At 36.1% G+C, this 144,179-nt stretch overlaps 1 protein-coding gene, 2 long non-coding RNA genes and 1 other non-coding gene across 7 annotated transcripts; 1 reads left to right on the forward strand and 3 right to left on the reverse strand.

Annotated features, from left to right (window-relative positions):
- Positions 1–14,108: 14,108 nt before the first annotated feature.
- Positions 14,109–46,972, reverse strand: LOC132597611 (uncharacterized). Its single transcript, XR_009564612.1, has 5 exons — positions 45,622–46,972; positions 43,201–43,362; positions 25,871–26,020; positions 20,448–22,091; positions 14,109–14,712 (listed from the first exon to the last, which is right to left on the reverse strand). It is a non-coding gene; the product is annotated as an uncharacterized lncRNA (long non-coding RNA).
- Positions 28,230–114,653, forward strand: SCN9A (sodium voltage-gated channel alpha subunit 9). 4 transcript variants are annotated; one of them, XM_060302328.1, is made up of 26 exons: positions 28,230–28,501; positions 33,380–33,498; positions 33,848–33,937; positions 34,503–34,631; positions 36,078–36,169; positions 37,160–37,369; positions 43,265–43,328; positions 44,864–45,005; positions 47,075–47,281; positions 48,960–49,247; positions 50,087–50,458; positions 53,211–53,340; positions 54,551–54,789; positions 56,810–56,983; positions 57,729–58,085; positions 61,136–61,612; positions 79,341–79,461; positions 89,006–89,160; positions 90,681–90,854; positions 93,545–93,667; positions 97,330–97,611; positions 98,401–98,458; positions 99,367–99,500; positions 105,277–105,381; positions 106,987–107,257; positions 110,324–114,653. In XM_060302328.1, exons 1-26 carry the CDS (start codon positions 28,244–28,246, stop codon positions 111,514–111,516), a joined length of 5,964 nt encoding a protein of 1,987 aa, XP_060158311.1. In that variant the 5' UTR covers positions 28,230–28,243; the 3' UTR covers positions 111,517–114,653. The 4 variants fall into 4 exon arrangements, with proteins under 4 accessions (XP_060158311.1, XP_030708405.1, XP_060158312.1 ...); XM_030852545.2 differs by having other exon boundaries at positions 98,401–98,454; positions 99,363–99,500; XM_060302329.1 differs by having other exon boundaries at positions 50,087–50,425; positions 98,401–98,454; positions 99,363–99,500.
- On the reverse strand, positions 48,243–59,907 carry LOC132597612 (uncharacterized). Its single transcript, XR_009564614.2, has 4 exons — positions 58,965–59,907; positions 57,821–57,980; positions 52,508–52,732; positions 48,243–49,062 (listed from the first exon to the last, which is right to left on the reverse strand). It is a non-coding gene; the product is annotated as an uncharacterized lncRNA (long non-coding RNA).
- Positions 105,069–105,174, reverse strand: LOC115851121 (U6 spliceosomal RNA). The gene has a single exon (XR_004038621.2). It is a non-coding gene; the product is annotated as a U6 spliceosomal RNA (small nuclear RNA).
- Positions 114,654–144,179: the final 29,526 nt, after the last annotated feature.

A 144,179-nucleotide genomic window follows, 5' to 3' on the forward strand; every position in this document is an offset into this window, starting at 1 on the left:
CAATTCCTCTCCCAGTTTTTCCTCTGTATTGTGTCATGAGCAAAAGAAACATAATAGCCACTAACTATAGGAAACCTCTCAGACTTTGTAATTGGATGTTCCATTTTTGCCACAGCAAGGGTGAACTAAGAATTTATTCACAGATAGACCTCGTTCATTCCCATGAACTCTGATCAGTGTGTCTTTCTGAGAGCCTTAAAAAAAGAGAGACCCATGTACATATTTAGACATATTGGCTAAACTGACTTTTTTTTTTTTGAGAGCAAATATCTTTAGGTTTATTATTGCGTATTCTTCCATTTACTATCCAAATGACCTATCTTAAGCAGAATGAAGTGGTGGAAGGCACTGAACTCAAAGCTCAAAACTTGACTTCTAGTCATGGCTCCAATATCTCCTTCAACATGACTTTGCAAATACTAAACTCTAAACCTTGATGTCACCATTTATATTAAATTAAGGAAAGGATAGTTGCATTTTATATTTCAGAGTGTTGCCATATGAGAAAGAGCTGTGAAAATTATAAACTATTGTAACTCAGCATATCTTTATATAAATCTGTGTTACTCTTGAATTGGAAATGTATTTTTAATTTTTTTCTCTGAAAAAGGTACTATCAATTAAGCGGTGTTTCCAAAAGAAATTAGTTCTTTAGAAATATGTTGGCATATTAATGTCTGTCAAAAAATATGAAGAAATGTTGATATAAAAATAAGATATAGAGCAAATACACAAAACCATGTTCTTGGTATACTTTTGTACATCAAGAAGTAAACTTCATAATGTGATGAGAGGACTGAATCTAAAACATTAGAAACCTGATAAAATAAAAATTAGAAAACCAGAGTCATGTACCACAGTGTTCATTGCAGCTCTATTTACAATAGCCAGGACACGGAAGCAACCTAAGTGTCCATTGACAGATGAATGGATAAAGAAGATGTGGCACATATATACAATGGAATATTACTCAGCCATATAAAGAAACGAAATTGAGTTATTTGTTCTGAGGTGGATGGACCTAGAGACTGTTATACAGAGTTAAGTAAGTCAGAAAGAGAAAAACAAATACCGTATGCTAACACATATATATGGAATCTAAAAAAAAAAAAAAGGTTCTGAAGAACCTAGGGGCAGGACAGGAATAAAGACTCAGACGTAGAGAACGGACTTGAGGATATGGGGAGGGGGAAGGGTAAGCTGGGACGAAGTGAGAGAGTGGCATGGACATATATACACTACCAAATGTAAAATAGCTAGTGGGAAGTAGCCGCATAGCACAGGGAGATCAGCTCGGTGCTTTGTGACCACCTAGAGGGGTGGGATAGGGAGGGTGGGAGGGAGACACAAGAGGGAGGGGATATGGGGATATATGTATACATATAGCTGATTCATTTTGTTATACAGCAGAAACTAACACACCATTGTAAAGCAATTATACTCCAATAAAGATGTTAAAAAACAACGGTAAACCTTTCATATGATGGAATACTATATAGCAATAAAAAAATTTTAAATAGTGAAGAAAAAAAATTAGAAAACCAAGAATCAGTAGTACTAGTTGAAAGAAAATAAAACTGAATGAGAGGTCATGGTGGAATAGATGTGGAAACAATATTTGGTAAAATGCATATGTCTTTGCTTTTAAGTCATATATATCAGTGTTAAAATTGTATAGCTTGGGAGAAAACCCATGTCAAATGCAGTCGATATAAATTATAAAATTTCTAAAAGTACATTCTTTTCAGTTTGTATTAATGGGGAATTTTGTTTTCACTCATTTTCATTAAGGAGACAGATTTCCTGTTTGCTTGCTTCCTTCCTTCCTTTCTTCCTCCCTCCCTTCCCTCTCTTCCTCCCTCCTTCCCTCCCTCCCTCCCTTCTTTCCTTCCTTCCTTTCTTCCTCTCTTCCTCTCTCTCTTTTTGCTGTAATGCTGTAGAATAAAACTAACCAGTTTGTCGACATGCTTATCTTATGCCTTCTTCCTAACAGATTAGCCAGATAAGTTCCTCACCACTGATATGGGATGTAGAATTCCTGAGTATCTGAGAGAATAAGTTACTTGCTCTTTATACGACAGTGTGAAGCCAACATTTGGACCTGTGATTTTGTCACAAGAGTGCTTATGATTTGCTAGCTGTAATATGCTACCTCTCTAGACAGTGGACTTTAGTTTCAAAAAGAAATATCATAAGAGATGTTGTATGTACTTATATTCCTCACTAACGTTCTCATTTAAAATGTTTGCCATATTATTATATAGACGTTATTTGAATAAAAGTCATCTTAAGATGATTTTTATACTAACATCAAGTTTCTTCGTTGCAGTGGTGAATTTATAATTCATTAACCAATACTTATTGAGTAGACACTTAGATGCAAGGGACTCAATTTTGTTGTTAATATATTTCTTTTTTATTTAAATATAGAGACTCGATATCAAATATTGGGATGAAAAGTAATAGATTTAATAAGCTTCTCTTCCATCTTCATAAATTCATTACACTTAGGGGTGGGGGCCTGTAAAAATACAAGGACCAATAGATTTGTTGTACTTCAACAAAATATGTTTCCTTCCCAAGGTATTTCTTTAATATTCTCTTGTCCTCACCTATTTTTGCATATTTACTAATCTTTAATTAAAGTCCAAATTACAAATTTAGAAATTCCCAAATTATGTTCCTATCAATAAAAGATTACTGCCTACGAAATGAGCCTTTTCTTTGACACATTAAGTATCAGAGAGTTTGCAATTACTTGTGCATGCCTTTAAGGAAGTTAAAAGCAACCTGCCTGTCATTTTAAATTTGATTTTCAAAGAGCAGTGTGACAGAAATGTGACATAAGCACCCCAACAAATTGTAGCTTCTAGGTGTTACTGATGGGTAGACATTCCTCAATTAAGTTTCTGGAGATTGTTTTATTTAATTACAAAGGCAGTTTACTAGATCAACTACTTGCTGATTGAGTTTCTAGACTCAAGCCTGCTGAACAAAGCCAAATGAGTCATCAGTTAAAAACCGGTGATTCAGATGCCAAGACCTTTGTGATGGGTACATACTCTAAGCCATATACTTCTACATTTTGAACTTTTAAAAACATGAACATCCCTTATCTAACGTTATCTTTTCTTTCTACATTGGGGATGAGCAGACCTTCGTCCTCGTCCTGACTCTGCTTTACACAGCTCTGTCATCTTGGACAAAGTCACCCTCTAGATGACACTTCAGTTTCCATATTTGTGAATTGAGAGGTCTGACTTAGATTTCCTCTAAGCTCCAGTCACTGTAGAGTAGTATTTTTAAATGGGATTAGTGAGTTGTAGTGTGTAGATTTAACACACACACGTACACAAAGACAGTGAGCGGTAGACTAGAAGAGAGAACCTCCTGTGAGTATTACTTAACAGTAGGAATATATATTGTTTGTGAAACTTTGTTTTAAATATAAGTGAACATGTGTATACTCAGCCACAGTGTACAACATAGTTTGCACTGTGGGTCATGGCCAAAAACTGTGAGAACTTCTCTAGAATCTTACCCATGTTTCCCACTCTGTTTATAATGGTTGGTTTGCAAATGAAAACTTAAATAACACCTGTTCCCATCACGGAATTTTAATTGTCACAGCCTTAAAAACACCATGTCCCCAAACAGTAAGCCTCAAAACAAACCCAACACAAACCAGGATAATTCATGCCTGGAATATGTACGATATAGGGTTTTTTGATTATCCTAAATGTAGTCATGGAAAAGCAGAATGTGTTCAAGGCACTAAATAGTATTTTGCCCTGTTAAGGTGAGGTGCATTTTTAAGTATTTGCTGCATCCTAAAAGTCTGTAGTGGTTAAATTTTAATGTTGGCTTTGCTGCACCCTGTTCCTTTCAGAATAATGAGTCTGATCATTGCCATCTGAGATTTGCATATTAAATCAAGATGATTAGTAATTGTTGAGCCTCAGTAGATAGTAATTAATGTAGTCTTCTTAAAGTATTCAAATTGGCTTTTTATTTCTGAGCTATAAAATAGGTTTTAGCACTGTTGGTCTTGGAAAACTTCAATTAGGAAAAAATGTTTTAATATAGCCATTTGCATGCAGACCATTTGAACCAAGGTCTGTATGCACTATAATTTTTGGCATCTTATTAAAATATTATCTCTGGATTCATGGGTATAGTCCTTGAGATTTTCTTATAAGTGAAACTGATATGTTGCTGTACCTTGAACTTCCTCTCAAATGGCACCTAAGATCTAGTTGCTCTGTGCTTCGTCTTCTCTTTGGAAAAATAATATTAATTATGGTGTTAAAGTTATTCAATTATGCGATTGGTTTTATAGCCCTCTGCATTTCATAAGAACTGTGCTTTTTGAGGAAACCAACCTGTGTGGTAACATGTCAAACACTAAGATAATTTTTAAAAGTTAGGAATAATTATGAAAAATAAAGTTTGATAAATGTAAAAGAACAGAAGCATGTAAAATGTGTTTCAATGTTGTATATGATGTTATTAAGAATAATTTCATTCAGCATTAATCAGTTTATGAATCAAATTAATATCACTTGATTGGATAGGTAGTCGATATTGCTTTCGTGTCATTTAGAATTAGATTCAGCTGCTAATAATAGCGACCTGAACACAGTAGCTCAAACTTTCAAGTTGTTATGCTTTCGCTTAATGGAAGGCCAAGATAGACATCTAGGACTGGTCCAGTGGCTGCACAAAGTCAGTGGATATCCACCCAGATCCTTCGTCCTGCTCTGTTACTTCTGACTTCCAACCAGAAGTTCACATTATAGTCCAGGACGGTTGTTGGAGTGCTAATATCCAAATTCAAGGCAACAGAAAGAAGGGAAGATGCAACTTCTCCCTTTCCAGGCATCTGCAAGGAAGTTCCATTAACATTTCTTACCTTTATTTAGTCAAAACTAGTCACACCCTTACCTATGAGGAAAACTGAGTAAATACGGTTTTTCAGTTGGGCAGATAACCCGGGATTCTCGTGAAAAGAAAAAAAGTGAGAATGAATATTAGAACACGTACATTTCCTCTTTTGTTCCAAATAATGGACCCATTTGGGTTTTTTTTATTTTTTCAAAAAGCCGTCTCACTAGCAAGTAATACTGAAGGGTTTATGAAATAATCATTTACAGACACTGTGCTTTTTATTCAGAACAAGTTAAACATATTCTGGTAGTATTACTGGTTCAGAAAAGCTATTTAAATTAACTTTTTAGACCAGAAAAGAACTTAGAGATCACCATCTAAATTCTGTGTTTTCTAGGTGGGATAACTGGCACCAGGGTAAGCTGAGTGACCTGCTCAGGGTCTCATAAGTGACAAGAGTAAGAGCCAGGACAGAAATATAGGTTTCTTAAGGTTCCTACTAGTACTCTTCCTACTACATGATGGCATAAAAATTGCTGAAAGGATTCCCTTAGAAGGGGGAATGCCTGTCACCACTACTCTGCTGCTAGCAAGTTCTGGTTCATACCATCTATTCCTGGGTTTAGGGCTACCAAGTACTCCATAGACCTCTCTTCATTTCCTTAACTTGTTCTGCATGTTTTGATGCATCAATGCCCTGGTTCACTTTGTTCCCTCTGCCTGATTAATAATGATAATAACAGCAGTCATCATAGGCATTTATTAAGGTCTTACTGTTTCAGATACAGTTCTGAAGAGTTTATATTTGTTGATTCGTTTAAGTCTCCATCATCCTTTTCATACTCATCTTACAGATGAGTAAATTGAAATGCCCAATTAAGTAATTTGACCAAGGTGACACAGCTTCTAAGTCTTGAAGTCAGGATTAAAAAGAAGGTATCCTGGCTCAGACAGTCCAGCCTTGAGAAATACACATTCAACCATGTACTTCTGCAGAATTCTGACTTATCTTTCTTGTACTAGCTCCAACCCACTTCTACTTCCTTGTGTTTCTAAAGTACTTTTGAAATACTTCCATTCAAGTAATTATATCATCCCTTGAATTATGGTAATTTGCATATAAGTCTTAAAGGCTATTAACCTATTAAGAGTAGAAATTTTCCTGGTCAGTGTCAAATAGTTCTTTGTGCTTGTGACTCCAAAGTTACTATTTCCAACCCAGGCTAATGGATTGAGTTCTGGAACAACATGGCTGACTATTTATTGGACCTGTATACTCTATGTCTCCAGGCATCTCAGACACATGATGACCAAAACTGGAACCATCATTTTTCCTCCCTTGTTTAAGCCTCATCCTCCTAGTTTTCCGACCATAAGAAATTATGAGAGCATTTCTTGGTTGACCAAGTCAGATACCTGAAAGTAGTCCTTGATTCTCATCTCTTTCCTAGGGTCCCACATTCCAGTGTCAATTCTAACTTTTCATTATCTCTCAAATATGACCACACCTCTACATCATGATATGCTACAGTTTCACATTCATTTGCCAGCTGATCTCTGTGTCGTAAATTCACCCTCTGCACAGTGGGAGACCTGAGCTTTACAAAATACAGATTTGATCATTTTCCTGCTTAAATCAATTCACAGTCATTGCATCTACCTTCTTCTCCAGCCCCCTTTCTCTCCACTTCATTTTTTCAAGGACATAGTTACTTTAAATATAATGGAAATGGTGAATATTTCCCAAGTGAATTAGTGTCAGTGTCTAGGGTCTATAGCTCTGCACAGATATTCTCTATAGAGAGTACTACAATAGGAGTACCAAAGGTTGGACCAAAGGTTGGACCAAAGGTAATGACAATGTAATGATTATAAATGAAAATGGTGGAGGCTTTGGATTTATTGACAGCCTATAATACCCTTCAGGAGAACTAAAAACTGAGCCATCTGCTCGGGGTGTTTACAATGTAAACAGCAAGTAGATAATGTAAAAGTCAATTAGAGCCAAATTAGCAAGTAAGTTCCTAAGAACCCTGGTCAGGGCTACATCAGAGAGGCCTACAGATGAAATTGTGGTTTAAGCACAGGTTTCTCAACTCAGCAAGGTTGACATTTGGGCCATATAATTCTTTGCTGTAGGAGGCTTTCCTGTTAGCAGCCTTCCTAGACTCTTCCTACCAGATGTCCATAACAAACACTCCTCCCTCTTATTGAGTTAGGAGTTAATCATAAAAACTGTACTTCTGAAGCAGAAACTGATACACCATTGTAAAGCAATTATATTCCAATAAAGATGTTTTAAAAAAAACAACAAAAAAACCTGTACTTCTTTTGGTGGAGACAATACAAATATAATTTGGTGAATGTTTACCTAAAGGTGTGTTGTTTATTCAAAGTTGAAGCAAAGTATAAATGACCCTCTGGGTGGTGTTAGCTATTCTGCCGTATTGTACATGATGAACAACATCTGGTGTTCTTTATATTGACAGCAAAGTAATTGTCATGAAATTGTTTTCTTATTTTAGGATTCTGTTCGAACAGAATGATTAGAGGATTTTTGTGTTTTTGTTTGCATTCATTATTCTTCAGTTCTCTTGCATTCTAAAAGTTAGTGGCTCTCTAACAAATGAGGTGGAGAGAATCCTCGACTATTGAAGCACTGAAATCATACATTAATTCTGAAAAGGCCCCACAAATTCTTGCTGACTTTTTAAGTAGCTCATTGTGTGAAGCCTACTTATTCCCTGTTTATGGTTTTCAGTTTCTCTGTAAGTAGGATTATGCTGTTTGAAAGAAGAGTAGAAAGTATTATTGAAGTACTCCACTGCTTTAAAGAACTTATTGAATGAAAAAAATGAGTGAAAATGTTACTCATTAAATGCCAAGGCTGTTTTTAAAAGGGACAACATTGCTTAGGAACACGTGGGGAAAAAATCCATTTGAAGTGAATGATTTTTACAACAGTTTTCATGACTGTATTTTGAAATGGATTCTACCTCTTGAAGAATTTGATTCTTGTATATGAATATTGCTAAATACTCTTCCAGAATGGGAATAATTGAAGTCATGTGTAGTCAAAGAAGAGAATAAAAATTCATGACATTGCTCTTGTCAGTAGGCAACATTTTAACAAGTTGTAGATCAAGAGATACAACTTAGTCCTGAAAAATACAAAAGCAAGTTATGTCATGAAAGATAACAACTCTGAGCCTTGCTGTTTCTAACTTTATATACATATGTGTTCAGTATCCCAGCTTGTAAGGCTAATATTGACCATGTTTTCTCATTAATGAATGTTCAGTGGACAAAAGAATGAAATAAGTGGATGTGACCACTATGGGAGCTGTGTCACAGTGTAAATGGAACATAGACTCTAACTGCAAGAAATTTTAGGAGAAAATTCTGCAAAACAAGGGGCTGTTAATGAAAGCCAAATCATCAGATATTCAGGAAAGATATATATATATAGTTTAGATACTGATCAGTTATTTCCAATAAACAATGAATGAAGTTTTAGAATAAGTATGCTCTGTATATATGTTTTATTTATCTCAAAATGTGCATAGGCAATTAGAAATAATTTAAATTTAACTGAATGTTGTGATTTTTTTATTTCCTAACTTTGGGAACCCTGAGAAGTGAGTAGGGAAGAATTGCCATGTTGAGAGAACCACTAATTTAGGCCAAGATCAAATAATATAGCATTCTTATGATTATTTAAATTACTTGATTATTAGTCTTTATATTTCTCATAATCACAATATTCCTGTATGTCCCAGACTTTCCTGAGGATGAAAAACTACAAATATTTTATTTTGAAATGTATTAAAAATGTAACTTTAAAAGAAAATTTAATTTTGCAGTATTTTAATCACTTAGCAAAACTGCCCTGTCTAAAATTAGCCTGTTCTTATCATAACCTAGTTTCCACACAGTGAGTAAGAAGTAATTTTCCCTTATTGAACAAGAATATTGTTTGACAGCAAGAGAAATAAACGTTGGCTATCTCAAGCCAAAGAGAGATTTATTGAAAGATTCTGGATCCTCACACAGTCACTGGAAGGCTTTGGGTATCTGGACGAGCTGACTGGGGAAATGAGCAGACCAGCAGGAGGGCTAGAGGCTGTTCGGCAGACTCATCTGGCCAGGACAGAACTGCTGGATGATTCTGCCGGAATTGGACTCTACTGTAGTTGCACAAAGGAATTCCAACTAGACCTTTCTTCATTTTGGCTTCACTCATTCCAGGATCCAAGTAAAGGGAAAGTTAATCCATTCGAATTAGTTTAGGAGATGCGGCCTTGCCATACTAACAAGAGTAGAAAGGAAGGATAATTCACCTTAGATTGCCACAGCAAGAGGTAGGGCTCAAGTTCCATCACCACTGCTCCCAAGGGGAGATCCTTGTTCACCCCAGTTAAGAAGGAAGATTGGCTGCTGGATATAAATATAAATATATATACATACACACACATATGCATAGACACACCTATAATTTGCTTTGGGGTTTAAAAATGAAGCAGATTAATATCTGATTATGCGAGATTGATCAGGTATGTGCAGTCAGACATTGAGTGACTGAATGGTTAGACTAGATATACCTTATATACTTGAAGCAAAGGAAGGCATTTTACCTCAAGTAGTAAGTATAACGATTAAATAAAGTATCATTTTACATTTGAGTTTAAGTCATCTGGTGGCAATGGATGTCCCTCCTCCCCAAGGTAATAGATAATTTGTGGTGCTTTTCTAATTTGTGAAGTTATTCTGTAGTTCAGAGAATTCCCAAGTGATTTATACCCAACTATGCCTATTCTCTAATTTGATAAGTGAACTATGAAGTAGTATATTATGAAAAGATAACATAAGTGTGAAAGGTAATGCACTAAAAGTAAGTTATATTAAAAAGAAGCAGTTAAAGTTGAGGGCATGGCATTTTGTCTTTTTTATCATTGAATTCCCAGATCTTATGCAGTATCTGACATAAAGTGGTTATTCATACTCTATATTGGTGCTCCAAGAAAAGAAAAAGAAATAAAAGGAGAAAAAATTGTCATTATTTCCAGAAGATATGATCATCTATTCAGAAAGCATAATTGACAAACTATTAGAAATGAAAATTAAAGATCACAGGATATAAAGTCCAATCAGTAGCAATTACCAACTAGAATGTATGTGTTTTTAAAATAGGACCTCATTTACAATAGCAACATAAAACTATACAGTGTCTAGAATTAATTCATTAATTTAAGTAGTAATATACAAATCCTTACATAGAAAAATTTAAACTCTAATAAGGGACATATAAAATTATCTAACCTCTTCAGATGGGAAGACAAATATTATAAAGGTATAAATCCTTCATAAATTATTCAATGTGTCAATTGGCTTTTTGGAAAAATTGATAAAGTAGAAGACTAAACGATCATGTATAGGTAAGTTAACCTCAAGTAGAGAGAAAAGGAGAGGACATGTCTCAATATGGATGAAAACATACTATAAGAAATCTTTGTAGGAGGAGAGGTGAAGAAGCCTTTATGAAGCAAGACTTTCAGAACATTAAAATAAGGCCAATTAAAGATACCTGTTCAATGAAGAAAAGATACCACTGACAAAGTTAATGATAGAATAGAAGATACTTGCAATTCTGAAACTGAGGTATTACAGTCTAGTTTATACGGGAACACCTGCTAATCAACCAGTAAAAGACAACAATCATAATAGAAAAATTGGAAAAAGGATAAGAACAAAGAATTCACATAAGAAGAAACCCAGAAAGTGAGTAGGCATACAAAGAGATGCTCAACATCATTATAGACCAGAGCAATGGTAACTCAGTTTGAAAAGTGATAGGTTTTTCACCTCTTAGCCTGATAAAAGTTAAAAAACTGAATAATGCCATATGTTGGTGTGGATGTAGAGATATAAAACCTTCTCTGGTGGGAGAATAGAAAAGTGCAGCCATTCTGGAGAGGAAATTGGCATTACTTAGTCCAAATATGTATATATGTACCCTAGGACCCAACAATTATGCTCCCTACCTCGGGAGATTGCCAAAGAATTCTTACACAGCTCCCTAAAGGGACGCATACAAAGTTGTTCATGACAACGTTATTTTGTGGTGGTGACAGAAGTGAGTTTAATGAGGAAATAATCAAGTTTAATCTAGGAGGAGCTTTAGCAATGTTTTCACATGTTACCTATTTTGGTAAGATTTACAAAAGTAAGATATTTTAACTATCGATATTACCATGATTTTCCCTGCTATCAAGTAGTGTTGGAGTAGCCATGACCATATCTGGTTTGTAGCAAAGAGGAGTTGAGTTGGAGATACATTTAATTTGAGTTTATTTATGGGGTTTACAGTTACTTCCATGTACATTTATCACACACACTCTTATAAAAACACTAAGTATATAGAATAGGTGCCATGTTCACCTCTTTAATCTTGCCAGAGGAGCTTCCCAGTAACTGAAATTGTGATTACTTTGGTATTTTTCAACAGTTACATGTTTTTGTTTTTTACTGGTCACATTTCATAGATGTCATATTTGATACACAGATGCCAACTTGGAATTTTCTTTTATTTACTCTGCCTATTATAAAGCTTCCCAAATTACATGAAATAGGTACGATGAAATTCCAAAATATATCCTTAATATATATTTTGGGTTTCTTGAGAAACCCAGTTATAAATGAGGTACAAGATATTTATCCACAAACACAATAAATCTCAAATATGACAGTTTAATTGCAATTTAGAAAGATATATAAGAATACTCTAAGTTAAAAATGACACATTAACTATATATAATATATGTATATATATGAAAGGCACTTTGTTTTTCATCTTTAACTTTTTGTATTAAAGTACTGAGAAAATTTAGATATTAAATTAGTGGAATATGAAACAAAAATTGTAAAAAGCAAGGAAATCATTATATATTAACATTGAACAATGAAATATAGCAAGCATTTTGTCATTTCAGAAGCAAAAGTAAGAAACAGTATTTCACTAAAAGGAAGAGGTGAATTTCTAATAGAAGTATTAAATAGTCTCTTGGATTGTTTGATAATCCAGTTAAAGAAGAGTGAATCATATAAATATGTTGGGGAAAAAATACTTAAATTTCTTGCTGGTTGGCCATGAAATACCCGAACACATGAGATAACATGAAATTCATTGTATATCACTACGTTGAGGACGTCGATGACAAAGTGGTTAGTGAGTGTTGTCAATTCAGAGTATATAAGATTAGCCGTTGAACAAGGACACGCAAATGCTCTGGTATCTTAAAGCTCAAATATGAAAGGAACTTGGTGGAGGTTTTCCCAAATCTGACAGCAATACTAAAAATGGACATGCCATTACCAAGACACATTCCAATTAGTTATACTAAAGGAAAGACTAAATTGCCTCTGTTTCCCTCATTAAAAAATTGTTACCCAGTGTAGAGATGGTCAGCCAGAATGAAGCCAAAAATGGAGGAAAAGTATTAAAAGAGGTGTACTAGGGAGTTAATTCATTAAATTTTGGAATTTATGGTGTTTGTGGTATTGGTTAGTTTTTTTTTTAATGGAAATACATTTAATTTCTGTATCTAATTTGTATTTGTAATTCGCATTTTTCCCTCAATCCTCCTGCTAAGAAATTGTATAGGCTACAGGATTAAATAACCTGGATCTGTCTCTGGGTCCCCAGAGAGGTAGGGGGGCCTAGATGGCATCCAAGTGTTCTCACTAAGAGAGTAGATAGGTAAAATGTCTGATAATATACATTGGAATATTAGAAGTAGTTAGAAGCACATATTAGATGTACTTATTGTAACACAGATGGATCTTATAATCATAGTGCTTAGTTTAAAATAAATAGAAATGGAATGAGGTGTATAACACAAAATTTATAAAAATTTAAGATACTTGCATCCAAGGTAATATTCAATTTTTAAGAAAACATAACACAAAGATGCACAGTAAACTCATTAGGATGGTTGCGTATGGATGAGAATGGGAATGGGAAGGGGCTGGAGTAAACAGGACTGGCATACCGGGCTGAATAAAGAAAAAAATAATAATAGAGGCTTTGCATGGCCAGTGGTGATGATGGGCATGATCTGGGGAGATTAACTCTCCAAACCTGAGGTTAAAACAAAAAATTTATGGAATGCAGTGATGGTTGATATTATACACAGTACAGCTAAATTATGATTTAATCTTTACAAGCTTTGTGCAAACTTTTAAAAAATTTAAGTTAGAATAGCCTGAGATTAGATAAATCCAGGAATAGACTCTAAAGAGCTTATGAAGTTATACATTTCAGAGTCCATGGAAGGACAAAGCGAGAGATGATTTTTTTTTTTTTTTTTTTGTGGTACGCGGGCCTCTCACCGCCGTGGCTTCTCCTGTTGCGGAGCACAGGCTCCAGAGGCGCAGGCTCAGCGGCCATGGCTCACGGGCCCCGCCGCTCCGCGGCATGTGGGATCTTTCCGGACCGGGACACGAACCCGTGTCCCATGAATCGGCAGGCGGACTCTCAACCACTGCGCCACCAGGGAAGCCCCAGAGATGATTTTTTTTATTGTTTAGAAAAGCTGAGTGTGGAGAAGACGATCAGGCTAGGGACAAACCTAAAAAATGACAAAGACAGCTCCTGGACCATAGTAGGCACTTAACAGTCTTACAAATAAAGAGTGCCAAGGCAGAGGACTTATCGGGGCTACAAGTCATAGTACAGACCACCCAATTCATCTTCCCTCCTTGACCAAAATCTTCCTTCCAGAGTCCAGGTCAGGTGCCTTTTCCATATATTCTCATTACTGTCATATGATAGATGGATTGCAATTGTTTGCCTTCCCATATTCCCCAATAGACTGTAGGTCCCAGAGGACAAGGACCAAGGCTGCCTATTTTGTATTTGTGTCCCCAGAACCTGGTATTGTGTCTGACACTTAGTAATCAGTTTAAAAATATTTGTTGAACAGTAAGTAAAATGGAATGGACATATTAAAGGAATATTAACATCATATGATTTCACACATGTAACAATTATTATTTGTGTAACCTATTGGGAGGTGATCTTAAAATCAGGATTACCTTCAGTTTGTCTTAATAATTTGACCAATAAGGAATTCGTAATATTTAGGTCTTCTTGCTTTAGTCTTTTGTAGCTTAATAAAGAAAAATCCCCAAAGCACATCCTGTTAATTCTGCTGACAGTTTATTGTGATGGCATTTAAAAATAAATTTTAATACAAATAATCATGTTGAAAATACTTTAACTGATGGCTGCTCATTTAAGATTCATTTTCTAATTTTCAGTTATTGAAGGCTCTTTCAAAATAAGGCTACTTTGAAAATAGTAATATTTATACAACAGTATGCACTAAGGTCTTCATGGACAGTGTTTTCTACATAACAGAGAAGAAAATTCCATCTTCTTTTTTTGAAACCTGAGAACAATTACCTTAATAATAAAACTCAAATGTTACAGGCTGAAATAAGTAAAAATTAAATAAGATTAAAGGAAATCTAGTTTGTATAATGATGGATTCAAGAAAATATATAAACTGGAATTCATTCATGCATTTTATTCTACATCGTCTTAAAATCCATGATATAGAATTATTATTGCTTTGTATAGTCATTCATTTTTGTAGAGTCAGTTTTTCTTTTTATATACACAGACACATACCCATTCCGATGTTCTTCATTTCTCTCTGTATTTCCACTCTTCTTCCCTTAGGATCTTTTCCTGCTGCCTAGGAACTTCCTTTAATGTTTAATGTATATTTTCATATGGTGATGAATTCTCTCAGTTTGTGTTTTCTGAAAAAAGTTTTTAAATTTCACATTCATCTTTTTAAACTTTCCATGAAGTACAATATACTTACAGAAAAGTACATATATCCTAAATATATAGTTCCATGAATTTCTCCAAACTAAACAAACCACTCAACCAGCAATGGGGTAAAAACACAGAACTGTTCACTCTAGAAGGATATTTTTATACCTTCTAATGTTCTGGATTGTCAGTGACCACGAGACTACAAAACCAAGTGGCACGTCTACTTTGTCCTAAGCACAATTACAGACTAAGGATACACTGCTCTCTAGGATCATATGATCTTAAAGATTCCTAGAGACACCTAATTCTAACAATCAGTCAAGTGAAGCTATATATTTATGGGCTATAGTTCAATGATGACACATATTAGTTCATCTAACCCATCTTGTAAGGGAAGGCTCCTTAGTACCAGCTAGATGTGAGGAATTACTAGGATATGCACAAGATAAATCCACAATGAAGATAGGCAATTAAATGGTAAAGTATACTATATTTAGTGACTACTGATGACATTGTAAGAAATTATATAAAGTTCAAAGCAAATTGAGGAAATAGAGGATTGCATATAGATTCATAAAGGCTGTCTTAATTCTAGTCTCCTTACTGCCTACTTAAGTGAAAAATTTTTGGTTAATTTTTAAATTTCAGGTAACGAAACAAATAATATGGCCATCACCTAAATCCCTAAACATAATGGATTACAACCACTGGTTTTACTGAACCGTGACCTGGCAAAGAGGAAGATAAAGCAACAGAGGTAGAACAATTGACAATTTGAAAATTCGTACAATTTTCAAAAATGATAAACTGATAGGAAGTGTTAGAGGTTCTGCCCAAATTAGAGCTAAAATTATGTATTTATTTTGATCAAAATTAGACAGATATATCAAGACAGCAAATTAAAAGATTAGTCAAAGGGTTTTTATAGACCTTTTATTGCATATTAAATGCAATGCCAAGCAGTATTTGAATATAACCCATGGTGCTTCCAGCCTGCACCTGAAGCTGGGAATCTTTAGTTATCTGAGGTCCCAGGCTAGAAGACTCCCTGGGATGTCATTTAAGCAAGATGTAGGATTCCCAAAGAGTAGCAATGTCATTATGATTAAATCTTAAGGATTTAAGATTTAAGTTCTGCCTATGTTTATTTTGGTACTGCTGTGCAGCCATAACGTCTGTCTTTCAGCAAAGCACACAGTAGCTGTGGTACACCTAGACAAATAATGATCAAGACAATTAGTCTTATATGCTCCCATAAAAAGGAAAGTATTACAAAGGAATGTCTTGTAAGGATCTTAGGTCCTTTTTGATAACTTCTAGGCTGTCTCAAAAGTAGGATGAGCACATATCGAAGTTTGCCCATAACAGTCCCAATTTATGTCTTGGTGTCTGATGTGATGTAGCATTTATTCTTGACAAAAAATCTTGCTTCACAACATAAATGCCATGGTCATCCTGCCATGAATGGAATAAAATTTGTACAGCCAGGGCATATCTGTCTATTGCCTTCCTCCAGTGATGTTATCAGGTGTTCACGTATCAGCAAAATGAACGTCTATTGAGAGGCCTTCTAATTACAATTCAGGGAGCAGCCAGGAATGGACTCAAACCTGGTTTAGTTACTGTTTTTTTCCCTATACTCTCCAGATTCAGTCCTCCAGCAGCTTTCACTTTCTTATCTAAATAGTAGAGCTACTGGATGATTAATGTACACTTCCTCTTATCTTTGAGTGTTTCAGCTTCATCTTCCTTGTCGCTGACAGATAGGATTTGTATGATCTAGGTATTCCTCTCATGTACTGCAGCTGGGTATAGGAAGGATCCAGGTGTTTCCTTTGGTGCCAAGATGTAGAGCAGAACTTCCAGACTCATCTGAAGTTCTGTAGTTCTGATAAAAGAGAGCTTATATCATAACAGTTCGTACTGGAAGTAAAGGTTGCCTCTCGCATCTCCTGATGATGACTTTCTCTTTTATCATGGGATTTTAGATTTTATGAGTAGAAAAATTGTAAAGGGGATGTCACTGAACATAGATGAGGGTTTTAAAATGCTATGGTGGCAACAGAGGACTTTCGTTATAAGAAATGGTTAATTAAGCGTATCCCTGACTATTATCAGGTGTTTAGAAGTCAGTAAAATGAGAATTTCTGAGATAGATTTCCTTCATCGCAGTGTTACCCCACAGTTTCTAAAGTAATACAGAAACCAAAAGAGAGCCTTTTATATCTTAACTGCATCATCATGACAGACATATAATAATGCATTAATATAACAACTTAAAAAATACTTGGTATGCTTAACACTACCGAGTGAGCTAAATTACCCTTATTCTAAAAGAAAACACATATGAATCCCTTATAGATGAATTTTTTAGCCTACTTAGTCATAATGATCTCAAGTATAATTAGGACTCAGACATTGTGACTCCAGTCTAATTCTATGTTTATAAGTTGTAAGCTTATTCCTTACCCAAGAGGGCACGTTTATAAAAATTACCCTCCCAAGCATAATAACTTAAAAATTGTTCAGCATTTCTAATGGATCTCCTGTTTATCAAAGCGATGCTGTTTTTTACTATGCAAAATATTTTTATGTATTAATTATAACCCATTTAAATTAAAGTAGCTCAGTTTTGTAGGTCTGTTATCACTTAGGTACATTGTAAATAACGGCAATGTATTTACTTGATAAAATAAAATTACCGATACATTGTTAACTTTACATAATATTAGTGTAATCTTACACCTGTGTTGTCTCTTTTTTTTTAAATGAACTTTTTATCTTGGAATTGTTTTAGGTTTATGAAAAATTATGCAGGTAGTACAGAGTTCCCATGTACTCCATACCCAGTTTCCCCTATTAATAACAATTTACATTTTTATGGTATATATCTTGCAATTAATGAAACCATAGTGGTACATTATTATTATTAAGTAATAATACTTTACTCAGATTGCCCTAGGTTTTCCCCACTGTCTTTTTTTCTCATCCAAGATCCTGCCCAGGATACCAGGATTACATTTAGCCATCATGTCTCCTTAGACATCTATAGGCTGTCACAGTTCCTCAGACTTGCCTTGTTTTTGATAACTGATGATTTGAAGGAGTACTGGTCAGGTATTTTGTAGAGTGTCCCTGACTTGGGGTTTTCTGATGTTTTTCTCATGATTAGGATCAAAGTTTTGAATTTTGGGGAGGACGACTATACAAGTAAAGCACCATTCTCATCATATATCAAGAGAACATATCATCAACATGAGTTATCACTGTTGATGTGAGGTATGATTTATTTTAAATTGCCCTTTAAAATGCTTGTGTATGGACTCCATGGTGCCTTGAGAAGGCTTTAAAAATGAATGGTACTCGAGGGCTTCCCTGGTGGCGCGGTGGCTGGGGGTCCGCCTGCCGATGCAGGGGATACAGGTTCGTGCCCCGGTCCGGGAAGATCCCACATGCCGCGGAGCCTGCGAGTCCAGGGCCTGTGCTCCGCAGCGGGAGGGGCCGCAGCAGTGAGAGGCCCGCGTACCGCAAAAAAAAAAAAAAAAATATGAATGGTACTCCAGCTAAAATTTTACCTGTGAGAAAATATCACTGTCTGTTTCCAGACGTGACATTTTCAAAGCAATTTTTCATTTGACAACAGTGAGATCAATATAACATCCTATTTTACTTTTTTTACATTTGCCCACTGTCTGAAATAATTTAGATTTGACCAAAGTTGATTCAGATTTTGGCAGATCTTCAAAATGGTTTATTGGATCTATTTTAATTTTATATAAATTTAAGTAAGCTATAGGTAAGAGACTCAGTGATGGAATATAAAACAGAGCCTGAGTTTATTATAGAATTATGAACATGTAATTATTCTCCTGTTCCTTGAAATGAGGAAATATCATATCTTTAATTGTCCAATCACAAAGAAATAAGAAATTCAAATATTACCTGATCTCTACAAGAAATGTTGAAACTTGTCAAATGAAACTAACTGTTAAAGTATTCCATAGGAAATATTTTAAGAGAATAATTCTAATTTTAAATATATATTACATGGGTAAGACAAAGTATGCTGATAATCATTACAAAAGCCCATTTCTTGTTACAAAATTATTTGGACATGATATACACATATCCTACATGAACCACAATAGAGTTGACACTCTGGCATTAATAAATCAATTGGGAACTGCCATTTAGAGTTCCAGTATTAGGCACCTGCCGTGGGGCTAAGGTAACAGAGGCCACTGGGACCTTTACCAGCATAAGATAATGGGCACAGACCACATTTTTTCCCTTTTCCACATTTAAGTAAAAACTGGTGTTGGGGTTCACTTCATTGATTTCTGGGAGATTCCCAGTTTGGACTGTAAACATCTAGGGAAACCCACACCCATCTCACTCTCAGAGATTATCCCTATGTGAGGGGCTTCATAGGACCCTGAGGACTAAAGGAATCCCCCAAAGCAGCTTTGTCATGGCTGCTGCTGATACATGACTACAAGAATACAGTTTTTGGAACAGTATGTTCAGAGCCATAGAAGGTACCCAGGGTCCCTAAAACTTTCTAGAGACTGATATTTCTTTGCTTGAAGGAAAGGATCATTCCTGTACTCTGTTCAGAGACTCCATTAATGATACTTAAATGCTTCTCAGAAGATGAACCAAGTGGTAGAATTCACTTCCTTTCGAGCCTGTACAGAAATACCACTTCAATTAAAAAAAAGAAAAAAAATCTTAATGATAACTCTTGAACCACATAATTTCATCTAAATAAAAAATTATCTCACAAATGTTGATATAAAGTTCAAGGCAGCAAAGGCAAAATAATGGGAATTTACTTAGACAAAGGAAACTCAGCAGCCGTCTAAATCTCTGAGCAATGAAGATTCATTCTGGGGATATTTGTAGTGTTTAACATTATGTTTTACAAAGTAACTGGTTCTGTTGTAAATGCTTCAGTGTCTTTTAGGCTCAGATAGGTTGCATAACTTGGATATACAAGATCACATAACTAGTAACTAGTAAACCCAGGATTCAAACTCTAGGATTTCTGGCTCCTGAACCTGCACTTGAATCATGTCTCTAAATCAAATCTCTGCTTGTGTTATACATATATGTGAACTATGTTTCTTGTTTAAAAGGCTAATAAATTTCTATAAATTGAAATATCCTCAAGTTTATTGTAATTAGTAGATCTTAATTACAAATGTATGATGTAAATGACCAAAGCGAGGAATTCAAATGGAAACATGAGACAAGTTAATAATATTAACGGCACCATATATGGTTACTATGTGTAAAATTCTCCTAAACACTTTATATACACTTAACCATGCCAACCCTAACCACTCTTGGAGGCAGTGATTATTAACGCCATTTTCAAACTAGGAAACTGAGGCTCAGAGAAATTAAGTCATCTGTAAAGGGTCAATACGTATAAAATGTGGAACATGGATTGTGTTGGGAAAGGTCAAGATGATGACTGATCTGTGAGCTACTGAAACCAGTTTGAGTTTTTCTGTATTGAATACAAGTGCACTTCATGGTATATATTATGAAGGATTTTGTCCATTTTACATTTTTGGAAATTGAGCCATATTTTCAATGTCTTGCAGAAACTCAAATTTGAAGAGAAACTGGAGAAACTTATGTAAAATGAAAAAAAAATTTTAAAGTGTGTACATTGCTAAATATTTAGCATTCATAAATTAATACATACCTTTAGTTCTTAAGCTGATAAACATGTTTCTTTTAATATCTTTGTCTTCTTTTTTTGCAGCGCTGTCATTTATTCCTAAAAGTTGAAAGATCAGCTTTTTTTAAATTGAGGAATAATTGACATATAACATTATATTAATTTCAGGTGTACAACATAATAATTTGATATTTGGGGTTCCTGTCTTAATAGAGATGAAGTAATAGGACATGAATGATGCTTAAAATGTTGAGAATTAAAAATAAAAATTAATATGGTGAAGAACTTGCTTTGTTTTTTTGTTGTCTTGGACTTTGTAGCCGGAAGGGAGCTAAGGGACCAAGGGTATTTTTGTTAGTCTCTCTCCCTTTTACCCTATTACACTCTCCTTTCCTGTTTGTTTATCATCTTCCTTCTCTCGTTCAACCTTTTTCATTTCCTCCTTTTTTCCCCTCATTCCAAATCTTCTTTCTTTAACTGAGCATAATATAGATTCAGAGTTCAAAAAATGTGTTGTTTTTATTGAATGGAATTTATGTTTATCTTTTCAATTTTAAAATGGAGACTTTAAACTGTCATATTTTACATTCCTACTGCATACTCTTCAAATAAAACAAAATCCAAAACTTTTGTGTGCTTTTAATTGCATTTGATTTATCTTATTGAATAATAAAACCTGGTCATTAATTTATATGTATTCATCTGCTGTTTTTGATTTAGTGCATTTGTTGCTTTAAAAATGGTTCTTAAAAGGGGAATCACATCAATATTTTATGCTTTTTTAAAGTAGATAAACTTAAACCCTCCCTCAAAAATTTTATTTCAGCATTACTTGGATAAGCCCTGGCAGCTGTAGTTTTTAAGTTATGCAGATGATACTTTTATACACCCAGGTTGGGAACCAAAACAGAGTATACCTTCATTCTGACATACATTTTTTGGCAGCAATAGGGGAAAATGACACTTAGCTGCCTTTTTTTTTTTTGGCTGCATTGGGTCTTTGTTGCTGTGTGCGGGCTCTCTCTAGTTGCAGCGAGAGGGGCTACTCTTCGTTGCGGCACGTGGGCTTCTCATTGCGGTGGCTTCTCTTGTTGTGGAGCATGGGCTGTAGGCGTGCGGGCTTCAGTAGTTGTGGCACGTGGGCTCAGTAGTTGTGGCGCGTGGGCTCTAGAGTGCAGGCTCAGTAGTTGCGGCTCCAGGGCTTAGCTGCTCTGCGACATGTGGGATCTTCCTGAAACAGGGATCGAACCCGTGTCCCTTGCATCGGCAGGCAGATTCTTAACCACTGCACCACCAGGGAAGTCCTTAGCTGCCTTTTTACTGTTACCTAAGTGAAAAGAGCTTTTAAAATAGTAGTATTTAAGAAAATAGTAGGGAATAAGACTCATTAATTTTATAATATGGGTTCTTGATATTGTTTAACATGATGCCAGTATCCATACCTAGTTATGGAAGAATTGGTGTGAGATTCAATGAAAATTGATACCATTGGAAATCATACATTCAGCAAGCCAACCATAGGTGTCACCTAATAAAGCTTTCTGTATTCATCTAAGCAAAGAAAGTAGAAGAGACATTCCTTACCCTGTGGGAGTTTGCAGTGTGACACCTTGGTCCCTTGAAAGGAAGATATTAATAAAATAAATTTCAGATTGTCTCCAGTTTACCCTAAAGAGAACAAAACAATGGATCTAATATATGGATTTTTTTCAAAATCTTGTCTTTCTTATTGGAATTCTAAATTTTCATTAGAATCGACCTTTTTAATTGAACCTCTTTTGTATTTTTCAGCTGATGACTCTTGATTAATTTTCTTCTATCTTTTTAAAATTATTATTTTCTCTTTTCCGTTTGCTGCTCCCTCTTTTGGAAGCTCAAATGAGACTGATGTTGGGACTCCCTGGATTATTCTATATCTCCTGAATTTTATTTTGAGCTTTCCTTTGCTCTTTTGCACTACTTTTTAGGAGAATTTTTTGACACAAATCCAAAGTATACAACTCCATTAATTTTTACATATGTACGTACCCATGTGACCATCACACAGATCAAGATACAGAACATTTCCACACCTTAGAATGCTCACTTATGCCCCTTCCTGGTAAACTACCCTTGAAAGGTAACTAAAATTCTGACTTCTAGTTCTTTTCAGCAAACATTCTATTGAAATTTTTATTTTGACCATCATGCCTCTAATTATTAGGAATTTTTGTTGTTTTGATACCTCTTTTTTTTTTTTTTGGCAGCCTATTCTTTTCTGTAATAGATTCTCTATCCTCTCAGGTTTCTCTGGGAATACTAATTTTAAACTCTTAATATGCCCCTATGTTTGCTTTTTCCTTTCTTCTAGAGTTAGGAGTTTGGTCTGTTCGTCTTAGTCCTTCAGTTTCATGTTTGGTAGTCTTTGATTACCAATTTATCCTTAATTATCTATTAATAGTTATAAATGAAAGGCTATGCTGTTGTTGGTCAGGATTTCTCCTGCCTTTATGTAGGCCTGTTTTCCAAACAAATACTCCCTTGAAAGAGAGGGATGACGGCAAGCTCTCTGTGTGTGTCTGGTGTGTTGATAGGCTGGCTTCCTTTTAGGACGTATGGGCAAGAAGAAGAGTCCACCTTTCCCCAGTCTCCACTCTGCTTTCAGCTAAAATGGAAATGGACACCCTAGGGGTCTTATCTCAGTTAATTCAGAGATTAACTTTTTGGTTTTAGCCTGGGGATAAATTCTGCTGCTTTATACTTGAATATAGAGGGAGTAGTGGGAAATGTGACCTGCAAGTTGTTAAATCGACAATCCCTGGGCTAGTCAGCTTGTTTTCTGACATACTTGCCCTGTGTGCCAACTCTGTGACTTCTGTGCTGGGAAGAAGTGTTTCTTTCTCTGTTCTGACATTCTCAGATGAGTGTTTTAGGCTGTGCCTTCTGCTCTGATCTCTTCACTGGGGTAACCCCATCTGCTATCTCTTCTTCAGATTTGTGAAAGCTGTTTAGTGTCTTTTTTGGTGTTCAATGATGTCATGAAACTGTTCCCTACTGTGCATCTTTGTTTTCAGTGCAGTGGGAATTTGGAAGCCAAGGGGTGGTAAACACATGGGTCAAAACCATTGTCATGAACTGGAAGCTGACATTGCTTTGACTGGAAAAGATGTATGAGATAAAAATAGGTAGATGATAGACACAGAGAGAGAGAGAGAGAGAGAGAGAGGGAGAGAGAAATGCATACATACATAGATAATAGCTAGAAAATAAGAGTTCAGAATAAATATTTTCATACCTATTATAAATGTAAGAAATCCTAGATACAAGGATAATACCTTCAGTTTTTATTTTCAGAAGTTAAGTATCTTCTATTATGAGATTAATGGTAGGTCGGCAAAATAGTCATGAGAACACAAAAATATTGTCTTCATGTGCAATATTGTGATCTTACTCTGAAGAAGACGCAGTCATAGTGATATTAATAAGTGGAAACATAGTAATTTTCAGAATTGTAAACTAAACATGGAAAGAATAAACAGAGGCTGATTTCATTAAATATATTAAATCCGGTCAAATAAATTTAAGTGCTTCTTTTTAAAGTACCTTTTTTTGGATAAAAAAGCATGACATTTTTACTGTTAAAATTTGAAAAATAAGTATAAATAAATTAATAAAAATAACTCATAAGCCCTCAGCTAGGAATGACCTTCATTAAATATATAGTGTATTTAATTTCAGAGTTTCTTTCTATACATTTTTAAAAATTAAGATGAATATAAATATATGTTTGTGTACATGTACCCTGTATTCTATTAATTATCCTTTATAAGATTTTTTAAATTTATTAAATAGTCTTTAAAAGCACTCTTGAAATGCCACTCAGTTTTTCATTGTATGTTTATTTTCATTTAATGAAACCCTGACTGTTAGACTTTTGGATTGATTACAATTTTTGAATATTATAAAAACATTGCAGTAAACATCTTCATAAATGTTTGAGGACATCTGAGATTATTGCTTTTGGTTACATTCCTAGAAGGGAGGTTATTTGGCCATAAAAATGAATCAACATATTTGAGGCTTTTGATAGATATTGCAAAATTACCCTCAAAATTTGGTACACATTATTTTTTCCCATCATCCCGACAGGAGGCAGTGATCTCCCCTCTACCTTCCAAACTAGAGGATGATTATGGAATCTGACCGGAGTCTCTTCAACTTAACTTTTCAAGGCCCTGACGTTAAGCAGGTGCTTAGTGTCTTCCTTCAATTTAGCCTGAGGAAAATATGTCCCAGTGGTACCACTGACTTGAATCACCCACCATCCCTGCTATTTCCATATACTATAGTGGCTCAGAAACTGTATATTGAGAATGTGCATGAGCAAGGAGAAGAAAAAGAGGGAAAAAGAGAATAAGAATATTGAAAGAGTGGAGCTGGTGACTGGACATCTGAGTTCATGACATCTACTTACCTGGATTTCTGTCAAATAATTCTTGAAAGAGGTGACACCTTCATTTGAATGTAAGATGTACAAAAATACCAGTTCTTCAGCCATCTCTTCCCGCAGGAGACCATGTATGTGTACACTGAAAGTCAGTTGACACAAGTAACCCCTCCTCGCCTTTGTGATTTCCAAAAGTGTTGAGGAATCTCCTAAGCCCAAGTGGCAACTACACTCACCGCCTTGCTTCTCAGATTGATTTGTGACCACAGTTTTAAAACCTGTACCAGGCTTGGCCTTCAAGGGCTAGAACTAGACCTTAGCTTCTCCTGAATTAATCTTACACCAAGAGCAATCCCATGTTTATACTGAGACTACAGAGACTTATACAGTGAATGGTGTTGAGTATGTGCATTTGTTTCCATTTTCCTAAACCTCTCTTCTCAGCTCAGGGCAATTTTCACAGATTTCATGATTCAATTTTTTTAGAAAGCATTTATAATAATTTTATTGAGGTGTAGCTCACATACCATAAAAATCATCCTTTAAAGTGTAAAGTCAGTAGTTTATAGCATATTCACAGAGTTGTGCAATCATTGCCATTATCTAATTTTAGAACTTTTTATCGCCTCCCCAAGAAACTTCATTCCTATTAACCATTAACCCCATAACCATTAATGATCTCTCCTCACTACCCCCTCCCCCCAGCGTCTGGCAATAGCAATGTACTTTTTGTCTCTGAGGGTATGCCTGTTCTGGGCATTTCATACAGATGGAATCATCCAGTATGTGACCTTTTGGGTCTGGCCACCTTCACGGGGTTTTCAGGGTTCATCCATGTTGTAACATGTATCTGTATTTTATTTATTTTTATTGTCGTATTCCGTTGTGTGGATACGCCCCATTTTGTCAGTCGACAGACATTTGGATTGTTTCCACTTTTTGGCTATTAAGAGTAATGCTGCTATGAACACTCAGGTACAAGTTTGGCGGGGACATGTTTTCAATTCTATTGAGTACTTACCTAGTAGTGGAATGCTGAGTCATGATTCATTCTTTCATGAGTCACTCTATCCTGCTTTTGAATGTGCACATGCAGTGTCCCTTATTTTTCACTACATTCTTCGAAATTCTTCTCAACTTTCGTTTCCATCAAAATATATACCTCTTCTTACTGGTTTGAATTTATAGAAATAACAGAATAAATAATCTTAGTCAAATACTTTAAAACCCAGGGCAAACCAGCAGACACATAGTCAATTAACTATATGAATTTTGTTCAAAAGCAACAATTTTAGCTGCTTGTGGCCAGCAGAATGGACTGACTTTGCTCTTCTTTTTCATAATTATAAAATTCCATAATTCTGAACCCATAGGTAGAGATGTGTTCTTATTTCCAAATATGCCATTGCATGGCTTTCAGCAAATTTTCTCCCATGAACTATTGCTATATATCTACTATTTATAAGATGTTTTGAGTTCTCCATGTTTGGAGAGGCTCCTAAAAGAGTCCTGGAATTTATGTCAGTAATGTTTGAAATTTTGTACTTAAATCGCAGGAACTCGCCACTTCCTATTACCTATGGTACCCTCTCTCCTGGCACATGCCTATATCTCTTTCTCTGTGTCTACATCAGGGTATAAAGGAAGGCTGTGAGTTATTTAAGCTGATTGTATTCTCCTGTAGTATGGCCAAATCAGGCTTGTCTTTGCTATATGATTTGGTATGATTGGTATTCCTTTTTAGAATGTAAGGTCCTTAATGACAAAAACTGTGTTTTCTCCTTACTCTCACAGCTTTAAATATCTGATATAGGAACATGCCCAGATTAACTATTTGGTAAAAACATTTTAAATGAATATGGGTTAGCAGATTTAAAAAGAAATATGTTGATACATACCATGGCAAAAACCAGACTCATTTATGTGATAAAAACATAAAAATGCATTTTTTCAGAAAAGCTAAATTTGCATTATAATCCTTTCTATAATTTTACATTGCAAAGTGAGTTTCTGTTGTTTTTAAGCTGGTTTTCCACCTTAAAAAAATACATAGATTTCTGATAAGGGTTATTCTTATACCATACCCAAATAACTAAGGGGAAAAGTCATCCATTTTGCTCTAAACATAATTGAAGTAAATTTTGTTTGACATGGGAATAGGAGAAATCTGTTAAAGAATAATTAGTTTCAGCTTCTTTTCACTACTTTTTCTGAATCTATATAACCTGTGTTGTCACTATTGTGATTTGCTTAATTTTTATGTTTCGCATTGGAAAATAAAAGAACAGACCGTGGCTTCTCTTAGCTTATCCTCCCTCTGTGTGTCATGATATCACTTAATATACAACCTTTCAAGTTGTTCACAGTGGGTTGACATACTAGAAGTTGGTGTGTCCCAACTCTCAGGCAATCCTAATGCAGAAGGACTCATTTTTATTTTCCAGTGGAGGAATTATGAAGTTATCTTGACTCATTGAAATAATAAGTCTCTTATTTTTAAAATAGGAAGTTATTTTTTATGCTCTTTTATTTAGAACATTCCAAAATAATTATATATAGAAGTTTGCATTTTTTATTTTGTATTTTTCTTTCCTGTAGTTCTTGTAATGTTTTGTATACACATGTAAGTTAATTAGGGAAGTCATAATTTGAATGCCTATTATAGTGTTTTCACTTTTTAAATTGAATCTATCCCAAACCTTTCCCAAATTCCTTTTATCTTCTTTGTTCTTCTGAAACATTTGCCTAAATTGTTTTTAATTCAAAATGGAAATATATTTTTTTCGGATTCATAAAGGTATATGTATTTATTGTAAGAAAATCTAAATGTGTAAAATAGAGTAAAACAATCTTCCACCACCTCACTTCACAGAGATGAGTTTCCTCAAGAAAGAGAAGCAGAGGGTGTGAGTATATTAATGAGATGTCAGACAGAAGAGGATCAGGTGACGAGAGAGGCAAGAAGGGAACCTGGAGAGTGGTGCTGTCAGAAGCACTGTCATAAAGATTTTTAAACAAGGAAAGTTGAATTGAATTGCACTAAGAGTAAATACAGATGAAAAATAAAGGGAATTAAACATATTTTTCATTAAGTTATCACTTTAAGATCTGTGAAGTGTTAAGTTCAAATTCTTAAATAAAGATCATTAGAGAGCATGGAAAATAAGTCATGTACGTAGTAGTCACTTAATAAGTGCTCATTCAACATGATGATAATTCTGTGAACACAGTGCTTCTTGTAGTTGAAACCAAAATCTGTTTTATTATTACTATTACTATTATTATTTTTTTCAAGTGCCGTCCCTGGCTGGCAACCACTTAAGGCTTTGTTTGTTTCTACTTAGGCCTCTTATGTAAGGAGCTGAAGGGGAAATAAAATATACAGGATGAAAAGATGGCAATGTTGCCTCCCCCAGGACCTCAGAGCTTTGTCTACTTCACAAAACAGTCTCTTGCCCTCATTGAACAACGTATTGCTGAAGGAAAAACAAAGGAACCCAAAGAAGAAAAGAAAGACGATGACAAAGAAGGGCCAAAGCCAAGCAGTGACTTGGAAGCCGGCAAACAGCTGCCCTTCATCTATGGGGACATCCCTCAGGGCATGGTTTCGGAGCCCCTGGAGGACCTGGACCCTTACTATGCAGACAAAAAAGTGAGTTTATTGTGCCTGCAATGGCGTGGTCTCTGTTTACCTCTTTTGTACAGAAAGATATTTTAAATTGAGATTAAGTGGAATTTGGTGAAAAGCCACGTCATGACAAAAATGTTTAGTTAAATACATATGTAGGCTCTTTCAGAATATGTACTTTTACTAATTTTTCATCAAAACTGGTTCTGTCACTGGCATACTATTTTGATTTTTTTTAATTTAATAGCGTTCCGTATAATGTTCTGCCTTTTGGGACATAACATAAGTGCATCCTGGTAGGAACAAAATAATTGTCAGTTTGAGAAGTAAGACCTGGGGATATGTCCAGAATGCATTTGCACGGAGGTGACAGGTGAATCCATGGGAATATATAAAATCACTCAACTAATAATGGGATTTAGAGAGCCACTCATTTAGGGGGTTGGAGAGAAAGAGCCTGAGATGGTCAGAGAGGCAAGAGATTATAATCAGAAAAAAAAAAGGGAAGAGAGTATCTCATAAAATTATCCAGAAAGTTGAGGCTGGAGAAAGGCTATTGGAATGAACAAGGAGGATGAGTTGGTAACTTTTTGGAAGCAGTTTGTGTTAGGTGATGGAAATAAAAGCAAGATAGTGGTGGATAGCAAGTAAAAAGAGGAAGTGGGTGGCAGTTGATGCATGCTGAAAAATTTGAGAAATTTCCACCAGAAAGATGGTCACTTGAGGCAATGAATAAATTGAAAACGTTTTCAATGTAGGGTATAAATAGCACGTTTGAAAGTGGAGAAAAATTATTCTCAGAGAAAAATACAGAGGGTCGAGTAAGTAGCTAGTTGCTGATGTTAACAGACAAGGGATAAACCACAGGTCAGCTTGTATTTGCATTAGAAAAATGGAGTGAAGCCTTACTGTGTGAGCCCTGAAGGGCAAATAGGAGGATGAATTTGAGTCCTGATATGTTGAAGTAAAGGTAGGCACATCTGAGGAAATGCATGTTAAATCATATCAATATTTTCCATACTACAGGAGTGGAAATTGTCCTTTGCGAGTCAATCTTGAGAGCAGCAGAGCTGAGAAGGTGTTGATTGCATTAAGGGGAGAGTTTGAAACACTGCTACAAAGGTTATTCTACCAAGAAAATGAGAAGGGGATTACAGTCATTTCTGAGACAGTAGCAGATACAACCAGATTGAACTTGACAAAGAGGAGACAGTAAAGGATTAGATCAGCAGGTTCCATAACTTTCTCCAACAATGCTTTGCTGCATGGCAACTGCAGAGTTATCTTTAAGAGGTCAAGAAAGGCAGGATAAAGTCCATTAAAAAGAACTATTTTGACTTAAGATGTAAATAAAAGAGATTATTTATTGATAACACATCTAGCAAATAAAATAAAGGGCACTGAAATGTCTTAAGAAATAGAAATAGAAAATGTGATGAAGTTAATTTTGATGGTAGAAACACATCTTCTTTGGGATAGTTGCTCTGAATAGCAATATGTAATATTTTGCTTCACATTAAAGCCAGCATCTCAGCAAGCTGACAGCACAGAAGGAGAAAGCAGAATACCTGAGAAGCCTTTGAGATACTACCCAGCATTCCAATTAACCAATCAGTATTCTGACACAGGAAGGAAGAATGTTAACATGTATTCTGGATCTCTGCGTCAGGCACTAGACTTTTTATACAAATTAACACACATATTTACTATAACTTGGTAAGACAGGAAGTAACAAAGGACCTGGGGAAAATAAGTAACTTACAAAATGCTACATGCTAGTAAGTTTTGTCACAAATTTTTTAGTTCAAGTTGATTTGACTCCCTACTGAAATATTCTGTTGTGTAACATCTCTTAGTTTAATTTCTGTTGTATAGCAATCACCATGCTCACAGCTTTACAAAAATGAATGGAAGAATGAATGGGTAAATAATGAAACCGGCAATATAGAAAGTACTTTCTCATTTTACTTACTACTTCATCCTGAAAAATGCCTGGCTTTTCATGGATACCTCCTGCATTTCCCATTTCTCAAGGGGGCCTGGATGTTACTTAACCAGGAACCCCTGAAGGAGGAAAGGAATCTTTCTGAAATAAATCCCAATTCAGAGATATAAACTAATATTGGCTTAAAATGACTTGGGAGGTAAGGAGAAAATGTTTGTATTTGGATGGAGGATTAACTAATGGAATCATTTTAGGTATGTGGTAGACAACTTTAATGGAGAATATTTAGGGGTGGGTCTCCAATCCCTCACCTTGGCCCCAGCTCCTTTCAAATATGACGCCAACCACATTAAAAGCCTAACGCACATCTGCATCAGTGTACTTGGGTAGAGCTAGGTCAAACGAAGTGATCTATTTTTCACAGTCCTCTATTAACAGATGAATAAATATCCACAGGGATTACCGAGTCTTTTTATTTTAATTTTTTGGTTTCGAGCTTTAAATGATCAGCTTTTTGTGCCATGTCCTAACCCTTCAATCATTCTTGATTAAAGTAGTTTTGACTTCCATTTGCAACTTCAGGATTGACTTCTGTGTGGATTGATTTCTTAATGTTTCGGGTTATTCACACTCATTGACAAGAACTTTATTTCTGCTACATTACAATCACTGCTTGGATTAAAAATCTAAATGACTCCTGATTTGACCTGGGTTCAGATTTTAACTTATATTTGAGTGTAGTTATCAATGCTTTATTTAAAAAAAGGACACTTAATAAACTAATGATAGAAGTTAGGGCTTCATTTTCATGTGTGATGAATATATTAAGTGCTTCTGAAAAGTTTTATGCAGTGCCTTTATTATAGATGAAAGTTTGTGTCTTTAAGAAAGAATAAATTACCAATCACCCTCTGCTATGGGTATTAAGAGGACAGGTACAATGTCTTATTATCTTCATATCATTGGTGCCTTATATGTTGCCCAAAATATCAGCAGCTGTTCCTACCATTTACTAAGAATTTACAATACACCAGAACTTAAAAGCTTCACAGACATGAAGTGCTAGCTCTCAAGTTGTGAAATGGTAGATCAGGTATTTAGAATCCTATCTGTCCAACTCCAACGCTTATACTCTTTAAGTACCTTAATTCTCTAATTTTATGTTCAATAAATTATTAAATAAATGAGCAATATTAAAAACAATTTATTCAAACCTTGACATCTATGCATTTCCTAGTAGGATTTTAGACTTTGCTAAAGAGACTCATTCTGCTACCCAAAATTTCATAGGCATATCTGTTTTTCCCACCTGTAATTAACTCCTGCTTGTTTATAAACCTAGACAATCCTAAAGAAGTTTTTAATGAAAATGAAAATTGGGAATCTGAATTTAAAAATAGTAAACCGGTTCTTTTTTTTTTAATATCAAGTACAAGGTAACTTGATCTTGCCAAGTTGAGGCGGTAATATGATCTTCACATTGGCTCAGATGACCTCTGGTTCATGAAGTCCCCTGATTATTCTGACAGACATGTGACCACGCCCCCTCTTTACTCTCATGCTCTGCCATTTGTATTTCTCTGTATGCTACCTGTCACATCTTGCCTTGTATTAGAGTTATTGTGTTCTTATCACTTTTCTAGGAAGCTCCTTGAATGCAAAACTCATGCCTCATTTATGTTCAAATCCCTTTCATTGCCTCTTATGCCATAGTTGCTCACTGCACAATTGTAGAATATAATGGCTGAATGAATTTTAAAAAGCAGTGTATTGAGATTTAAGAAGATAATAGTTGTACTCAAAGGTGAGATATTAATTTTAAAACTAATTTTCAATGTAGAAGTGAACTTTATGTTAAATTATGTTTAATTTACTATATATAACTGGTATAGTACAAGGGACCAGGAATATAAAAGGGCATCTGAAAATAATAGATTCTGTTTGTTTTCTTGGGGGCTCTGCCACATACAAAAGCAAGATTACCCGAAGTTACATCTCCAGTTTGGTGAAAAATATTTATTACCAAAAGCTCCCTTATAAACTTATATAAAATTCAGAATCAACAACAAAAAGACCAAATTAGTGTCTTCTAGATAACACAAGGAATTCGTTTGCCAACCACAGAAAAATAAGACAAGGATTTGAACTTGGTCTTTCTGATATCCAAGCCAACTCCTTCGGTTGTTTTAATGTTTTGTTGTTATTGCTGTTTGTTTGTTTGGGTTTCAAATTTTTCAACTAAATACCAAAGACATGGAAACTGTCACTCATATGCAATGGTTACATAACATATTTCTTAAATGTTTGGTTCTATTCGTATTATTTTAAAAAATTGCCATGGATAGTAGCAAGCAAGTCCTTTATGTTCTTTTATTTTAGCTGTTATTGGTATTAACATCTAAAATAGGAAAATCATACTGAGTAGTAGGATTCTTTCAACTCTAATATTCCTTAAATTTATGAAAATATTTTTGAAAACTCATATTTTGGTACATTTGCTACTAAACCTGACAATAGCCAAGAAGTATTAAAATTCTCTCAGTGATATGATAAAAATCAAGGATAGCTAGTATCTATTTGGTTTGCATAAAATGCAATGTAATGAAAGAACTAAGTTGTATTTTAAAATATTTACGGTGGCCACAAGTTATTGTTACTGATTTGGGTGTTGAAGGGATATGAAAAAGTGAAAACTGTATTTTGAAAGCTCTAAATAATACATGCTCATAAATGGCTCACTTCTTACTTTACTGATGAAATGGACAATGGACTTGGAGTTCATTGGCCAACATGACGTGAAGAGCTGCATCAATGGTATTGGAACCACATTGCTTGAGTCTGATGGCAGTGTTTCTTTAATATGACCCTACCACATGGAGAGGTAAATTGCAGATATTAATCTACTACATTGAAATTTTGGAGTCTCGATTCATACTGTTTTCTTTTTACTCCTGCAGACTTTCATAGTTTTGAACAAAGGGAAAGCAATCTTCCGTTTCAATGCCACACCTGCTTTGTACATCCTCTCTCCTTTCAGTCCTCTCAGAAGAATATCTATTAAGATTTTAGTACACTCATATCCTTTTTAAAATGCTTACTTACAATGGTTCTTTAAAATGCAGTTTTTTGTTATTTTTTTTAAAATATAGATTTTAGCCCTTTTGTACCTGAAAAGACTCTGGTTTACCAATCTCAATATAATTTGGTGTAGATCTGTGAGTAGATTGGGAGAATGGCAATTTTAGTATTTTAGGAAAAATTGCTTTTGTCTATTACTCCCTTGTTCAAAGAGATTTTTTTTAAGTCTATAGACGTGCTTAGAATTTTTTTCTAAGGAAAAATTGTTAGCATTTCAACAAATGTCTTTATCAAATACTCAAAGTTCCTACCGTGGTCTTTTATCATATTCCTTGACTCTAAGCTACCGCATTCAGCATGCTTATCATGTGCACTATTCTGACGAATTGCATATTTATGACCATGAGTAACCCTCCAGATTGGACCAAGAATGTAGAGTAAGTGGGTTTAAGTACATTTTAATATAGTCTTAGTATGGTCATTTTTATCCTTTCCTTTTTATACCAGGAAGTTATTGCATCTATAAATATTGTGGTGTTTATCTTCCCATGTTACATAGTTGCTTTTCTTTCAATTATTTTTCTCTCCCCTACAATATTAAACTGCTAATATTAGAATAGAATAATACGTGCTACAGTCTTTTCTAGAAAAAAGACCTTATCAGATGCCCTGCTTTGTTCTTAGACATGCCACATATATCTTGTCCTTGGGTATATTTCTGATAGGAACAATGCAGGAATTTTCTAGGCAGATCTAATACCTGTGTTCTTAGTAATTTTTAAATACCTCTACTTTCTGAGAGTGTTTCTGATATGTACATTTTAAGATTTTCTGGAAGGACCTTTACTGTAGTTTATTCTAATAGTTAGAATGGGTCCATAAACCAACAGCCATACTCCAACAGATGCCTTCCTTTGGTTGATCAGAAAAAATTAATTATAAAGATTCACATGGTATTGTATTCTTTTCACACTTAATATCCCAATGGATTCTTGTGCCTAGGTACACTTTTACTGGAATCTATACTTTTGAATCACTTGTAAAAATCCTTGCAAGAGGCTTCTGTGTAGGAGAATTCACTTTCCTTCGTGACCCTTGGAACTGGCTTGATTTTATTGTCATTGTTTTTGCGTAAGTACTTTCAGTTTTTTGAAATGCCAAACTCATGAAAGTCTCAGACAGCACAGTATTCCAGTAAGAACAGACTTTTGGGGTTTGACTTTTCCTGCATATAATGGTTGCATTTAAAGGATACTGTATGAAAGTTAGTCATCAAAAAATATTAATATTTTTTCAGATAGAGCATTTTCTACTCAAAAGTGTGTGACATCATTAAGATAGATGGTCTTCCTCCATGCTCAGTACTTGGATAGATAATATATGTAGTGCCAGTTAGGGTCACACTTTTTCCAAGTTCTTATTTAAAATCTGGTAAAACCTATAAGAAAAAACTCAGGCATTTATTATAAGTACGGTGCTCTTTTTTTAAATTAACCTATATTATTCAAAAGCTAATAAGTATATTAAAATATAGAAATAAATCTTTTTATAAGGGCTGTCACTGCATACTAAACCTAACATCAATGCATTGTGTATGCATTACATAGGCATCCACAGTTTATTTTCAAGGGAAAAGTATCACATTAAGATATAATTTTAATTTATTCATATTGCTGCTCTTTTCCTAAATATATTTGTCAGAAACACTTCTTTATTTTTTAAATCTCAAACCTATATACAGTATTTTCCCTCTGTCATTTTGAATTGTAAAAGTAATACGTGTTCATTGGAGGGATTTAGACAATACAGAAGGGTCTTGGGATTTCTAGTCTCCAATTCCCGCACACGTGCCCCACCTCTTTGTCCTTCAGGCTGGCTCTTTTTGTGGTCATATAAGACTGCTGTAGTGCCACCCACCACCTGCTAAGACAACACTGTGTCAAAGAAGGCTGCATCTTCTCAGGGGTCTCCTTTTTTAAATTTATGTGCCATAAACTTTACCATTTTTAAAGTATAAAATTCAGTGTTTTGTAGTATGTTCACAAAGTTGTGCAACCATCATCACTTTCTAATTCCAGAATATTTTCGTCACCCCAGAGAGCAGTCACTTCTATTCCCTTCTCCCCCCACCGCCAGTCCCTGGAAACCACTCAGCTGTGTTCTGTCTCTGTGGATTTGCCTATTCTAGACATTTCACGTGAATGGAATCATACAATATATGACCTTTTTGTGTCTGGCTTCTTTGAATTGGCATACAGTTGTCTAGGTTTGCTGCTGGTATTTTATAGAATATTAAATATCTATATTACCATAATATTGAAGTTTAGTAATTGAAGCATTTAATTGTTTAGTTAGGCATTTATGTGTATGAAACCATTTTAATAATACGTTTGTATTTTGCTCACATCAAATGACTCAAATCAAATCAAATTAAATTAGTAATGATAGAAGCAAAAGACTTGCAGAACTGTAAATTTAAATAAGAGGTTCCAAGCGTAGGAAACACCTTGACTAAAGGCACAGGTAAGTATCATAGACTCTATCTAAATTCTGAATAACTCTGATTTAATTCTACAGGTATTTAACAGAATTTGTAAATCTAGGCAATGTTTCAGCTCTTCGAACTTTCAGAGTGTTGAGAGCTTTGAAAACTATTTCTGTAATCCCAGGTAAGAAGTAATTGGTGTGAAGCATTAGGCCACTCATAACTCCAACTATTTTGGGAGTTGTTCTTTGTTTGTGTGTGTGTGTTGTTACCGTGTTTGTGTATAAACTCCCCTATTACAGATATGTGACAGAGTTTGTGGACCTGGGCAATGTCTCAGCGTTGAGAACATTCAGAGTTCTCCGAGCTTTGAAAACAATTTCAGTCATTCCAGGTGAGAGTGGGGTTAAACACCGGGGCCGACTTTGATCTTTTGAAGGAAAAACAAGAAAAACTTTCTCTTACGCAATTTTAATTACATTTGATCTCTTACGTTTTTCACAATCGTTATTAAAAGTCAGCCTTTGAGTTTAATCAGTTGCATGAGTCTTAGGCGATGAAGATGACCATTTGGTTCACATCTCAACTTGAAATTTTCCCTCCTGTCTAACAGTTCATTTTCCATTTTGCTTATCCAGGAATGAAAATTTCAATTTGTTTTATTGCTTTTCATATGGTTAAGAAAAGAGATACAAAATATCAGCATGGGGAGGATTGCATGACATAATGTTTTTTTCTTTCCTCAACAAACCATTTCTTAACTGAAATTTAGTAAGTTGTCACTGTGTGCTGCAATTCAGCCTCTTTTCTGTTTTGGTGTCGTTATAAAGAGATGTTTTGTCTGACAAACATTCACTGAATTGACACTTTTTAAAAATTATTTTTTCAAGTGAGTGTGGATATGGTTTGAGCAACCAAATTATTCATTTTGACAGTTTGGTTATTCTCTGGAAATATTTCAAGTTTTTAACCACTTGCTGTAATATACAGAAACAAAATATATAAAACAGCAAGTCCACCCTTTTGAGCTGGTAGACTTTTTTCCAACTAGGTTATTTAAGATCATTGGTTTGATAAAATGCATGCATTTCTAGGAAAGCTTGTGTTTTGTTTTCGTTTCTCATTCAGAGGCTTTATTTCATTTTGAACACCTATTTCTCCTCCCCGTATTCAGGCCTGAAGACCATCGTAGGGGCCCTGATCCAGTCTGTGAAGAAGCTTTCTGACGTCATGATCCTGACTGTGTTCTGTCTGAGCGTGTTTGCACTGATTGGACTGCAGCTCTTTATGGGCAACCTGAAGCAAAAATGTGTGCGGACCCTGCTTGAAAATAATGAAACAATAGAAAGCATATTGAATACTCTCGATGAAGAAGACTATGGAAGTAAGAATGCCCTTGTAGTTATTAATAGGTTGAAATAAGGCTAAGAGCATTGTTCTCTTCTGGCAATGGAATGTTGCTTTCATTTTAATTGTTTCAAAATCACTCAAATATAGAGAAAGTTGCTGCAATGTGAATTTGGATCATGTTATATTTTCATAAATTTCCCTGGATCTAAGCTTTCTAGCGGTTCTGGTATTAAGAACATGGGATAGTTGCATAATTCTCAATTTCTGTAAGATAAAAAAGAATAAGTTTGCTCTAGAAAAATAAATTTAGCTATGAATTAATGATATTGACCATTAAATTTCATAAGTTATATATTTATATACTGTAGTTTTATTGAGTAATTTATACTTATGTTTATTTTATAGTATAATTTATTATATAGTAATATAATTATATTTTTACCCTTGTATTTTTCTTATAACATTGTACAGTCATGTTAATATGTTATAATGATAATATTATCACATATTAAAATGTTTGTCTCAATAGTATTTCTAAAGATTTGTATAAGCAGAACAGTTTATTCAGCTTTATCAGCACTATCCTCATACTATAACCAATGATGAGTTTTACAGCTCTTTCTAATGGCTGCCCTCAATCTAGCTAATGACCATCATAGTTTAATTCATCAGAACTAGTTCTGTAGATACCATTTACGATGATCTGTACACACAGTCTCAGAAGTCTACTTAATTCACAAGTGTATTTTAGAGTATCCTACAGAAAGCATAAACGGCATGTTTTCTAAATAGTTATCCCCTAACACAGTTTCTCTCACCAGAGCTGATGAGTTTGGGTGAGAATGAAATCTAGCAAGATTGTAATTTCTGTCTAACACCTGCAGTGTGTCTGTAAGATGTTGCCCACGTGAACCCATAAACCTTAATAATTAGATCCAGAGGTAAGGTGGACATGCAAGTGCCTTTGATAGAAGGAGATCAGGGAGTAAAGGTCAGGTGTTAATTCTCCTTAAATAATAAAGAGTCGTATACATCATTATTTTTTTTTTTACTTTACTCAATGTGTTTTTTCCTACTCACTGAGTAATATAAAGGCAAATAAAACCTAGCTAATATAGTAAAAGACTGTAAATAAAGAAAACTGAAAAAAAGGAAGCCTAAAACAAGAAAACTGAAGGGTTTCAAAGTAAAATTTTTAATGTATATTTTTTTTACTACCAGCATTTGATGAGGAATGTAGCATATTTTCCTTTGCTTTTCTTTAATTTATTTTTTCAGCTTCTGATTTTTATTAATATGATCTTAAATTTTATTTCTAGTTTCCAAAGGATTTTATTTCTTAATTTATATACCATGCAAGTTATAGAGCTTACAGGTAATTGCTGACATTTGTACTTTGTTTTATGAATCAGTTTACATACAGCACTTACTTAAACTTGACTTTTTTTTAACTAGGATCATTACCAGTCCTTTTATTCTGAATCTTGGTCTCATTCCTGAGTTCATACGTTGAGTGATTTTTTTTTTTTTTGACTTTCTGGAATTGCTTCAAGCAATTTTTTTCAAAAGGCGTAGAAAAAGCTCTTGGATCTTGCAGTATATCTTCATATTGGGTTCACACATGAGTGAATGACAGCTTAGCTAACAATGAAGTTTTATACCACAATCTTCTCCCTCAACTCTATACATTATTCTTGATTTTCTTCTGAAATATAGTTTCACAGCAGAGATGATTGTGTTCAGTCCGAGTTTGGTTTCCTACCTGTTTTCTGTGTCATAGAAGCCCAGTCTCACTGCAATATTTATTCAAGTATTCATCACATGGGTTTATTGAGTGCTTCCCTGAGCTAAGCATTGTACAAGTTTCTGGACCTGTAGCAGTGAGTATGATAACCTCAGCCTCTGCATCCACAGAGCTTATCTTCTAGGGAGAATGAAAGAGTAAAAGGAGGGGAACAGACAAAAAATATTGCAAGTTATAACAAATGCTATGTGAAGAAAATAAATCTCAGGGGCTGAGATACCAACTAAATGAGAAGCCCTCTCTGAGGAGGTGGCATTTAAGCAGAGATCTAAAGGATAATAAGAAGCCATAAAATAGTGTAGGTGTAAATGGGGGCTGTTCCTTGAATTAGAAGGAAGAGCTTGTGGAAAAGCCCTGAGACAAGAAAGAGTATCATGTGTTTAAGGAATGGGAGAATAGCAGTGTGGTTAGACTTTAGCAAAGGAGAGGCAGAATGGCAACAGAGAAAGTTAGAGAAAAAGGCAGGGGTCATATCATGAAGAATGTCTCAGCCCATGGAAAGGAGTTTGGATTTTATTTTAAATGCAGTGGTTTTAATCACTTTACCATACGGGGAGCTGATTGGGTAAGATAGATGGTAGATTAGAAAAAGGAAGACCAGTTAGGATGATGCTTCTATCATTCCAAACAAGACAAGGTTGTGGTTTCATCTAGAGTGGCGGCAGAAAGTGAAAAATGTGAGTTCAAAATGACACCTATAGAACTCACTGATGAATTAGAGAGGAGAGAAGGGCTTGGGGAATCTCATCTACGTTTCTGGCACAGTAACTGGATAGGTGGCAATGGGAAGTGAGGGAAGAGTGGGCAGGTTTGTAGGAGAAAGTCACTATTAACCAGTTAAAATTGAGATGTCATTGGGATATCCAAGTGGAGATAGAAAGTAGACAATTGGAGATTTAAGCATAGAGATCAGAGGAAATGCCTAGTTTGGAGATATACACTTCGAAGTAATCAGCAAAGGGAAAAGATATGTACACGCATACACACATCCTTCTGAAAATCCTCATGTTTATAAGTAGGTAGACAATGGGAAACCTGGTGTTTAAAGCAAATTTGGTGTTTAGAAGATGCTCATCTCCACAACCCTAATGTCTAGAAGGCAGGTAGAAAGGAGGACCCCAAAAAAGATGCAGAGAAAAAGTGGCCAGTAAAGCAAGAAGCAAAGATATAAGTAGGAAAATCAAGAGAAAAAAGTATGTTGAGAAAAGGGAGTGCTTGTGTTGAATGACGCTGCAAGATCAAGGATTAAGATCAAGATCAAGGATGATGAAGATAGAGAAATGTATATTAGGTTAAACAACATGGAAGTCATTAGAGAATTTCATGAGCAAATTTTAGTAGAGCGGTAGGACACAAGGTTGGATGAAGGTGGTGACGGGTGAATAAGATGTCAGAAAGAAGAGAAGACAGTATGTGTAGACAATTCTTCCAAGAAATTTGGCTGTAAGGGAATCAGAATAACAGGGGCAATGGCCGGCATTTTTTTAAAAGATGGATTTTGATAGGGATGTTTTTCTAGTGCTATAAATGAATGAGTAGTAAAATATGGATTAATAATTCAGGAGAGCGGGGGAGAGCAAGTCCTTGAGAAAGTGGGAGAGCGAAGGGGAGAGACATCTCCACCGTAGAAGCAGGAGGAAAGATGGAAGAGCAGGCTCCAGCGTAATCTCAGGAGGATTAAGTCAAGCCCAGTGGCTTTTATTTCCACAGAAAAATGTGAGGTGGGATCATTGGCTGGCAGTGCAAAAGAGGAATTCTTCTCTTGGTATTACATCTTCCCTTTACATGTTAACCTTAAATTCTCTTGAGGCTAATTATCCTAATAATTTACTGTTTATTTGTTTGGGAATTATTTTCAAGTGTTCTACAAGACCAGAGTGAGCTACTCCCATTGCTTCACCTTTCACCATTCGTGTATTGAATTGACATGTTAGCCCTGCAACATGCCCGTACAGGCAGCTCTAGAGCCTACTTTTATAAAGCAACTCCTCAGTGATTGGTAAATGTGAACTGGTATTTCTTTAAAGGATAACTCTAAAGTAATCCTTCCATAATAAAAATATCTCAGAGGTTTATGTATAAAACGTTGCATGATCACCTCCTCCATCCTCATTCTGCCATGCCTACCCTCCCCAAGGCACAGGATTTTCTGCAAAAATGAACACTGAGAGTTTTCACCCCAAACTAAGAGGCCTTATTGGTTTATTTGTGTCTTCTAATATTTGTGTCTTCTACATAAGACCAAACGATGGCATATAAGTCAGTTAGTCTTATCTGAAGTTGTTTAATAAGAGCTGCTGCTCTTTTAGCATTGATGTAGAAAGTGTGGGTCACTGTGTTAAGTGTTTTACATGCCATAACCTATTAGTACTAATTCAACAGCTCTACAAAGTAGGTGTTCTTACCCACATTTTACAGATGCAGAAGCTAAATCTTAAAGTGAAAAGTAATTCACCTACACAGGAAGGGGTAGAAACAATATTCAAATCCAAGTACATCTGACTTCAAAGTCTTCGTTCTGCTGTTACTCCAGAGCCTCCTAGAAATTACATCTTTATTTATTTTGACTTGAGCCAGATAGGAAGTTGGGCTCTTATTAAAAAAATTCTTTTTGTCCTTTATACCTTTACTGTATAGGTTTGGATCAGCCCCCTGTATTAAGAATAAGTCATTATAGTAAATAAAGGAAGAGTTATGAGTTCCTTTGCACCTGAAAATGGGCACAGAGGGTACCATGAAAGGGGAAAATGTACATTTATTTCAGTTCTGTATCCTCAACATCCAGAACTTAGTAAGTCCTAAATAGATGTTGATTGGTGAGTAAACAATGAGAGAATTTCAGAAAATAAATTTCCTTCACTTATAGTGTTGCCTTGCCAACTGTACCCCTTCTGGAATACTTGGGGCTGAGCTGGGGGCTCTTTTCCTTCTCTTTCCCTCCCCTTCCCCAGCTCCACTTTCTCTCTGGGTTAACTCATCAGGTCCCATGGCCTGACGATGACGCCCTTCTTTGTATCTCCATAGTTGATACCTTCACTGACCTCAAGACTCATATCAATCCAGTCACTTACTTGACAAATATAATTTAATACCTAATAATCATCTCACGTGGAGCACAGCTAAAACGGAGCTCCTGGTTGTCCTTCAGGCCATTCTGTGCCCCACTCTTCCTTATCCCAGTAACTGGTACCACTCTTGACCAGCTGATACATCCTTGTGTCTCCTCTCTTCCACATACCCCACATGCACTCCGTCAACACATCCCGTCCGCTTGATTCTATCCCCTTCTCTCCGTATCCATGGCTACTCTCTGAATCGTAGCCATGTCACCTGTCACTGTAGTCACTTAGCTTGTATCCCTGCTTCCACACTTGCCCTCCTATAGTCCATAGTCCACAAAGCAGCCACAGCAACATTCAGAAATGTTAATTATTGTCTCACATCTCTACTTCCTACTTCTATTACTTCCTATCACACTTACAATCCAAACTCCTTTCCATGGCATGCAAAGCCTTGCTACGTGGCCCCGGCCTACCTCTGACACCACAGTCCTCCCCACTCACTGCACTATAACTGAGCTGGCCATTTTGCTTTTTTGTTTCCATATACCAACTTCATTTCTACCTTGGGGTTTTGCTCTTTGCTCTTCACTCTGTCAAGATGTCTCACGAGGGTCCTCGAATGGCTGGCTTCTCTGTAGCATTTAGGTTCCAGCTCGAATGTCATCTCTTTAGAAAAGACTTCCCTGACCACATTTTGTCACATTGTCTTAATTTATTTTCTTTAGGGCATTTATCCCTATGTGAAAATACCTTGTATATTTACTTGTTAAGTGTCTTTCTCCATCCCCAACCGCCACCGTTACCTAAACATAAAGAAAGCTTCATAAAATTGATGATCTTATTTATCATGTTTGTCATCATATTCACTGCCTGGCCCATAAGAGGTTATTGACAAATATTTGAAGGAAAATATATAAGAATACAATAAATAAATGAATGCCTATTGCCTGGCACTGGGCCTGAATATGTTTGTAAATATATCTATATTAATTAACTGACCTGCTGTGTCACTCTTAAAGCTTACACTCCATAATGTTATATTGTTCAATTTCTTTCTGAACAGAATATTTTTATTACTTGGAGGGATCCAAAGATGCTCTCCTTTGTGGTTTCAGCACCGATTCAGGGTACGTAATATTTGTTTTCAGTTTAGTCCAAAGGCTGGGGAAAAAAAGAAAAATCAAACTCAATCAGTTTGCTAATAAGAACCTTTGATTCTATATTATTTTTGTATATTTCATGGCATTTTTTGACTCATTCTGTCCCACAGTGAGTCCAGAGTTTAAAACTTTCATGGTTAATGCATACCATACATTTGAAAGCAATACTTTGAGGTAGTGCTTGAATTAAAACAAGATACAAATCATATACATCCTAAGAAAGTAGAAAAAAATTACTTCCAAAAAACCCCACCAAAAGTTGGATGGATAATTTCCAGCCTTTCTTCTTTCTGGGAAGAAGAGTGACAAAATCAACTTTTCTTTCCATCCCCAAATTATACTCATTCTCCCATCAAGTATGGTTCATAGGTGACAGAATGCAGTGACAGTTTGGCCACTCTAAACAAAAGGATCCCATGGACTGGGGTAAAGATATTTTAAGAATGTCGTGTTTATGTAAGTACCCATTTTGTTCTTTCTCCCACACACCGACTTTATTTCTGCTGCAGGGCCTTTGTTCTTGCACTGCCCCCTGCCTAGGAGGAGGCTCTGGGTACAGTGGAAACATAAAAACAAACAAGATAAGGTTGCTGCTCCTAAAGACACCTCAGAACACTGTGTTTATTTGACATCATGGATACCAATCCACTAACTTTAAAGAGAAAAAAAGTCTTAAACTAAAAATCTCTATGTACTTACACAATTGTTATCTATTGACTGTTCTTGATTCTAATTCACCCCAAGAATAATTTGGGGAGACAATTTTATTCGAGGCCTATATATCAATCTTTATGGGTACAAGAACTACTATATGACATCTGGTGAAAGTTTCCAAGTCTTAATGATGGATGTTGATGATGATACTAATAGCAGCTACCATTTATTAAATGCTTTCTATGTGCAGGAACTAGGCTAGGTAATTTGCATACATTCTCTTCTTTAAACTTAATAACAGTCCTAACCTTTGGAGGTTGAAGGAAAATATATAAGACTATATATATAAATATATATATAAATATATATATTTATATATAAATAATATATACATTTATGTATATATAAATATATATTTATATATAATAATATATACATTTATATATAAATAATATATATAATATAATATATGATAATATATTTATATATAAATAATATATATTATATATTATATTAAATATATAAATATATTTATATATAAATAATATATATATATATATATATTTCCTTCAACTTTTAACCTTTGGAGGTAGGTATTATTATCTTGTCTCACAGAAAGAAGGAACCCGGCCTTGGAGAATTTTAAGTAATTTGACAAAGTCAACAACTAGTAAAAAGTAAGGATGGGATTCAAACCCAGTTCTTGCTGACTCCAAATAATGTGTTCTTAATCATTATTCAATATTGTCCCCCTGGAAAGGAAACCTTGAGTTTCCGCCTTCTCTGTAGTACCCTTTAGCTTGCATCCTGAAGGTACTCTGACTTCTGATATCCTTTTTCACATGTAGTCAGTGTCCAGAAGGGTACACCTGTGTGAAGGTTGGCAAGAACCCTGATTATGGCTACACGAGCTTCGATACTTTCAGTTGGGCCTTCTTAGCCTTGTTTCGGCTAATGACCCAGGATTACTGGGAAAACCTTTACCAACAGGTGAGTGCCAAGAGAAACATTCATTGCATTCATTGCACAAAAATCTGATGTATGTTCCTTACCAGCCTTATATATGAGATGTTTTATTCAATTTAGAATGGAGAAAACTCTATTGTCTTAGTACTAAAATAGACATGTTCTATTTCCAGCACTATTAGAATGGATAGTTCTTAAATCATAAATTATTTTCTTACTCTTCTGGGCTTTTTGATCTCTAGATCTCTTTCCCCCTTTCTGAATATAGCATCCCACGGGGTCCTAGGTAAATAGCAAGAAATATACTGTAATGTTCTCTCACAGCACTCCTACACATGCTATGCTTTCCACACTTGCCTCCCTGCCTGCAGTGCCCTAAACATCAGGCTCTCCTGTGCTCACTGTTCTTTATTTTGTGCACTCCCATGTACAGTTGTTCTGGACTGAATAGTATCTCCCCCAAATTCATATGTTGAAGTCCTAACTCCCAGTACCTTAGAATGACTATATTTAGAGTTAGGGCCTTTAAAGCGGTAACTAAAATGAGGCTATTAGGGTGGGTCCTAAACCTATCTGATGTCCTTATAAGAAGGAAACATTAGAACATGAGTAGAGATACACACATACACAGAGAAAATACCTTGTGAGGACTCAGTGAGAAGGTAGCCATCCACAAGCCAAGGGGAGAGACCACAGGAGAAACCAAACCTGCCAATACTTTGATCTTGGATTTCAATCCCCTAGGACTGAGAAAATAGATTTCTGTTTTTTAAGTTACCCAATTTATAGCATTTTGTTATGGCAGCCTGAGCAAACTAATATGAGAATGGAAGACTCAATTCATGTCTCTGAGTTTTTCTCTCTCAACTCACTTGTTCCTTCTTCTACACCTCCATGCCCTTTGTTCTTCAGTTTATAGCATCCATCTCTTGTACTGGAATTCTTCATTCATGTGAACATCTCCTCTCTAACTTACATGTGATCCTCTTGGGATTGTGGCTCTATCTTTTCACCTATATGTTATCAGTACCCAACCCCAAGAGGAAGGAGATCAAAAATGATTATTCTATATTATAAAAAATAGTGAATCACTTCTCAAATTGCTACAGATTCTTCTTTTGGCCTGTTTTATGTCTGTTTAATTTCTGAGAATATTATAAGTGAATGTAGAAATTATATAAAAATCTTACTTCACAGGAAAAAAAAGAAATACAAGTGACTTTTTAAGTATGCAAAAAGATACTCACCTTTACTGCAAATTAAAACTGGAGTGACATTTAACTTTTCACCTGTCGGAATGACCAAAATCAAAAAGTTGATCAAAGGAGAGATACTGTCTGACTAGATGTGGGGAGGTAGACTTTCTCACACATGTCTGGGAACCACTGGAGAAGATATCATGGCAATTTCTATGAAAATTAAAATGAATATACCTGTTGACCTAAGAATTCCACTACAAAGAATTTATCCAAAAGAAGAAATCAGTAAGAACAGTAACTGATAGAAAAGGCAATTGAGTTACCACGCATCAGAGATAGAATAGAGAGACTTATTTTTCATTTAATATCTGTTTGTACCATTTGAATTTTTTACCATGTATTACATTTAAAAATTTTTAATAAATGTTGATTTAAAATACATAAAAGATGAATGCATAAATTCATATAATAAGGCTATCTACCTTGTGTTAACATAATCATTAATACTTCTTAAAGATATAATTTTATCAGTAAATGATACTATGGAAATTGTCTAGTCCTATAATTTGAAAATGAGTAAAGCAGCTAGTTTTTGAGTAATTTTCAGATTAGGGGAGAAAAGATCCAGGGTTATTATTATGCTTACTAATAGTCAAGAATCACACTTAATTTCAGTACAAGCTTAATTAATTGCTATATCTTTTGTACTGAAAAAGTGTGTATTTTAATACTGATTGTTTTCGATGAAGATACAATTTTATTCCTTTATATTTTTGATAACATGAGAGTATACAGAGCTGTACGATTTACATACCTAATATGCCATTCAAGTTGAAATGATTTACCAAAAAAACCCTTTGTGTTATTAAAATAATAATTACCATTTTTCCCTAGACACTGCGTGCTGCTGGGAAAACCTACATGATCTTCTTTGTTGTGGTGATTTTCCTGGGATCCTTTTATCTAATAAACTTGATCCTGGCAGTGGTTGCCATGGCCTATGAAGAACAGAACCAGGCAAACATCGAAGAAGCTAGGCAGAAAGAGTTAGAATTTCAACAGATGTTAGATCGACTTAAAAAAGAGCAAGAGGAAGCTGAGGTATTGTTATTTGATTTAAAATTCTTCCTAGAAGTAGAAAAGCAGCGGAAACAGCAGAAGCCCTGTGGCCTATGCTCAGCCTTCCCCGGGGAGATTTTCCTTCCTGGTTTCCTTTCATTTTTATAAGTGAAAACTGAATTTTCATTCTGGTGTGGTCAAAGGAAGCAATTCTGGATTGAGTTAGAACTGACATCTGCCCCATTCCACCTTCCCACATAATCAGCTCACTCCAGCAAGGAGAATGTTCTAAAATCTTCCTCCTAAACCTGTTACTCACAATTTCTCTGTGTGTACGGCATTATGCAAAGTCCCAGAACGTATATGATGTATTTCCCCAGAGTAACAATTGTACACAAATGTTTAGGGAAAATTATTTGATGTTAAAGTTAGATACTCTGTGGGGTAGAAAGCAAAATGTTCATCAGTTTTGGTTAATGTTGCAAGGATTTTAAGATAACGTGTGAGATGTTAAGAAAATCATACTTAAGATTGTGCCCACTTTAGGTTAAGTCACAAATTCTTGAGGATTTCTCCTTACTTCTGCCTCCAAAGGGGTACTTCAGTGGAAAAGTTTGAGGAGGCTTGTACTAAGAGAACCAAAATTTCAAATATTCCACACGTGTTTGATGATTTGACCTAGCAAATCTCTTCAAGCAATCTAACCTATTTGGGGGAGGGTAGTAATCTGTGATGCGGAGAAACTTTGAAGCAGAAAGATGTTCAGGACAGTATTTTAATAATATTAAAAATCAGAAAGCATTTTCCAAATTTCCAAAAATTAGAAAATGGTTAAGAGGACTATGATATGTTTGTGTTGTGGAGTATTATTCGGCCATAAAATGATGTGTTTTAAGAATATTATGACAGGAAAAGGTATTAATATAACAATATATTAAGTTGTAGAATACAAAATAGAATATAGGATACAAACAATTTAAAAATTATATATATAAAGAGTGGAAGAAATGTTAACACCAATTATTGCTAGGATGTAGGTTTCTGACTGATTTTTGTTTTTTATTCACAATATCTTTATTTTCCAAATTTTTACAAGGATTATTTTACTTTAATAATAAAAATTTAATTTTTATAAAAGGGGTAGCACTAGGCTATCCCAGGAATTTCCTAGAGAACCCCTAAAAGGCTCTTTCATTTTCTTGAGATATTATTCTGTAATAATTTTTTATTTGCAAATAATTCATTCTTCATTAAAGTATAGCTGTACCTGAATTTATTGATAATATTGAGTTAATTACCCGAACAAGATATACAAATGAATTATCACATGGTTTATGTGTTCTATGACCCAGAATTACCTAAAATTAAAACTTTTACATGGTTTATGTGTTTTATGACCCAGAATTACCTAAAATTAAAACTTTTACGTATACAATTTAAAATTCCACATATACTACTTAAATTGCTTTACTATATAGTAATAGTATGTAATAGTTTAACTTCAAGGCACAGTATGGCTTTATTACAATGCAGGAGAAGCAATAAACATAGATTTTGTAAGCTCTCTATTCAGAGTGCAAAGGAAACGACATTACTTCCCTTACAAGGGACGTGATTACATGAACAGTGTAACTGAATTTGTAGTAAACAGGTGCCCCATAATAGGGTTTCCCAGACTTTGGAAATGACTCACTGTGTGTGTAACCTCTTGGTGCAACAGGCAATAGCAATGGCAGCAGCTGAATATACAAGCATTGAGAGAAGCCGGATAATGGGCCTCTCCGAGAGTTCTTCCGAAACATCCAAAATGAGCTCTAAAAGTGCTAAAGAAAGAAGAAACAGAAGAAAGAAAAATAATCAAAAGAAACTCTCCATTGGGGAAGAAAAGGGAGATGATGAGAAATTGTCCAAATCGGAATCCGAGGAGAGCATCAGGAGAAAAAGTTTCCACCTTGGTGTTGAAGGTCATAGGCGAGCACGTGAAAAGAGATTTTCTACCCCTAACCAGGTACCACTGACACCGTCACATGCATATCACCAGAGGTGGCATCATAGAGCAAAGTGTTCTGAGGGAAGGGACCTCAGGAGAGGAGTGAATTGTTGTAGCCACTGACTACAGAACAAGACCCACATCTTGTCAATGCCATGGACTGGCTTCACCTCAGTCCTACCTTTCTCAACCTTCATGTACCCTCAGTCCCCCATGATTGTTTACTCTCACCTACATGCCCTATATTTTCATTCCTTTATTACTTGTTACACATGGTTTCCTCTAAGTGGGATGATTTTCTTCCTTGTTTGCCTCCTGGCATAGGACCACTCATTCTTTATCCATTAGCTTAGGTGCCACCCATCCACAAAGATTCCTCTGTCCTCTCCACTCTTCCCAATCTGCTCTTCAGTTACCCACGCAGAATTCCTATCCTTTTTATCTACATCATCATTTAAAATTTCTATCTTCTACTACTTAAGTCTGTAAGACCCTTCCAGATACATACAAAATAAAAGTCCCTGCCTTCAAAGATTTCATAATCTGGTTGGGGAGACAGAACTTGAATACATGTGATATCAATAAAAAGAAATATGACAAGAGCAGTCCAAGCTAGTTTTAAGGTAACGACCCTGTCATACCCATTTTCCATTATTCACTATGCCTACCACCTTGTCCTGTATATAGCAAGCACTAATGTTTATTCAATTAGATACTTCCAAAGAATATGCAGTTTCATTTAAACCTGTACAGAGCCACCTGCCCTCAAGCCAGTGGTCTCAGTGTAAGTTATGGGAAATGAACTTCTGTTTTGGGGTGCTTCAGCAGATACGTGTCATCTCTTATTTTTTCTGCAGTCACCACTCAGCATTCATGGCTCCTTGTTTTCTGCAAGGCGAAGTAGCAGAACAAGTCTTTTTAGTTTCAAAGGTCGAGGAAAAGATATTGGATCTGAGACTGAATTTGCTGACGACGAGCATAGCATCTTTGGGGACAATGAGAGCAGAAGGGGCTCACTGTTCGTGCCCCACAGACCTCGGGAGCGGCGCAGCAGTAATATCAGCCAAGCCAGTAGGTCCCCCCCAGGGCTGCCGGTGAACAGGAAGATGCACAGCGCCGTGGACTGCAATGGTGTGGTCTCCTTGGTGGATGGACCCTCAGCCCTCATGCTCCCCAATGGACAGCTTCTGCCAGAGGTGATAATAGATAAGGCAACTTCTGATGACAGTGTAAGGACGTTTTAAATACCTCAGGCATGGCTCGGCCCTTACTCTTGCATCCATCAGTCTCTCTGCTGGAGGTGCCTTCTCTCTGGTCCTGTGAATGCCTCTGCATCTTGCAATACCTTTTATGTTAGAAACACACCTTTAACTGATTAACATATTCCTCATACTATTGTTATAGGTATCTAATTCCAAGATATTTAAAACCCCATTTTTGAAAAAAGGTACTTATCTTCTGTTACTGTACTTGATTATGAATCATCCCCTTAGAAAATAATTTATAAAAGATCTATGTATCAGCACAAAGTGCATTGATAATGCTGATCTTATTAGTTGATAACAGGTCCCATGTCTCTAAGGAAATTTGGATTATTTGTCACCTACTGCTATTTTTTTCGAGTCACTACTTAATATATACCTTATTGCAAGGATCTTATTTGAGTTGTTAATAATCAGTAATAGTAATAATAATAGCAGACACATTAGTATTTACAATAGCCCTATGAGGTGATATATTATTATCCCTGTTTTACAAATGGCACAGGGAAATAAAGCAGTTTGTGCAAGGTCACTCAGCTAATAAATGGTAGTCCTAAAGTTCAAACAGAGACCCTCTATTTCAAAGCTTGTGCTTTTAACCACCATACTTCCTCTCCAATGTGTGGTAGGCTTCTTGGAAATAATTTAGAATAAGTGTGCTTTTTCCCATACATAAATGAAACTTACTGTTTTCATTAAAAAACAACAAAACTCTTTTATCTGGAACCTATGAATAAAAACATAATATCCAAAACACATACAGAAATGCAAACGTATATATATAAAGACAAAAACAAAACACCTTTCCAAAACAACAGTTTCAAGAGTTTAGGAATCATTGAGTGGTTTGAGAAAAGGGTGTGATGAGGCTTGAAAGTCTTTCTGGTTTATGGAGTATCTAGGTAACCTCTTAAGGCCACTCACTATGTTACACTGCATTACTCAGTATCAGCAAGGCTTTGACTTTGAACTTGGGCTACCGATTCATAAATTCACAGTTGCAGACAATGTAGTATTTCAAGTGAGAATAAAGTTCCATCAGACCCATGGCCACACACATATTTTCGTTTGGTTTGAAAGAATGCATGTGCTTTTAGGTCACCTGTGACCTCTATGCTTGCATGATACAGCTTCAACCCTCTGTGAAGGTATTTTTCCTTATCAAACGAGCATGTTAAGTTTCCATAGAATCAGATCTTTGTTGTGTTTTGCTTTTCAACAATGTGTATTACCTGTAAAAGATTATATAATGTGTATCAGATTTGGAGATTAGTTCCTATTTTTAAATGAAATGTTTCATTTAATACTTTATTTTTACCCACAGAAAAATCAGTAGCACTCTAAATCCTGAAACTAAAACTACAAAACTTGAGTAATTGGTGGATACTTTAAGATTCAATAGAAATGCAAAACATAATAGTGTGGAATAATGTACAGTTTAGATGAAAAAATTGCATGAGAAATAATATAAACTTGACACCTGAGACATGTCTACATGGAGAACAAATTATTTAATCAACACAGCTGATTGTTTGGGGGAAAAAGAAATCTCTGCTTCTGGAAAGTCAGTAAATTAGAGAGTATATCAGAGAAAACATGGTTATAGAAAGATTTCTATATAAAGCCACCTGCAGATATGTGTGTGTGTCTTTGCACATACACATACATGCATACATACACACATACATATATTTTTGCCTGTTTGTCAGTGTTTTAATATATACACAAATATAACTATATCTAAACAACTGTACAACTTTACAACTCTAGATCTGTATATTTATATATATGTAGAATGGTGTGTGTGTGTGTATACACATGTACATGCATACCACACACATCTAGATAGATAGATGATAAATGTAGACTTGTATAGTTGTTTGTATGTATATATATGTGTGTGAGCATGTGTGTGTGTGTGTATTGTTGGCCTGCACTGAACTGGCATAGTGTTTTAACTTTGAATTAGTTGCTAAGATTTAGAAATAAGACATCTTCACATGAAAATGGGTATACCTGGTAAGACTGAGCTCATATTCCTGCATAGCAGCAATGCTTTAGAGCTGGAGAGTGGTCACCTCTTTTAGATGGAGCTTATATTCTCCATTTTCCTACAGTTTCCATCAGTCTTAATTGTCCTTTTCCAACTGAGTCATTTATCCTCATAGCCTCAGAGCAGTTCATGAGATCTTCCTTGGCAGTGAGAAACAGTCATTACAGTTGCCTCTGTTATTGCTGAACCTTAACAAAGAATAATTACAGAAATTTAATTTAACCTAGAAATCTAGGTTCTACCCCTTTACACACACGCCACTTACAACAATTGTTTAGCTGTTTACATGTAGGATTCTTACATAGTAAAACTATCTGAATAAATTGGAAACCCTGAAAGATAGATAATGATAGTGAATTTAACAATAAAAGCAGCTCATTTTATTTTTTATTTCCTAAGTACTAATTCATTTAATACTCATAGCAAGATTGTAAGGCAAGTGCTATGATAATCCCCATTTTACCAATGATGAAATGGAGACAGAGAGGTTAAGTAACTCTCCTATGATACACAGCCTGTAAGTAGCAGAGCCATGATTCAAATCAACAATCTAGACTCTACTTTTAATTATTCACTACAACTATGTGAGCAAGATTTTATTTTCTACCTACAATTTATTAGAATTCCATTCTTAAAACTGTAATTAATCATCTTTCTTTTTTTCAGGGTACAAACAATCAAATACACAAGAAAAGACGTTCCAGTTCTTACCTCCTTTCTGAGGATATGTTGAATGATCCCAATCTCAGACAAAGGGCAATGAGTAGGGCAAGCATATTAACAAACACTGTAGAAGGTATGGAATAATATTCTCTTTACCATACAGATTTTTAACAAAATTCAGGTAAGTCCTAGTCAGCCTTAAATAGATATAGCAAGTTCTTAGAAAGAATTCAAAGAATATAAAATGGTTATAAACAATGGTAAGGCTAACCAATGGACACTAAAGGAATTGTCTTTATGTGCTTAAAAAGTGGATAAAGTTATTTGTGATTAAAGACAGGCTTTGGGTGATATGCCTTTCAAAGATAGATAGCTTTATGGTACTAAATGAAGAAAGGGTGGTTAACCCAGGCCTGTGTGGTTCTCTCACTATGTATTCTTCGAAACTTTACCTAGTCTCTTGGAATTGATCATCTTTCTAAAATGTGAGAAAATAATACAAACTTCCAGGTGTTTATACAGTGCTGCCTCTGAGCACCTTCTATAAAATTGCAAAATGGTAACATGTGATATGACATCTGTTAAGATTGTGATCCAAAGGAATTAGAGAAAGCAGTTCAGAGAATATGATGTGAATAGTAGTGGCCGGTCAAAGGGTGGCAATTTAAAAAATGTGTTGGCTCCCACCTTCTCTCCCCACAATGTGCCCCAGGTCTTACCTTGTCCATGGGCTACCACCTCATCCCCCGACATACCCATGATGGGCCCAGTCAAAGTTTTCACCCACCTCCTAAATTTATGATGAGAACTAAATGGGCTAATGGTGTTTAGTGCCTATAGCATGAGTCACTCTATAAATTATTTCCAGTCTCTTGGTTCTGGGATTGTTTTCACCTGTGAACTAGCAAGAGCTTTTCCTGGAGAGAGTAGAAGTGTATTATTGTCGTAATGGGTTAAGGACACAGGGGAAAGTATGTATACTGGTATACATACATTTATCTTAAAAATATACATATCTCCATTAAGAAAACATCATTTCTCTTGTTTACTGTCATATGTTAAGTATATGTTTCTCTCAGAGATATCCATATCTGCTCTCATTCATTAATTTCACTGCCTTCTCCTTGGTTGATCTAGTAAATGAATGTGTGATCAAAGATTTGTATGTAACATGCTATGCTTTCATAGAAACAGTACTGTTAAATTTGCAAAGTCTACTGTTAAATTTGCAAGAAGACTTGTTTCAGTGTTAAAGTATACTGCTGATTTGTATCTTGTGAGGAATAAAAAGTGTACAATATGCAAATGATTGACTTGGTGTTCTCTGTTGTTTTTTCTCCCAGAACTCGAGGAGTCCAGACAAAAATGTCCACCTTGGTGGTACAGATTTGCACACACATTCTTGATCTGGAATTGCTCTCCATATTGGATAAAATTCAAAAGACTTATCTATTTTATTGTAATGGATCCTTTTGTAGATCTTGCTATTACCATTTGCATAGTTTTAAACACTCTGTTCATGGCTATGGAACATCACCCAATGACTGATGAATTCAAAAACGTGCTCACTGTGGGAAATTTGGTAAGTCTCTTAATGTGAGTTATGTTCCCAGAGCTGCTCTCTTTGTCATGATTGTCGTTTCTTTTTTTGAAGTCAGATGGATATTTAGCTAGGTAATTAGGCATCTTCAGAATTCACAGTATGAATCATTGTACAGAGTCAAGTTTCTGGTGATAGTTACTATTTTTAAATAATTTTGCAGTAATATTGAGGCCTATAAGTAACAATACTATTTCCATAACGAGTCACATCTTGGGAGTTGATAGTGTGTTCTGTTTTTCTGCTGGCATGTCTCTTAGCAGCAACACTTTGAAAATTTGATACTTCCTTACCCATTTTATAATTACACTGCAGCTTCCTTGTGAGTACATACCCTACATGTTTTCAGAAAAGCTATGGATACTTTGTTTTGACATAATAGGTAAAGAATCTAGACCTTTGGAGGCCCAAAGTCCTGAGTTTGAATCTTGGTTTTGCCTCTTACTGGTTATATGACCTTGGGAAAATGTTTTAATATCTATAATCTTTAATTTTCTCATTTATATAATTATAATACTTTATAAAATAATAATTCTTTAATATAACGATAATAATATTTTATATATCATATTATTGAGAGGAATAAAAACTTTCTACTCATCATCCTGGCATATAGTAAGTACTCAACAAATCAAACCTATTGTCATCATCACCATCATGCTTTCAATGAATCAGCAGAAACAAGCCTTAAGAACAAGAATATTTAGAAACTAGAATGATTAAACTAGACACAGAAGACATAAGGGCAGACTAGAAGGATTCTAGTAAGAAAGTTGATGCTCTTTAATGTGCAGTGTTGATCACACTCAAGTTAATTAATGCCTTACGGCAAATAGAAAGGGCTAGTTTCCAACAATCTGCATGAACCAGGCAGAAGTACTATTTCACAGCCAAAAGGTCCCAACTTATGACTCTTCATAAATCATAAAAAACTCTGGATGTCTTTGCAAATGTCTGTATAAGATAATTTTACTTTTGCCGTAGTCCCAAACCAATCGATCTTTGAAGTCAAAGAGTGTTTCTGAGTTGATCGTCTCTCTAAAATTTCTTATGAATGTTCCCAGTCAGGATGTTTAAAACTCATGTGCTTTAAGTTAGCATTCTTCTTTCTTTCTATTCCTCACTGGAAAAAGGCAGGACTGTCTAGTTTCTAATTGTTGGTAGAGGTCCAGATTATGAAAATCAGTACCTTCTTACTGAGTTGACTGCATCACTGTGAATCCAAAAGAGACTCACCATGTTTCTTGTCTATAACTACGATCCCAAGTCTGGGTGGTCCCTGCTAGTCTTCCTGATGCTGCATTATTTTAAAAATGACTCACGCAGTTATAGAGCTAACTATTTCCCTTTGAACCTTCTTTGCTTAGTTTCTTTGAATCAAATTGTACCCGAATGATTCATAAGTCTTTCACTGTTGCCTTTTTAAATGAGTCCTTAGATGCCATGTCATGAATTAATGATGTTTTGTGATGCACTTTTGTGTCAAAGCTTTGGCAGTCTTACTTTACCTGCTACTGTATCAATTAAATACTTTGTCCTTTACTGATAAATCTTTAAAGAGTGAGTCAGTTTGTTCCTTATTACCTTAAGAGTAGTCAGATCAGAAGAAAAGCCTGGTTCAAAATTTTTGTATCAGTCTGTTTCCTTTATATTATCTTCCAGAATAACTTGTTGACGCACAAAACTTGTTTTGCAAAGATTGCCTGTGTTAATTTTCAAAGGTTTTATTTATCTGAAATTTTAGTGTGCTTTTCTATGATGCTATCTAAAGGTGATGAGAACTGATAGGTGAGTTAGAGCTTCATGACCCTTCAATGCTTGTATTAGAGCTATAGGACTAGTGATACTTGGTTTGTAGGATTGAATGAAATAATAATATGTTTATAAAGTATCTAGCACATTGTCTGAAACACAGTAAATGCTAAACATATAGTCATTATTATCGTTAGCTTGATTCCATACCTTCTAATAATACTAGAAAAATATTATATTTTTCATATAGGTCTTTACTGGCATCTTTGCAGCTGAAATGGTTTTAAAACTAATTGCCATGGATCCATATGAGTACTTCCAAGTAGGATGGAATATTTTTGACAGTCTTATTGTGACTTTAAGCTTAGTGGAGCTTTTTCTAGCAGATGTGGAAGGATTGTCAGTTCTACGATCATTCAGACTGGTAAATATAGACCAACCTTACCATTATATTCTATATATAAAGGGGTGTTTCTTTGGTTTTGCATTATTATCATTTAAAACTTTTGGAGGTTTGAATCAAAAGACAAGATTAGGTCTCAATATCTAATAAAATAAAGCCCATTCAGTAACATGTACTTAGAGCTCAAAATCACAGAGATATCTTAATTTTAGGATCTTGAAGACATACTCAGTTGTATGCTAGTATAATGGTAGGGCAATGATTTATATCGCAATAAGCTTATGGTTTATAGAATTTCAACCATTATAATATGTTCATTACTTTGTGTATTTGATAATTAAAGATTATACCCTCAAAATTGTTCTCTGATATCAAAAATATTAAAAAGTAAAGACTTTCTAATGTTTTTTCCTCTAACATGTTAGGCTTTCTCCCTATGTCAGCATGAAAAAAATTATGAAAGTATCAGAAAATAGAATTAAGGATAAATTTTCAATTTAAAGGGTATAATATCTGATAGAGGTTCTATAACAATCCTGAACTAAAATTACAGTTCCTTCAAAATTTGTGTGGTAATTATATGGTGGCAAGTATAACAAAATAACAGGAATATTGAGAGTAGATGAAAATGAAAAGTAGAAATAATCGATTTTAGCTAGGTAATAATGACAATATTTTAGAAGTAAATTTTGGAACAAAATTCAAGATTAGAAACATTGAGAACTTTTTCATAAAAATTAATATTAAGCTTTGTGTTGACTTTTAGCTCCGAGTTTTCAAGTTGGCAAAATCTTGGCCAACACTGAACATGCTGATCAAGATCATTGGTAACTCAGTGGGGGCTCTGGGTAACCTCACCTTGGTGTTGGCCATCATCGTCTTCATTTTTGCCGTGGTCGGCATGCAGCTCTTTGGTAAGAGCTACAAAGAATGTGTCTGTAAGATCAATGAAGACTGCACACTCCCACGCTGGCACATGAATGACTTCTTCCACTCCTTCCTGATTGTGTTCCGAGTGCTGTGTGGAGAGTGGATAGAGACCATGTGGGACTGCATGGAGGTCGCCGGTCAAGCCATGTGCCTTATTGTTTACATGATGGTCATGGTCATTGGAAACCTGGTGGTATGTAATCTGATGTTCATACATTTAAAATTCTCCATAGAAAATTGTTACATGATGATATGATCCGTTACTTTTATAATTATAGGATTAATTAGATCTAAAACTGTTAATTATAATGGAATATTGACTATTTTAATTCAGTGAAGAACAGAAAAGAAAATGAAATATTGTCTACATTTCTGTGCCAGATAACCTATATTTATATTTTTCACAATATTTATTTTAATGGAAAGTGTTCTATTTTATTCTTTCATTTTGATAGTGATGTCATATTAATTACATCTGTGGTTTTCATGTCTCTTAAGTGTTGATTCCAATGTGAAGCTATACTAGTAAACAGAATATGATTAAATTAACAATAACAAAAATGAAGTTATAGTGGAACAAGGCAAATGGAAGGACTAGTCCTGCTCTGTTAAAGTCACATATAAGACTAGCACCTATAACAAGTATCAGCAAACAATATGGCCCATGGGCCAAATCCCACACACTGCTTGTTTTTGCATGGCCCTGCAAAACTGAAATGTTTTTTACATTTTTAAATTGTTAAAAAAATATAAAGAAAAATATTTTTTGACACATGGAAATTATATGAAATTCAAATTTCAGTTTCCATAAACAAAATTTATTGAAACACGGACATGCTCATTCATTTACATATTGTCTTTGGCTGTTTTACTCTACACAGACAGGTCTGAGTAGTCTCCATAGAGATTCTTTGTCCTACAAAACCTAAACAATTTATTACCGGGCCCTTTTACAGAAAAAGTTTGCCCACTACTGCTCTATAGCATCTCTTTTACAAGTGATCTGCTTCTCCATTAGTATTTTCCTAGCTTGTACGCCTTCACTGTTTGTTTCCTTCTTTCTTATACGTACCCGTTGGTAGGAATTTTCAAGCTTAGAGGCAGGAGATAATTGGGATAAGATGCTCTTCAGTGACTCAATTCAGTTTTCAAAGCCACCATGTTGGTTTGGTTTAGTTGGTCAACCTAGCATTAGACTGTTCATCAGGTATCCCAGGAGGTTGTCTGTGATAATAGCCATATGGTTAGTACCTTCACTCCCCACTGGCTTGAATATAAGTTGCTCATTTTTTTTGTCCTTGCAGCCCACATGCCAACTTGAAAGTTGCTAAGAGAGTAGACTTAAATGTTCTCACCACAAGAAAATAATGGTAATTATGAGACATGATGGAGGTATTCCCTAATATATAAGGATATCAAATCAACATGTTGTACACTTTAAACTTACACAGTGTTGTATGACAATTATCTCTCAGTAAAGCTGGAAAAATGAAATCTAATTAAAAATTTGAAGGAAAAAAAGAAATCTATTAACATTTGCATTGATTAGGGAGACTAAAGGGTAAAATGAGCCCTTGGCTTCCCATCAACATTCCTATTAAAACATACACATAAACAAACATGCATTTCATAGTGAAATATATTTTTCATTGACAATAAAAACCAAAATGAAAATAACCAATTCCGAATTCCTTAATGATTCATCAAATTGTTTTCTATGCTTTTCTTTTTCCCCTCCCTCTCAGATTCTTCTCTTAAACTAGACATATTAACACAGACATTTTTTTTTAATTTTTATTTATTTTTATTTTTGGCTGTGTTGGGTCTTCATTTTTGTGTGTGGGCTTTCTCTAGTTGTGGCGAGCGGGGGCCACTCTTCATTGCGGTGCGTGGGCATCTCACTGTCTCAGCCTCTCTTGTTGCAGAGCACAAGCTCCAGACGCGCAGGCTCAGTAGTTGTGGCTCACGGGCCTAATTGCTCCGCGGCATGTGGGATCTTCCCAGACCAGGGCTCGAATCCATGTCCCCTGCATTGGCAGGCAGATTCTCAACTACTGCGCCAGGGAAGCCCAACACAGACATTTTTAACTTGTGCTTTTCTACTTACATTTCTGAGAAATTGTTTTAGGTGTGACCAAAATCAGGGGTGAGTCCCTTTTCCTCAGTTTGATCTAATTTTGATTGTTTAAATGTGAGGTAGATGTTTTTGGCCGTGAAGAGACTTAAATGAAAGTTTATTTCAATTATCTTTTTGTTTTTTATATAAAACACTTTTAAAATATGATTTACATATTTTTAGCCCTCTGTAAGAATTCTTTTTTTTTTTTTTCCACAATGTTCAGTTCACCTGGACCCTTACTTCCAGGAGGAAAAACAGAAATAGTTTGCACACAAACAGAACTTTGCTTCAAGTTGGAGTTGTCTTGACCTGGAGTTGTCCGGGGCGAAAATGATTGGCAGTGAAGCCACCCAATCATAATGCCATTGTCTCATTTGAATTGGGTTCAATGGGCAGGTCTTTTTCTTTGCTTTAAAAGCTTCATTAAGGGACTTTCCTGGCAGTCCAGTGGTTAGGACTCCATGCTTCCACTGCAGGGGCCGTGGGTTTGATCCCTGGCCAGGGAACTAAGATCCCGCATAACACACAGTGCAACCAAAAAAAAAAAGCCTCATTAAGTTGCAAGTTGGCAAAAATCTCGGACAGAATATTTTATTACAGGCGCTCTGCAAGTATTATGTGTTCCATTTGTTGTAATAAGTGACATTTATCTCCTGGGAAAAGTGAACACAGATCTTGGCTTAAGTAACCTTCACAATAGACACTAGTCACAATTTTCTTGTTCTACTTGTTTCTCACAGGTAACAAATATCAATTAAAGGTAGTGTTAGAAGAGCTATTTAGACCCATAAAAGGGAATTTGGACAAGGGATTCCTGCTGTAGAAAGGAAATTAGGAATGACATCCTGGTAATGGTGAGGGAGCATTCTCTTTGCTCCTCATACCCTTTAAGGGTATGGCTGACCTCTGTTCCCCAGAGCTCACAGAAGCTCAGACATGGAGAGACTGATGAGGACTCTAGCTTCTCCTCTACACCTATCATATGTTCTTATCTATGGGTGAAGAAGTGCAGGGCTCTTCGTTGCTGGTTTGGATTTTGGCCTGTATTTCAGAAAACTGCACTTATTTTCGTTTTTATTTCCTGTCTCCCTTTTTCTCCACACCCTATCCCCACCCTGACATAGGTCCTCAACCTATTTCTTGCTTTATTACTGAGCTCATTTAGTTCAGACAATCTTACAGCAATTGAAGAAGACACTGATGCAAACAACCTCCAGACTGCAGTGGCTAGAATTAAGAAGGGAATAAATTATGTGAAACAAACCTTACGTGAATTTTTTCTAAAAGCATTTTCCACAAAGCCAAAGATTTCCAAAGAGATAAGACGAACAGAAGATCTAAATTATAAGAAGGAAAACTACATCTCTAACCACACACTTGCTGAAATGAGCAAGGATCACAATTTTCACAAAGAAAAAGATAAAACCAGTGGTTTTGGAAACAGCATGGACAAATACTTGGTGGAAGAAAGTGATTGTCAATCATTTATTCATAATGCCAGCCTCACAGTGACAGTGCCAATTGCACCCGGGGAATCTGATTTGGAAATTATGAATACTGAGGAACTTAGCAGTGATTCAGATAGTGAATACAGCAAAGGGGTAAGATTGTTTTATACGCATTTTGTTTCATGTTATTAACTAGTACGAAATGAGTTAAAATTTCAGATTCTTGGCTGTCCTAAGTTTATTCTAATATTGCATGCTAATGAGTAGTTTGTGTGTATATGAATTTATACTGTAGCTTCCTGAAAGTTCATATGGTAAGGTTTCACTTACTGATTCTTCATAACTGATATAATCCATTTAGCGAAATTGGAAAGTACCAGGTATCTTTAAGTCTTCCCTTCCTTTATTCCCTATTTGTTATCAATCGTAAAATCATATACCATCTCCTTTCACAGTGTCTGTTGAATCCACAGCTCCTGTTCGTCACCTTTGCCTTTGCCCTCTCTACTTCTTACCGAAACCATTCCACGTGAATTCCCCACTGGTGTCTCTGCCTCCATTTTCCATCTACTCTAATCCACTTGTTTGATTAATTTTACTTAGGTTCAATCCTAATCATACTTCTCCTTTGAAGTATCCTTGATCCCCGACGTAGATTTGAATTGTGGACCATACATAAAGCCTTCACACCATGGCCCTGACCAGCTGTCTCTCCTGGGCTTGCTAGGGCTCCTGTGCCTGAACCAAGCCGGTTTCCTTCTGGGCCACATACACTCACAACCTGCATGATTTTGCTTGGGGTTTCCTTCTTCAGTCAAAATCCTAAACACGTACTTCAAGTCATAGCCCTCAGCTTCCTTGCGTGTAAAATTATTAGCCCTTACAGCATAGGGTTAGGTGAGGGTTAAATGAATTAACACATGTAGGATGCTTGGAACAGTACTCAGAGTGCTCAGAAGTGGTAGCTGTTGCATCATTCCTAGTTTCTCTTCAAACAGATATGATCTCATTTTGAACCCCACACAATTCTATGCCTTTTCCTAGATTTATTATTTAGCCTTGTATCTTAATTTTTTTGAGAAATTATTGTATGCACCAAATGGTACTGTAAACTCATTGAAAACGGGAGACTTTTATTAAAACTTTTTTTGTATCCTCCTTCCCCACACCTGCTTGCATATATGCAAAGCATTATTGAGCTGTATTTTTATTAATATGGAATATAATAATCATAAGTGAGTTTTATCACAAAGCATTTTTTATGACATCTCTTTAAAGTTTTAAGATATCACTTTAAAATATTTTTCCTTTCTTTAGGTCATATTTGAAAGTATTTGACAGGTATTTCCCAAACATCTTCTATCTTCTTAACCTTATATCAAGAACTATCCTCCATGAATTTATAGTGGATTTTGGAACAAAGATACACAGCTCTGTGTGTGTGTATGTGTGTGTGTGTGTGTGTGTGTGTGCATGCACACCATACGACCAGTACTAGGTGCAGAGTAAATGCTCAATACTTATTGAATGAATAGATGATTAAATAAATTATGAACATATATATTTTACGTAGCCAAAAAAATTATTTCCAAGATCACAAAGTAAGGAATCAAATATTTTATTTTTTATTTAAAGAAATCTTTACATGGAAGAAGTAATCCAAAATTCAAAAGGTGTGGTTGATTTGGCTTAAAGATAGAAAATTAGATTTCACATACCCCGCTCAGGAACAGTAATCTGGGGCTAGTCTCATGTGAAAATGAAAACTAATTCAATTACCCACTTTTCTCCCTACAAAGATTAGAGTTGTAAAACTCTAACTGCCTGGCAGACTTTCTGAATAAGCTTGAGATTCTGGGTGTTAAAGCACTTTGGTAGCTTGGTTGAGTTTACCAAATACTGCTTTCCTCTTAATGTTTGGGAGGAATCATTTCTTACCTGGTCGTTTTTTCTTTTCTCAAAGCCTGTGACTCTCCCTACATGGATTTCCTTAGTCGCTGGCAAAAATCATATTCTTAGTATGTTGAATTATAACATTGTAAAGGGACTATAATAGACCTGCCCCATTTAGTACCTCATTTCCTAACTGAGAAAGCCATTAAGAGGAAGTGACTTTATCTGTAGTTATAAAGCTGGTTCAAGGCAGAGCCAAGACAAGAATCCCAGTCTTATTATTCATAAGTCTACCTTCCTTCTCCTGTCATTGTCTATTTCAGGGATAAAACCCACATTCCTATTGGGGTTAATACCCAGTTTGTCTCCCCTGGGATACTGAGCCATGCTTCTGAAGAATTTACATACCCTGTAGTATCCAGAGGAAGTGTGTGATGTCATAGTATCCAGCAGTCTTTTATAATTAATGATTTAGTCTATAAACTATTTGGTTACTGAAATAGACTATTTTAACCATCCATAAAGTTACTCTGCCACCTAGCCCATAAATCCTTCCTAAAAAGCATGAAATTTAGTGCACTTAAACTGTGTTATCCAAAGACCATTTGCTGGTAACATTTTAATATTCTTAATTATCATTGGTTTTTGTTCATGACATTATAGTCATAACTACAGGAGGAAAAATACACTTTTTCTAATTCATCTGTGGTTTACATGGTATAATATTCAAGAGCTTGAGGCTACTTCATAGGTTGTAATAAGGAATACATAAGCTAGTCTCTTTAAATCATTTAGCACAGTATTTGACTTGGTAAGCCGTAAAAAAGTGTTAGGTGTTGTGTTTATTATTGAATTCATCATCATTATTAGCCTCTAAAAGTTCAGATTTTAAATTATGGATTTTGAAAGTTTATCCTTCTTCATAAGACATTTTCCATGGCATATCTCAAAATGTGTCATCTTGAGTACATTCAAACCTACTTGACTATATACTGGACTTGAGAAGTAATGAAATTTCAAGCTCTACAGGAAATTTGTTAGATAATATTAAGCTGTTGCCAACTGTGACACCCTGTGTCTAGAGCCTGTCTCTCCAGTAGCTTGAGATTTAAATGATCCTAGTTATCACTTGTTGGTTTTATTTTTCAATTTGGACCACTATCATTATTCACCACAATTATAAGGACCACAATTTCCTTATTCACCTAAAGTGTTTCTAACGCCCTTCCAGGCTAACCTCCCTGCTCTAATTCCCCTAATTTTCAGCTCTTACTTGAGTTCCCAATTTTTTAACTGCTATGTAACTTTCTTATTTTTCATGCCTCAGATATCTTTGAAATAATGATTCTATGTTCTTGATGAACCTTGCCCAAAGAGGCAAATCATGATTATCCAATGGAAAATAATGCCCAATTGAATATATGTAAGTTATTTAAGTCTTAAGCACTACCTTGGAGTATGATGAAGAATGCATCCTCTGGAGATAGAATACTTGCCTTAGATCCTGTATTTAATGTTTGCTAATAACTCCATGATCTTGAGCAATTTAAAAAAAAAGACTTCTGTTTTTTTCTAGTTTACTTGTATGCAACATAGAATTGTAATAAAGATTGAATGATTTAGGTAAACAAGTGCCTGTTGGAAAATAAGTGCCCAATTAACAATTATCATGGGTATGATTAGTAGTCATGTACACACTGTAAGTAGCTATTTGCTACAGGTTAAATTTTAGTGTGTAAAGACAAACACAGGAGCTTGTTACAAACGCCTGTTCTGGTCCGTATCCTCCAAACTCTCTCTGCCTAAGTCTGGATGCAACCTCAGAATCCTTACCAGCAGGGTTCCCAGGGACCACTGTGCTGGATTGAGTTTGCGTAGGAAGTGAACCTAAATTCATCCCTGGTTTATTTTGATCCAGGTTTCTGAGAAATCATTTTCTTTATTCAGGGGCTGGGGTATTTTCCACTTTTACCTGTTTAAGAATCTGCATTTTGAACAGGGGGAAGGAATATCTTTGACCTTTGACACCTTTTCCTCTTTCCCTTTCCCCATCCAAAAAAACAAATCCACCCTCTCTTTCATGTCCTAGCATACTTTTATTCCCATTGTATTTTATGGAGACTTTCTGTCCTCTTCTAGTGTCGGCTCTCAGATAGGCAGGTTTCCGTGTTCTGATAGACAGTTAGATATACACTCCAGATTGAAGTCAAAATATTTTGTAATCAAACACCTTACCAGCAAATGACCAAAGAGATGAGTTCAAATAAGGTGTTGAGTAAAATATCTAAAAGAGTTTTGAGGCAGTAATTGGCAATAGAACGTCAGCATTTCTCTGAAGATAGAGTCTGCCTCAGAATCGAGAAAGACATACTGTCATCTCAAGGGGACCCATGAGAGTAAGACTCCTGTCACTGCTTCTCAGAATACACTCTAAACTGATGGCCCTTCTCAGAATCAGCCTCCACCTGAGGCAGCCCTCTAAGCCCTGGGCAAACATTAACACGCTGCAGATTTTCACCATTAACAATGAAGTGCTTCATTATTCTGAGCCTCAAATGAAGCATGAAATGCACCCATTCATTCAATAAATATTTATTGAGATCTACTATGCTCCAGGCACTGTGCTAACAGCTGCTTAGAGAAAAAAAAGAAAAATTTTTTTTCACCCAGCTGCAGTAATTCAATGTGATCTGGCTTAACTAAATTTTTAAGAAGTGTAGTTTTTTTCTCTTTTTTAAATCATGCCAAATCTCAAAATTGAAAGTTCTAAAAAACTAAATTAATAAATTTTTTAAAATGGAGAGGTCTTTCTTGGAGAGTTAAAGAGACCCTTTGTTTTCAGTTATTACAGATTACTTATTTCTTTGCTTTAAAGATAAAAAAAGAGCCATTTTACAGAATTGTGACGTTGATTTGAAACTGTATGTAAATTTGGGGGAAAAACGTTAAATTTATCCAGTTTACTTCTCCAAATATTTTAAAACATAACAGCCTCATGTGATTTTGGGGTGGTTAAACTCTGACAGCTTTCAGAGAAGCTACTCGCTATGAATCTAATACCCCAAATCTTCTTTACTGCTCTTTTGACAAATGTATCTATTATCAAGGCTTAAGTGAATTGGCTCCTGTTGTGTACTCAGCAGAAAGGAAAACATCCTGTGTAAAGTTTTCCTGCACAGAAAGATCCCCTATTCATTCCTCCTCCAGTCAAACACAGAAACTTTACTCAGCTTTACTTAGTAGCCCTTTAGTGTTTTGAAACACTGTCTCCAAGTTGTGATGGAGCTAACTGAGGTCCTTGAAGAAAGGAAACCAATGAAACCTTCAAATTTTACATAATCAAACTTCTCACCTTCAACGGAGTGTCATTTAAAACACTGCAAACACAGTTATGCAAAATTTTTGTTCTTAAAGGAAGCAAAGTCCATTCACTTTGATCATTGTGAGAGAAAAAAATTGTGAAGGAATACCTGAGTACATGTTCAGTAAACTGTGGCTATTCATTTTTTCAATTCACATTTCCTAAGCACGTGCTTTTTGCCTTATGCCTGCTGGACACTAGAAAGATGTCATCGGTGTACTCATTTCCTCAGTAGACGTAGGCTCAGGGTCTTCTTGCTCTCTGGCACTGTCTTAAGTGATAAAGAGTAAAGCAAGGTCCCTGCCTTTGAGGAGAAACATGTATAGAAATCAGAAATTATAATTAAACATATAAAAAAGAATTAAAACAGATTTTTAGAAAAAAATATTGAAGCAGGATAAAGATATGGTTAATAATCTTGAAAATAAACTGGAATACTTCACAGTGGAGGATGCACTTGAAGAGGATTTTATGGTAAAAAGACAATTCATCAGGAAAGAGAGAATGAAAGAGAGGGAGCCCGGAAGAGAGGGGGAGGAAGGGAGGGAGACAGACACGGAGAGAGACAGAGACACCCTTCTGGTAGATGTAATGGGCCCAGCATGTGGAAGCATCCAGCTGCACAAAAGCCCATGAAATACACATGAGGATGGCCTGCTGGGAAGTAGTAAGTGACAGAGGTAAATTGGAGCCAGAGAGTAAATGGCTTGACTTACCATGGGCAAGAGATTGAAATAGGTTTCTTTTTATTTACCAGAAAGAGAAAACTTTGTCTTGTTTTGTTATACTTTGTTGTTAGCAAACCTCTACTTTTTTTTTTTTTTTTTTTTGCGGTTCGTGGGCCTCTCACTATTGTGGCCTCTCCCGTTGCGGAGCACAGGCTCTGGACGCGCAGGCTCAGCGGCCATGGCTCACGGGACCAGCCGCTCCGCGGCATGTGGGATCTTCCCAGACCGGGGCACGAACCCGTGTCCCCTGCATCGGCAGGCGGACTCTCAACCACTGCGCCACCAGGGAAGCCCCTCAAACCTCTACTTTTAAAGAAAGTTTGGTTGGGGGTGTAATAAAGGGGAGAGGATGAAAGGCTATTGAAGCCATCCCAAGCACACTTGATGAGGGCTCAGTCTAAGGGAGTGATGGTGGTGTGTGGGATAATGGTAAGACACCGCAAGTTAAAAAATAAGGGCTCAGGGTCTGGATATGTGAGTTGTGAGCTGTTTCAAAGGGTATATTCATTTCCTGTGGCTGTCATAACAGAGTATCACAAACTTGGGGCCTTATACAACAGAACTGTATCCTTAGATAGTTCTAGAGGCTGTAAGTCTGAAATGGAGGTGTAGGCAGGGCCATGCTCTCTGCAGGCTCTAGCGAGGACCCTGCCTCGCCTTTTCCTAGCTTCTGGTGGTGGTACTTCATCCTTGGCCTCCCATGTGTAGCAGCTGCATCACTCTGATCTTCGCTTCTGTTGTCACATGGAGTTCTCCCTATCTATCTCTGTCTTTTCATTTTATAAAGATACTAATGATGTTAGATTAGGGCCCACCCTAGTGAATTCCTCTCAATTTGACTACATCTGCAAAGACCCTATTTCCACATAAGGTCGTATTCAGAGGTACCAAGCATTAGGACTTCAACATATCTGTTTTGGGAGATACAAATTAACTCATAATCAAAAGTTTTGGCGTAGATGACTTGGATGGATATTGATGCTATTAAAAATACACGGGGTCGGGGGAGGGAAGAAAACTTGGGGGGTAAGATAGAGACAGAGTTTAATTTGGGGACATCTTAATTGTGAGCTATGTGCAAGGTAGCTAAGTGATGGTGAGCAGTAGGTATTTGGAGGTTTTAAGAAGATAAGTCAGAGTTGTAGACAGGTTGGAATTTTGTATGTTAATTTTGAGGTCAGGTTCCCTGGGAAACCAACTCTGAGTAGTGTTCTCGGGTTCAGCACCTAACACCTGTAAGAAGTGAGGGAAGCAAGATGATTGCACAGAGGGAGAAGCTGAAATGCTCTGCAGTTGCAGCAGAGGCCTCAGCTGACCCTGCAGGCACCTCTGGCACTGGAGTGACCCTTTGGAGTAGTCCCAAGTTGAAGCAAGGGGTCAGGACTTCGTGTGCTCCGCACCAGTCCGTCACTGGATACAGGCTCTCCCCCCACTCTTCCAGGCCAGGGGAGGGGATGTAACCTTGAGTGAGGTAGCTTCCTTCTGTATTTCAATTCCCAGAGAGGGACTCAGCTGTGAGCCTTCAGCTGCCAACACTCCTAGCAGGTGGAAGAATGAGTGGCTTGTCTGAAAGGGGGACTGGGGCAGTGCACCACAGCATCCACTGCAGTACAGGGACCATAGAAAGGAAGAGGACAAGTGATCAACTCAGCACTTGAGAAGTGGACACAAGAAAGCACCAAAGAGACCAAGGAGAAAATGTATACATTAGCCACTTTCATATAAGCTATATAACTTTCCTCCTTAAAACAACCCAGGAAAGTGGATAATATGAATCTATATTTACTAAGATGCTAAAAGATTAAGAAATGATGCTGGTTAGTCACTGATGTTTCTAGGGTTCTTTAAAAATTTGAGCTCCAAGCTTTAACCACCATAATACATATCATAGAAAGGCAAGAGAGTGGATAGGAATATAATTATTTTCTGTTATATCTCTGTAATGTTGCAATTCAGGATCAGATTTTCAGTTCTAATGGTATTGTGCATTTGCTGATTCGTGTTCAGTGTCTAATCCTCCTTAATGTTAATTTATTAGCTTATAGTTTACTTTGATAATACAGCAGAGCAGAGCAAAGTACAGTCCATAAGAGAATAATAAACCAGTCCATTGAGGATGTATTAAGTAAGGGATTATATCAGGTCGAAGGCACATGAAAGGAGGTGGCACCTAAGCTAGACCCTAAAGGATGGAGATCATTTCATTGTGTGAATGTGGTGGAGAAGGAAATCCCAGGCAGAGGAACAAACATTCATGTTATTCATCTGATTCACTCATTCATTTTATCCATCCACCTATTCATCTATTCAGTATTCAATTTTTGAAAGCCATCATCTTTGGAGAAACTTAAATGTGCTTACTTGTTATTAAATTCATTCCTTTTATTGATTTTATAAAAAGTTGTTTAAATATTTGTAGTCATCAAAGTTAAATATTTTATTTATTTTTAATATATGGTGGTTTTAATTACATTGTTATTAGGTCTATCTCTCCTTAGATTTTTTATAAAGTTTCTTCCACAAAGAGGCAGTTGCAGGCAGTTTAGATTTCTTCTCTTTACTGCATTTTAGAAAATATAATAATCTTCTCCAGAAATGCTTTTGATTTGGCAAGATTTAGGGATTAGTTTCAATTATACCTTTGGGGGAAGCTGACATTTGATCCTATCTTTTATGCATAGATTCTTGCAAAAACAAAACAAAGCACCCCTACAGAATTTTACTTAGATAATTTCTTTTTTGCAGATTGGTTCCAAACTATTTGAAATTATTTTCATCTTTATTGGATTTGTTCTTGTGTCTAAAAACAGTGACATTTTGGTCTGACATTTAAATCAATGTTTCTTAATTTTTATATTTTGATAAATTTGAAAACATTCCTTTCCTGTAATGCTGTTTGAAATATCAAAATTAAAAGTAAATCAAGAAATGCTAATTTTAGAAGATGCTTCAAAAACCACATACTCTCAACTCTCACCTCATTCCAATATTGAGGATCACTTATTTTAAAATGTTTGTTATGAAGAGCAAGCAGAATGCAAAAGATTGCCGTCGCACATTATATCAATAGTGTTTAAATTCATCTCCTAAATAACAGAACTATATTACTGTTTAGTTCATTATTTCTAAATCTGTGTTGAATGATATTTAATCTTATTACTGTGTTTCAAATACATTGCTTTGCGTTGAGCATATAGCATGCATTGTCAAATATAACTAATTTCTACTTACAGGTATATGTCTTTAAACATTTCAAATCTGTTGATTAAACTGTTCCATCATGCTGCATTTACAGACTTCAGTACCTGACCTTCTTACTTCTCACAGGGGTAAAAACAAACTGGATCCATCAAGATGCAGCTCTGTGCTTTTAACCAGGCACAGACATATGTGACCACTTTTACACAGGTTACCTAAAAAAAAAATCATACATATGTATATGATATTTTTTTTCAGTGTCATGCATGCTGTTCAGCTACAAAATCTCTCTGCCTGACCCATTGCAAGAAAGTTACAACATATACAATTTTTCCATAGATAAATTGACATCACAGCATGTCACTGGGGCAATTCCATCGTTTTTTGTTACTCTATTGCTTAATTCCTTGATACAGCTCTCATGTCCTTAGGTGATTTCAAGTGCATGATCTATAAATTTTATTGGCTGGATTATAAAAGTTAGTATGTAACAGAAGCCACTGAAGCAGCATTTAATTAAAAAACCTCTATCAACTTCCCCTCCTAATTTAAGCTATACAGTTGACCCTTGAACAACAGGGGTTTGAACTGCGTGGTTCCACTAATACTGGGATTTTTTCAGTAATAAAGAATACAGTACTACACGATCTGTGGTTGGTTGAATCCACGGATGTGGAACAGAGGGTGCTGAGGAACGGTGGATGCGGAGGGCTGACTACGAGTTATAATCAGATTTTAGACCTCACAGAGGGTTGTGCCCTGACCCCCATGATGTTCAAGGGTCACCTGTATATATATATAGATGTATGTCATACTAAACTGTCAGGTTTATTGCAATGAGAGTAGAGTTTTAATATTCTCACCATAATAACAACAAGGAAATGGTAATTATGTGAGGTGAAGGACGTATTAACTAACCTTATTGTGGTAAACATTTCACAATATATACATGTATCTAATTATCACATTGTTTACCTTAAACTTACACAATGCTGTATGTCAATTACATCTCAGTAAAGCCGGGGGGAAAAAATAAAAATTGTCACATTCAAATTCAGTAAATTAAAACTCAAGAAATAATTTTTGTGGGAGAAATATTTCAGGCATAAACATAAAATTCTTGTAGCAGGAAAGGACCTTTCTAGTGTTAGTCGTGTATTCACAGGTAGGGAAATTGAGACTCATACAGTTTCTGAGTACACATGTAGAAAGTTGGAGACAGAGCCAAAGTACCCAGCTTCTAGGCCAGACTTTGAGTATGTTTTGAAATTATTTTAAGCACAATGATAACTAGGACTTTATTTCTTTAATTAATTCAGTAATATTTGATTTTTATTTGGCAGTATATAAAATGAATCAATTAATAATTTACTGGGCTCTGCCTATGAAGGAATGAGTTGTAAATGCCTGAAATGATTAATTTGATTCCAGAGCAGATTTACACACTGATGAGACTAAGTTTCTGATTATGTACATTTGGCCCTCTGTATCCATGTGTCCTGCATGAGCAGTTTCAACTAATCGGGATTGAAAATATTTGGGGAAAAAATTCCAGAAAGTTCCCAAAACCACAACATGAATTTGCTGTACACCAGCAACTATCTACATGCATATACATTCTATTTACAACTATTTACATAGCATTCACATCGTATTAGGTATTATGAGTAATCTAGAGATGATTTAAAGTATAAGGGAGAGTGGAAGGATGTGCATATGTTATATGCAAATACTACACCTTTTTATATAAGCGACTTGAGCATTTGCAGATTTTGGTATCTGCTGGGGCCCTGCAGCCAACCTCCCAGGATACCGAGGGATGACTGAATATATTTCATGAGGAGATAGATATACATGTAGCCTCAAGAAAGATAAGAGGTTTAAATGGAACATATTACGAAGTGAACAATAAACCTGTCAATAAGACATGAAACACTGTCCCTAAAATTAGAAAGATTAATATGGATTGCTGTATCTGGCTAACACATATAAAAGAAATATACTACTCAGATATAATATCTTGTTTTAATTTTAGTATAACCTGTTGAATGAATGAACTCTAAAATTCCTTGGAAGGAAAAAAATCCACATTAATAAGAATCTTGCCTTTTTTATATTTAATGCAGTTCATATTTTCAATTTCTCTGTCATTGTTAGGATGTTTGTATTATTGTTTTCCGTTTGCAATGATGGAAGCAAAACTCTATCCTAAAATTGATACACTCTAGGAATAGTAATGATAGGAGTTTCAAATTTAAAAAGAAACATATAATTGTTCTAGTTTACTTGCAGTTAATTTTAAAGGTGCTCCTAGGTAAAAGACATATTTTTCTATTTCAAATTGATGGTGATTTACAGGCAATATTTTAGAGAACCATTTTATTCCAAAATGCAGTAAATTTCCTTCCCCTAGAACCTAAGTAAAGATGTACACATATACAATAGAATCTATATATGTACAGCTAAAACACAATTTTTGAGAAAACTGTTTCTAGAAATATATATGTGTGTGTATGTGTGTGTGTGCTTAATTCCTAAATTATTATTACTTTTTTTTTTTTTTTTTTTTACCAAACTACTGTTAGAAAACTTGAGGCACATATTAAGGAGTGGTTGTTCTCCAGATAAACAGAAATTCAGTTGCAAAAAATTGACTTGAAATACAATACTTTTCTTTGTCAGAAGCTACCTACATAAAGGTTAGGAAAAATATATTTTATCTGTGCCAAATTTTATTTTACATTGTGTTTGCAGTATTAGAAGCCCCGGTATTTAAAAACTATTGGAACGTTCCAATTGGAATTGTTGCAATTGGAATTTCTTTCCTTGTCCTTCCTCATTATGGGTAGTTTTAGGGAATACCATTAATCACTCAGATGTACAGGTAGTTTGTTTTTTGTCATTTCCTTTTTTATTATAAATAATATTGAGTGACCTTGAGTCATAGAGTATATGCTTTTACCTCACATTTTCCTGTCATGTTTGCTTGTGTTCCAATCCGTATTTACCTACTTGGAGTTTCCTAGCAGGCCGCAAAAGTAGAACTGTTTAAGTGTTCGTTCCTAAAGTTTTTAAGGTATTTCTTCTGATTTGGCCCACTGTATTCCAGCTTTTTAAATAACTATCCTCTGCAAATAGCAGTTCTGTGTTAGTGCACAAAGCCTTTGAATAATGGGGGTTGCTTTACCTTTCAAGACCTTACTGGTGAATGCCATTTGCCTTTCCATTAGAAAGAAGTTGATGATACTGTAGGATCTGGCTGAGAAATCTATAGCCGGTCAGATCTTATATGGCCCAATTTTGCTGCATTTGTTTGTTTGTTTTCATACGCAAGATCTTGATCTTGATCTTTCAGCCCCGTAAATTGTCCTGTTATTGAATAGAAAGTACCCTAGCTAGAAGATTCTGGGAAAACTAGGAACTTTCAGTAAACTATTTGCTTTATTTTGAATTTCGCTGGTGGTGACTGTGATTTGACCTCATTATTTCTCCATCAACTAATACTACAAACCATCTGACCCTGTGATGGAGTTGTTAAGTAGATTTCCTGCTGAATGAACAACTATTCCCAAAAAGCCTACACAGCTTCTCTCGTAGCGATAAACAAAACACTAGGAAAGGAAAAACTCCATTTTCTTGCCCTTTATATGAAAAAGTGCTGGAGTTTTAGTTGCCCATAATGTGAAAAAAGAATTTACTGTAACTAGTAAATAAACTATTTTCTGCTAATTTAAATGGAAGTGAAATGAAAATCTAGATCACAGAGAGTAAAAAATATTTAATTTTCCATTGATGAAGTGTATCTGGAGTACTTTTTAACTTTGGTCATTGCCTTTTTTTTTTTTTTAACATCTTTATTGGAGTATAATTGCTTTACAATGTTGTGTTAGTTGCTGCTGTATAACAAAGTGAATCAGCTGTATGTATACATGTATCCCCATATCCCCTCCCTCTTGCGTCTCCCTCCCACCCTCCCTATCCCACCCCTCTAGGTGGTCACAAAGCACCGAGCTGATCTCCCTGTGCTATGCGGCTGCTTCCCACTAGCTATCTATTTTACATTTGGTAGTATATATAGGTCCATGCCACTCTTTCACTTTGTCCCAGATTACCCTTACCCCTCCCCATGTCCTCAAGTCCATTCTCTATGTCTGCGTCTTTATTCCTGTCCTGCCCCTAGGTTCTTCTTAACCACTTTTTTTTTTTTTTAGATTCCATATATATGTGTTAGCATATGGTATTTGCCTTTTAAAAATAATTTTGAGAGAAAGCAGAATTCCAGAGAGACTGGAAAAGGATTTGAGGGACTTTGAGGGGCCCAGAAGCCAAATCATGTAAAGAAACGAAATATCATTACTCTCAAAATAAAAAAAAAAAAAAACCCACAAATGGTAATACCATAGGTAATCTTTAGTTTTAAAAGGTTGAAAGGGGTAGTGTTTGCATTTCTTCAGAAGGCAAAAAAAGAGCCTAACAATTGCAAGGGAGAGGAAAGCATATTTTGGCTTTAAAATTCAAGTTATCCCATAATAGAATGGTAAACTTGGAAAAACAAGCATAGTAGCTATCTGTGGAATTCCTCTGTAAATGTTCTTTGATCCTTTATTCTAAACTTTACCATTTCATTCCTCATTATAGATTCAGAGCCCTCATTATAGATATCAATTGTAAAATTAGGCTATAAAATTAAAAGATGGGTGATATTGATTTGAATCTAATAGAAGTCTTTCTTGTTTATTGACATACAGTGGAGCTTAGTGTATCACTAATGTCTCCCATAATTTTTCTGCCCTTATATGCCCATCCTTTCCTTTTGATTTGCTTCTTTCAATCTTGCTGTCCTTTGGGTTTTTTTGTTTGGACGTTCAGGTGAAATAACTATTCTAGACTCTGCTACTCAAAGAATACCTTTCTTGTGTTGTGTGAAGCAAACAGCCTTATAGCATGTACTTTAAACGTGACATCTTTCGGATGTTTTCAACACCAGCCATCCTCTTTGAATAAGGCTTTTGTGGAGTTCTGTGTTTTCTACAGTGCTGCTATATGTTGATAGTGTTTTTGATTTTGAGTGCCAGATTGTCACGTTATTAGACAATCCTACTTCATACCTCTCGAAATAAATGACCAACTAGCATTAACCACCATCCTATACTAGCATCAAATAGGCTTACAATGAGATCGCCTATTTCAGGAAATGACAGTAACAAATTTGTAAGTGACCAGCCTAGGGCAGTTTTTCATATGGCACCTATATTTAACAGAGTTTCTAACTATATGCAGTGTTGTAGAAAACACACCTTCAAGACAAAAGGAGATCCATGAAGAATAATTAAGCTTTAATTTGATCATATTTTCAATAGTGAAATAGCTACATAAGTTTATAATCAAGAGTAGGATGTTTCAAAACTACTTCAGTGTTTTATGGATGCTTATTGAAGAATATAGAAACACATGTCAAAAAGTACATATATATAGTATAGTAATTACCTAAAGGAAATAGAATCAGGGCGAGAGTGGAGGGGACTTGTATTTTTCATCACATGCTATTGTACATTTGAAATTTTTGAATCAAGTGTATAGGTTTTATTTAAAGGAAAGAAATAAAAAAATTAGAAAGTACCTACAGTCAATACCATATTATTTAATAAAAAGTCAGGAATGCTAACTATAGCATATTTCCTATTCTATACTATACTAGTGAGTCTACCTTTATGGTCCTATTTTTACACTTATTTCTATTAATATGTAGACCACGACAGATTAAGAATTATCTTTGTTGACAAGCAAAGAAGTAATAGACAAGAAGTATATTTCACATTTTACTAAAAATAAAATCGATGTGAAATTTTAAAATGACCTATTTATAAAACCAGAAGGGAACTTTTTCATACTGAAGTATTTATTTCACTGCTCTTAGTATAGTATAACTATTCTTCCATTTCCAAAATCACAAGAAAACTAAATAGTAAATGAGTATACAGAAATGAAAATAATCATATAATTAATTATATAAAATGATACAAATGATTGACTTGATCTTTACTGTATACTAAATAAGAATAAAAGAAGATTCAATAGTTAAATCTAGCAATGCCTACTATGAGATTTAAAAGAATTTACCTTCAAGAGAAAACCTTTGTAATAGATGTTAGCCTTTCTATTTAAAAATGTCCTTTTTGGACCCTGTTAAAGAAACTTCTGCTTTAGTAGGTATGAAGTTTAAAAGCTGAATAGATTAAAACTAAACTGTCTATATTGCTAGGACATGCCCATAAATATTTAACATTATATACAGTACTGAAATAGCTACTTGTGAATACTTAATGCATTCCCAGGAAAACATTGAATTCCTAAAAACATTCTAAACATTGAATTTGGCTTGTGATACAAATTATAGTTCATATTAAATATTTTGATAATTTCTGTTCCAGTGAGGAATAATTTTGAATAACTGTCATTTATGATGTAAGCTCCGAGCCAAACTCCGAATTTAATTGACAAAATATTGCCATAAAAGTTATGGGGGGGGAAGCCTTCAATGGCAAGAATACACGTCATAAAATCATCTTAATTTTTACTTATAAATTAACTTGGTATAAGTCAGCTTTGTTAATGCTCTTTTAAAGAGTGAGAAAAACAAATGTTGAGGTTGAAGATGCTTTCATTAATTTAACATACATCAGGGTTCTGCAGATTTGAAACATTTTATTTAAAAGTTGTTACAAGGTGAGAGAAAAATCATTATAACTATATCCTAATTGTCAGCATTTTGGCTAATAGCAGGGAGGAGCTTTGTATTCTATCAGCTATTTCACCCACTGCTTTTCCTCAAGGTCCAAGCCAATAACTTATTTTCAGCATGGAAATGTTTGGTCTCATCTCCACAGAATCATAGTGCCTTGTCCTTCAATTCCCTAGTGACAGTTCACTTGCAACTGAAAGGTCAGGAATTGAAGACATCAAATAATTGTAGTCTTTTAGATATGGTACTTAAAATGGGTTTTTGTGGTAATTGGCACAATAGGACATATTAATAATTATAAGTTTCCCCATTGTTTCCTGGAGTAATATATATTTTAAAACCTTAAGTCTTACAGGATATTGTCTTACAATTAATTTTTATTTGTTTTTTTAAGTAATTTTAGATTAATTCAATCAGTTTAACCTGCTTCTTAAGTGAAATTTCATATTGATACTGTTAATAACGTAATATTCTAAAACTCTTCGACTATGTGGGAATAATACTGCTATGCCAATGTAGATTAGAAGTAGTAATTTAATAGTGTTCATAATTCTTTACCTCAGTTATACAAACCACTTTGCTTACATCATTCCTTATGTTCAATTCTTATCAATGCCTTTTTTACTGATATTGAATACTGTGTGATAATAATAGTACTGAGAATTTAATGTGTTACCCATAAAGTATACTTTTAGCTTCCGAAGTCATTCTCTAAAAGTTAATATTTTAGTTTGGGCCTATGATCTTAATGCAAATCAATAGATTGAAGAATCAATTTAAATGAAATAAGTATTTCCTCATTTTTAGCACTTACATTTGTTTGAATTATTCTTAAAAAAACAAGTAAAGCTGTAATCTTATTAAGAGAAGTACATGCTATAATAACTAGTAGTTTTCAATATTCACATGTCGTTTAGCAAATGAGAATGAAAATTGAACTCTTCCATTGATGTGCTGCTCTACCCCTTATAAAATAATATTAGGAAAATTTGACACAGTTTTGCTACAATTGCTGTATGTATTTTATCTAAAACTTTCTGTGTATGTGTGTGTTTGTAAACATCATGTTTGATCACAAAGTTCTGGGTGGGGAAAATTTGTGTTATGATCAGTTTTATGATCATAATGACAATGAGTTCATTCCTCTCATGTGTTGGTCTGCCATGTTCAATTTCATGGAGTCTTTGTTTCAGAGTTTGCATGTGGTGCTCACTTTAGTAGCCACTATCTCTTGACATTATAAATAATATTTATGATCTCTTCTACTGTATCCTGAAATTCTATCACTGAAATAGGTGGTATTGGATAAGATAATTACTATGGTCTTTGACATTTTGATTCCAATACAGTATTTGACTTTTTTTGTTTTGATGAAAGGCCTTCTATCTATATCATCCTGATACATATTCTCAAATCTAAGCGTTAATAGAAAAAAATATGTTTGGATTTCATTTTACACTGATTTTATTCTTTTTAAAAATTTTAAGTACCAACAAGCTTTTTCTGCCAGTTGTCAGATCTGACCTTTCAGTTATCAGGTGTTGGCAATTTGGCACTTGTATATTATTTCTATCAGGGTCTTGATTGTTCTAAAATAGTAATTATTGGTGTATACAAATTTATATTAAACATAAAACAAAATAAAAATGTGGCCAATACTTTGCAGATGTTATAGTTTACATAAAAATATTACCTTAAGACTAATTCTGTCCATAACTTGTTAGCATACGAAAAATAAGGAAATGTATTTTTCACAGGATGTGTAGATAGAAAGATCAAGCACAGATGCATTGTAAGGTGACCTGACCTCAATGTATGTTTATATGTTTTTATGGCCATCATACTGTTAATCTCTTTTCATAACACTTTGCATGACTCTGATTATCAAATATGGTTTTAATGCAAGATTTGAATGAACCCTAAATGAACTCTCTGGTGGGGTGGTGAATTTCTTTTTAGAGGCTGAACGGATCGAGTTCCTCTGAGTGCAGCACAGTTGATAACCCTGTGCCAGGAGAAGGAGAGGAAGCAGAGGCTGAGCCTGTAAATTCAGATGAGCCAGAGGCCTGTTTTACAGATGGTAAGAGAAAAACTGAGACCTCAGTTAGCAGCCATTTATTAGTGTTTTGGCTTTGGTCTTAAAACGTAATACTTACTGGGGGTTGATGAGTGAAAAGTCAGAAGACTCTATTCCATGCTGATTCAGTCATGGCTCTGTGACTAAGGGCAAGTTGCTGGAGCTTTCTAAGCTTCAGTTTCCACACTTACGATATGCTACTAACAGTAATTTATGATGGTGATGCTGTTATACTATATAGCACTCTACTTACTGAAAGATGTTCATATTCTCCTTTAGATCCTTAATTCATGTTCTCAGCTCCATGGAACCAGTAAACAAATTAATGGGGTAGATGGTACTGTTGTCCTTTTCATCAAAAGCTGGAGCTACTCTGTCAGGAAACCATTTGAGACAGTTGACCATAGTCTGTCTCAAACTTCTTCCTTCCCTTGGTTTCAGAGGCCACACTCTACTTTTGTTCTTCTTTTACATCACTGAGAATTCTGAGTTTCTTCCCCTGTTTCTTTTAGTGACTATTTTTTATGCACAAACCTTAAATAATGACGTTTCCCCACATTTTGATGCTTGGTTATCTACTTTTCTTATTCTCTAGCCCTAAGTGGTTTCATCCACGTCTGTGGTGTAAGCAACCATTTCTGTACTGTTGCTCTTAAATCTTTATCTTTACCCCTGACTTCATTCAAGTTCCAGATCTGCCTACAGCTCCCCATTGCTCATCTCCATCTGTTGTCTTTAAACAACAGTTGAATAAGTTCAAAACAAACTTCAGTGGGGTTTCCACATGTAATCTACAGCTTCTTCCAGTCTCTATCACATTTAGTGACGTCATGATCTATCTTGCCTCTCAAGCTAGACTTTAAGTCAGTCCTAACCTCTCCCTTTCTAGCCACAGGTTGATCACAAAACACACAAGTTGATCAGAAACTCTGGAGATAGGGTCCGAGTCCTTCAGGGGATTCTGATGCACACTAAAATTTGAGAACCATTGGTAGGATAAAACCTGAAGTCCTTAACTTGGCATGTAAGGCCCTTTACATTTGGCCTCAGTGTCTTATTTTATAACAGTGCCTCTTTTCATTCCTTTTCACTTTCTATCTTACTGAATGTCTTACTACTCCTGGAATTTTTCAGGGATTTTATTCAAAGCAGTAACTTTGAACTTGACTTGGGAAAGTATGCAGTTTTCTAAGCAAGTATTGTGTCATCTAAGTAAAAACACAAACCTAGAGTAGGGTTGCAATGTAATACAATAATTTATTGTACAAGCTTTGGAGCATGATAAATATAAGTTCTAACTGGCCTACTGCTAACTCTCTATGAGACCTTGAGCACCTTTTAATCTTGTACCTCAGACGCCTTATCTGTAAAATGGGTACATTTTACATCCATATCATAGGGATGTTGAGGAGATTAAATGAGATAGCATTAATAAATTAATTAGCACAGTACTGTCTTTCATTTCCTTCTAGTTTCCTTATTGTTTTTAAAGTATTTTGTTAACAATCTTATCTAGAAGCAATGGTAGCCTTGATGCTAATGGCTCACAATCTACTCATGGCCGTAACTCTCAGCATTTGTGGTTTTTTGTAGAAATCACTGACTCGCTTTCATTCTTCAAGATTTTCTCAACCGGTCTCCTATAACACTCATGCAGTAAACAAAATGACCGGCAAATAAAGATATTTGCAAACTACAATGGATGCATGAATTCTCTTTAAATAAAAGCCAAATGTCATTTTTTGTGTGTGTGAGAAGCAAAAAAGTGTGACACTCAATTAATAGAAATTTGTGTTAGCTCAAATTAGTACCATAAGCAAAACACATGGAGTTTTCTTTAGAAGTGTTCACGTTAAAGGCATTTAAGAGTATCATCATGTATTTCAGCATTACGATGAAATTAAATTGACTAGTACCATGTAAACTTAAATTTGTACGGATGCTACCAAGATTTCTTCCACACATTTTATGAATGACCCTGACTTAAAATTCTAGGATAACCAGAAAGAAGTTGGGCTTATCAAACAAATTATGGCTCTATATCAGAAAAGGGCTTTAGAAAACCTTAAACCCTCTGCAGAAAGTATTAATGCTAAGCTATTTCAGACTGTAGGTGCTATCTTACTGAGATCAAACTTTACAAAAGTTATTTTAATCCCATAAAATACCAATGAGAATACTTATATAATACTTATATATTATATATATAAGTATATATATATAATATATATAATATATATAATAACTTATATATAATAACATATACCAATGAGAATACTTATATAATACTTATATAATACTTATATAATGACTTTGAGTCTAGTATATAAGAGATATTATAGAAACACATTTTCAGTGAATTGTGGTCTTGACCACTGAAAATTTACTGGGAACCAAAGTTTCAGTTGTACAAGATGAATGCATTCTGGAAATCTAATGGACAACAATATGAGTATAGTTAACAATACCGTGTTGTGTACTTGAGATTTGCTGAGGGTAGATCTTCAATGTTCTCAACGCACCCAAAGAGAAGAAATTGGTAACTACGTGAGGTGTTGGCAATTTAATTAACTTGATCGTGGTGATTATTTCACAGTATAAACCTATATCAAATCATCAAGTTGTACACCTTAAATATATACAATTTCTAATTGTCAATTATACCTCAGTAAAGCTGGAAGAAATGGGCAAAATAGGAGAAGAATAGGCAAAATCAATCTACAAAGATAGAAGTCAGACTAGTGGTTACCTTTAGCGGGTACAGATTGGGAAAGGGCATGAGGGTGATTTCTGGGTGCTTGGAAATGTTTTATCATGACCTACATGGCTGTTACATGAGAATATCAATCTGTATACTTAAAATATGTGTACTATACTGTATGTATGTTCTCAATGTAAATAAACAGATAAATATATTTTTTTAAATGACAAGAAAATATACTGGCAAACACACATCTCTGAGTCATATCACTTTGAGCAGCTGTGCTCCACTCGAGACTTTATACTCACCGGACCTGCTGGGCTAAGAGGCTCAGCCTGATAAATTAAACAGGGCAACCAATTTTCTGAGCCCTTCAACCCTTTATCCACTTAATCATTCTTTTATCCAATCAACGAATAATCGTTTAATACCTTCTGTCTGCCAGGCCCAGACCTGAGCACTAGACAGAGATAGAGCAGGGAAAACAAAACAATGTTTCTTACCCAAATAAACAGATAAATATTTAGTAGGTCCGATAAGTGATACATGCTATGGAGAAGTAAAGTGAAAATGGGAATACTAAGACTGAGGGGTAGAAGCCTACTCTCATAGAAACAGAGTGGTCAGAGAAGGCCTTTCTAAAAAGATAACATTGGACCATGCAAATATATGAAGGAAGAGTATTTTAAGCAGAGTAATGAAGGCACATGCCCTGAAGTGGCGATATGCACATTTGAAAACAAAATCAAGAGGCCGGTATGAGTAGAACAGATTGAGAGGTGGAAAGGGTGATAGAAGTTGAGGTTAGAGACACAGTAGAGGCCAGATCTCAAGAGGACTGAAAAACATAAGAATCTCATTTAGAAGTCTTACAAAATGCCATCTTAAGAGCAGATAGGTGGATAGCAAGGGCAGAAGCTGGGAAACCTCTTGGATGTCCCTGCGGTAATCCAGGTGAGAGATGATGGGAGCATAGACTACTGTGGGAGTATTGGGGATGGTGAGAGTATGAGATTCTGAGTATATTTTCAAGTTAAAGCTGAAGGGATTTGCTGGTGGATTCGATGTTGGGTGTTAAAGCTTTCTTCTCTTCAGAAGAGTCAAAGATGACACCAAGCTTGGGGCCTCAAGAAACTGGAAATAGATGGTTTCCACATGAAGAGTTCAAAATGAGTAGGCTTGACAGGATGGAAAATTGGGAACTTGTTTACTCATAGTGGAAATGACCCTTACCAAGTCGTGATTGGTTGAGAAGTGTTGCGCTAGAACCAGTGCCAATTTACAGTAGCATTTGGCCTCTAGAGGTTTTTGTTACCTGAAAGGCAGCAGAAAAATCAAAGGAAGTGGGAGAGTTAAATCAGAATAGTTGTGTTTCAGTGAAGACGAATGCTAAAATGATTTTGTTGTTCATAGCCTCACATCCACTGATCCTTTTTAACTTCGTAACTATCACTTTATTCATTTGCATCTTGTTCCTCTTCACCTTTTTCTCCTCCCTCTTATTCTGTGTTTTTCCTTAGTTCTGTTTCATTAGCTTTATCATTCAAGACTTCAGGTACCTTCCCCAGATCTGGTACTGCTCTTCACTATCCTTAATTCTCCATGTCTTTGCAATCTGTGTAATTATGAACATGACATGACTCTGATTCTGCTTGGTTTTATATTATACTCCTTTTGGATTATACAATTAGTAACTCACAAAATCAAGATTAAGGTGTGAGAAGGATACACTCTTTTCCTTAAAATAATGTATTTTCTATTAATTTAGTAGGAGGAGCTGACTCAACTTTCCCCCAAAATGTTCTGAGTTCCACTTCCTATAAAATAACTAATTCTAAGTTTAGTAACACAATAACCAACTCCTTTGTGCCTATTTTTGTCTTTTTTTGGAAAGAAAATGTGGACAAAAAACTTGTTTTAAAGGATTTAGAAGTTTTTAAGAAGTGTTTAAAAAAAGACATGTTTTCCTAATAAATTTTTATATTAATTATGTGGATCATGCGGTTACATTTTTATTAATGACTAAACTTAGAAGAGGCCTGTGGTTTCTTTTTTATTTGAAAGCATTAGTTTAACATGATGAAACACAATAGAGATTTTATTTAATGGATCACAAGAGCAAATTAATGAAACCACCCAAAAGAAATAGCATTTACCCATGGGGACCTATTAAAATGTTTGAGACATTCTGTGCTGTATTTACATTTAATTAATAGTCCTTTTAAAAAAGAAGGTGTGATATAACGTTGCTAACCAGCTAGGTTGGAAATCTCTTGGGATATGCCTTTGCATAAAAGCTAGACAGGCAGTGGTCCTATTCTCCTGCTCAAAATAAGAGAGAAACTCTCTGAGGTGTGATAAATCCTGAGGACAATACTTATGAACCTTCATCTCAGATAAAAAGTTTACTTACTTTTCTAATTAGAATATATAGTGCCTTTTCCTGCCTCAATCATAAGAATAATATTATCTTCCACCTTAAGACCTACAAGAAGAAATCCCAAATAGTAAAATCTTTTAACCAAAGAGATAACTTTCTCCTCTGGTAATTGTACTTGATGCAGATAGATTCTGTTCTGCACAAGATCTTTGTTTTTAAAATAAATTCGAAAGTCTCAAGCATTAAGTTAATAAAAAAAATTCCATCTTAAATTTTTCCACTCTATCTGGTGTTTTCTTTTGCCCCGAAAAAGATGATCTGGTGTCAATTTTTGGTCTTACCTTTTACTATTTTTTCATATCATTTTATAAAATATTCTTTCTTTACTAAATGCATTTGAGATATAAAGTAATTGTTTTAGATACAATGAAGATAAATTCTTTCAGATCTGAGGTCATGTGAACTGTAATTAACATTGGATAAATGAAGCCATGTGTATATTTTCCTTTCACCATGTTGTTGTTGTTGTTTTCTGTTTCATCCAAATTTTGTGTAAATTCTAGAATTCACAAAGACATGACCCTTCAGATCATGACTAATGCTTAGATTATTTTAGAACTCTTTTTGGGGGGGTTATGTCTTTTAAGTCAACTATCCCAGCATGTGAATCTGTGTAGAGGATTGTAGTAAGTACTGTGAGCAGAAAGAAAGGGCATAACAGGCACAGTTCAGCCTTCTGGGAACTTAGAAGTTTCCAGAGAGAAAGGACAAGATCAGATAAAATTGTTAGCAAAAATGTCAGACTTGGGAGAAAAACATAACTTGCTACATTTCTATAAAACTGGAAATTAAAGTACTAGGAGATACCTCATATTAAGGATCAATGAATTAATTTCGCTACAGAATCGTAAAAGAAGCCATAACAAGACATTGTCCAAAAAATGTATTTCATCAAGAGAATTCTACCTTTGTTGTTTCAGGACAGACAGCTTATGATTATATGAAGTTATTACTTGATAGGCTCAATATTTTTAATGAAATATATTGTTTCATAGACAAGTAAATTATTTTGAGTGCCTAACTTGCAAACTTCTAAAACAAGTCTCTAAAAAGTGCTGTTCATTCTTGCTTTCCCACCTTCTACATTCCCTCCAAACGAGGTTTTTGATCTAAAATTTTTAAGAGAAGAATTCACTGTAGTTTCTCTTTTTAAATTCTTCCTTTTTTAAGTAATTTTGATGATTTATTTTTTAATCAACTTTAATTTTTTTTTTAATTTCAATCATTGTCTCTCTGAGCCTCTCTTGGTCATAGCTGTGTTCACCAGTCCTTCATGGAACTCTTCCCTGACTTTTCTTTTATTGCAGCCTCTTGTACATTTTCCCCACCCCAACTTTGTCACCTCCTTCAGGGTTTTCTCATCTTCCACCTTTCCCAGTGGTGGACAGGTAAATGTTTAACAACCAGTTCTCCAAGAAAAAGAAAGTATGCATACATCCATCAGTTTACCATATATTTTACTGATATAAAGGATATGTGGTACACAATTTACAGGCAGTAATATAATCAACATCCTTCATTGAACATTCATATAGCTAATTGGTTCCCACAGAATGCTTTTGTTGAATGTTGCCAAAATTTTGTATTTATAAACAACAGTGGTTGCAACTGATGAACAAGTATAGTTTTAACCTGAAGGTTGGTTGGTATTTTCATTTACGTTAATCAGTAAGGTGAGAGTGAAACAAAAAGGCTGTGTGTCAAAACTTGACCCATTCATCAATGATGTGAACAAATATTTGCTGAATCAGATAATAGAATTCGAATAATGAAAGAATATTTCCTCAATTTTTTGTGCTATTCACAGTGTAATGGCTACCAATATGGCATACTTTTTGCTTTATTAACATTTTCTCCATCACTTTCTTAATTCTACTCTAGAAAATCAACAAGCCTGAATTTATAGCATTTGATGACTTTTGTAAAGATTCCCACCATGGCTAATCTCAAACTACTGGTGTGACTTTGCTGCATGTAGAGTTGGGAAGAGATACGTAGTAGCCCAACAGTATAACATATTCTACCCACCAGGTAGAATGCTTAAATATATTCAAGAGCATAGATAATAGTAAAATGTAGAGTAATATATTTTTAGTATTTATTACCTTTTTAAAGTAAGTTATACTTTTAAGTTTATACAATTTAATTTTTTATAACAGCTGCATTTAACAACAGGCTAGCAAAATTTCCTGGCAATTTAACAATAAGTTGTCAAGAACCAGTATGAGTTGGCTCCAGCATACCACTGAATTCTGTCTCTTAATATTGCTGTCCCAGAATGTTCCAGACTTGACCCTTTTCTCTCCTCATCCTAAATACTTTTTTGTGTGTGACCTCAACAACTGTCCTGATCTCAGCTGACACATATGTGCTAATGATTCCTACACATTCTTTTCCAGCCCAGACTTTTCCCCTGAGCTTCAGATTCACACCTCCAAATATCTACAGGATGTCTGTATTTAGAGGTTTCACTGGCATCTCAAACTCATTACCACCCCAAGCAGCTCCTGTTCCTGTGGTCTTCATTTCATTACTGATATCCACCCAGTTGTCTGGGCTTCTCCCTTCCTCTTACATCCCATATCCCATCAGTCAGCAAATGTGTTGATTTTACCGGCCAAATATGTCTTGACTCTGTTATTGCTCTAGTTCCTAACCAGAGCTGCCCAAATCTATCCTTCTTGTTGGGGATACTGAACCAGACCCTAAATGGTTTTCTAGCTCTGGGTCTTTCTTTGCTCCCCACCCCTCCTTCTTCTTCTCTTCCAACTTATCCTCCACAGTTGCTGGAGACATCTATTTTATTATTATTATTATTATTTTATAAATTTATTTTACTTTTTAATTTAATTTTATTTTTTTTTAATTATTTTTGGCTGCGTTGGGTCTTCGTTGCTACGCACAGGCTTTCTCTAGTTGCAGCGAGCGGGGGCTACTCTTTGTTGCAGTGTGCGTGGGCTTCTCATTGCAGTGGCTTCTCTTGTTGTGGAGAATGGGCTCTACGTGTGTGGGCTTCAGTAGTTGTGGCGTGTGGACTCAGTAGTTCTGGTTCACAGGTCCTAGAGTGCAGGCTCAGTACTTGTGGCACACAGGCTTAATTGCTCCGCGGCATGTGGGATCTTCCCGGACCAGGGCTCGAACCTGTGTCCCCTTCATTGGCAGGCGGATTCTTAAGCACTGTGCCACCAGGGAAGCCCGAGACATCTATTTAAATTACAATCTTCCTATGTAATTTTCTGCTTACAACCCTTCACTTACTCCTCGTTAGGATTTAGGATATAGCCAAACTCCTTAAGGTGGGAGAAAATGCTTTCCATAATCTGACCAGTTTCTCTTCCTTATCTCTCATCCATGCCTTTTCTGTACACTTTGCTTTCATCAAAATTCTGAACTACTTGTAAGTCCTGTACACGGCACATTTTGCTGTCTCTTGGCCTGGAATTCCACTCCACTCTTTTTGGCTACTACTTTGATTCAGTTCAGGTCCCACCTCTTCTAGAAAACCTCCTCTGACCTCACTTTCTCAACAAATAAGCCAGGTTAGGTGAATTTCTTCCAAGCTATCAAACATAACCCCAGCGTATCTGTCATTTTAGTTGCATTATCCAGTTATAGTCATTTATTTCTATATCTAGCCGCCTAACCAAAACACAGTAATAGATATCTTGAGGAGAAGAAACTATGTACACAGCTGAGTAAAAAGGTTAATCAATAAATGTTTGATGGGGATATGAATGAATTAACCTAAACAACTTTAAATAAAATATTCTTCAGTTTTTTATGGCAGTGTGTTTTACATCTGGGATTCCAGAGTCAGATTTGTTTTTAACTTATAGTACTTGAAACAGTTTCATCTGTTTCTTGTAATCAAGATCTGTTTCTTTTGAACTGACTTATAAGACCTTCTACTAATTTTTAAAGTGTTACATAGAATGCTGTTTCTCAAAGGGTTTTTTATAGAGGAGTTGAAGCAGCACCAGACTGTAGACTAAATTCATATCAAGAAGGCCATGAAATACATTTTTGTCTTGAGATTTTCATTCATTAACCAATAATTATTTACTGCTCATTGTGTATTAGGATTACATTAGGGCTGCAATCATAAAAAGAACAATATGTGGTTTAAACACTGTAGAGGAGATTGATGAGAAAGTAGGGAAGAACAGAAAACACGAATACATCCCAAGTTAGAAATTACTGATACAAGTATTAAGAAAACACCAAGGAGCGTTAAGAGATGAGAAAAGGCAGCATCCAAGTTGAAACTATTTGAAGCTTCAGGTGTAAGCATTAGAAATTATTTGGTTGAGGAACTATCATAGGGAGCACTTTGCATTAAATAATGTCTGTTAAGTATTTTATGTATTCTGAATATCCAGATTTTACATGCCTGTCTTTCTTGCCAGGTTGTGTGCAGAGGCTCCCATGCTGCCAAGTTAACACAGAATCAGGGAAAGGAAAAATCTGGTGGAACATCAGGAAGACCTCCTATAGGATAGTTGAGCACAGTTGGTTTGAAAGCTTCATTGTCCTCATGATCTTGCTTAGCAGTGGTGCTCTGGTAAGTGATCTGACATCTAATGCTTAAATCAATTAAGTCATTATTTTTAATAGATGAGTTGAAGATAAAAATATCATGGCAAATGGTTTTACTTAAAAATTAATCCCTCTGATCAGTCCTAAGGACAAAATTTTAGTTAGCTCAGTAAATATTTACTCCATGCCTGGCATTATTCTTGCTGCCCTGAATGCAAAGTTGGATAAGATCCAGGTACTTTTCTCAAGGAGCTCAGAGAGCATTAGGGAAGTGAGAGGCACAAGTGATACAGAATTGGGATGTGTTTGTAAGTGAAGTATATGCATGATTAAGCTCTGGAGCAGGAAGTGTTGTCTGCTTGGGATTTCAGAACGGTAGATGTTCCTCCAGAACTCGGAGAAGGGAAGCAGAAGAGTCCTGAGGGCTGCACTTCAGTTCTTGCCTTTCAGTTCCATTGTCTTTCATAACCTCTGCTAGCTGCTAGAACCTTCTCTCAGCATCTTCATGGATCTGTCCATTCTCTCTGTTCCAACTTCTCTGTTTTCTTCAATATTGAGGATTACATTTCTACAAAAGTGCTAAGGATCATTTTTAAAGTATTGATATAAGAACTTGGAATAAGAAGAATAAGAATGGCACAAGTCCATGACTATGGACAGGTAGTCCAGTGTTACCACCAAGGATACAGGTCCTTTTGCTTTCATTTTCTCCAACAAAGTGAATATTGTTTAAACTTGAAAGAGAAAAATATAATACTTTAGACCTGTTTCGGTCAGCAGTCATTTTCAGTGGCTTCAGTGAGATCACTTCTTTAAGTCCATTCAGATTATTTCCCACGGGCCTTGTGGCTATGACCACAGTACCATCGTCTATCACTTACTAAAATTTCTTGGAAAGTGTTAAAAGATGTCACATTGATGGAATAAATATAACAGTGATTTGTAGAGCTGAAACTTTTAATGAATGATAAAGTATTGGTGCAAAATTCAAAGGAAGAAACCATCGTCTGTGTTCTATAGCCCTATTAAGCTACTGCATTCATTCATTTAGCAAGCCTTTCCTGCTGTGTTCTTGACACAGTGCTAGGCAGTGGGAATGTACAAGCACATAAGAGCTGAAGGAAAGGGCTTAAATCCTACTTCTGTGTCGAAGTAGAGTGCAGGGTTAGAGAGATTTATAAGAGGAGCTGACCCTGGAATCATGTCTTAAATTACTAGGACTTACCTAATTTGAAGGAGGATAAAAGGGGAGTCAGATGAGTGGAAATCCCTGAATGTGTCAGAGATCATGATTCTTTTAGGGGACTATAAATAATTTCATTCTTTTGCACTCTCTTTCTCTTGACCTCTGGTGATCAGCCCCCTGCACTGGTGCAAAGACTAGAACTAAGTGTTACACAGTAACTGTAAACCAGAAGAAAGACAGCTGGCCTGTAATAGTATTATATCTCAGTGTTCTCTTTATCAGAATTTCATTTCCTGTTTTTGTCATGAATCATAAGCTTTAAGTTGTACCAAATTTAAATCTGAATATTATTTTCACAGGCTTTTGAAGATATATATATTGAAAAGAAAAAGACCATTAAGATTATCCTGGAGTATGCTGACAAGATATTCACTTACATCTTTATTCTGGAAATGCTTCTAAAATGGATAGCATATGGTTATAAAACCTATTTCACCAATGCCTGGTGTTGGCTGGATTTCTTAATTGTCGATGTAGGTAATTTTGAGTAAATTTTAAAAGGGGATTTATTCTTACAAATAAGTGTTCTCAAAAACCTTCACTAATGTTAAATATTATCATATTTAGATAGGTGATATGCAAAAAAATTTTTTTTCCAAGGCAGGCATAGCTATACGTTATATCTCCTATGTTCTCTCAGACTTCCTCTATGAGATATTTAATTTTTGATACTGTATGTTAATGATTTCATATTTGATTATTTTTTGATTCACCTTTTTCTCATATACGTTACATAGTTAGTGCCTAGAAAAATGAATGGTAAGATGAACACTTTTGTAATACGATAGTTTTAAAGAAAGATTAACCAAAGTAAGAAATAATAGAAGGAATGTAGGTTATTTCTTTTCTCTTAACCTGTAAATATGATTGCATCTTTTAAAAATTATAAAATTTATGATATTCAGAAACTTTTTAAAATATTGTCAGTGTTCTTTTCATCTCTCAGATTAAAAAAAACGTTTACAAGTAGAGTTGAATTTATTTTTAGTTAAGAAAGCGATATGGCTATTTAATAATGAAATTTTTTTGTATTTGAAAATCTGAAGTAGTGCTTCTCAATATTTAGGGGTATGTAATATGCAGAATTCAGGGAAGTTATATAGCTTCAATTTGAAATATTTAACATTTTGAAAAAACTAAGTAAATTATATATATATGTGTGTGTTTGTGTGTGTGTATATATATACATATATATACACATAATGCATATAATTATATATATATAATGTTTTCATAATGCAACAGAGAGAGCAAAACTCCACTCAATTGTCTTGCTGATAGAGGTGCAAATCTAGGCATGTGGATTTTGGGGAGGAGCTGAGATTTTTTTTATTTCTCAAAAATTGAGAAATTTATCTAGCACAGTTGCTCTCACAGTGTGATCCCTGAACCAACAGCATCGGCACATGTGGGTGGGAACTTGTTATAGATACTCAGGTCCAACTCTCAGGTCCAACTCTCAGGTCAAACTCAAGTGCTACTAAATCAGAAACTCTGGTGTTGGGACGCAGAAAATTCTTGTAATAAGATCTCCACATGATTCTGGTACATATTCAGGTTTCAGAACCTGATTTGATGTTCTTTTGATTTGATATTCAGAGGATGGATTTGTTTGATTTCTGCAAGCTTCCTGATTAGTTGAAACTTACCTGATTGAGCATTATTCATCAGTAGGGGCATATATCATGCACATACACATGTATACATAAATAAATATATGCATATACATATGTTCTCAGTTACAGACTACATATATTCAATATAATAACACTCATTTAACAGTGGTTTGGAGATCAGGTTAACCATTTCCTTAGGGGTTATTCAAATTATCATAGACATTTTAAACCTTTATTTTTTTCTGATTAAAAAGGAACATTTATTATTCTGATTAAAAAATACACATTTTTTAAAGCATACTTAAGTGGGAAATAATGGACCTGAATGACTGGGTGAATTTAAGAGTGATACTGAGGATTAGTTAGTAATTCTGAATACATAGCATGAGGACCTAAAAACAAAGAATTATGTTACATTTAGTGAGACATTTAGAAGTAACTGTATGAGAGCAAAACACTTCAACACATCCTGATTCAAAAATCAGTTCACTGTGTTTCTGATAGCAGCAGTAGTGAACTTGCAAGCAATAAATTTTTCTACTTCTTCAATAGTTAAACATAAGGAACTTGACTCTCCTGTTGCTCCTAATCTTTCCTGGAAAACTTCAATCTTTCAGTCATTACTTAATTCCAATGAACTGCATTGCGGACATTGTTCTTAGGCATTGCCTCCTGCTGCACACAGTGTGAAACAATGGATATTTTAAATGGAACTTATTCAAAGACTGAATACATTTACCGATCCAGATCTTGGGTCCTTGAAGAGCTCATTGGTCCTTACCAAAACATGTATTGATTTTACTTCTGTCCATGTTCTTTCTTCAGAGATAACTTACGATAAGAACACAAATTTCTGTTGGATACTGGTGATGGTGATTGTGGAGGGTCCGTCTAATATGACGAAGTTCTTGTGTGTCTATGTTGTTTGTGAAGCCAGTGAGATCACCTGCTTGTGTGCTCTCTTCAGTACAATTGAGATTTTCTCCCACTAATTATTGATAGGAAGATCTTTGGTGCCAATTCTGAGAAACTGTAGGTCAGAATAATCTTCTGGGGAATTTGCCTCATCTCAAAGTCATAAGTCTTCAGAGTGCTTTTGAAAAAGGTCTATACTGGGACTTAGATTTGGTTGAGTGATTGCCATACTCTTTTAACTTAGCTTCAGAATCACACACTTTGTTATGCCCTGGGCTTTATTCCAATTGAAATTTTGATAGTTGCTTTACTTAAATGTTCAGGATTAATAAGCAAGTACAAAACCATTGACTACAGAAGTGTGAAAAGCATGTGTGATTTTTTTATTCAGATATAAGAAATAACTTACTTTCCTTCTATTATTTCATCTTATTTAGGTTAACTTTCCTTTAAATCTATTTCCTTTAAAAAGCATCTATCTTATCCAATTTTTAGACAATAAGTAGATAACTTTATGTATAAAATCATATTGTTCTTGTTGAACTGCTCTTAGTGATCTTTGAAATTGACTTTTTCTCTTCATGCTTTATTATTTCATTGAAATGATTAATGAAATTTTTCTTCTTTTTTAGGTTTCTTTGGTTACTTTGGTCGCAAACACTCTTGGCTACTCAGACCTTGGCCCCATTAAATCCCTTCGGACACTTAGAGCCTTAAGACCTCTGAGAGCTTTATCTAGATTTGAAGGAATGAGGGTAAGAAAATACTGAACTTCTAATATAATATTCATGTTTCCTAATGGAGTGTAAGATATGAAAAAATGGATATGTAGGAATTATGGACTGTTTATATTTACACACATGTACATATATATACGTATATATGGGCTGTTTATGTATATAAGTGTGTATACATGTGCATATAGATGCAGTATTTCAATGCCTATTGTTTAACAAAGACAATCAAATACAGTAATGCCTCTATATTATATTGTGAGGCAGTGATTCAAATAAGTGACTTTTCCCTTCCTAAATGACAATCTTTCCTATACTAGAAAACTCAGGTGAAGGGGACACTCTTAGTCCTGACAGTCTCTCTCATATACAAGCCACGAAGGACTTGCCTTTATCAGGTGCTCAAACAATTTTTTAAGGAACTCCCCTGGGTGTGGGGCGTAAGAAAAGACAGAGAAGTGAAGTAGCATCAGGCATCACTTTTAATTTCATTCTTTAAATACATGGCTCAGTGAAAGTGGAAATAGCTCCAAATTATATTTGAGAAAACTAAAGCTCTGATTTTACTTAATTTGCAGTAGGCAGCATAGTACCTGAAAAGAGATTCATTTTGCAGAAACAAACAAGGTGAGATAAATAATGACTACCAGCAACTTAGCTTTAGGGCTGTATTAAACCAGCAACTTCTTCATAAAATCCATGCTTTATTTTCTCTAATGAGTCTATATCCTCATTTGTTGCTTCTCTCCTTGAATTTCTTCTTCTCCAGATATATTCCTGCTTTCTCATTCCTCCATTCTCTTGGCCAGGAATGTTTCTCCTTGCCCTATCTCAATCCTAACTCATCAATATAGTAAATACCTACTCATCTTTTAAGCCTCAGTTTAAATGTGCCTTGTCTGTCCACCACCAGGTATAATTGAGCATCCTTCCTATATGTTCAGACACATGACATCCTCGTTATATTGCATCGTACTTATTTATTTATCCGACTGCCTCTCTAACTGTAGTCTCTGAACAATTTGCTTACTGCATCTCTTAAATGTGGTCAGCATCATCTGAAAACTTACTAGAAATGCAAATTCCCAGGTTCCACCCCAGATATACTGAGTAATAAACTCTGGAACGGGGCTCAGAAATCTGAAGCCTCAGGTGAATGAATGTTAGATGTGTTTTAGTCTAGCAGATCTTCATTACATTATGACTGTAACCTAATTATGACTGTAACCTCTGCTTGTTAGTGTATCCGGTGTATGTTGGCCCCCATGTAAATATATGAAAGATCATGATTATACAAAGATTTTTTTTCATAAGTAAAAGTCAAGTACTTTTGGTCATGTAAGAATTGAAATTACAAGTTTCATTTTATACAGAACGGTAGTATTGGAGTTGACATTAATTTTTCTTTTTGAGCATTAGTAGAATGTTGCGATCTATTCAGAACTTATGACTGATCCCTGGACTCAAGCAGAGCGTGTACTACATTCTCATGATCAAGTAATATACTTTCCCCATCAAGATATTAATACATCCCTCAGTGATTAAGCCACTCCATTATTTTACCCTGTTTGCTCTCTGTTGTTTGTCTAATATACAGGTGAATTGGATGCAGGAGAATGTTTTAATATATTTGGAGGGACAAGTATGTCTACTTAGTTACGTTTATTAGCCGTGCGAAACAGGAATGTTTCTTCAAATTGCAGGGTCGTTTTAAAGAATAAATGAAATATGATTGGAGGCATTTTGTAGTAGTTTCCTTTAAAAAAGCTTGAGGTTCTTGAACTTACTGACTTTTCCAAATGGCTTCTCATCAGAACTATATCCATCTCCCTCAGAGACTCATCATTACGCACATTCTTTCAGCACCAAAACTGTGTGTCAAATTTTGTACTATAAAAAGAGTACAATGGTAAATAGACCCCAGTCCCCCAAGAGTGAGCCAGGACAGCGGTCATGGAGAGACAAAGAGGGGAATAGTAGTTATTCTGTGACATCTGCTATAAAACAGTAGGCACACAGTGCTACGGGAGTAGAGATGAAAGTGGCTGCCTGGGGGGGTCTGGGAGGGGCTTCATATGGAGGTGACCTCGCAGCCATGACTGAAAGAATGGGCCCCAAGTCACAGGCAGGTGGGCATTCCAGGCAGAGATGCAACTTGGTAGAGGACAGAGTTGACTAGGCAAGGTGTGTTTGAGCAGTGACTATAAGAATCAGCGTGCCTAGGTTATGAGCATAGTGGGAGTGTAGCAGGAAATGAGGATGAAAATGTAGGCTTGAATAAGAGCTGACCACTTGGAATTCTACTCTCTAATTCTGTTCTTCCTAACCCCTTGGGGTCATGTACGTTGTAAGAATCTCATAAAAGTAGAAATCATTTCTCCGTAAAGAAAGCATACCCATAATAATGTTCTTCGTATGATTTCATGCCCCCATGGAACCTCTATAGGTCCATGTCTACCCATGAGCCCCAGGGTAATAACTGTTGTTCTTGACCAAGTGTCAACAACCAAAGCCTACAGGCTGGATGCCTGTTTTGTAAAGGAAGTTTCATTGGATCACAGCCATGCCCATTTGTTTATATATGATCTCTCGCTGCAATAGCAGAATGGAATAGTGGTAACAGAAATCATATAATCCGCAAAACCTAAAAATATTTAAGAAAATGTTTGACAACTCCTGCTCTAGGCAATCTCAAAAGTAGTCAGGGATCCTGCTTGATACATTGCAAAAAAAAAGGGAGCACGTGCTCTTTACTTAACAAGTTATTCTTTAACACCTTTGCACTCAAATTCAGAGTAGAGGTCAACTGTAAGAAGATAGTAAGTGGAAAGATGAGGTAATTTAGAAAATCTGGAGAGTGATAAATGCTACAGTGGTCGCCATGAAGGAACAGTGGGTGGCAAGAGGCACTGGTGATCAATAGTAGTGGAAATGCTGAAAAGCAGAAATAAACGGAGTATTAAAGATAAACTATTCTGCATTTTTTGTTTTAATTGAGGCCAGCACTATCTATATTTAGCCAAGGGCTTATGTGTAAAGTGTTTTTAGAGTTAGAATAATACATTTGAAAAGACTGCTCTCATTCTGTAGATGAGGAAACAGAGGTCCCAAGGTCTTAATTAAGTTTACATATCACACAACTAGCAGAACCAGTTAAATCTATGGCATTCAGACCATGAAAAGATTCCCAATCTTAACTCCAGCTTATACGTACTAGTAGTTTCGTTATATGGGAGAATTTTAGCACTGGTAATTCTAGGACTATGAACCATTAAATGTACATTTTATTTTAATTGTTTACATTTATAAATTTCTTTCTTTTCTAGAGCATGCAGATTTTATGGCTTCACCTTACGTGTATCAGGTTTTTGGTTTATTCTTTTTATTTATTTTTTTCATTTATTTAAGCTGTCATATAATCTTAGTGATTTGTTCTGTATTGTTGCTAGTAGTTTCACTGTGTGATCCTCATGTACTTTTGTAAACTCATTGATCAAGGGGCTCCTGTCTTATTGTGTCCTGATGAGCACACAGTAGGCCTTCAATAAGTACGTGTTGGTTGATTTATGTCTTAAACATGTAAGGGTGGCTTTTCTAACTTCTTTAATTCTGTATTGAGTTTCATTAATGTTGCCCATTTAACATTCATACTAATCCTAATCATTCTTTCTTTTGAACGCTAGGTGGTTGTGAATGCACTCATAGGTGCAATCCCTTCCATCATGAATGTGCTACTTGTGTGTCTTATATTCTGGCTAATATTTAGCATCATGGGAGTAAATTTGTTTGCTGGCAAGTTCTATCAGTGTGTTAACACCACAGATGGGTCACCGTTTCCTACAAGTGAAGTTGAAAATCGTTCTGAGTGTTTTGCACTTATGAATGTTAGTCAAAATGTGCGATGGAAGAACCTGAAAGTGAACTTTGATAATGTTGGACTTGGTTACCTGTCTCTGCTTCAAGTCGTAAGTGAGCCCTTTTATGAATGCTTGACATTTTGGTGCACACTGGATGGAGGAGCTGTCATTATTTATATAATTATTAACTAAAAATTAAAGATAAAGTACTTTGTGACTTTAAAAATAGAGTTGGTCTTTTTAGAACATGTGCCTATAAACATGAGAACAGAACATGGGTTCTGTTGCATTTTAGAGTTATTAATCCACCTTTTTGGAGTCACCTGACCCCCTGCCACTGTGCCATCTGAATACTGCGTCCAAAAACGAATAGTCACGTTTTGGACTGCACTTTTACACTACAGGGAAATGAGAAGGATTTCCCACGGGTATGGAGAATCCTTAAGATATGGAAAAAAATTGTTTCCTTTGTTATTCATAAAATTCTCCTCCCCACTCTGGAAAAAAATAAAAGTTCACGTACAAAACTCACAGGCAGTTGTGACAACCTGGCAATAATTAACTAGGAGGCAGATTTAGGATGTGACTTTGTGATGTGTCCCTCCCCTTTTTTCCCTTGACACAGCATCTTATGTTAAATTGGTATTTTGAAATACAGTGGGCTCTCCTTATCCGTGGGTTCGCATCTGCCTAATGCAAGGGACTTGAGCATGGGCAGATTTTGGTATCTTCAGGGGGGCCCTGGAACCAATCCCCTGCAGATACCGAGGGACGACTGTATAGTAAAACTCACTAATTTAGTATTAATTAATAAATGCTATAACATTAAACACACTAAACTCACTTGTGACTATTTTAAAGTATGAGGTTCAGATTCTATAAATTTTATATTTACAGGCAACATTTAAAGGATGGATGGTTATTATGTATGCAGCAGTTGATTCTGTTAACGTAAGTATTGGTAAACATAACACTAAACTCTACAATTTTGAAAAGTTCCTTAGTTTAGTTAGGCTGTTTTCAAACAGCAGCTCCAAGGAGCCCTTGGTATATGCACACACACTGAAGAACACCCACCTGGTGGTAGTCTAGTGGTTACCTGTGCAGCATTTGGAAACAGAGCTTGGCTTAAATTCTGGCTGTCCCATATCAGACAAGCTTGCATATGACTTCGAGCAAATTACTTTATCTCTCTGAGCCTGTTTATTGATTTATGAAAAGAAAGTAATTCACTGCCTACGTCATGGGATTGTTCTGAGTGAGGATCCAACTAGAAAATGTTAAGTAGAGCGCTTAGCACAGCCTGGCAATAATAAGTGCTCAGTAAATATTTGTTTATCAAAATAAAAAGGAAATAACATATTTTATTCATAGTTTTTACTGCTTTTATATTTTAAAGTTCCTTGAAAGAGTTTATGCGAAATTAGTCACACACTAAGAAAGTTTGAAGACTGCTGACTATTTCATATTGTCACAAAAGCCACAGAAGACATTGTAATCAAATGAAAAAAAAAAGATTTATATAAATGTGATATCTCTTTTATTTTTTTCTGGAAATAAAAATTATGCATTAGGTCCTTTACTTACTAAATTGTCCTACAATCTGAGAATAAGTACTACAGTGGATAAGCCCTTTGTAGTAATTTGAAGATTATATTCATAGTAAGCATGTAATAAATATTTATTTAGTGTTGAATAAATTTTTAAGAATGATTATGTTGAACCTTGTCAACACTATGGCTTCTGAAAAACCACGTTTACCTAGGATAGCACTATTTGAATTACCTTGTCAAACCATGTGAAAAAGAAAATGATGAATTTTATTGTCAACATACTGCTAACTTTTGTTAATTTTATAGGTAGACAGGCAGCCCATATATGAATACAGCCTCTACATGTATATTTATTTTGTCATCTTCATCATCTTTGGGTCATTCTTCACCTTGAACTTGTTCATTGGGGTCATCATAGATAACTTCAACCAACAGAAAAAGAAGATAAGTATTTCAAGTTTTTGTCATTGCACTGAAAGAAATTAACAATTATTTTCCCAAAAATACAATGTGAAATTTAATTTGATGTCAGTTAGTAATTAGTTCATTAGAATTTCATTAATTTTCCAAGTAATTGGTTACTATACAATGATGGATATGCTTAATCTCATTCATCTCTGCACAGAAAATAATCATCTCCTAAGTCATAATTATTTTTAAGAAATACATCAACTATTCAGTTTTATTTTCCAATATTCCCTGTAGGGGATTGATTAAGAAAATTCAGTGAACTAATTATTTACTCAAAACATGTTTCATAAGTAGTTACTGTATTCTGTTCTGAGCCACTGTTCTGTGTGGTATGTATTGGGTTGGTACTTAAAGAGAACAACAGAAGATACTTTCCTGAGCTCAAGGAGTTTATTATAGCAGAAGAAATGACACAGGTAATTAAAGTTAAGATTTGCAGGTCAAACACAATGAGATTTTTGTTTCATTAATGTTCACATCAACTGTATCAGTCTTAGGGCTGCCACAGCAAAGTACCACACACTGGGTGGTTTCGAACATCAGAAGTTGATTCTTTCACAATTCTGGAAGCTAGAAGTCCAAAATCAAAGTGTTGGTAGGGCCATGTTTTCCTCAGAGTCTCTAGAGGAGGATCCTTCTTTGCATCTTCCAGCTTCTGGTAGCTCAAGTATTCCTTGGCTTGTGGCAGCGTAACTTCAGTCTCAGCCTCTGTGGTCACATGACGTTCTCTCTCTTTCTGTCTGTCTCCTCTCCTTATAGGGGCACCAGTCATATTGGATTAAGGGCCCACCCTACTCCAGTATGACCTTATTTTAATTACATCTTCAATGACACTATTTCCAAATAAGGTCTTTCTGAGGTACGAGGGGTTAGGACTTCAACATATCTCCTTTTTTTTTTTTTTTTTTTCCGACGGGGTGGGGAGGGGGATTGGACACAGTTTAATCCTTAACATCAACCATGAGAGGAATTATTATTATAGACTTTGTCTGATAAATGAGGAAAGGCACAGGGAGTTTGAGTGACTTACCCACGATGATGCACCTGGTTAAGTGTTAGGGTTTTAATAGTTGATCCCATGTACCTTGTATATTACTTAGGCCCTTTCCTATGCTGTACCCCCAAATACTATAATATGACATACTGATAAATGCAGTTAAGAAAATTAACAACAAAAAATGTAAATGGGCAGTCAGAGGAAAACTAGATACAGCTATAGAAAGTTTTATGATATATGTGACAATTGAGCAGGCCTTGGAAGATGGATGAAAAGACACAAAGCAAGTGGCAGGCAGAAGGATAAGTAAGCCACATGAAGGGTCAGAGAAGTGTGTGAGCACATGCACCATGCTGGCAAAGGAGGTGCAGTGCAGGAGAAATACCAGTCCATCCACTTTGGACGGAGTTTTGAGAAGAGAAATAGAAAAGATGAGGTCTTTATTTGCTTGAGAGCAGATCTGAAAAGTCATGTCAGATATTTTTGAGTAGGATCTGATGTGTCATTGAGGTATTTTGAGTACGGAAGAACGTATAAACAGGACGTAGACATCTATTGAGATTTGATGACATGTCTGATCGTGTGTAAAGTACTTTACACAGTAATCTTCGTCACATTTTATAAGTCTACAGAGCACAGTATCCCCACTTCACCTTTCAGAGGGATTGTGTGACTTGCACATGGTCTGATAGCTAAGAAGTAGCTTCATTATGCATCTAACTCCAGAGTCTCTTTTCCCAGAGATTATGAAAACTCAGCTTTAATTAAAAATTTAACCTAACAATGATGCAGAGAATGACTGGGGAAAGACCAAAGACTAGGTCAGACCCTGCTTTACCTGCCACCTAGACCACACTTAATTCTCCAAATTCGTCATTTGCAGCAATAGAGAATAGGGGATTCATTCAGTTAAGAGATTTTAGGGGGTAAGGTCTACAGTGTTGTTTGTGATTTGCAGGAGAAAAAAATGTCTAAGAAGTCTCAGTTTTCTCAAAGTTAACAGAGTTACAGTGGCTGTAGCACCACCCACAGGAAAAGAGACCTTTGAAGGGTGAGTGCTGGAATACCAGGAGGCAGTGATTTCAGATACTGGCTTAGCATCTAAGAAAAGACAGGTGTACATGCAGTGAAATGTCATCAGTGGCCGTGATTGACTATTCTCAGGTGAAAGAAGATGTAGCAAATATTAAATATTATTGATGCTTATATTTCCAAATACAGGTGTTTATTTTTCAAAGAATTTTTTAAATTCCATGTTCCATTCTTACATTTTACATCTAACAGTCAAACTTAGCTAGCATTATCATATATTCATATTATCATATATTCATGCCTTTAGGCAGAGGATCTTGAATAATTAATAAATCTTGAAAATAATTTCACAAATTATACCCTAATTTCCAATTTATTTTTCCTACTTTAGTCATTACATACTTGTATATGTGATATATAAGCACATACATATGGTTCTCCAGCATTCCCTGTATATAATAAATTATAGTGGATCTAGAAAGAGCAGTATGACATGACAGGACAGCCACAGCCCTAATTGCTTTGATCCCCTTGCTCTTGAATGTTATTCTTACAACAAGAATTGCCACTGCAGGAAGATGGGTTGGGTAGACATCATTACCAGTAACGTCAGGCAAAAGTTACTAATTTCAAAGCAGTGACAGCTACAGTTATCCCCTACCATTCTTCCAGTGTTTCACTTGCATTCTAAGCTGCTTTTTATCTTCTGACCCTTTCTGAATGGTTTAGGGTTTCTTTACAACCTACTAAGAGAATGAAAGAAGACAGGACCAACACGTCAATTAATAATCTACTACAGAGGAGGTCTCCTGCTAGAGGCCTCTATATGAATTCATCTAATCCATGGAACAAACAAATGAAAGTGGTATCTCTATACAAGTGTATAAACCGAGGCCTAGAGAAGATAAACAACTTGTTTCAAATCAAGTAGTAGGTCATTGGTAGTCAGGATCCAAAGTTCCGTTTGACTGCAAAGCCTATTTTTTCCACAATGCAATGTTGCCTCTTAATGCTTTTTAACTTCAACACTTTGGTCTCAGTTTAGGACCCTGCCAAATTCCCATACCTCTTTCTAATCACCAGCCCCACTTTACTAGTTTGCCAACTATCCATCATTCTTATACACACTGTTTTCATCTTTAACAAATCCATGTGATAATTGGGTTTTAATAGTTCATCAGAAAATATACTTCTGAAAACTAGAACATAAGTTATTAATGAGTTCAAGTTATAAAAGGGAAATGTATGCAATGTATTTACACAAATGACTAGTACAGACCTGGGTACATAGGAGTAAATTCTAAGTAACATCAACCCTTTTCAGTAACTATAACTGTTTGGAAGGTTAATAACAACAACGGAAGTTATAAATAATTACTGAGTGTTTGAAATACAGTATCTTAATTGATCCTCACAACAAACCAATGAGGTAGTTACTCTTGTAATAATGAGATGATATAACCTTAAAGAGATTAAAAAACTTACCCAAGGGCAACAGAGATGGGGATTGAACGAAGATGATCTTACACCAGAACTGGGGTCTTCTTAACTACTATATAATACAGCCTTGACAGAGTGTAAAGACTAGCCTGACTTACAGAATGTCTGCCACCTAGCTTTTTTTTTTTTTTTTAAATTTTAAATTTTTATTTTTTTTTACATCTTTATTGGAGTATAACTGCTTTACAATGATGTGTTAGTTTCTGCTTTATAACAAAGTGAATCAGTTACACATATACATATGTTCCCATATCTCTTGCCTCTTGCGTCTCCCTCCCTCACACCCTCCCTATCCTACTCCTCTACGTGGTCACAAAGCACCAAGCTGATCTCCCTGTGCCATGTGGCTGCTTCCCAATAGCTATCTAATTTACGTTTGGTAGTGTATATATGTCCATGCCACTCTCTCACTTTGTCACAGCTTACCCTTCCCCCTCCCCATCAAGTCCATTCTTTAGTAACGGGATGCATTTTACAAGGTCTGTATAAGCTACAGTTAAATAAAATCACAACACAAGTTTCTCTACTGGAGCATTTTGTAATCTCCTATTAGCTTCATCCCATCCTTCATTATGTTGACAACCAGCGTATCATCAAGGGAAGACAAAACCTGCTACTTTGGTTTTTACCTCTAATTCAGAGTTATCTTCCCAGTGTTTTCCTAGCTTCTTGTAAGTTCTTGACCTGCTGTGATATTCAACCCTCATCACTGAGGAATAAAGGGTCTGGGCTTCTCTTAACATTGGCATGAAAGTTCTGTCTCACGCATCAATAGATCAGATAGATGAATGCCAGAATTGCACAAAGACTTCCTATCAATTAGAGGAGATGTAAATTAAAACACATAAGACAGAAGGGGAAGCCTGGTTATCGTTAGGTATTTGATAAGAAAATGCAATCCAGAAAATCCAAAGGGAAACCATAAACAGATCACCTTAGCTCCAGGACCCTACAAGTTAAGTAAGGATTTCGGAACTGTAAATTCCCCGACATAACTTCCTAGTTACATGGATTGTACTAATTTATGCCATAACTAAAAAGTTTATATTGTAGACCGATGAGGAATATGCGTGAATCTGTATAAATTACAGATAATTTTAAGAAATTAACGGAGTCTAAAAGAATAGGCAAAGTTTCTAGGCCTCCTTTGTGCGATTTAGACTTACACAGTGTAGAAAGGAACAAAAACTTTATTTAGATGTTAATTTATTTACTGTTGAATCTTAAATGTTGTATATTCAATTAGAAAATCCTTCAAGTCAGAAACCCTGGATTATTGGTAATTTTCTCAACATCTAAAACTCTATTACATGTAATGTTTACACCCAATAAAGTGTTTATGTTGAAATTCCTTGTTTGGAATTAAAGAGGTAACTAAAGAGTTTTTTTTTTTTAATAAATAAATAAATTTATTATATGTATACCAAATATATGTGTGTGTGTGTATATGCAGTATTTATGGATATGTGCTATACATGTATATAGTATATTCATTTATTCTGCTAAGGGAATATGATATATTAAAATGAATGCAAGTGAATATAAAAATAATACTATTTTAGCTACCACTTTTGGCCCCTACTTCCTACTCTTTATGAGTCAGTATGGCTAATAAGTAAACGTTAGCCAAATTATCATTCACTACTGATATATTTGTTATTTAGCAATGAAATGCCTGGTGAGACAAGTAGCAGATAAAATGAGATAGCAGGTTAGGCTACTAAAAGATAATTGAGCCAATCATTATTGCATGTAATCCATATATTTTGTGTATTATGCATACTGCATTACGTACGGAGAGTCTGTGCCTACACGTAGGTAATTCTTTAAGACAGGTTTGATTTATAGCTACCTTGCACATAATAAAAGGCATTTCATTTCTTTAAATTGAAGTGTAATTGATATATAACAGTATATTAGTTCCAGGTATACAACATAATGATTTGATATTTGCATACATTGTGAAATGATTACCATAAAAGTCTAGTTACCGTCTGTCACCATCTGTCACCAAAACTATGGAACGCTTCACAGATTTGTATGTCATCCTAGCTCAGGAGCCATGCTAATCTCTGTATGGTTCCAATTTTAATATATGTGCTACTGAAGCGAGAAGACATTTCATTTCTATATGAATACATTTTTAACCTGAATAATGATCTGAAGGAAGATCTAGACAATGATTCTGGTTTTAACTAGATTTATTTTTTATTTCTTTACCTTGGAGGTCAAGATATCTTTATGACAGAAGAACAGAAGAAATATTATAATGCAATGAAAAAGCTGGGATCCAAGAAACCTCAAAAGCCAATACCTCGTCCGGGGGTAAAAAAAAAAAATTATATTTAGCATGTAAATTTTAAAATTATTTTCAATTCATCTTTAATATATAATTATTTCTTAAACATGAATGCATATATTTTAATATTTTGAAGAAAAATTCTTATAAAACTGAACATATGTATTTTGAACACTATCACAGCTCGTAATATGCCTTCATATAATTTCTTTTTATATAAAAATGAAAAATAATTATATATGCTTTTTTTTTTTTTTTTTTTTTGCGGTACACGGGCCTCTCACTGTTGTGGCCTCTCCCATTGCGGAGCACAGGCTCCGGACGCGCAGGCTCAGCAGCCATGGCTCACGGGCCCAGCCGCTCCGCGGCATGTGGGATCCTCCTGGACCGGGGCACGAACCTGTGTCCTCTGCATTGGCAGACGGACTCTTAACCACTGCCCCACCAGGGAAGCCCCTATATATGCTTTTATCTCTACCTTAGCTATACAACTTACTATTAGTACAAATGGCCTGTAGAGAATCAAAATAAAATGTACTTTTGATTGAAATTTGATTTTCTTGATGGCTTTATGATGTAATGATGGCTGACTATCAGTCAGGTGAAACTAACCTTGTAGATCTCTGATATTACAACAAATAGCCAGAGAAGCAGTTGGACTGGTCATGAATCTAAACTTTATCTTACCATAGGGTCAAAGAAAGACCAGAATAGGCTCAGATGTAAATAGTGAGTCTTAGCAGTTAAAGAATAGTTTGTATTCCTCTAACAATTAAAATAATTTTAAATGCATTACATGTTTTTCAATTTCTTTTCAACATAACACACCTTACCAAAAGTCATGGCTGCAGACAGAGCGTCCTAAAGATGGGAATCCACTTAGTACCAGCTGGCTACATGCGGATTACCCAGCACTTTTTAAATGGACACATGGCCAGGTTTCACCCAGACCCTACTGAATCATAATGTATGAATTTAAAGCTCTGGTATTTAATTTTTTCAGTACACTACTTGACTTTGAATACAGTGCCTTAAAACTTGCCTATGCAACTAATAAAGTGATTTTGAAATTGGGTTTCCTGGAAAGCATACTACTATCAGTGAGACTGACAAGAAAGGTGATGTGTTAAGTATGGGTATGTTTGGAAATGTATATTCTATACATGGAAGAGATTGGAAAATATAGATCTGATATTATAGCAGTAATCTCAGTACAAGACAGTGCCAACACATTAGTCAAAATAACGTGACAAAGTAGAAATTTAGAGATGTCATTTTATTACCTTGAAATACTCGAGGTAGTAGAGCTGAGGTTTTCTTAGTTAAACTTACCTTGTGATCCTGGCAACTCCTATATGACATACTAGGGGTGGATATGCTTAAAAGCAAATGTTAGTTTATAAGGCTCGCTGAAGACTTGGTATACTAAAAGTCAACAGCAACAAAAAGTTTTCATGTACTCTAAGATTTAATAATATTTCTTGTACAAAGCAAGAACCTATGACCAGGGATAATTTATGCAAGTTTTGAAGACTGATACCTTAAAAAATTTTTTTTTACTAATGTAATGATTTATGGATACTACTTGCAAAATTTACTGTACATTTCCTATTATTTTTGTTTCTTTGCAGAACAAATTCCAAGGATGTATATTTGACCTAGTAACAAACCAAGCTTTTGATATAGCCATCATGGTTCTTATCTGCCTCAACATGGTAACCATGATGGTAGAAAAAGAGGGACAAAGTGCATACATGACTGAAGTTTTATATTGGATCAATGTAGTTTTTGTTATCCTTTTCACTGGAGAATGTGTGCTGAAACTGATCTCCCTCAGATGCTACTACTTCACTGTAGGATGGAACATTTTTGATTTTGTGGTTGTGATTCTCTCCATTGTAGGTAAGAGCATTTATTAATCAGATTTCCATTTTGAATCAAACTAAACATCACACATACTCAGAGAAGTTTCTGAATTCTTGAGTGTAAACTTACTTTTGAGTAAGTTAGTAACACTGAAAAAGTGAAGGAACCTTAAAAACAAAACTAAAAAAAACAAATACTTCTGTGTCAGAATTCCTAGGTTCACACAACAAGCCTCAAAGCCACACATATTCTGTTTGTTGGAAGCACATAAAACTCCTTGATATTTGATTTCCAAGATTACCCTTCACAAAGGTAGCAGCTGGGTCTATAGGTAGGTATATCTTAGAAGACCAATGTAGAATCTGAAATCACTTCCAGTTTTTACACATATGAGAACTATCCTTTGATTAATGATAATATAACTAGCCAGAATATTGGTGACTCTTTGTGAAAATTATTCCTGAACTCAAAGTAAAAAGTTAAGGTCTGAAGAAATGCCAGCTTCATTTCTTATGGCTTCATACTTGTCAAGTTTGTAATCATTTCTCAACCAACCCCAGTCATATCTGTGAATCACAGTATTTGATTTTATACTTCCTCTCATTTCATTACCATAGCTGTTTTTTCTATCCTATTGTTTTTTTATTATTTGTACATGCCTTGCCCAGTAGTTTAGGATTGCATTTATTTTCATAATTATGAATTTTAGACAGAGATTGTAGAGATTATTTAATACAAACTCAATTTGGAGATACTGAAACAGGCAGGACAAGAAAGGTTAAAAGTCACATAACCTAAAACTGCCATATTGAGTAGTATAAGTTAGAATAGGCATTCAAAATCAATTTTTGAAAAAGGAGTATTATCACCAGAGGTGAGATTAAAGTTAATATATAAAAAACACAAATTAAAATTTAGGTAGGAATCACATACAACAAGCAAAATGGTGGAAGCATTCCAGTTAACTTAGGAAGAAGAAAAGTGTATCCCTCTATCACCTCTATTTGTAACAGTGTTGGCTGATACAATTAGATAAGAAAACAGAGGTACGTATATTTGAACAACGGAGCAAATTTTCATTTTCAGATCTTATTATGGCACTCTAAAAATGCAAGAGAATCAACTGAAAAATATGGATTCAATTAGAATTCAGAAGGTGCAAATTTTAAATTGTACATACCAATGTTAGTAATTGTTTTATATGTGGAGCAAAAAATTAGAAAATATGCCTAAAGAAAAATTTCATTCACAATTCCAATAAAAATAAAGTAAAATACCTAGTAACAACTTTAACAAGAACTGTATAAGGCTTCTATGAGGAAAACTAACAGAAACAAAAGAAGGTTTAAAATAATTGAAAGGTTTTTCTTGTACTTGGATAAGAAGGGTCTCCCTGTAATCATGACCATTTTTTTAAGAGATTAATCTATAATTCCAGTGTTATCCCAATGAGAATATGAGCATCTTTTTGTGTAGTGGGGATAATAAATTGGTGATATAAATCTAATGATTCTAAAATTCACCTGGAAGAAAAATTAGAGTAATGAGGGGTGACTTACATTGCTAGATATTAAGATTATTATTACATTGATGAAGTAAAACAGTGTTTACTAAGAAGCTCAATGGATTCAAATGAATAATCCAAAATTAAACATCAATATATAGAGAATTACTAAGTTAACTCAGTTAAAAGATCTCATGGATCAAGATTTATTAATTGATGTGTAAAAATTAATGTATTAAAAAATGGATTCTAGTAGAAATAGATTTATAACCATAAGCTTGAATAGTCCTTTCTATTCATGACAAACTTGACTCCATGAAGAAAATATAATAGATATGACTACATAAAAATCAAAATATTCTATGGAGGAAAACTCACTACCACCACCAAATTAAAAAAAAAAAAGTTGAAAGACAAATTAAAAACAGGGCTATTGTTAATGTAACATTTAAGGCCAACAAAGAATTAGCACTTGTAATAGAAAAATAGTCCTCATAAATCAGTAAGAAAATAGTAAATCTCCCAATAGAAAAATGGGCAAAGGACTAGACTAGGCCAAAAAGAGAAAGTTGAAAATAGTCAACAAGTATACAAAATGTCCAATAAATAATAAAAAATTTTTGGATTATTTTTTCCCAAAAGAAATGCAAATAAACTATAATAATGAGATGTTTTAAACATCACAAAGTATTTTGGATAAAATTATAAAGAAAAATGACAACACTGGTGAGCATGTGGAGTGTGAGCACTTTCATAGACTATCATTAGGAGTGTTAATTTGTACAGACTTTCTGGAGATAGACTTGCAATATATAACAAAATTTTAAATATGCTGTTTGACCTACCTTCTTTTATTATCAAAATATGCCCATGGCCCGTGAGCCATGGCCACTGGGCCTGCGCGTCCGGAGCCTGTGCTCTGCCACCAGAGAGGCCACAACAGTGAGAGGCCTGCGCAAAAAAAAAAAAAAAAAAAAAAATGCCCATGCAACTAAAAGAAAATATACCTGCTTGGATATTTGTCTCAGCCAAACCAATTGGAAACAACATAAAATTATTCAATATATGGTTATTTGGACAGAACATTATACAACTATAAGGAATTATTCTGTTGTCATTTATATGAAAATATGTCCATAACATATGATGAAGTAGCTAAAACAGATGACATAAAAAAACTCCTATATCATGATTACATTTGTAAATGTTTGTGTGCTTGCATAGAAAAATGGAGTGGTCCTCAACAAAATATTAACAGTAGTAAATGGTTGGTTGATATTTCAGGTGATTTATATTTTCTTTTTAGCATTTTACTGTGTAGCTTTAATTTTTCTACCCTTAACAATTAAAAAAATTGTTGTGGAGGAAAAAAATAAGATCTACAAACTTAGTAAGGGAGAGAAAATTTCACAATAGTAATTCCAACCATTTTCCTGTGGGATTGCTTGATCCTTGGGTTGTTATGAAATTGCTTGCAATGTAAAATGACAATCCTGAAATCATAAGAGGTAAGATGGCACATAAAACTGTTTAGAGTCATGATTTTCTGTAGCATGGATATTTAAGTATTTTCTTTGTATTCCTTCCCTCTTCACCAGGTATGTTTCTAGCAGATTTGATAGAAAGGTATTTTGTGTCCCCTACCCTGTTCCGAGTGATCCGTCTTGCCAGGATTGGCCGAATCCTGCGTCTGATCAAAGGGGCCAAGGGGATCCGCACGCTGCTCTTTGCTTTGATGATGTCCCTTCCTGCGTTGTTTAACATCGGCCTCCTGCTCTTTCTGGTCATGTTCATTTACGCCATCTTTGGAATGTCCAACTTTGCCTACGTTAAAAAGGAAGCTGGAATTAATGACATGTTCAACTTTGAGACCTTTGGCAACAGCATGATCTGCCTGTTCCAGATTACCACCTCTGCTGGCTGGGATGGATTGCTAGCACCTATTCTCAACAGTGCACCGCCTGATTGTGACCCCAGGAAAGTTCATCCTGGAAGCTCAGTTGAAGGAGACTGTGGGAACCCATCTGTGGGGATATTCTATTTCGTCAGTTACATCATCATATCATTCCTGGTCGTGGTGAACATGTACATCGCTGTCATTCTGGAGAACTTCAGTGTTGCCACTGAAGAAAGTACTGAGCCGCTGAGTGAGGATGACTTTGAGATGTTCTACGAGGTTTGGGAGAAGTTTGATCCCGATGCCACCCAATTTATAGAATATAGCAAACTCTCTGATTTTGCAGCTGCCCTGGATCCTCCTCTTCTCGTAGCAAAACCAAACAAAGTCCAGCTCATTGCCATGGATCTGCCCATGGTCAGTGGGGACCGGATCCATTGTCTCGACATCTTATTTGCTTTTACAAAGCGTGTTTTGGGTGAAAGTGGAGAGATGGACTCTCTTCGTTCACAGATGGAAGAAAGGTTCATGTCTGCAAATCCTTCTAAAGTGTCCTATGAACCCATCACAACTACACTAAAACGAAAACAGGAAGATGTGTCTGCTACTGTCATTCAGCGTGCTTACAGACGTTATCGCTTACGGCAAAATGTCAAGAACATATCAAGTATATACATAAAAGATGGTGACAGAGATGATGATTTGCCCAATAAAGAAGATATGGTTTTTGATAACGTTAATGAGAACTCAAGTCCAGAAAAAACAGATGGAACTCCATCCACCATCTCTCCACCTTCATATGATAGTGTAACAAAACCAGACAAAGAGAAATATGAAAAAGACAAAACAGAAAAGGAGGACAAAGGAAAAGATGGCAAGGAAGGCAAAAACTAGAGCTTCACTTTGATATATTGTTTACAGCCTGTGAAGGTGATATATTTGTGTTAATAAGACTCTTTTAAGGAGGTCTATGCCAAAACTCTTTTTATCAAAATAGTCTCAAAGTCAGTGCAGTCGCTAGCTCTGATTCTCTAACATAGGTGAGCAGCATTAGCGGTGGCTATTTTTGCATTGGTAAATGAATCTATAAGAATTCTTAAGAGTAACTGTACAGGGATTATTGATTACAGCAAACAAAGGTGATTTAATTTTATTTACTTTTAATAAATCAGAACACCATGTAGAAAATGTTCACATCTGCCTTGTCATCTTTTCACAGGATTGTAAACATTCATGTTTCCCATGCAAATACAAACACACACGCGCGTGCGTGCAAATATCTATCATTTGGATATCTACAAAAGTATTTTCCCGTGGCTTTGCCGTGAAGTGCCCTGATGGAAGGAATGAATACTAGTAATGAATGTTTAGTTAAAACATCTTGTTATTATTAGGGGGCAAGACTCTTTTATCCATCTACAGTGGTCATTCTATATTTTGAGGTGCTTAAATTTATTCATATTGCATCAAAACCAATTTATATGTGCCTATTAAATGCCATGGGATTAAAAACATGTAGGCTCGTCAGTTCAACAAATGCTTTTTATTCATCTTGACTCATATACCAACTAGGATAAGAGTTACCTTTAGAGTATTGTGCTTCATAGACTGCCTTTTTCTATATCCTTCTTTGTTCATACAATAACTGTGGAACATGAAAAAATTATTTTCAGTATGTATCACATTCCTCGAAAGAAAAAAATGAAGGTAATTGAGAAAAGAAGCAACTGGAGAAAGCTTTATTCACTTTTATGTATACAGTGTAACACTGGACTGTGCTGCCCCAAAATACCAATAATAACCCAACTCTTAGTCATTTTTGTCACCGTCTTCTGCTTTCTGATTCAGTATTGTTGAGTTATGCTTTAGCACTAAGCAAAGTTGATATTTCTCTTCCATGGAGTGCTTCCAGATATGCAGGTAGATATTTGATACCATGGAACATGTTTGAGCAGATAATGACTTGGGCACAGTATTAACTGTGTCTCCTGCACACCATCCTAAGTGTGTATGGCATGCTTTCAACACAGACTTGTGTGTGAAAAGGATGAAATAGCATTCATCCTCTTGAACTTTTATGCTTTCATCTACAGAATGAGAAAGATGTCACTTTCTCCATAAAATTCTATGATTATGAGGTATATTATGTATCAATCAATAGCATATCCTGAGCTTATAGTTTACCAAGCACACATTCATTTTGCTTTAGCTGTTGTCCTTCCACCAAGGATTATGAATCTAGTTTTTTAAAAATCCTTGTTAATAGTGGCTTGAAAAGAAACAACCATGATGTATTTTTTATGAGTTTATTCCAGGAATATGAGATCTTTCTTCTATCGAGTTATTCATGCACACACAAAAATCGAGTTACATAAGTAGAAAGAATTTTATTTAGAAGATTTTGTGGGAGTTTTCAAAGCAAATATATACAACAATATTTCATTCATTTGCTTTCTTAAATGAAAAAAGAACATAAATATATTTCTATCTTAAGTACTTAAAGCAATTTTTTTGTTGTTCTGGCTAGTTAAAAATAAAGGAGATTTAAGCATACCTGTAGAGATGAAGAAGTATAGGTAGCGAATGAGAGGCAGAGAGGCAAAGAAACACAGAAATGAGAAAGACAGATAAAAACCAAGAAAGCGAAATTTCCACAGAACTTTCTATCTAGAATGTTTTCAGCACCTGTGAAGGAGATTATCACATCTAGATATTTGTCCTAAGGCACATATGAAATTAAACCTAGGGCCAAAGATTCTTTACACCTAAATTCAATCACTCATCTTACATTATTTGAGCCTCTTTTTTATTTAATATATAAGATACCACACAGTGTTTTCCTAGACTATGTGGAGCATTGCATCGCATCCCTGCTAAGTCTGTTGAAAATAGGTTTTGACAATTTAATTAGAGAACCATACAAAATATATTAACATTTGTAAGATATTTTAATACATTAAATTAAGAAATTAATACTAACTTAATTTGAATGCAGTTTATCCTCATCATTTTAAATCTATATAAATATAACTGCACTTTGCATATTTATATAATACAGTGTGAAAAGATGTATAGTGGGTAGGTTTATGTGTGATTTACTACTAATGTTTTTACATTGCCTGATTTTTATGTGAAGAAAATATTGGCAACTGGTTCCTCAACACAATTTCTTCTTAGCATTTCAAAAAAAAAACTTACAAAGTCACACTTCTGTTTCATGCTGAACCTATTTCATGCTGAACTATAATTTTTTTTCAATATAACATGCTTAGGTTTTGTATATGTATGTTTTCCCAGGAATGTCTAGTTGTGACTTTTTATCAATTACTAATAATATTTGGAACCAAGAGCTCATTTAATACAGTACAAGCTTGAAGGAAAATTAGACTTCTCTTTTCATGTAGATTACCGTTTGGTACTGATTATAAGATACCACCCTCAGAAAGCACTGTCATGCTAATATTTAAGTCACACAATCATTGAACTCATTTAACCTAATGATATAGAATGGCAGTTACACTGTAAAATTTAAATTGGGATAAAACTGAAGTGAACAGATTTGAATACAAATCCATTCATACAATTTGAATAAAAGTGGGTGAATCTCACTTTACCTTTTTGACTGTTACATAGTTTGCAAAAGATATAAGTGATTTGTGGGCTGTTTCTAAATGCTGATTGTTGAAAACCTCAACCAAAAAATGTTCAGCATGATTTCATAGAATTTTAATAGCTTTGTTAAAAAGAGTTAAGATAAAATGCATATGTAAATAAAGCAGTTCTAAATAGCAATTTCAGAGAAATGTTACTGGGAGTGATTAAAAAGGGCCAGCTAAATTAGAATGCCCAAGTAATTGGCTTGGGTTTAGGACCTATATATAGAGGCCATCAATTTCTGTTAATATCTGCGGTTTATTATGTTATATTCTTGAGGAAAATAATCAAGAACTGCTTCATAAAATTCAGTGAATAGCCGTGAATATAATAATGCTGTTTACATAGAATTCTTTACAAATTTCATATATCTATGAATGCTCAAAATGTTTGTCATAAATTATATTGTAGTTATACTTGAGACTTACACATTGTAATAGAATCTAAAAATAAAAGTCATCAAAAAAATTAAATCATGTTGGCATGTATCTTCTGTTTTTGTGAAAATAATCTTTAAGGAGATCAATTCAGTGCCTCCCTAAATAAGTTGTAGCTACTGATACCTCTTTTCTTTTTATTGAAAAATGGACAGCTTCAAATGTCTTCCATGAGAAGTTTTCCAGGGTAAGAAAGATAGGGATAAAGACTACAGAATTCCAAAGGAATTCATTGAAATCTACAATAGAGTTTGTGCAGGAGAAGAAAATTGAGTCAGGAAGTGAAAATATATAAACATTTAGCCACACAATGACAGTGTGTATCTTTTTTGTGTGATAGTGTTGAGAGGTAAGATAGCATACATAATGGCGAGGGCTTGGGTTCTAGATCCAGAATTGTATTTGGATACCAGTTAAGCCAGGACTCTTCAAATTTCCTTAATACATTACTTAACATGTGCCTCAGCTTTCTCATCCGTAAAATGTAGATAATAGTACTACGCTGCCATATGGTTATAAGGGTAGAATGAGAAAATTCACATGAAGCAATTAGAACAGTGCCTGACAACACAGAATCAAGAATTTATATTTCTAATAGTAGTTAGTGCGACAGTCACTTCGCTGCTGAAAGTATGAGCTCAAGCTACCTCTCCATCATACAGGAGCACAATGCAGTCTCCATAAATGTTAAATGATGATATTTCTATTTTATATGGGTAAGTGTGAATATAGTATCCCAGAGAGTCTCATGCCCCCAGTTGGTAGGTAGTGAGCATTCAGTGCACCAAAATATTTTTAAATTGAACTATTTTTTTAGATTTATGAATGCAAACAACATGCTAAAATGAGAAAACATGCATACTGTATTTACAAAGGTTTAGCTTTTTCCAGGAGAGTATTTGGAGGTAGAAGTTCCCATATTAACTAAATAGTCAATCCAAACCTCTATTTTAGTTCAGCTGTGAGCATCCAGTCCTGTTATTTGTCTTTAAACAAGATATACTAAAAAGAATTGCTGTTGAGCTGGGCCACTATTTCTACCTTGTGTGTTAGTATAATGGCGTGTAGAAAGGTATAAAATATTCCTAGGGAATCTCTGTACTGGCAGTTGTGATAGTCACTCTGCAGAATAAAATTATAGTCCCTCAACAGTACCATCACCTCAACCTGATTGGCAATCACATGAAGTTCCTACAACAGAACAGCTCAATTCTTCCTTGCTGTAGATAATATTATACCATAATCCAGGCAAAATGAGCTGCAGAGTACACGGTAATCTCTCTCAAGGGAGGGAAAAGTTGCATACTGATTAGAGCAGAGGAGACCTTTGCTGCAACTACATTTAATGCACACAGGAAGAGAAACATGAATAATTGAGAGCTATAAACAAGGAACAGAGCAAACATGCTACACTTTATTATTCTAAGAGTTGTATAATTAGGTACCTACATTAACAATTAATCCATCCCAGAAAAGAAAGCCAATTTTAAGAGATTTAGGAGGCATGTGTCATGTCTGTGTCATGTGCTTTAACTTGATTCTCAAATATTTAATATATATTTTCATAAGCAGTTTAAAGGCAAAAACGTCATAGATAAAACTATAGGCAATAAGTATATAGAAATGATTCAGAGCTTGTTAACAATTTTGAAAACCTAGTGGAATTGAGGAAAAATTACTCCTGTTCCAGATGCTATATTTGCTGGCATGTGCTAGTTTTGATTGTAATTCATACAAGACAATATGACTTCTATTTAGTTAATTTCCACTAGGTGACTAGCAACACCTTGGGATATCTTTATGGGCCTATCAAAATAATTAAAAGCGAAGACAAACCGTATTACGAAGTGAAAGAAACCAGTCTGAAAAGGCAACATACCGTACAAACTAGCAGGTGACACCAATGGGAATACTTCAACGCAGAACAAACTATTTCATAACCTTAGGGAATTTAAAATAAAATTGATTTTAACTGCATTAGACCCCTGGCAAAATTGAAAAGAGAACTACCAAAGAAAACCGCTGTAAAGTATTGAGGGAAAAGAACGCAATTCAAAGACAAGGTCTGGGAAAGACTCCTGACAAATTAAGACAACAAAAAAGTGAACTTTTCCAACCTTCCCCAAAACGTCACGCAAACCCCATCTACTTTTTGTCTTTCTGCAGAGTTTTAGAGCTGCTGACACCTTCACTTCCACCTCAGCCTATGGAAACAAATCCATGAATTAAAAGCTTTTGTGACTCCTAATTACTTTCAAGGGAGTCAAACTTAGCAAAATTCAGTTTATGTTCAAAAAGAGCTAACTGTCATATGTGAATTGTTCATTCATTCAGTGAATATCTACCGAGCACCTTCAATCTGCCAGTCCCTGTTTCAGACAACGTAAAACAGACAAATCCCTTCCCTCGTGGAGATTTTATTTGAGGAGAGACAAAAACGATGACAACTGAATGATTATAAATATCAGAGAGTAATATTATATTAATTTATCATTTATTATAAGTCATGTATATATGAGTTAAATTATATTTTACTATTTCTTCTATTATTATGTTACATACTATTTTCTTTTATGATACTTTGAAAGAGTATCAGGACATTCCACTCTCAAAAGCTTCATAATTTTGGTTCATAACTTAAAGACAGTGACTTGAGGTTGTTCAGATTCTTTTACTGCAAATTTTGTAACTGTAGAAATACTCTAGCCATTCATTCTAATCATTTATAAGCTGTTTGGCCAGAGAAAATCACTCTGGAGCTAAGTTTTCAGCCCTAGTAGGTATTTTACTTCTCACTCCTACAAATAAGTGATTTAGAAATCAAGAATACAGAATAGTTATTTCACTTTGGCAGTTCAGGCCAAATATTTAATGAGAAAAGATTAAAATTTATAGTTAAAATGTGTGCTTCTGTTTGAAGCTAGGATATTACTATTGTCCCTGATGTTCTTCCCAATCCTGGAAATTAAGAACTAATTTTGTAATAAAATACGATGAATGAGACATAGGTATCAAAGCTCCACAGAAAACATTTTTTTTTCTTAAAAATCCTGTGAAATTCACAACTACCAAACTCCTAAATATCAATATCTCCTTTTGACTCCCTTTAAGAAAACAGTAAAGATAGAATTTTCTTGTAATCTCCCTAAACAACTCAGCCTGTCTTGATATATTGGTTCTAGTTGATGCCTTCAATAAAATCAGTTCTGTTAAGAGAAGAATTGGGGGAAACAGGTGGGAAAAGGAATTTCTCCATGCTTCATTTTCCTGCCTAATTTTTTTTTTTTATAAATTCATCTTTCCCTACCCATCTCATTTCGACCCACAAAGATTGAAAATTGGTTTAGAGTCATCTAATTTGGCCCTGACACTTGCAACTAAAAGAAAAGATGTTTATCTCTAAGGAATCACACAGTCTGTTTATTTGATAGGTAAATGGGTCTGCCTCCTACAAACCTCGGCCAGAATACCGAGTGTAGAGCCGGGTTATGGGCAGAAAGTGATCTGGGAGGGAGCCAGGGAGAACAAAGGAAACGATCTACTTTAGCTTCATGATACTAAACGACAGACTATATGAGAAATCCGAAGAATGACTGCAGGCAAGAAGTGAATGTGGGTAAGCATATTTTTTTCCTTTGAAATAAAGCTGAAACTTCACTTAACTCTCATGCCAAGAGCTATAACGGGCATGATTAGTTTGGTCTTAAGAAGCCAATGCTTCTATAGAAAAGCAAAGCCCATTGACCGGAACAAAGCTAGGGAATCATTCTGGCAGCTTAAAATGGCAGGCGTTGGCATTTTTTTCCCATTGGCTTTTCTTCCTGTCTAGTTATCTCCTTCAAGAGTAAGAGAACTCTCTTTTTTCTCCCCTGTATCTGTCATCTGCAGAGCTAAGACGAACAAATCTCTTCCTCTTTACAAGATCAATAAAGAAAATTAGACATGACTTTGAAAGCACTTAAAGAAATCTAAGCTCTGCTTTTCAGAGTGCAATATCATCTTATGCCTTTAAGGATTGCCAAAATATATAGATAGCCACACATATACACAGCAGCAGCCTATTACATAATATCATGAGTTTAAATCTTTCTGTCACTTACTAACAATGTGACTATAAACTTGAACAATGTACTCTATTCTCTGAGCCTTCTTCATCTATCAGAGACTGGCACTCATTAGATCCAAAATACATAAAGATGTGGCAGAAACTTAAAAGGGCAACAATTTATTATGCATTTTCTGAAGTATCTCTCAATTTAGGATTCAGTAATAAATTCTATAAAATAATATTGAGCATCTACTGTATCTTGGAAGAATCAGTCCACAATGATAGTACGATGCTTTACTTCCATATTGTACCATGCGAACATGATGAAGACGAGTTAAATCTAGCCAGGGTAGGCTAGAGCTGAGTATTGAAAAGTGAGTAAGAGTTAGTTTTGAGTGTGTTGAATTTGAGGTACTATAGGTCAAAGAAAAAAGTCCTGAAGGCAATTGAATATAATAGCCTGTAGTTCAATGAAGACATCAGGGTTAGAGACACATATCCAGGAGTCATTGCTTTGCAGGGATGGTAGTATCTAAAGACAGACTAAACGAACCAGGAAGAGCATATGCAGGCTGAGACGTGAAACAGAGAGTTTTAAGGAGAACCAAGAGAGTATTAAGAAAGAGAAAGTGAGCAGCATTACACAATGCTGCAAAGTTGGCACACAACTAAAAGTATCAGTCATTTAGTGCAAAAAATTTTCGAGGAATAGTACATGCAAGAGCTATGTTGCACGAATCAGTGAAAAGTATGTTAAGGCTTAATATGACCATTAAACACCTGTCACGAAATTCACCTTTCCAGCACACAGCAGAGTAGATAGTGTAAGAATAGAAACTTAAGGAGCCAAATTGAACATCCTCTTTCATGAAGTATATGCTTGCATTTTCTGCCTATATTTAAATTGGGCTTTCAGGACATCAGTGGATATGTCAGAGTAATGACTTCTGAAAATCCAGTTCTCCATGAATGAACAGGAGCACAAGCAAAATTGTCAAAATCAACTTTTTCAGAACTTTGAAAATTAACCAAAATTAACCAAAGGAACATTTATTCAAGAAAAATGGCTATATCTCAGTAAGAACAGCAAACTTCATAGTAGCCTTTGAAAATCAACAGTCCTACAATCACAGTGAAAACCTACAGCCTAGAGACACTGGAGGAGAGAACAGATTTGGAGCTCCCCAAAAGCCATTACCAGAAAATTGCGTGGCAGTTCCCTGGTAAATCCACTTGCATGGCTGTCTTATTTGGCCTGCTTCAGAGCTCAGCCAGTGCAAAGAGTTTACCCTGCAGTTGTTCGCAATTATTTAATATTGCATCTGCCCACGTCAGTGATAGCAGTCAGGGTGAACAAGATTATAAAAAAAATTTAAAGGAGAAGCTGGGTAATGAGATGTCCACAACGGACTTTGTAAACAGGTGGGAAGAGATGGGCACCACGGGCCCCTCCAGCCAGTCCAAGCTGGCTCCAGCACACCACTGCCATCTCTCATGCGTCAAGAACAGAGTGGAAAAATTCTATTCAGTCTCTCCTATCTTAGAGTAACCCATAAATTGATAGTCACATGTCAGAGATGAGGACATAAACTTAGGTAACTTGCTCATGGCTATACATCACGAAAAGGATAATACGAGAGTTCAAATCCAGATTTCTCTGATTCCAGAGACCACATCTCTCATTTGTTTCAGGGAGTGGTAGTCAAAAAAGCCACCCAAAACCTCAGCAATAAACCAAACAAGAGTTTGGTTAAATGTTGAGTTGCTTCTTAAGATCATGGTTATCTTCTGAATATCCTGGATGTCTTGCAGATGATGGAAATTTTATTGCTAGCATCAATTATATGCAAAGTATACAATTAGATGGATTGAGAATCTTTAGAGTGGAAGATTAATCAGAGTTCAGTGCACCAACAAACTCTTGGAACCTCTCTCTCTAGTCCTCTTTCTTGCTTTGTTTGCTAGCTCTTTTTTTTTTTTTTTGACCCTTTCCTCCAAACATTAATATCTTAGACGTCAAGGGAGCAGGCATTGAAAGAAAAAGTGAGTAACAGGATGTGTCTATGTGTTTAGCAATTCTGGTGAAAAACAAAAAATGGATCAGTTTCAATGGTAAAAATGTCAATGAGGTAGTGAAGGAGTTCCATCCCTTTGGGAGATTGAGTCTCCACCTGTCAGGAATGAAAAGAGAAGAAGATTGGTCCCAAGTTAGACCAGTGATTCTCAGATGTTAGTACGTGTCAGATCACCACAGATCACTGAGTTGCACGACCAGTTTCTGATTCACTAGATCTAAGGTGGGGCCCCAAATCTGCATTACTAACAAGTTCCCAGATGATGCTGAGGCTTTTCATCCAGTGACCACAATTAGAGCAGGGATGGTTCAGATACCCGGTAATTGGTGTACACATTACAGATGGAAACGCACTGGTAAAGATCCCTTCTTCTCAAACTTCACTGCACGTTGCAATCACCTGGGGACTTTAAAACAAATGTCTAGGTCCCAACCCAGAGATTCTGCTTTAATTAGTCTGGAGTGCAGCTTGGGTGCTGCGAATGTTAAGAACTCCACAGGTGATTCTAATGCACAGCTAAGTTTGAAAACCAGTAGAAGTTGATCTGAACTTTAACCCTTGGATGCTATATTCTTTGCACATGACTCTCAGTGTTTCCTCCTAAAACTGGCCCATAAGAAAAGCACTGGTTCCCTCAGTGTCCTAGCTTGTTTCAAGTGTGTGTTGATTGGTATAAGCTGGAGTGCCAGCTGGGAGATCCAGTAGACTGTGCCTGAGCTATGAGTTAGGAAGCTCTCCTTCGGGTCTCACTCAGTCTCTGCTACTTACTGAATGTGTGACCTTACTTAGTTGAATATGACATTTAATTTCTCTATTTTGTCTCCTGTTCTTAGGTATAGATAATAGTGAGCAGTATATTAAAAAAAAAACTTGGAAAATAATAATAATAATATATTATTTCTCTGCATATGGGAGGTTAAAACATGTTACCTCCTTTCCATTGTTAAGAACAAAATGATATTCAGCCTACTCAGATTGCATAAAATGGTCTAAAATAATAATAAAGAGAGAATGTGTGGTTCCATTTTGGCTGTCAAGTTTTAAAAATTCTTTATATAATGGCTCCATCTACTGGTCAATGAAATAAAGAGTTTTCAGGCTCCAAAATGCAGTCAGGTTTCACGCTTCACAAATTAACTAGTCTAGTCTGAGTCAGGAAAAGAATAAGGTGACTTTTTATTTAGAAAGCTTCCACAAACTTGATTTAATTTCTTCCTTGAGAATTTTCCTTTGTTTATTGTTTGAATCAAGCCCAATCTCTGTAACACTGCTATGTAAAAGTGAACGGTGTTGTATTTGCATATTTCCCTCTGATTTCCTTAGTCATTGTTCCCCTTCCTTCCCGCTTGGTACTTCTTCCTCCGGCGCCCAGTCCTGCTGCTACCCCTGATACTTCAGGCAGGCTTGATGTTTCATGCTCTGTGCCCAACTTTTCATTCTAATTGGGAAGAAATTTTATGAAATTTATGCTAAAATAGCAATGAGAAAGTATGGATAACTGACCCGTGAACAAAGTGTGGTTCCTAGAGATGGAATATCCAGCAGAGAGAAAGATTCTCAATAGCAGATCTAGATCCAATAAGTATAAGAGATCTTTGGGGGCTTATGGGCTTAGCTTAGTAGGAATGAAAAGTGAGATTAATTTTAAATGAATAGAAAAGATGTGTACTTGAATGGGAAAAAAAACCCTATGAACCCACTTACTGTTTGGATATAAATCTCATGGAAATGTTTTACTCTCCCTGTGCCCAGTGTATCTGATGGCAAATATAGCACAAGTTATCCATATTCTTTAGTTAATACAATGCAGTAAAATAGTAGACCATTTAAAATTGTATTTCAATGTCTATCTGAGCCTTAGCAAATATAACTTACTGGTTCAATATAACTGAATATTAATATACACAGCTAGGTTAGTATTTTAGAAATCCAGTATCAGCCTATTGTCATTATAGCTGTTGTTTTGCTTTTTATTAAGAGGAACACTATCTTTTCTTAGAATAGGGAGACAGGGACATACTTGAAGAGAAATTTTATTTTTACTTTTTATATTTATTTTATGGAAATTGTGATTCATTTTTGTACCCATTGGAATGTTCTGGGCCACAGTAGATATTATTCACATCAAGACATATTGAGTCTAATAGGATATTATTTACACCAACACATATTGAGTCTATTAATATGTCTCTTGGGATAAAGTGAGTGCAAGCAGTTAGTTGAATAGTAAAAGAAAAGTGTTGGAGAGAAGTACCATACTTTTTGCTCTGTAACTGCTCTATAAGAAGAATAAAACTTCTGCTACTGTTTCATCCTACAAATATGGTAGTGAAACACTTAGTCTCTTCTAATACTTTACTGTTGAGATATTTTAAGTGGTTTTATTGAAATGAAAGGATATGAAAATTACCTCAGAAGTATAGTAAAGAAACTAAAGAAGAATAAAAGATTAAGATGTTAAATGCTCTAATAGCAAAATAATCACTGAGTCTCTTGTGAACCTCCAATGGACACAGTATTTTCACTAACTCACTAATAAGGTCTTACATTCTCTGATATGAAATGTACAAGGAAAAGAAATAACCAATGATTTTTTGGTAGGATAACTAATTCAATAGATATTTATTGACTGCCGTCTTTGTTAGATACTATTCTAGGCACTGGGGGAAAAAAGGAGCGAACAAAACAGAAAACAGTTTCAGTCTTTAATAATAATAACAACAGTAACAATAGCTAGTAGTAGTTGGGCATAATTACACCAGATCCTGCATGATCTATTCATCTAATTTATCCCTCAATTAATATTTATAACGAATTTCTTCTTGTCCCCTTCTTTTCTTCATTATCCTTCACTCCCCTCATTTGTAGTTAAAAAAAAAATCACAACAATCCGAGTTCATTCTGAGCAATATGGCAGAAAGGAGCTTTGGGGGTAGGGAGGGGGTTGAGGCTTGGCGTGGTTCTGTTATAAATGTCATGTGCCTGGATTCTCCTCCTCACCGCAAGTTGTTAGAACAGCCCTGAGCAGTACTCAGCTTTCTGGGGATTTTGTTTCATCTTTATGAAGTACTAACACAGTATTGGGATCTATACTTAAAATAGGCCTCTCGTCGTGGTCCCACTTAAGTAGCCTGAAGAGTCAGGAGAACTAAGAAAAGAAAAGTAAGGTATGGAACAAGCAAGCTAAAACAGTGAGGGAAAACGGGTCAGGGACACCTCCGTAGACAACTACAGGTGGCATAGATATCACTGTAAAAGCCTCCCCCTGCAGGATTAATGGTAAGAAACGGATCCAGAAAGTGAACTTGTGGACAGCAAGTCATGCCCTGTTTGTAGTAGGTAAGTCTTAAACTGTGACGTGGCCTCCGAAGATATGAAAGATAGCCCGCCTACAGCTCTGGATTCCCGCAACCTTACAGCTTGCTCACTCTACTTATAGCTAGCTCTCTTTGGGTGTTCCTCTGAAGGGGGGAGGGCTCTGGGGAGCTGCATCCACTCACTCATTCGTGTCTGTATCTGGTTTTTAATCTTTGCACCACTTGCTGCTAATTTGGTATAAACTAAAATGACAACTGTGAACTAAGTCTGAGTATACATTCCCTAGTCACTGATCACAGACCAGTTCTGTGTAGTCTGGTCAGCACAGGTAGGCTGCTTAACCACATTGCACCAGGCTGGTCACTTCAAAGGGGTCTGCATTGCCTGATTTATTGGCGGAACACATTGCACTATAGAAATACACATTTATTATTTCCTTAAAATCTAGTATTCACTCCTCAGATTGCAAAAATAACATGTTCTTTGTAGAAACTGGAAAAACACAGAAACACAAAAAGAAGGAAAAAAATACAATAAGTCCCCTACATATGAATGAGTTCTGTTCTGAGAGTGTGTTCATAAGTCCAGTTTGCTTTTAAGTCCAACAAAGTTAGCCTAGGTACCCAGCTAACACAGTCAGCTATATAGTACTGTACTGTAATAGGTTTATAATAGTTTTCACACAAATAATACATAAAAAACAAACACAAAAATAAAGAAAACATTTTAAATCTTGCAGTATAGTACGTTGAAAAGCACAGCAGTACCGAACAACAGCTGGCATACAGGGGCTGACATTGAGTGAACCGGCAAGAAGAGTTACTGACTGGAAGAGGGAAAGGAGGTGGGAGGTGGTAGAGCTGAAGGATCGTCAGCAATAGGAGACGGAGGGCGAGCTGCAATTTCACTCACAGCTGACGGTGATGGCACAGGTTCCGCTTCCTTGCTGGATTCAATTCTATCTACCCTCTTGAAAAAACGATCCACTGATGTCTGGGTAGTAGCTCTTTTTTCCTCGTCATAGATGACACGGTAGCACTGGATTGCATTCTGAACGACTGCTGCAACCTTTGTGTACCGGCCTAGTTTGTGTCCTGTGCCTCAAAAACTAACAGTGCCCCCTCAAATAAACAAAATCCCCTTGCCATTTCCTGCGTTGTGAATCTCTTCGGTTCTTCAGTTACTTCTTCTTCCTCTTGTCTCTCTTCATCCTTTCTCTGGGCCTCCAGTTCCATCAGGTCTTCATTAGTAAGCTCTTTGTGTTGCACAGCAAGGAGTTCAATGAAGTCGTCCTCTTGCCGATCTAGCTCCAGCTTCTCGCTGAGGGTCACTAAGCTGCTGAAGACCTCTTTGGACTCCTTATCCACCTTTGCAAATCCACGAAAATTATGAATAGACTGCAGGCAAACCTTCTTCCAAACCCCATTCATGGTGATGGCTGTAACCTCACGTCAAGCAAAGTCAATGTTTTTTATGGCCTTGTAGATGTTATATGCCTTTCAAAATTGTCGCAAGGCTGTTCCTGACTCATCACTCACCTCTACTGCCTGATGAAAAGTCTGACGTAAATAATATTTCTTAAAAGTCGCTATAACTCCCTGGTCCATAGGTTGGATGAGCAACATAGTATTTGGTGGCAGATGCAGTACCTTGACGTTGGGACGAAAGTTGTCCATGAATGGGGTGTGGCCTGGAGCACTGTCGAGCAGCAAAAGAATATTGAATGGGGCATCCTTCTCCAAGCAATATTTCTCTACCTCGGGGATAAAGTGGTGGAAAAAATAGTTCTGGAAAATGGCCTGTGTAACCCAGGCTTTGCGGTTACTCTTCCACACACCGGGAAGAGAGCCCTTGGCTGTTTTTAAGTACTCTTGGGTTCACTGAATGAAGAACTAAGAGAAGTTTCAGCTTCATATCTCTGGAAGCATTGCCACCAAACAACAGAGTTAGCCTATCCTTTGCTGCTTTCTAGCCTGGCATCAACTTTTCCTCCTTACTGATGTAACTTTGGTCTGGCATCCTCTTCCAGTACAGTCCTGTCTCATCCACATTAAAAACCTGCTCGTGTGAATACATGCCTTCATCAATTATTTCTCGAAGCATTTCAGAAAATTCCCAGGCAGATACCGTATCTGCACTTGCTGCTGCAACACTTACTTTTATGTTGTGAAGTTTGGCTCTAGCCTTGAACCGAGGAAACCAGCCATGGCTGGCATTAAAAGATGCACCTCTGATTCTCTGCCATTTTTCTTCAAGACTTCATAGGGGAGGAGCTTCAAGATGGCGGAAGAGTAAGACGCGGAAATCACCTTCCTCCCCACAAATACATCAGAAATACATCTACATGTGGAACAACTCCTACAGAACACCTGCTGAACGCTGGCAGAAGACCTCAGACCTCCCGAAAGGCAAGAAACTCCCCACGTACCTGGGTAGGGCAAAAGAAAAAACAGACAAAAGAATAGGGCCGGGACCTGCACCAGTGGGAGGGAGCTGTGAAGGAGGAAATGTTTCCACACACTAGAAGCCCCTTCGCGGGCAGAGACTGTGGGTGGCGGAGGGGGGAGCTTCGGAGCCGCGGAGGAGAGCACAGCAACAGGAGTGTGGAGGGCACAGCGGAGAGATTCCCGCACAGAGGATTGGTGCCGACTGGCACTCACCAGCCCGAGAGGCTTGTCTCTCACCCGCCGGGGTGGGCGGGGCTGCGAGCTGAGGCTCGGGCTTCGGTCGGAGCACCGGGAGAGGACTGGGGTTGGCGGCGTGAACACAGCCTGAGGGGGCTAGTGAGCCACGGCTAGCCGGGAGGGATTCCGGGAAAAAGTCTGGGGCTGCAGAAGAGGCAAGAGACGTTTTCTTGCCTCTCTGTTTCCTGGTGCGCGAGGAGAGGGGATTAAGAGTGCTGCTTAAAGGCGCTCCAGAGACGGGCGCGAGCCGCGGCTAAAAGCGCGGACCCAGAGACGGGCGTGAGACGCTAAGGCTGCTGCTGCCGCCACCAAGAAGCCTGTGTGCTAGCACAGGCCACTATCCACACCCCCTTCCGGGGAGCCTGTGCAGCCTGCCACTGCCAGGGTCCCGGGGTCCAGGGACAACTTCCCCGGGAGAACACACAGCGCGCCTCAGGCTTGTGAAACGTCCTGCCGGCCTCTGCCGCCGCAGGCCCGCCCCGCACTCCGTGCCCCTCCCTCCCCCCCCTCCCCGCCTGAGTGAGCCAGAGCCCGCGAATAAGCGGCTCCTTTAACCCCGTCCTGTCTGAGCGAAGAACAGACGCCCTCAGGCGACCTACACGCAGAGGCGGGGCCAAATCCAAAGCTGAGCCCCTGGGAGCTGTGAGAATAAAGAAGAGAAAGGGAAATCTCTCCCAGCAGCCTCAGAAACAGCGGATTAAATCTCCACAATCAACTTGATGTACCCTGCATCTGTGGAATACATGAATAGACAACGAATCATCCCAAATTGAGGAGGTGGACTTTGGGAGCAAAGATATATTTGTTTATCCTTTTTCTGTTTTTCCGTGTGGATGATAGGCTCTTGGTGCTCCAGCCAGGCGTCAGGGGTGTGCCTCTGACGTGGGAGAGCCAACTTCAGGACACTGGCCCACAAGAGACCTCCCAGCTCCACATAATATCAAACGGCGAAAATCTCCCAGAGATCTCCATCTCAACATCAAAACCCAGCTCCACTCAACGACCAGCAAGCTACAGTGCTGGATGCCCTATGCCAAACAACTAGCAAGACAGGAACACAACCCCACGCATTAGCAGAGAGGCTGCCTAAAATCATAATAAGGCCACAGACACCCCAAAACACACTACCAGACGTGGACCTGCCCACCAGAAAGACAAGATCCAGCCTCATCCACCAGAACAGAGGCACTACTCCCCTCCACCAGGAAGCCTACACAACCCACTGAACCAACCTTCGCCACTGGGGACAGACACCAAAAACAGCAGGAACTACGAACCTGCAGCCTGCAAAAAGAAGAACCCAAACACAGTAAGTTAAGCAAAATGAGAAAACAGAGAAACACAGCAGATGGAGGAGCAAGGCAAAAACCCACCAGACCAAACAAATGAAGAGGAAATAGGCAGTCTACCTGAAAAAGAATTCAGAATAATGATAGTAAAGATGATCCGAAATCTTGGAAATAGAATAGAGAAAATACAAGAAATGTTTAACAAGGACCTAGAAGATTTAAAGAGCAAACAAACAGTGATGAACAACACAGTAAATGAAATTACAAATTCTCTAGAAGGGATCAATAGCAGAATAACTGATGCAGAAGAACGGATAAGTGACCTGGGAGATAAAATAGTGGAAATAACTACTGCAGAGCAGAATAAAGAAGAAACAATGAAAAGAACTGAGGACAGTCTCAGAGACCTCTGGGACAACATTAAACGCACCAACATTCGAATTATAGGGGTCCCAGAAGAAGAAGAGAAAAAAAAGGGACTGAGAAAATATTTGAAGAGATTATAGTTGAAAACTTCCCTAATATGGGAAAGGAAATAGTTAATCAAGTCCAGGAAGCACAGAGAGTCCCATACAGGATAAATCCAAGGAGAAACACGCCAAGACACATATTAATCAAACTATCAAAAATTAAATACAAAGAAAAAATATTAAAAGCAGCAAGGGAAAAACAAATAACACACAAGGGAATCCCCATAAGGTTAACAGCTGATCTTTCAGCAGAAACTCCGCAAGCCAGAAGGGAGTGGCAGGACATATTTAAAGTGATGAAGGAGAAAAACCTGCAACCAAGATTACTCTACCCAGCACGGATCTCATTCAGATTTGTTGGAGAAATTAAAACCTTTACAGATAAGCAAAAGCTAAGAGAACTCAGCACCACCAAACCAGCTTTACAACAAATGCTAGAGGAACTTCTCTAGGCAGGAAACACCAGAGAAGGAAAAGGCCTACAATAACAAACCCAAAACAATTAAGAAAATGGGAATAGGAACATACATACCAATAATTACCTTAAATGTAAATGGATTAAATGCTCCAACCAAAAGACATAGACTGGCTGAATGGATACAAACACAAGACCTGTATATATGCTGTCTACAAGAGACCCACTTCAGACCTAGGGACACATCCAGACTGAAAGTGAGGGAATGGAAAAAGATATTCCATACAAATGGAAATCAAAAGAAAGCTGGAGTAGCAATTCTCATATCAGACAATATAGACTTTAAAATAAATACTATTACAAGAGACAAAGAAGGGCACTACATAATGATCAAGGGATCATTATAGGATCCCATCTATGGGATGCAGCAAAAGCAGTTCTATGAGGGAGTTTATAGCAATACAATCCTACCTTAAGAAACAAGAAACATCTCAAATAAACAACCTAACCTTACACCTAAAGCCATTAGAGAAAGAAGAACAAAAAACCCCCAAAGTTAGCAGAAGGAAAGAAATCATAAAGATCAGATCAGAAATAAATGAAAAAGAAATGAAGGAAATGATAGCAAAGATCAATAAAACTAAAAGTTGGTTCTTTGAAAAGATAAACAAAATTGATAAACCATTAGCCAGACTCATCAAGAAAAAAAGGGAGAAGACTCAACACAATAGAATTAGAAATGAAAAAGGAGAAGTAACAACTGACACTGCAGACATACAAAGGATCATGAGAGATTACTACAAGCAACTCTATGCCAATAAAATGGACAACCTGGAAGAAATGGACAGATTCTTAGAAATGCACAACCATCTGAGACTGAACCAGGTAGAAATAGAAAATATGAACATACCAATCACAAGCACTGAAATTAAAACTGTGATTAAAAATCTTCCAACAAACAAAAGCCCAGGACCAGATGGCTTCACAGGCGAATTCTATCAAACATTTAGAGAAGAGCTCACCCCTATCCTTCTCAAACTCTTCCAAGATATAGCAGAGGGAGGAACACTCCCAAACTCATTCTACGAGGCCACCATCACCCTGATACCAAAACCAGACAAAGATGTCACCAAGAAAGAAAACTACAGGCCAATATCACTGATGAACATAGATGCAAAATTCCTCAACAAAATACCAGCAAACAGAATCCAACAGCACATTAAATGGATCATACACCATGACCAGGTGGGATTTATCCCAGAGATGCAAGGATTCTTCAATATATGCAAATCAATCAATGTGATACACCATATTAACAAATTGAAGGAGAAAAACCATATGATCATCTCAATCGATGCAGAGAAAGCTTTCGACAAAATTCAACACCCATTTATGATAAAAACCCTGCAGAAAGTAGGCATAGAGGGAACTTTCCTCAATATAATAAAGGCCATATATGACAAACCCACAGCCAACATCATCCTCAATGGTGAAAAACTGAAAGCATTTCCACTAAGATCAGGAACAAGACAAGGTTGCCCACTCTCACCACTCTTATTCAACATAGTTTGGGAAGTTTTAGCCACAGCAATCAGAGAAGAAAAAGAAATAAAAGGAATCCAAATTGGAAAAGAGGAAGTAAAGCTGTCACTGTTTGCAGATGACATGATACTATACATAGAGAATCCTAAGGATGCTACCAGAAAACTACTAGAGCTAATCAATGAATTTGGTAAAGTAGCAGGATACAAAATTAATGCACAGAAATCTCTAGCATTCCTATACACTAATGATGAAAAATCTGACAGTGAAATTAAGAAAACACTCCCATTTACCACTGCAACAAAAAGAATAAAATATCTAGGGGTAAACCTACCTAAGGAGACAAAACACCTGTATGTAGAAAATTATACAACGCTGTTGAAAGAAATTAAAGATGATACAAATAGATAGAGAGATATACCATGTTCTTGGACTGGAAGAATCAATATTGTGAAAATGACTCTACTACCCAAAGCAATCTACAGATTCAATGCAATCCCTATCAAACTACCAATGGCAATTTTCACAGAACTAGAACCAAAAATTTCACAATTTGTATGGAAACACAAAAGACCCTGAATAGCCAAAGCAATCTTGAGAAAGAAAAACGGAGCTGGAAGGATCAGGCTCCCTGGCTTCAGACCATACTACAAGGTTACAGTAATCAAGAGAGTATGGTACTGGCACAAAAACAGAAATATAGACCAATGGAACAGGATAGAAAGCCCAGAGATAAACCCATGCACATATGGTCACCTTATCTTTGATAAAGGAGGCAAGAATATACAGTGGAGAAAAGACAGCCTCTTCAGTAAGTGGTTCTGGGAAAACTGGACAGGTACATGTAAAAGTATGAAATTAGAACACTCCCGAACACCATACGCAAAAAAACTCATAATGGATTAAAGACCTAAATGTAAGGCCAGACACTATCAAACTCTTATAGGAAAACATAGGCAGAACACTACAACATAAATCACAGCAAGATCCTTTTTGACCCACCTCCTAGAGAAATGGAAATAAAAACAAAAATAAAGAGGACCTAATGAAACTTCAAAGATTTGCACAGCAAAGGGAACCATAAACAAGACCAAAAGACAACCCTCAGAATGTGAGAAAATATTTGCAAATGAAGCAACTGACAAAGGATTAATCTCCAAAATTTACAAGCAGCTCATGCAGCTCAATAACAAAAAAAAATCAACCCAATCCAAAAATGGGCAGAAGACCTAAAAAGACATTTCTCCAAAGAAGATATACAGATTGCCAATGAACACATGGAAGAATGCTCAACATCATTAATCATGAGAAAAACGCAAATCAAAACTATAATGAGGGCTTCCCTGGTGGTGCAGTGGTTGAGAGTCTGCATGCCGATGCAGGGGACACGGGTTCGTGCCCCGGTCCAGGAGGATCCCACATGCCGCGGAGCAGCTGGGCCCGTGAGCCATGACCGCTGAGCCTGCACATCCGAAGCGTGTGCTCCGCGACGGGAGAGGCCAAAACGGTGAGAGGCCCACGTACCGCAAAAAAAAAAAAAAAAAAAAAAAAAAACAAGCTACAATGAGATATCATCTCACACCGGTCAGAATGATCAACATCAAAAAATCTACAAACAATAAATGCTGGAGAGGGTGTGGAGAAAAGGGAACCCTCTTGCACTGTTGGTGGGAATGTAAATTGATACAGCCACTATGGAGAACGGTATGGAGGTTCCTTAAAAATCTAAAAATAGAACTGCCATACCACCCAGCAATCCCACTACTGGGCATATAGCCTGAGAAAACCATAATTCAAAAAGAGTCATGTACCAAAATGTTCATTGCAGCTCTATTTACAATAGCCAGGACATGGCAGCAGCCTAAGTGTCCATCAACAGATGAATGGATAAAGAAGATGTGGCACATATATTCAATGGAATATTACTCAGCCATAAAAAGAAACGAAATTGAGTTATTTTTAGTGAGGTGAATGGTTCATCTTATAGAGCTTTCTCTGATTTTCTTTGTCTCTCTGTCTCTGTCTTTTTTGTCTCTGTTATCTCTGCATGCCTCTCTCTCTTTCTTTCTCTCTCTCACCAGTGAAGGCACTGATGCTGGTGAAAAGTCCCCACTCCTTGCTCCCACGTATGGAGGCTATACTATTTAATTTACTTGACTCCAGTGGACAGAGGAGTGAAGCGGGATTTTGTGTGCTGCTTCTTAGTGGTAGCAAAGACAAAATTATCAACAGGCTTGCTTCCAAATATTAATCCACCTAGGGGAGCACTTTTCAATAAAATGTGTATAGAAACTTTCAGTTACAAACATTTACTAAATCAGCTTCTGGTCCTGGGGCAGACCCCTATGAGATTCAAAATTTTCATCATAAGTACCCTCCCATATCTATTCATGTATTGTTCTTATAATCACAATTGGAATGGGTGTATATGTATGTATTTGAAAATACCAAAAAGGGGAGTGTGTTTGAAAACATTTCTACTTATTTTAACCATTTTTCAACTCTTTAAAACTCTTATAAGTTCATGTGTGTATAAATTCATAAACATGTGTAGAAGCATATACATCATACATTAGTGTCTCTAAGTGTTGGTATTTGGATGTGCTTTCTGAATATTTGTACTTTTATGAATTTCACCTTTAGCTTGCATTTTTAAAAAATGAAGTATGAGTTACTTTTATCAGCACAAAAAAGATATTTTCTAGTTTATTTTAAAAATAACACAAAACAAAAAGTTTTAAGTGATTAATTCAGCAAAGCACTTGCCCTGGCCGCATTTGTGTCTATGCCACAGTAAGTGAGAAGTGGAAGACGGTGATACCAGCACACAGAGGAGCAAACACAGGCCTCTTCTATGGAGTAAGGCTTATTTGCCATGTGTCACCTGCTCAGAAACAATTGAAATGATTCATAGAAAATGATATGGCATTTGTCTTTCTGAATATGGCAGCAACGTGAATCATACCTTGTTTTCCAGGGCTCACTTCAGAGACTTATGTGCTTTCCTTGCCTCCAACAATGGATCTGGAAAAGCTTGAATCAAAACTACAACATGACTAGGTAAGTAGCATCCTACCCAATTCATATCACATTCCTGAAGATACTTGAAGGCTATGTATTCTTAATCATTAAAAAGTAATACCAAACTGCCCTCTACAGAGGCCAAGGCTTATAAGAAAATGCTTCAAACTATATTAAAATTGGAGAAAATATTGCTGTCTGGAAGAAAACTTCATTAAGTAGACTTTAGAATGTGAGTTACTATAATATTACAGTACTGATTATTCTTTTTTCTCAGCTATACTAAAATATAATTGACATATAACCATGAGTAAATTTAGGTGGACAGTGAGGCGTTTTGATATGTGTGTGTGTGTGTGTGTACTGAGAAATGTTTACCAGATAAGGTTAGTAAACACATCCTTTACCTCACATGATTACCATTTTGTAGTTGTTTTTATGGTGAGAATATTAAAACTCTACTCTCATAGCAACCTTTAAGTATAGAATATTGTATCATTAACTATAATTGCCACACTGTACATTAGATCACCAGAACTTTTCATCTTTTAACTGAAAGTTTGTAGCATTTGACCAACATCTTCTCATTTCCCCTACCCCTCATCCCTTGGCAACCACCATTCTAATTTCTATGAGTTCAGCGTTTTCAGATTTCACATACGAGATTATACAGTATTTGTCTTTCTTTCTCTGATTCATTTCACTTAGCATAATGCTTTCAAGGTCCATCTATGCTGTTGTAAATGGCAGGGTTCCTTCTTTTTATGGCTGTATAATATTCTGCTATAGATATATTTGCCACGTTTTCTTTATCCATTCATCCATCAGTTGACACTTAGGTTGTTTCCATGTCTTGGCTGTTGTGAATAGTGCTGCATTAAACATGGAAGTACACATATCTCTTTGAGATAGTGATTTCATTTCCTTTGGAGATATACCCAGAAGTGAATTTGCTGGATCATATGTGAGTTTTACTTCTAATTTTTTTGAGAAACCTCAATAATGTTTTCCAGAGGGGCTGCACCAATTTACATTCCCACCCAGCAAGGCAACAGTATTCCCTTTTCTTCACATCCTCATCAGAATTCATTTTTTCTTTTCTTTTTGATGATAGCCATTCTAACAGTTATGAGGTGATATCTTATTGTGGTTTACATTGCATTTTCCTAATGATTAGTGATGTTAACCAACTTTTCACATACTTGTTTGTCATTCATGTGTTTTTTAGAAAAATATCTGTCCAGATCCTCTGCCCATTTTTAAATCAGATGTTTTGGGGATTTTTTTGTCATTGAATTATTAGTTCCTTACATATTTTGGATATTAACTGTTTATCAGATTCATAGTTTGCAAGTATTTTCTCTCATTCTGTAGGTTACCTTTGCATTTTGTTGATTGTTTCTTTTGCTGTGCAGAAGGCTTTTAGTTTGATGTACTCCTACTTTCTGATTTACGTTTTTGTTGCTTCTGCTTTTGATGTCATGTCCAAAAAATTACTGCCAAAACCTATGTCAAGGGGCTTACCTCCTATATTTTCTTTCAGGAGTTTTATGATTACAGGTCTTATATTTAAGTCCTTAATCCATTTCAAGACAATTATGTAAGTCGTGTAAGATAGGGATTCAATTTCATTCTTTTGCAAGTGAATACCCAGTTTTCTCAGCACCAGTTATTGAAGAGACTATCCTTTCTCCTTTCAGTATCCTTGGCTCCATTGTCAAATATCAGTTGACCATATGTGCATGGGCTTATTTCTGGGCTCTCGATTCCATTCCATTGGTCTGTGTGTCTTTTTTAAGGCAATATAATTCTCTTTTGATTACTATAATTTTGTAGTATAGTGCTGCCTCCAGCTCTGCTCTTTCTCAAGATTGTTTTATCTGTTTGGGGTCTTCTGTGGTTTCATATGAATTTTAGGATTATTCTTTCTATTTCTGTGAAAAATGCCATTGAAATTTTGATGGAAATGCATTGAATCTATAGATGGCTTTGGGAAGTAAAACTATTTTAATAGTTTTAACTCTTTTGATCTATGAACATGGATATCTTTCCATTGATTTGAGTCTTCAATTTCTTTCATCAATGTCTTGTCATTTTCAGTGTATAGATTTTTCACTTCCTTGGTTAAATTTATTCCTAAGTGGGCTTCCCTGGTGGTGCAGTGGTTGGGAGTCCGCCTGCCGATGCAGGGGACGCGGGTTCATGGCCCGGTCTGGGAAGATCCCACATGCCGCAGAGCGGCTGGTCCCGTGAGCCATGGCCACTGAGCCTGTGCTTCCAGAGCCTGTGCTTCCAGAGCCTGTGCTCCGCAACGGGAGAGGCCACAACAGTGAGAGGCCCACGTATGAAAAAAAAAAAAATTTTATTCCTAAGTATCATTTTTGATGATATTGGAGTTTTATTTTTTCTTCAGATAGTTCATTTTTAATGTATAGAAATACAAGTAATTTTTGTACATTGATTTTGTATCCTGCATTACTAAACTCTTTTTTAGTTCCAACAGATTTTTGGTGAAGTCCAGGATTTTCTATATACAAGATCATGTCATCAGCAAACAGAACAATTTTATTTCTTCCTTTTGGATTTGGATGCCTTTTCTTTCTTTTTCTTGTCTAACTGCTCTGACTAGGACTTCTAATACTATAATAGGAGTGATGAGACTGGGCATCCCTGTTTTGTTCCTGATATTAGAGGAAAACCTTTAATCTTTCAATGTTATGATGTTACCTATGGATTTATAATATGTGGCCTTTATTATGTTTAGTTATGTTCCTTCTATACCCAATTTGTTGAGATTTTATCATGAAAGGATGTTGAATTTTGTCAAATGTTTTTTCTGCATCTATTGAGATAATCATATGATTTTTGCTTTTCATTCTATTAATGTGATATATCCCATTTATTGATTTGTGAATGTTGGACCATCCTTGCATCCCAGGGATAAATCTCACTTACTTATGTTGTACTACTCTTTTAAAGTGCTCTTGAATTCAGTTTGGTAGTATTTTGTTCAGAATTTTTGCACCTATATTTATCAGGGATAGTGGCCTTACCTTTCTATTCTTTTTTTTTTTTTTTGCGGTACCCAGGCCTCTCACTGTTGTGGCCTCTCCAGTTGCGGAGCAAGGCTTCGGATGTGCAGGCTTAGCGGCCATGGCTCATGGGCCTAGCCGCTCCGTGGCACGTGGGATCTTCCTGGACCGGGGCACGAACCCGTGTCCGCTGCATCGGCAGGCAGACTCTCAACCACTGCGCCACCAGGGAAGCCCAACCTTTCTATTCTTGTAGTACCTTTATCTGGCTTTGGTATTAGGGTAATGTTGGCCTTGTAAAAATGAGGTTGTGAGTGTTCCTGCCTCTTTCATTTTTTGGAAGAGTTGAGAAGAATTGGTATTAATTCTTCTTTAAGTGTTTAGTAGAATTCACCAGTGAAGCCATCTGGTCCTGGGCTTTGCTTTGTTGGAAGGGTTTTGACTACTGATTCAATTTCTTACTTGTTATTGGTCTATTCATATTTTCTATTTCTTCATAATTCAGACTTGGTAGGTTGTATGTGTCTGGGTATTTATCCATGTCTTACAAACTGTCCAAATTTTTGGCGTATAATTATTCTTTGTGGTTTTTTTTGTGATATCAGTTGTAATGTCTGTGCTTTCACTCATAATTTTACTTGAGTTCTTTCTCTCCTTTTTTTAGCTAAAGGTTTGTCAATTTTGTTTCTTTCCAAAAAACAACTCTTATTGTTTTTTTGATCTTTTCTATTGTTTTCCTGTTCTCTATTTTGTTTATTTCTTCTCTGATCTTTGTTATATCCCTGCTTCTGGTAAATTTGGGCTTAGTTTTTTTTTTTTTTTTTTTTTTGTGGTATGCGGGCCTTTCACTGTTGTGGCCTCTCCCGTTGTGGAGCACAGGCTCCGGACGCACAGGCTCTGGACGCGCTGGCCCAGCGGCCATGGCTCACGGGCCCAGCCGCTCCGCGGCATGTGGGACTTTCCTGGACCGGGGCACAAACCCCTGTCCTCTACATTGGCAGGCGGACTCTCAACCACTGTGCCACCAGGGAAGCCCTGGGCTTAGTTTTCATTTTGAAATCTTTGTCCGGCAATTCATCTATCTCCATTCTTTTGGTGTCAATTCCTGAGTTTACTGTACTCCTTTGGTGGTGTCATGTTTCCTTGATTCATTGTGATCCCTATAGCTTTGTGTGCGTGTCTGTGCATTTGAAGAAATCATTTCTTTCAGACTTTATGGATTTAACTTCAGTAAGAAAAGACCTTTACCTGTAAGTGGAGGCATGCTGGAGCATGCTGTGACCCCAGGTCTAGAGGTGCAGGGCACCAAGTGCTGGAGCATGTGGCAGCTTCAAGTATGGGGGGATGTGATGTCTTATCAGCTCAGGCTGCTACGTTCCACAGCTTTGACAAATTTGTGGTCCTTGATGAGCACTGTGGGGAGTCTGCAGTGTTTGCTAGGACTGTCAGGGTCCTCGGCAGCACCTATAGGTCCAGCAGTGAGGGACTATGGCAATCAGTGGTGGTGGCTGGAACAGGTGGTGTGTACACACTCAGCTGCGGAGCCTAGCTGCAAGAACCTGGCTAGTAGTAGGACTGGTGGCAGACTTGCGCATAGTGGTGGGACCAGGGTCAGCCTCAAGAGCCAGGGTCGCTAGGGGCTTTCTGGCAGCTGTGGGGGCCCTGGCTATCTGTGTGCACTCCTGTGACTGCAGGATTTCACCCCAGGCACTTGCACAGCAGTGAAGGCCGGTGGCAGGATTTGGGCAGGGGTCATGCAGGTGCCTGGCTGGGTAGGCTAGCCGCGGCTGAGCACGGTGCTGCAGGCCAGTAATAGGAGTTAAGACCAAAGCCGAGCCCACACACAGCTCTGGTGGCCTTGGCTGTTGGTATGCACTTCCGTGGCTACAGGGTCTCACCACAGAGACAAACACAGACTCTGACAAGCATCAGGCCAGCGAGGTGCAGGAGCCCAGCTAGAGGCTAGCCTCGAGTGAGGGCATGATGGTGGAACTCAGCTGTGGGGGGTCTAGGCTGGCATCCTGCACTCGCACAGATGCAGAAGCCTAGGATGGCTGCTGGGGAGGATCCTGGGCTCTAGCAGCGTCAGGGAAGAGGAAACAGGAAGGGAGTCAGGCAGTAGGTGTATGCAGATGCTAATACCTGTGGGACAAAAACTAGTGAAATCTGCAGGAGGTCTGCAGTGCCTATGCTAGCCATTGGTTTCTTCAGTGGCAAAAGCTACAAGGGTCCTCTCCAGGGCAGGTCACTGAGAGCCGTGGTTTTTCCCGTTACAGGGCTGACATTGATAGCCCCGGCTCTCCTTCCTTGTTTCTAGCCATCTCCATACATCTCAGCTATACTGGTCTCTTCCATGAAACTAAAAGCGGGTCCTTCATGCAGTGCCCCAAAAGGCTGGGGAAGTGGGTCGCTCACCCCATTCTCCCTTTCCCAGGGAAGGAAAATCTTTCTACCTGGGGTGTTCCCTCTTGGTGCTGAACAATGCCAGCCTGGGGCTTGGAATAATACAGACAAAATAAAGCTGTTCTTCCTTCCAATTTTGTGTTCTCAGGTGTTTTGTTCTACTGTGTTGCTGGAGTTTCTGAAGTGGGCTCCTGAGCTCTCCCAAAGCTGTTTTTGTTCATGGATAGTTGTCTCACGGTTGATCTTTGTGGGAGGATGGAGGCTGGGGTCTCCTAGGCCACCATTTTGGTAACAATACTTATTATTCTATGTCTGTGCCTCTCAGGGAGAAGAATTTTGAAGATCAGTCTATTGTTGACAACCAATCTGGATAAAATAGTGAGAATCATTTTTTTCTTATTATCATGGCTTGCTCTGAAGTCTGTAGAATAATCACTGGTAATTTATTCTGCATAAGCCCAGCATGATAAAAACCATTTGGGGTCTTAGGAACATTATTATGCCTCTCATGTCAGTCACTTATTTCCATATCTGCTGTCACCATCTAGCCAAGGACTCATCTCTTCATATCTAGATTATTGCAAGAGTATCTTGTTTTCAATCTAGCGGTCATAACCTTCCCAAATTAATCTTTCTAAAATCCAGTCAATGTTTATATAGATGGTGCTGCTTAAAAACAATTGGTGTGTTCCCATTATCTACAGATAAAATCCATACTGATTATTCTGGTTCCATCACTGTTGTCAACTCCAACCCGTTATATCATTTTAATTTTTCACAATTCTCCCATTCAATCCTGTCACCTCAATCAGTCAGAGCTGTTCCCCTGAATACATCATAAACTTTTCTACCTCTGCCCTTGGCCTCATGCTATTTTGCCTGTACTTTATCACTCTGGAGTCTCTTTCCCTCAGCCTCTCCACCTCCTCACAGTTTTTGAGTACAGCCTATGGGGACTGTAAAGGAGAGAAGCTTGGCATGAACCCAGGAGGTGCTCCTCAAAAGGACAATTTTCTATCAGGAGAGGAGCCAGTTGGAAGAAGGGCATCACCAAGAGGACACTCCAAAATCAATATTGGAGGAAGGAGGCAATTTTCAACCTTCGAGTAAAATGGGGGTGGAGGGGGAATCAAGGGCCCTGAGATTTGATCAGAGGGGTTGCCAAGTCAGATGATCTGAGCGAACAGAAAGTCGGAAAGCTAATGTGAGAGTTGAGTTGGAGGATGTAAAAGGAGTGAGGTGTCAGTGTGCCAGAGGCCAGTATGGGAATTATTATGTATCCTCTGCTGCTGTCCTCTCTTGTGGTTTGTTTGGCATGCTTTGCAGAGTTGAGGGATACCCTTGAATTAACAATACTCCTCTACTGGTTACCCCATCCTTCTTGGCCCAGTTCAACCCAATCTCCTCCAGGCCTCTATGAAACTTTCTTAGATCCCTCAAAGCATAGGTGTCTCGCCTTCCTCTGACATCATAGCACTTGTCTCTATCTCTCATTTGGGAATGAATCCTGTGATTGCCTTATGACATTTTTTGTATTGTGGTTTAATTTTTATTTAAGATATTTTACATTTTTGTTTAACTTTCTGTAATTATGTCTAATACAACCTCATTAGACTGTTAAATTAAACCTTCCTTCAGTATGGATATATGGATCTTTTCTTATTTTATATCCCCCTCTTAATCCAACATAGAAATGTGCTCTTCATAGGCACCCAAACAAATACTTATTACACGACCAGGAATCTTATATTTTAATTTACTCTTATCTTTAACTAGGCCTAAAATGCAAGCCGGTATCCTGTCCTCTCTGAAACCATTTCTAAAACTGTCAAACTTTTCCCAAAAGTATACATTCAGAAATAATTATGTTGATGAAATCCATAAGGAATATAGATGCAGTTCAGACTTACACTCAAGAAAGCAGCATATTTCAGCTAGAAACTTTTGGTTATAAGCAACAAAATCAGCTATGGCTAACTTCAAGAGAAAATAATGTATTATAAGGATATTTTGTAGTTCAAAATTCACAGGAAGGCTAAAGAAAGAGGACTCAGAGAAAAAGCTATGAACAAGGCTCTAAAGTGCCAAAATACCACTTTGGTACCATCAGAGTACCATTTCCAAAATGAACACTCTGACTACTTTTTCTGTCCTTGTGTTCAACCTGCTCAAGGTTCCAAATTTAAAGAGAGAAAACCCAGTTGGCCCAACCTGAGTCATTCACTCTTCCTCTTGACAAGATGCCTTGACTGCACAAAAATGAGGAGAGGTTATTTGCCCAAAGTGAAGCCTGGCATTCTTACCAAAAGAAGAATAATGGAAACTAGGGTTCCAACTAAAGAACAGCTGGTAGAACTGATGTACATTATAGTCCAGGGAATATAATGGTGAGGTTTTGTAGAACAAGGTTCATTCCGGTGAATGAATTTTATAATCAGTTTAGACATAAAGCAGGTGAAATGGACACGGAGCAAAGAGGTTATTTAAAAGTTTGGAATACTATATTGAGGCTTTAACCTTGAGGCAAACTTGACCCCATAGTATGAGTTTTTGGATCAGAAGCTCAATCAGGTCAGTGCAGAGAGTGGGCCGGTTACCAGGTGAGGATGCTTTCAGGATCCAGGCCTCACTCTCTGCTTGGATACTCCTTTAAGGTCATGTTGGTAATCATTCTAACTGGTTTACATTTAATGAGAGCTTTATATGTGAAAGGTAATTGTTTCACGGTAAAGGGGAAAAGGGAAAAATTAACAAAATATAGCAATGCTGTACCTGACATGGATCTGTAGTGCCCCAGTGGCATCTAGGTTGCGTGGAATTGTATTTAAGGACACAGACAGTGAGTGAGAAAAGCTGCCCACTTATTCATCAGGTATCTCCAAACACAAAGATATTAGAACTGCTGCTTTTTTTTTTCCATTTAGTATTTGGATGTACTCATAAATTTTCAAAACATTTATCAAATAATTTTATCTTGGAAAAAGAATAATACCTTAAACCTGCGAATAAATAAACCACAAATTGTATGAAGTTTAAAAAAGGATAATTTTTCTACAGTATGTGTTTCTCATATTTGTATTAGTTTTAACTGTTTCTATTATCTTAAGGAATAGTGAGTACAAAGCTTACTTTGTAAGATGAATTTAATTATTCTACTCTTAGCAGTGCATCCCAAAGCTCTTGTGTCTTCTTGGAAACAAAAAAAATCATTGAGAAAATAAGATTCACTTAGAGTAAGAAGAGCTAGTCTCAGTATGAACATGCTTTAAAGAATGATTCTGGTCACACATACTATCAGAACTGAGCAAGATGTTTTATTTTACTAGTGAGTTTAATAAACCTAGACATAGAAAGAGGACGATTGGAACAAAGAAGTAGAGAAGAGAAAAATCAACATTTCATTTTCTTAGCATGTGGAACAGAGTCAAGAACCAGTGAATAGTTGCTTGATTTTTTTTATAAACACAAGAAATAAGACAATAAATCAGTCCCATTTTTCATAGGTAAATATTGTACTTCAGTTAGAGAATAACATCACTAAACTGATGAGATATCTTTGAATCTGTTATTAAATATTTAGAGCTTGATTTCTAAACAAATGATGCTCATACCTTTTAACCACTTGTGGAGGAGTGAGTTAATGTGTGCAATTATTTTACTTCTTGGATCAAAGGGACTACAAAGTAAGACTGAGAAGTTTTCATTTTTATGATGCTCTAAGGATTAAGTAGGGAGATGGATTCACATCTGCCCTTTCCTTTCTACCAATTAGCCATGAAATAAAAGGAAACTGAGATGTGCTCTACTGCAAAGTGAAGCTCACCATAGTTGTGTACAAATAAAAGAGAAAAATACAGAGCAGTTAAGACATCTGAATGTTACACCTTCCCAACAACAACTATATTTAAATATTTCATCCATTGTGCACAGAAAATATCCAATATCTTGTACTTAGTTCCTCTCTATAAAGACAGCATGGGAGACTTCAGACAAAAACATTGGTGAACCATTTTACGTGCCTCACAATCACTGTTTAACATGGATATTGCTATTGGCAGACATCGAAGCACTTAAACCCAATTTAAACATGGCCAGGAAGTGGTAACATTGCACTGGAGGGCACATTAAAGTGTTTTTAATTCCATCTGCAGACATTAAACCAATGTGGAAGCTAGCAATTTTATTGGTTCTCTACAGTGTCCTTTCTACCTCAGAAAAATAATGAAAGCATGTTACAAAAATAAAGTTCTGTGGGGATGTCTTTTAAAATATATAGTCCTTTCTTCTAAGAAAAATGTTCTTATACCCTATCCCAAGGACAATGAACTAGGATGTATGTGGTACTAGGATGTATTTTGATTAGTGTGTTTATGTTCTATACATACACACATATATGTATATACCTTTCATATTACTTTTTGGGGGTGCAAAAAAGTGTGTGTTTTGGGGGATGAGTGTAGAAGAAACTGAAATCTCAATGTAGCTTCCAAAGCTCTTGGAGATTACTGACCTGAGATTTTTAACTCCAGGAAGGGCTTTCTGGTGGCAGCAACCTCTCTGACTTCTTTGTCAGCTGGTAGTTAGAGCCTGTTTCATACAAAGGTGCCAAGACAAGACTGAGGCCATCACTCGGCCTCAGTTGTCAGTACCTCTTGCTTCACTATCTGATTACATCAAGATTCTAGCAGCAGTGGAGAGAAAAATCTTTTAGATCACAGTGGAGCAATTAACTAGAAGAAATTGCTTTGGGGAATCCCAGTCTTAAATTCTGCAGGGAAATACCTCAAGTGTTTGCCTGCAAGAAAAGCAAAACTGGAATCATCTCAACTTGAAGACTTGTGTACTTCTATTAGACACAGAAAACATCAACTACAAAAATGTGGAAACACTAATGCATTTTAAAATTTCAGAAAGATTATAACACACTTTTTAAAAAGGATAGCAAGTGGTAACACAATATGAGTTTTAAGCAGTGAACAGTTAGTTCTTCCTAAGGATTTTCCTATCCCTTACCCAATTTTGCAAAATTAGTAGCTGAATATTAAGTCTATGTGGAGCACTCTGATCAAAGAAGTATTTCATTTGCTTGTTTTTCCTTCACTGGATACAAGTTAAAGCTGCCTGAGGTTTCAGAATAACACTTCTAAGATGAAAGGACTTTTTAAAAAA

Source organism: Globicephala melas, chromosome 7 (genome assembly GCF_963455315.2).
Source record: "Globicephala melas chromosome 7, mGloMel1.2, whole genome shotgun sequence".
Lineage (NCBI taxonomy): Eukaryota > Metazoa > Chordata > Mammalia > Artiodactyla > Delphinidae > Globicephala > Globicephala melas.

Bases quoted from the DNA above. Each gene is read 5' to 3' on its own strand.
- SCN9A (XM_060302328.1), top strand. From the start codon at position 28,244: ATGGCAATGTTGCCTCCCCCAGGACCTCAGAGCTTTGTCTACTTCACA. The intron at 37,370-43,264 runs GTAAGAATGCCC...CTTTCTGAACAG, and splicing joins CGATGAAGAAGACTATGGAA to AATATTTTTATTACTTGGAG. The intron at 49,248-50,086 runs GTACCACTGACA...TTTTTTCTGCAG, and splicing joins GATTTTCTACCCCTAACCAG to TCACCACTCAGCATTCATGG.